Source organism: Canis lupus, chromosome 25 (genome assembly GCF_011100685.1).
Source record: "Canis lupus familiaris isolate Mischka breed German Shepherd chromosome 25, alternate assembly UU_Cfam_GSD_1.0, whole genome shotgun sequence".
Classification (NCBI taxonomy): Eukaryota; Metazoa; Chordata; class Mammalia; order Carnivora; family Canidae; genus Canis; species Canis lupus.
Genome location: NC_049246.1, coordinates 21,195,288 through 21,337,500, shown reverse-complemented (window position 1 = coordinate 21,337,500; position 142,213 = coordinate 21,195,288). Strand labels below are relative to the sequence as shown.

The 142,213-nt window shown below is 36.6% G+C and overlaps 1 long non-coding RNA gene across 1 annotated transcript; it reads right to left on the bottom strand.

Moving 5' to 3' along the window:
* Nucleotides 1-22,207: 22,207 nt before the first annotated feature.
* Nucleotides 22,208-115,738, bottom strand: LOC111092345. Its single transcript, XR_005378210.1, has 3 exons — nt 115,378-115,738; nt 82,412-82,451; nt 22,208-22,308 (listed from the first exon to the last, which is right to left on the bottom strand). It is a non-coding gene; the product is annotated as an uncharacterized LOC111092345 (long non-coding RNA).
* Nucleotides 115,739-142,213: the final 26,475 nt, after the last annotated feature.

The following is a 142,213-nucleotide window of genomic DNA, read 5'->3' as shown; positions in this document are numbered from 1 at the left end:
CATAATATGCATTCTTCTCAAGTGCACACAGAACATGTTCTAGGATATATCATATGACAGGCCACAACACAACTCTCAGCAAATTTAAGAAGATTGAAATCTTGCTATCTTCTCTGATCACAATGATATGAATAAGAATACAATAAAAGGAAAGCTGGGAAACCTGAAAACATGTGGAAACTAAACAGCACACTTTAGAACAACAAACAGGACAAAGAATAAGTCAAAGGAAAATAAAAAATTATCTCAAAACAAACGGAAATATATCAATTTTTATGGTATGCAGTGAAAGCTCACAGCAATAAATGTATATATTAAAAAATAAGAAAAATCTCAAATACCTAAATGCCTCAAGGAACTCAGAAAGGAAGAACAAATTGATCACAAAGTTAGCAGAAAAAAGGAAATAATAAAGATTAGAATAGAAACAAATGAAAGAGACCAGAGAAATTATAGAAAAGACCAATAAACTAGAAACTGTTTCTCCACAAAATTTAAAAACTCTTACCCAGGCTAAGAAAAAAAGGAGTGAATATTCAAGTAACTAAAATTAGAAATTAAAAAGAAGACATTATAACAGATCGACAGAAATATATATAACCATAAGAGATTATTATGAACAATTATATGCCAACAAATTAGATAACCTATAAGAAATGGATAAACTTTTAGAAACACACAGCCAAGCAAGATTGAATCAAGCAGAAATAAAAAATCTAAAAGGACCAATAACTAGCAAAGAGATTAAAACAGTAATAATAATAATAATAATAATAATAATAATAATAATAATACCTTCCAACACAGAAATCCCTAGAACCATACAGCTTTGCTGGCAAATTCCACCAAACATTCAAAGCATTAATGCCAATCCTTTTAAAATGTTTTCAAACAATTGAAGAGACGGAAATACTCCAAAATTATCCTATAAGGCCAGCATTACCTGGATGCCAAAGCCAGAAAAGGACACCACAAGAAAAGAGAATATTAGATCAATATCTTTAACAAATATAGATGAAAAAGTTCTCAACAAAATATTAGCAAATCTAATTCAAAAATACATAAAAAATATACATGTGACCAAGTGAGATGTACCCCTACAATGCAAAAATGTTTCAACGCACACAATCAATAAATATAATATTTCAATTAATAAAATGAAATGTCAAAATTACATGATCATCTCAATAGATGCAGAAAAAGCATTTGACAAAATACATCATCCTTTGATGATAAAAATCCTTGGCCCTTGGCAGATTGGGTATTGAAGGAATGAATTTCAATATAACAAAGGTCACATATGACAAACCCACAGCTAACATTATACTGAAAAGAGAAAAATTGAAAGCTTTTTCTCCAAGATCAGGAATAAGACAGGATAGCCACTCTTACCCTCTTATTCAATATAATACTGGAAGTCCTAGCCAGAAGGATTGGATAAGATAAAGAAATAAAAAGCATCCAAATCAGGAAGAAAGAAGTAAGGTTGTTGCAATTAGGAGATTATATGATTCTGCATATAGAAAATTCTAAAGACTCAGCAATAACACTGTTGGAACTAATCAATAATTTCAATAAAGTTACAAGACATAAAATCAATATACAGAAATCAGTTGCATTTTACACAAATGCACAAGAATGAACATCTGAAAAACATCTGAAAACTATCCCATTCACAATGTCATCAAAAACGATAATTTACTTAGGGAGCAATTTAACCAAGGAAGTGAAAGATCAAACAAAAACTATAATATTTTGCTTAAAGAAATTGGAAAAGACACAAATGGAAAAACAACCTGTGTTCATAGAACAGAATTAATATTGGTAAAAATGTCCATATAAACCAAAGCCATCTATATATTTAAAGCAAGCTCCATCAAAATACTAATGGTATTCTTCACAGAAATAGAGAAAAAAAATCCTAAAATCTGTATGGAACCACAGAAGTCCCCAAATAGCCAAAAAGTTTTCCCTGAGGATAAAGAACAAAGCTGAAGGTATCACACTTACAAATGATTTTAAATTATACAACAAAGCTATAGTAATAAAAACAGTATGATACTGGCACAAAAACAGACATATAAACCGATGGAACAGAATAAAGAGCTCAGAATTAAACCCCTGCTTATGCAATCAACTAATATTTGACAAGGGAGCCAAGAGCCCTTGGTAGGGAAAGGGTCATCTTTTCAATAATCAATGCTGAGAAAACTGGATAGACATATGCAGAGCAGTGAAATTGAACCCCTATCTTAAACCACTCACAAAAATTAACTCAAAATGGATCAAAGACTTAAACATAGACCTGATATTATAAAACTCATAGAAGAAGCTCTTCACCATTGGTCTTGACAATGATTCTTTTAGATATGATGCTAAGAACATAAGCAAAAAATAAAAAACAAGTAAGACTATATCAGACTAAAGGCTTTTGCATACCAGAAGAAACAATTAGCAAAATGAAAAGACAACCTACAGAAGGGGAGAAAATTTTTGCAAACCATATATTGGATAATGAATTAATATCCAAAATATATAAAAACTCAATAATAAAAAAGTATGATTAAAAATGGGCAGAAGAACTAAACAGACATTTTTCTAAAGAAGACTCCAAAAAGCCAATAGGTACATGAAAAAATGTTCAACATTACAAATCATCAAGGAAATGCAAATTAAAACTACAAGGAGTTATAACCTCACACCTGTTAGAATAGTTATTATCAAGAAGACAAGACATCAAGAAGGGTTAGGGAGGATGTAGGGAGGTGGGAACACTTGTGCACTACTGGTGAAAATGTATACGGGTGCAACCACTATGGAAAAGAGTATAAGATTCCTCAAAAAATTAAAAATAGAACTACCATATGATCCAGCAATTATGCTTCTGGATATTTATGCAAAGAAAATGAAAACACTAATCCAAATATACACATACCCATGTTCAATGCAGCATTATTTATAATAGACAAAATATAGAAACTACCTAAATATAGAAACTACCTAAATGTCCATTAATAGATAAGTGGATAAAGAAAGGAATACACCTTGCCATTTGTGACAACATGGATGGACCTTAATCACATTATGCTAAGTAAGGTACATCAAACAGGGAAAGCCAATTACTGTATAATATCACTCATATGTGGAATTTTAAAAAGTCAAACTTGTAAAAACAGAGAGTAAAATGGTGGTTACCAGGAGATTAGGAGTGGGAGCACAGGACAGATGTTGTTTTTAGAAAAGTAATAATTAGCTATGAATAACGGAAAGTACTGTATCTGAAGAAAAGGTTAGGAGAAAATTTACGCAGAGTGTTGTAGTATTTCATAAGTTTTGTAAAACTGTAAGACTTTTAAAAATAAGTATGTGTAGGGACACCTGGATGGCTCAGCGGTTGAGCGTCTGCCTTTGGCTCAGGTCGTGATCCCGGGATTCAGGATCGAGTCCCACATGGGGCTCCTGCAAAGAGCCTGCTTCTCCCTCTGCTTGTCTCTGCCTCTCTCTCTCTCTCTCTCTCTATCTCTCATGAATGAATGAATGAATAAATAAATAAATAAATAAAATAAGCATGTGTAAAATTTTGACAAAATGAAAACTAAATTAAAAAGCCATTATTAAAACAAAAATTCTTCCTTTTTAAAATAGAAAATGTGGAAGAAGAAATAGAGTCCACAGCCAATATATATATGATTGAATTTGAACAAATGTGGCAAGATAATTCAAACTGGAAGCAAAATCACTTCAGCAAATTATGCTTAATTCATGTAGGAAAAAAATGAACTTGAACCTTGCCTCACACTGTACATAAAACTTAACTTGCAAAGGACCATAATCCTGAATGTAAAATCTAAAATTATAAGGTTTGCAAAAAAATAGAAGAAAGTCTTTGTAATATTGAAGTAGACAAAGATTTCTTTATACAACACACACACATAAAACAAAGCTTACTTTGAACTAATAGAAAAACTAAAATTAAACAAAGAATCTTGTTAACACAAATAATCAAATTAAATGGAGACCTCAGAAAGGCAAAACTTAAATATGCTCTATTGTCCCAAATGGTAAAACTCATTAAATTCTTTCCATTCACGGTGAGGAAGTAATTGACCTCTCTTGTTTAAATTAATTAAGACAATTATATATCTAAGATAACCTTTAATATGTAAGTTTGAAATAATTTCAAGAAGGTATGAAACAATATTTTTGTAAGAAAACTGGGTTAGTTCATGGAATATGTAATTATTGGATAAATAACATCATTTCTTTCTTTCTTTCTTTCTTTCTTTCTTTCTTTCTTTCTTTCTTATTCAAAATGCTTCTGAAATCTAGAATAATTTTTACAGGAATAAAATGACTCTGATTATTATTTCCTTTCTTCACAAAGCTAATGAAGCAATTTTTGGAGAAATTATAAAATATACTAATTGCTTCCAATAATTTTCAAACCTAAAATTTGTTTATGTTACTACATAGCTACATTTAGAGTCAGGAGATTAGAAAATATCATCCAGGGAACCCACTTGAAGCCATCCAGTGTGAGTCAGGTAGAGAATGGGACAGAAAAGTAAGATGGAGGAAAAGCATACAGAAGAGGAAAAAAATAGGAAAGTGTGGCATTATGGAAGTCCAGATAAATAAAATATTCACAAAGGAGAGAAGAAACAAATGGATTTGAGACACGGACAAATGCTCTTAAGAATTTAAGTTAATGACTAAGCTAAGCCAAGTTGTTGTTTGTTGGTAGCCTTGACAAAGAGGAATTTCAATAAAGTAATGAAGACTGAATCTTAAGTGGACGTTGTTTCAAAAAGAGAATGGAGAATGGGAAGATAATTTGGAGTAGAGAAAATTAATGAGTAGCTTTGCTAAGAAAAGCACTGAAATGAGATAATAGGAGAAGGATATAGGGTTGAGGATTATTTTTTAAGATAAGTGACATTGGAGTGTATGTTGGTAAAGTAAAGTAAAGTAAAAAGTAAAGGTGGTAAAGTAAAATTGATCCAGTAGAGAGTAAGAAGTTTAAACAGTTCACCAGATGAGGGGGACATGAGCACTTATGAAGAAATCAGCCTTTTACAGGAGAAAAAACAGAGAATATGAAGGCACACAGAGATATGCCAGGACGCATGGTAATGGGAACATAAGGAAGAATCTGTTTAAATTGCTTCTATTTTCTCAGAAAAGCATGAGGAAAAGATTACCAGCTGATCTTAAAGGGGTGGGTTGGAAACTGAGAAGAAAGATGTAAAATGGTCACTTTGGGAGAGTGAAAAAAACAAATTTACTAGGGAGATATAGTAGGATTGCCAGGCAGTATCAACTCTCTATTTGAAGTTTGAGGTCATTTAAGTTAAAACAAGTCAGCTTCATTGTTCAATTTTCTCTGGCAATGCTCAACTGCTTGGGTATGGAGCATTGTTGTTAGTAATGAAGCTTATCCATGGTTTTGGCTTTGAGAAAATTTTAAAGAAAGAGAAGTTTGAAAATAGTTTTTAAGGGCATGAACACATGGTGGACATGGTATCTAAGCTGAAAAAAGGAAAGATGAATATAATTGAAGTACTAAAGAAAAAGAAGTAGAAGCAGCAATCAACTGAGAATTAGTCAAGCAATTGTAGAAGTGAGAGTACCAGAAAACATTAGTTGAAAGTGTAAGATGTGAGAGAATAGGATGCTCAAATTTGGGGATATGGAATGTGGAATGGTCCACAGAATATATCTAACATTTAGTTGTTTAGGGGGAAGAAAGATCATTATGGATAAAGGGGTAAAGAAATAAGTCATTCGGAGGACAAATTTGGTCTCATTCATTTGGGGAATATAAATAATAGTGAAAGGGAAAGAAGGGAAAGGAGAAGAAATGGGTAGGAATATCAGAAAGGGAGACAGAACATGAAGATTCCTCACTCTGGGAAATGAACTAGTGGTGGTGGAAGGGGAGGATGGCGGGGAGTGGGGGTGAATGGGTGACAGGCACTGAGGGGGGCGTTTGACAGGATGAGCACTGGGTGTTATTTTGTATGTTGGCAAATTGAACACCAATAAAAATAAATTTATTATTAAAAAAAAAAGAATATGAGAGTCCAAAGTGTTAAATGAATCATCCACATAAATTTTGAAATTACCAAGAATGATAATAAAATACTGGTGGGAAAGAAGGCCATATTAAAGTAATCCATTGAGGGGGTGCCCGGTGGTCCAGTCAGTTAAGATGCCAACTCTTGGTTTTGGCTCCAGTCATGATTTCACAGTCATAAGATCAGCCCTATGCTGGGCTCCATGCTCAGAGTGGAGTCTGTTAAAATTTCTCTCTCCCTCTGCCCTTCCCCATCTTGTGCGCTTGCGCTCTCTCTATATATATCTCTCAAATAAATAAATAAAATCTTTAAACACAATTAAAATGAAATAAAATTGAAAATTCAGTTTCTCAGTCAAACTAGCCACAATTCAAGGCTAGTAACCATACTGGACATTCGACAGCTGTAGAACATTTCTATCATAGCAGTCCTATGTCCTACTGGACAGCATTCTCTAGAGGATTTAGTTGGAAACTGTAAGTCACTGTGATACTTCTACAGCTTTGGGTGGAACAGCCAGCTAGGGAAAGGCTGTGTTATGGCAACTAATAACACAGTATATGTCTTAAGGTAGCTGATGTGCCAAGAACTTTTAGTGGGTTAATAGACACTCTGTTTATTATATTTCTTCCTAACCAAAGTGACTCAATAAGGGAATAATAGAAGCAAACTTACTAAACTTTAGTACGTAGTACAGTGTGAGAATATAGTGAGAGCAAAATCACAGATATATATATATATATATATATATATATATATATATATATATATATAATCAAGACACTTCCCAGGAAGTGTTATTCAGGCATATTCATTTTTTTTTAAGATTTATTTATTCATGAGAGGCACACACAGAGAGAGAGGCAGAGACATAGGCAGAGAGAAAATCAGAGAGAGAAGTAGGCTCCACGTAGGGAGCCCGATGTGGGACTCGATCTTGGGAAATTTGAACCGGGGAAATTTGATCCTGGGACTCCAGGATCACACCCTGGCCAAAGGCAAGCGCTCAACCGCTGAGCCACCCAGGCATCCCTATTCAGGCATATTCAAATCAAGAATTCTCTACATATATAGTCATGTTTCCTCTTTATTATCATATTTAATTTATTCATTGTGAACTGGTAAATATAAACACATCTAGTTCTTCACAATAAAATATTCTCCAAAAAATGCTATTTTCCATGTAGAAGAATTGTAAGCACAATTCTCTCATGAATTTATATATTTAACAATTAAGAGGAGAGATAAATCACTATCATAGCCCAGAAACTAATTTAATATAAAAAAGAATAGAGCAAAGGTTAGCACAGTTGCTAATACAAGCCAGCTTGGTATTGTGTAATAGGTTCAAATTTCCCAACAACAAGTAAATTGAATCTTGTGGCCCCAAATCATTCAAACTCCATGTAGGGCAAAAAAATGCAATGGCTCATACATAAAAATTACTAGCCTTACACTTGTGTGTTTGTTTACATCACACCATAAAAGAGAAGGGGATGAACAAGAAGGTACTAAAGGAGAAAATGAAGCAACTGAAACATGATACGAGACTCAAATGTACACTGAGACAATAAAAATCTAAGTTTTGAAAACTTGACAGAAAATTTTACATTTTATATTTTAGTATTATGGAGATTAACTCTTTAAATATTTTTATGGTAGTTATTTTAAAGTTAATGAATATTCCTGCAATGCAATAGACCCATATTCTTCAGAGTCATAGAGTTTCCCCAGACGCAAATCAGTAAGGATTACTGATTATAATTCCATTCAGAGAAAGTAACTTCTTATTAATAGTCCATAAAAGATCTTTCTTCAGCAGATTTTAATTTAAAGCCCTGATTTCTCAATTCCTGCCCTGACAGTGCTGAGAGAAAGAAAAGAAAAACAGAAACTGAGAAATACTACAGGGTTAAGGAATTCATCATTATACTATAAGATTTGTCCCTAAACTTCTATGTGGAACTACCACATTCATCTTCAGTCTTCTTGCCTAGGACCAAGTAGATTTAAGTGGGTTTAGCTATGGTGCCTCCCTCGCTTTTTCCTTTCTGGGTTTATCAACTCCCAAACTTATTTTTCTGACAGCAAAATGAGATAAACACATGGACAACTACCAAGAAGAGACTTGGCAATCTGGATGCAATGTTTGAGGCTTCCAGCTAGAGCAGCAGCCTTGCTTAGGATGCACCCAACCTTGTTCAATCAAGCCCTCAGCAGCTTTTTTTTTCTTTCCTCCAAGATTGGTGAGTCTATAGGTAAAGCTGTCAGTATCAGATGAGAACTTCAAATGTCAATCAAATTCTAAGAGAATCAGTGAGTTAAAAAAAAAAAAATCAGTGAGTCTAAATAAATAAATAAAATAAAAAATAAAAAATTAAATTAAATTAAAAAAGAATCAGTGAGTCTAACCCCTCCCCCCCACCATCCATCAAATCCATCCATCCTGTAGATATTGTACTACACAATGTACCTAATCTACTGGGACTGTTTTCAAAGAGCGAGGGGAGGCAAAGTGGCAGTGCAGTAGGAATAATCATATTTGCTCATCCTGGATGCCTGGTATAGAATAAAGTGGACAAGGGCTAGACAAGTCAGGAAGATCTGTTAAGAGATTATTTTATAGTCCTTTTAAAACAAGTGGTATTTTCAATTACAGTAGAGACAAATATGGAGAAAATGAGTTAGACTGAGAGATATTTAGAAGCTAAAACTGATAGCATTCAATGAAGGGTTAGAAATAGAGACCAGTAAATAGTAGCATCATATCCTAGTTTTTCATATAACAAACTTTTAAATATTTAATACATTTTGGACATAATAAAAAATTACCTTGCCCTCATGAAGCTCACATAGGATGCTTTTCTGAATAGGGCATACTTAAAAGAATTATTTCGGAAAATGCTCAGTAACTTTGCCCCAATTTCAGGATGTCTAGACTGTGCATGACACAATTAGATGCCTAGAGATTGTAAACTCAGAAGTTAAGTGTATGTAAAGAATTCATTTTTATCTTAACTGTATTATGAAGGTCAACAGCACTAGCACAGAGATAAATGGCAGTGACACTTGTCCTCAATGCCAGAGACCAAGGGGGAAGGGTAGGAACCACTGAAAATTACTCACACTCAGCCAATTAATCCATGTGGGCATGCAGGTCAGTGTTTAAAGAAAAGAAGAAGTCAAAATCCAAATATTTATGTGTAGTCTCCTAACTTAATATGTTGATGCTGGTAATTAATTAATAGCAAACATTTTTAAACCAGGTATGGTCCAATACATTGCAAGCCAAACAAATCTGCTAGCCAACATCAGGCACATGGGCCCCCCAGTTTCCAAAGTCTATCTAGAAGTCCTAGAAGAGAATCCGCTATTTCCAAGGCTACCTGAGTAGGACTTATCATATATAAATGATGAAGAATTAGTACATTCATACCCAGCAGCATATTCTATGCTGAGAGAATATTTAAGAATATCACCAAGACTCAGCTTCCGTTCAGTGACTGATGAACCAAATGTTTAGAGATATGAAGAGATGCTAATTGATTTAATCATCATAACTATATGTGGAAAGCCTTTGAACATGATTTTTATGTCTTTAAGGTATAAGAGTTCTTTGTTTATTCTGGTGGTGTCTTCTTTACTCTTCAAAGTGTTTTTTCTTTGTCATTGTAAGCACTACAAAGAGAGACTAGAAGTTATATCCAGTTTTGCTGGGCCACACACCAGTTTAAAATAGGCAAAGAATTTGAATAGACATTTCACCAAGGAAGATATATTAATAAATAATAAGTACATAAAAAGATATTCAACATCATTAATCATTAGGAAAATACAACTTAAAATCACAAAATAGTTTATAACATCCACTAGAATGGCCATAATTTAAAAAAAAAAAAAATAGACAAGAAAAAATGTTCCTAGGAATTGGAGAGACTGAAACCTTCATATATTTTGGGGAGAAACACAGAATGGTACAGCCACTCTTAGGATTGAATTGCATCCCCTCAAAATTCATATGTTGAAACCCTAAACCCCAGGACCTCAGACTGTGATTGTATTTGGAAGTAAGGCCTTTAAAGTAATAACTAAGTTAAAATGAGACTGCTAGGGTGGGCCCTAATCCAGTACGACTGGTGTCATTTTAAGAAGTTCACACACAGAGAAATACCAGGAGTATGATCAGACATATCCAGGTGAGGATACAGAGAGAAAGTGCCATCTGCAAGCCAAGGAGAGAAATCCTAAAGCACCTTGATCTTGAGCTGCAGAGTACCAACTCTGCACCTGAGAGAAACCAAACTTCTGTTCTCTAAACCATGTCATTCTGCTAGCAAACTGGTACAGCAATCTTGAAAACAATTTGGAAGCTACTCCAAATGATAAATGGAAATTTACCACATGATGCAGAAATTCTCTTCCTAAGATATCTACTCAAGAGAAGAAAACATGTATCTACAAAAAGATTTTCACATGGTTCTTAGCAGCATAATTCATAACAGCCAAAAATTGGAAATGTCTACCAATTGATGAATGGATAGATAAATAGGGTATATCCATACAATGGAACGCTATTTGGCAATAAAAATAGAAATGAATGAAGGACTGAAACAAGCTAAAGATATGGATGAACCTCAAAAAAGCATTACACACAGTAAACAAAGCCAGACACAGAGACTATATATTGTATGGTTCTATTTATATGAAATGTCCAAGAAAGGCAAATCTAGAGACAGAAAGTAGATCAGTAGTTGCCTAGAGCAAAAGGGAAAGGCATATACAAATTAACAGTAAATGAGCATGAGAGATCTTATTGGGATGATGGAAATATTTGGAAAACTGATTTGTGGTGGTGGTCAAACAATTTGATCCGTTTACTAAAAATATTGATTTCTATACTTGCATTGTGTCTTTTCTTTGTTACCAACAAAACTATAAAATATTATAACTCAAGTTATTTTACAAATTATGAAGTTATGTATCAATAATTTTATGTTTTAAAATGCCTTAATGAAGTTATTTTTTAAAATAGTGCTTCCAGAATGAAAAGAGAGGCAAACAGTTTTCAGGAAACAAAAATAATGATCGCTCTTATGCAAATTACAAATGAGAAGAAAAATTAGTCAGTAGTTTAGTAGGGAATAGATTGAGGAAAAATGATGTTTGATTGCTTTAAGGCTAAAGCATAGCATTAACAATAAAATCCCCAAATAAGTGAAAGATGCAGTATGTGACACCAAGCCTCTTTCCTCTCTTTAATTTCTAAAGACTCAAAATGAAATTTAAAAAGATTTGAAAAAAAAAAAAAAAAAGATTTTGAGTATGTTTTGACCACCAGAACTGAATATATCTCATCTAATATCTCTTTGAAATACCTGTAATGATAAATAAAAACATAAAAATTACCATTACTATAAGCTAGCAGTTGCTATCCAGCTACTACCAGATGTGGGAGAAATTCCGAAGAACTAACAGGTTATCACATGGCCTATATATGTTATTAGCTCCAGTACCCTATGGCAGAGTTCCTCCAAACAACTCTTTATTCTGAAATAGAATTTTCAGCTAGTCATAAACAAAGATCACATTTCCCAATATCCTTTGCAGCTAGATGTGGCCATTAGGCTTATTTCTGGCTAGTGAAACATTAGTGAATACTCTATGCAGCTTCTAAGAGCCTTTCTTAAAAGAAATCCAGGACATATCCTTTCCTTTCTTCTTCCCTTTCTCCAGCCTTCTTGAAATGCAAATGTCACCATCTTGGGCCATGAGAAAAATTGTGATATCCCAGAAATGGGAGAATAGGGAGCTAGAAGGAGCATGGCAGTATGGAGCAGCCCTTGTTCCCATACCTCTGGACTTTTACACAAGAAAAAGAATGTTCAATCTTGCTTAAATTAAAAAACGAAAGAATAAAACCAAAAAAAACAAAACAAAACAAAACAAAACATGCCTTTATGTTCCATAACTGAATTCGTTCTGCATAGGCTCTAGGTGTGTGACCCAGAGAGACCACTGGGTCTTGCCATTTAAAAATATGTCTCTGTCTTCTTAGGAGAAACTCAGTCTCTTTAGGGGAGATGCTCATTCTTTCATGGCTCATTCCCACTCCATTTTCCCAAAATGGCATCGTCTCCAAAAGCAAGCAATTACCCTCATCATAATGGTAAAAAGGGCCTCTGTTCTATATGCTTCCTTCTGGGTCTTGGCTACCCCTGTCCTTTGAGTCCCTGGGTCCACACTCGTGGTCTCCCCCAATCTCAAGGTGTCTATTTACCACTACTCCTTGTTGAGTGCAGACATGACATTGTACCTCTGTGTTCTCTTTTGTCCTAACCCCAGGCCTCTACCATTCCACCCATACTTCACCCACTTCTGTCCCTGGACTTGGCTCCTAGATTTCCTGGACACTCTCCATAGGTATGGGAAATTGGCAACTTTCATTTATTAGATACTTCCTCCATCTTCTGATACTGTTCCTCCTGGTAATGCATTACCAAATGCTCAATAAGTAAACAGAGTACAATCCTAGATGTTCTTATATTCTCCCTCAATATATGAGAGTTTCTGCTGACTGTAACTTAGCAAGGTGTTTCCAAAACATACCTTCTTCTGCCCCACCCAGGTTACAGCAAATTGCTCTGACTTCCTGTCCTTCTTCTGGCTTTCTGATATTCATCCTCTCAGAGGGCTTATTTGACTTCTTGCTAGTCACTTTCTCATGACCAGAATGTTAAGTAAACCTTTTTAGTCTCATTCTAGCATGATGTGTCTTGATATATTAAAGAGAAATTATAATTGAGATACAACTTTTTTCTTTCTTTACAAAGTCTGGCTCTAAAGACCCTTGTCCTAAATCCACACTGAGATTCAGTTTGATGGCTGACCTTCCACACTTCATTTCAAGGGGTGTCTGTCCTCTCCTTCCTTTGGGGGTAATAAGCCTTCTTGGTGGTTTAATAATTTCACACCATTAGATTTATTTACAATTGGATCACATATCAACAGATATACATATATGTGGAAATGAAGGAAAGAAAGCAAAATACTAGAAAAATCCAAATTAAGCAGTTTGAGATATTGCAGACAACTCTACTCAGAAGCTACCTGAATTGTGCTCAGAATCTTAGGCACATCTTTAATTCATTTGCTCTTTCACTTGGTATTTGTAATCATGGATGTTTTATCACAGGCTTTAAGCTTGGTACTAAATAAAGAAAAAAGTCCTCTGACAGCTGCACAAGAAGCTTAATTAGGAACCTCTTTAAGTTTACTTTAAAATGCATAATTGATGTAGAAACATGTGAAGCAAATAGCACCCCCTTAACATCTTCACAATATTTTCAAAGTTGCTGATTGTCACATTTGTTTCATATCGTTTAGAAGATGTCATTTTCTCACTCCTTTTTATCTTAATCCAGGGCCACATTTTGGTTTAATAATTCATTAGCAGCTCTTTGGAACTTATTGCCTGCTGAGTTTACTGAAGACTGATTAGCAATTTTATCGTTTCTAAGTTTTTGTATATATTTTCATAAGTGTCATCTCCTGCTGATTCTAATACTTTCTTATTTGAAGCATCTTTTTTTTTCTCAGTTTTTCTGCTTTGCTACTCTGTGTCTATCAATCATTTCTGTTTCCCCAGTATATTCACCTCACTGAAGTATGAGATCCTGTTGGCCATCCCACACCATAGTGCACCTGTTTTCATAGTTCATATTTATATTTCAGAAAAGTCTTTATCCAATAATCACTAATCCAAATCAGGCATGCACTCAGTTACATACAGTATAGATAGGCAAAATGTGGGCATTGGAATAAGATCTACCTGAAATTTGAAGTTTGGCTCTACCACTTCCTTTATGATGACTATAAACCATTTTTTTACCTAACTTTTCTTTCATTTATTAACCTGAAAAATTATAATAATTACTACTTTCTAGTGTTGTTATCACAGTTGAGAATATACATGTAAAATACACAATACTATCCCAGAAAAATAACAGATATTTTGTCAAAATGCTATTCACTGATTTTCTTCCTTTTTCTTCTCTCTCTGTTTTAGTCAAGTTAACATTAACAAACTCTTGACTGTTTCATTATAATGTACATGGCTATCTGAGACACTGAAATAGCTCTCACTTTAAGCCCTAGGTATTCCCAATATTGTTGGACCATGTCAATTTTGTTTCCATTACATTGAGAGAACTTTATTTTTTTAAGGAACTGCTTAATAAAATTAATTCTGATCTCTCCAAAGCTCTCTAAATTGCCATTTGCTCACTCCGTATCCCACTAAGATCTAAAAGGCAAAGAATGGGCAGTATTGACACATGTAAATCATAACTCTTTGCAAAGGCACAGATAAACTATGCATTTTAATTAGAAGATCATTAATAAAAATCTTCTGCAAACCTAGACTAACCCCACCACAATTCAACATTTGCATTTAATTGCTTTAATCTGATAGGAGTTTGCACTATAGCTAATCAGAAAACTGATCATTTCAATCAGAAGATGTCAATAACAGTTATTTCTAGAGATTTCTGGTTGGTACAGTGCTGCATAATCCAGTTTTTTATTCTAATACTGAAGTGCCATTTTTAAATTTTGAAAACCACCCTCTATGATTTTCTGGTTTGTCATAACAAATGCACTATGTTCATTATTTCCAAATTTAGAAAATTCAGAGAAACAAGAAGAAAGCAAAAAAATGGCTTGATATTTTTTCCACTCGTATGTATTTCTATTAAGGGTAGAGCTAGTCTTAGAAACGTTGTATTTTGGTCTGTGTGGTGATAGCCATTTGGTTTGTGTAGGAGTGATAGACATTTTCATTTATTTTATTTAAAGATTTTATTTGTTTATTTGAGAAAGAGAGCATGAGTCGGGGGGCAGAGGGAGAGGCAAACTCCCTACTAAGTAAGGAAGCCCCCACACAGGAGTGGAACCCAGGACTCCAAGATCAGGACCTGAGCTGAAGGCAGATGTTTAACAACTGAGCCACCCAGGTGCCCTGCCACTTTCATTTAACAACCTCACCTCCTTATTTCTCAGCTACTGTCCAAAAGTGCATTGCTTCCAAGGAAGAGTTCTGGAAGAGCACAGAAAAGAGAACAATGGTAAGAAATATTGAAGTGGGAGTAATGAGCTGTTTCATATAGACTCATCCAGAGAAGCTCATGACAATACAACCTATCTCAGAAGTGGGATATCTGTCTTGGAAACATATGCTAATATGCCTCTTTCAATGGAACAATGAATTCAGACTTTCTCTGACAGCAGTTATGTATGATATGGACTGATTGTTTGATTATGAGAAATGGGTTCAGAATATAGGTTATACAGTAAATGTATTCCATAAGCTAAATGGACTACATATGCAGATCCAATTTAAAAAAAAAGAAACAGAAAACAAACATACTTAAAACATAATAAAACAGGGCAGCCCAGGTGGCTCAGTGGTTTAGCGCCTGCCTTCAGCCCAGGCCGTGATCCTGGAGACCTGGGATCAAGTACCACGTCGGGCTCCCTGCATGGAGCCTGCTTCTCCCTCAGCCTGTGTCTCTGCCTCTCTTTCTCTCTGTGTCTCTTATGAATAAATAAATAAAATCTTAAAAAAAACCATAATAAAACAAAAGCATTTTGGCCAAAATTTCTTTCCAAAAAATACATTTAAATAACTATAATCTCCTCTATCTTTTCTGGATACAAGATTAAACCTGCTCTCTCTAAAAAAATGAATAAAATGTACCATTTATACACATTTGATATATCTTGGTAAAGACGTTGTTATACTCAAGCTGAGAAAATAAATGACAATACTAGGTAACAAATACTCTTGCAAGTCAGGTGGTTTGCAATTATTTGTCTTCAAGAATATTTAAGGGAGCCATAATTAAGTTGCTAGCTAATAGATCATTCATTTAAAAAGAAATTTTGATTTCTCTAAGTTGGTTGCAAAGAAATAGGGTAATCTTTAAACAGAATAATGTATAAATATTCTGTGTGTATATGTGCGTGTGTTTGTATTATAAATTGTATTTCTGATAAAAAATTATTTAATAATCATTTATCAAATTTGTAATATATTTATGCTGCTTTGATCAATTATGTAAATAAATGACTGTTATGATAGAATTTTTTAATATCTAGAGTCCAGTGATTAAAAATAAAAACACTGAAAAATTAAAATCTATATATGCATATGCATACAGTACAAATGTATAATAGTACAAAATATAAAGACTATGTATTATGCATATATATGAATTAAATTATGATGTGTATATATACATAATTCAGTATACATATAAACATATATGTAATATATTATTATGCTTATTTTTTATTGATTATTCTAGTTTTGCAACCAATATGGGATAATTGATAGCACATTTAATCATAACAATATATTATAATAAAGAAATTTTTGAGAGAAAAGAAATGAAAGCATAATTTCAAGGAGAAAAAGGAATAAGGTAAAATTTCTGATTTAAAAAGTGAGCTTATTTATGTATTTTTAAATGAATGATGAGAGCATCAAATTCACCACGATAGTTATACTCCACTGATACATTTAAAGAATGCTGGTTTTATTTTAAGATACCAATATTCATTAGCTCCATAAATTACATTCCTAAAAACTATTTTAATGCATAATTAGAACTTTTAGATATCACCATTAAAATATATAAGAGCATTGCAAAACTTCAAAATTCTGTTACAGGATAAACACAAAATTTGAAATCCATTGCTGTAGCGCCCCACCAATATTTATAATAAAGAGGGCAACCCGGTGGTTTTCCAGAGATCATGTTTCATTCTAAACAAATACTTTTGACAGCATCTAAGTCTCAATCATTATAGTAGGCCCTAACAATGAAAGAAGGTAGAGCTTCTTTCTCCAAAGAACTGGAATTCTAGTAGGGAAAATACAAGCAAAATAGAAAGATTTAACAGCAAGGATAAGTGCTACAAGAGGGGCATATTTAGGAACCTGTAGAAATGTTTCTTGGTGAAGAGAGGAGGCTTCTTAGACAAACTTATCTCTAATCCTGATTCCTGAAGATCAAGTCAGGTTTATCCAGGTGAAAGGAGGAGAAAATAAAATTCCAGAAAAAGGATACTAGATGTGCAAAAACGGAATAGCAAAAGAAAGAAGTAAATAGAGGAAGTATGAAAAGAAGGAAGGAATGAAGAGGAGAGGGGAGGGGAGGGGAATAAAAGGGAGGGGAGGGGAAAGATAGCTACTGAGGGAGAAAGGAAAGTGGGGGAATGGCATTTATATAAAAAAAAACTTTACAGACAATATTAAAATTATTGTCATTTTAGACATGAAAGTATAAATGGATAAGGCCGAGAACACACAATTTGTGGCACCTATGTCTACATTTCGGAGGGAGGACCTAGGACCTAGGAAGAGGAGCTGGTCAAAAAGACCGTTTTGTATCTGTATCCACAAATCACTTTAAAAGTACAAAAAAATTTGAGATTAAAGAGGTTCACTGTGTTACCCTGGCTGCCATAAGAGATGAACCCAAAACTTTAGTGACTTACAAATTAAGGCAGTGTGTTTGTGGGAGTCCTCTTCCATCCAAAGACTCTACAAGAGTCTACAAGATTCAGGTTTCTTCTATCTTGGGCAATCACCAGCGTAGCAGAGGCCCTTCATGTCACCACCATAAGGTAAGAGAGATAGAGGAGTAACATGAAGCTTTTAGGGAACAGAAAAGGAGGGGTCTAAGAGTATTTTAATCAACATTCTGAGGCTGGAACACAGACACATAACTTCAATCCAGCTGCAGGGAAGCCTGGGAAATATATTCTTCCTATGTCCTCAGAAACAGGAAAATAAAGTTAGATTTGCCTATGAATGGGGCTCCAGGGAGGAGCTTAGTATGTGTCATGGAGAATTGAGAGAACAAAGGAGACTAGTGTTTCTTCGGGCCAAAAGAGGATGAAGACAGAAGCAACTAAAGACCAATCTCTCCAAGATGGTAATACAAAAAGAGACGTCAGATGTGAATAACTTCTCTCCCTCGTAGGGAAAAATGCACGAGCTTCCTGTGAACAAACAGATTCCATTGCAGGTAGGCTAGTTAGAGAAATTTTGAGGGGAATTTTGATGGTAATGCTTGCCAGTAAGAGGTTATTCAGTATACCAGGGTGGCACCAGGAGAAATGTCACATATGACCAATAACCTTAAAAGATATTGGCTTGAAAAGTCATGAATACCATTAAACATTATTTAAGGAATAGCTTGCTGCAAATCATCCTTAAAAACAGATACTGCCTTTTTACACATTTTAAAATTCCTGTTAAAAGGATAGGTTTTGGGACACCTGGGTGCCTCAGCGGTTGAGCGTCAGCCTTTGGCTCTGGGCGTGATCCTGTTGCCCTGGGATCAAGTCCCATATCGGGGTCTTTGCATGCCTGCTTCTCCCTCTGCCTTTCTCTCTGTCTGTCATGAATAAATAAATAATTTTTTTAAAAAAAGGATAGGTTTTTAAATACAGATATTCATAACTTTCCAACAGCATGACTACCACAACTTTTATATTGTGTGCTTTAATACTTCCTTACGATGTTGAAATAATCTTGTTCTATACTGGAAACAGTACGCTTCAAACAAGGGAAGAAAATACCACAGGATAGGAAAAGGGCTAGGGACCCAGGTTCTTCCTTTGTTTCTGTATGGAGTTTTCTCTTGACTTTTCTCTTGTTAAAAAGGTTGGGCTGGTCCTTCCTTCCTATGGTTCCAGGATTTCTATTTATGTCAGCAAAGTTGCAAGCCGACCAAGAAAGAAAAAGACTAGAAAACTGGTAAGTACAGAGACTGTGTATTTCCAGGGTCACAACCAGGAAGTTAAGGAGAAAGACAGACATGATCGTAGCAACTTTAAGTCCCAATGAGGAAAGCATTCTGTCACAGAACAAAGACTTCATGGGGTACACACAGGCACAGCAAAAAAAAATAGGACAAGTAACAGATATTAGGAAAAAGGAGATAGGTAAGAGTTTGGGGTTTGTTTGCTTGTTAGTTTACACATAAGCTGGGGTGGAATTCTGGCTGGGAGACTAGCAAGCTAAGGCAGGAACACAAGCAGAGCTAGACTAGGATGCTGAGATCAGATACCAGGAAACAATGAAAATAAAGAATTTGAAATTCAGTGTCAGAGGAACTGAACCTAAGCCAAAGAGCCAGGTGAAAGATGAGTAATTGGAATTACACCTGGAATTATAGTAGAACTGTATTCAGAAGAAAGGCATTAATAATTGTTTGTGTCCCATTCCTTCCTAAGTGCCTCCCACTCCCCAGGAAAGGATGGTTTAAAGGAACTTCAAGCTCCATCTGAGGAAGAGGCTCCCTGGCTGGGTAGTCTCAACTAAATGATGAAGAAATTCAAGGAACAGTGAAGTTACAGACAATCAGAAAAGATTCTGAAAAGACTAAATTCTGATTTTTCATTAATTAGTCAAAATAGCATACTAAACTTTTTGTCTTTTTCCCCTCTAGAGGAACAAATGTTATTTTCTCATCATAAGTCAAATTATTTCTATGGGGCAATTACATAACAGGTGACCGGAGATAAGCTTACCAACATTAAATTCTATAACATTATCCAGAATCCTATAACATTCATTTCAGACATCACAGCCCTTATCAGCAGTATGATTTAAGAATTCAGGCATGTGCAGTGTGAGAGGATGTGTTGTTGATTATATGAGTGAGGTATCTGAAAGTTAACTCCCCGCCTTTAACTGACTCCAGAGTTGCAGCTCACACTTGCTGCTAGAGAAGATAATATTTGGGGAGACAAGATGGCAACAACCTCCACTGTAGCAAAATTCATTTTCTAAAAGCCACATCTCTCCTAGACAGGCGAAGCAGAAGCCAGACAGGAAAGTTAGAAGGTGAGGATCTCTACATTTGCTTCTCTACTACATTTCTGAACTTGGCATTTGGTCACTGTGCAATGTGATCAAGGACACACTCAGACTCAGAGAATATATATTCATTTTCCCTTTGGAACACTGGATTCTGTGTATCTCTCATCACCGTGTCACTGACACTACTGGCAGAAGAAAGGGTCAGTTCCTCTTGTATAAGGTATCACATAATGACTTTGTAGGGCTTTGTAGCTGGGGTGAAGTAGGGGGGCAGTGAGTGGACTTTGTATTCTATTCCCCTTCAGGAAAACAGGGCTTTAAAAAGGAGACTGTTTAAGACAAATATCAATTATAGCCTAAGGCTGGTATTATATGAGTCAGATTGGAGAAGAGATTCATCTGGTGGCAAGAAATATGAGGGGGAGTTATCCTAGAGAAGAGAATGACCAATCTTGATGGGTGACAAGACTAATAGCAGGTCAGACTCCACAGAGGAAAGAAGATCCTCAATTGCAAAAGTGCTCAGAGAACTGAACACAAAAGGAGATGAACTGAGAATACTGAATGACAGTAAAATTATCCAAGAAGTGTCTGTGTGAGGAGAATCCAAGTTAAGTCTTATTTCTATACTTAAAAATCTCATAGTTTGCCTCTGAAAAAAGGCCATAAGGGGCCTCAGACTAATGGTGGTGATCAAAAGGAATGGTTGGATTTTTTTTTAAAAGATCTTATTTATTTATTCATGAGAGACACAGAGAGAGAGAGAGAGAGAGAGAGAGAGGCAGAGACACAGGCAGAGGGAGAAGCAGGCTCCATGCAGGGAGCTCGATGCAGAACTCAATCCCGGGACTCTAGGATCACACCCTGAGCCGAAAGCAGACGCTTAACTGCTGAGCCACCCAGGGATCCCTCAAAAGAAATGTTCATAATCTTGAGCTGAGCCCTGAAAGAAGAATATGTCTGCATATAATTGATAAAATAAAAGTATGTTTATAGAACTAGTTAAAGGATATAGCCAAGTTGTTTTTGAATAGTTCAGGACAGCACAAAATTGTCTGTTTGTTCTTAGTAGTTTGGAAAAAGAATATATTGATATATTTCCAGATAAGAGCTGATGATTTTGGTGAGTTCTCCAGCTTTGTCTAAAGATCTTTGAGTTTTCAAACCTGACTTGGTTGTTACCGTGGATTTGGGGGAAGCAGAGACAGAGACACTTAACGAGATCTCCACAAACACTTCTGACAGCAGACAGATTCATCTTTGCTTTTATACTAAAAAGACATTGAGAAAGGTCCAAGAAAAAAATGGAACTTTATAAGACCCTACCATAAGGGTAGCTGGATCAATTCAGTTTAATCTATTTTAGAGGCAGGACATAAAAGATTCTTACTGTTTAACCAAATGATACTTTGGAGTTTTACAGTTTTCCTGGCAGCCCAGGTAGACAAATAAAGAATTCTATGACTATTTTCTCTCTGAGAGGGTTGAAGTGTTTTTGCGCATGAGTCCATTGATGGACATGGCTCCCAATCAGGAGGAGAGGCTCAGGCCATCTTAAGATAGTAAGTGATTTCAGATACCTGCTTATCTAGTAGCTGTGGACATAGATCTCTGAGACAGAAATATACATTTCTTAACTCCCAGGGCCCATACACATTCACCCTTCCCTAGTATATTAGTCAGAAGAGGCTAAAGTATGGGGCTATAACAACTTCAAACTATCAAGAGTAGGTGTTTTGGTCTGGAAAGTATAAACACCACCTCAAATAGTTTACTGGCTCAAACTAGTTATATGTTTCTAGTGAACCACAGAGGACAGGTGTTGGGTTGGTGAGACTGGGGACCTCAAAACAGCCGACCCAGGCCAGCAAACTCCCAATAAGGCCGCCTTGCTGCCCTACCCTACCTTAGCACACAAAGACCTGTAACGCTTGCCCTAACTGGAATGCCACCCTGCCCGCATCTTCCTGCAAAAAACTCTTTATAGACCCCCCTGTCATTTATCTGGGCGCGACTTCCGCGGCCTGCGACTTGGGAACCTCCCCCGAGAGCAGATCCCATTAAAAGCCTCTTTCGACCAACTTTTGCCTGGCCTCTCTATTCCATTTCACTACTGATTGGATTAAACCTGACAACAGGGAGTTCAGTCTTTCCAGGATCTAGGAGATAGGAGTCAGTGAACAAAACTATTAACACAACACCCAATGAGTATTCTCTGCTAACTCCAAAGAGCTTACCTGGTATTAGAGAGAGGTCTTTTGAGGATACTGGCAAGCCCCTGAAGGGGAATATTGGGCCTCTTGATTTTTCCACTAGATGGTCACCAGTTTGTTATTGCTTAAAAACAAAGAACACACATTGTAGTGAGACATTATGTGGCAAAACAGAAACATTTAAAGTAGTTGAAGTTCTCTGATAGCCACGATCAAAAGCTACAGTTTGAGGCACCTGGGTGTCTTAGTGTTTGAGCATCTGTCTTTGTCTCAGGTCACGATCCTGGGGTCCTGGGATCGAGTCCTGTATCAGGCTCCCCATGAAGAGCCTGTTTCTCCCTCTGCCTATGTTTCTGCCACTCTCTCTGTATCTCTCATGACTGAATAAATGAAATCTTAAAAAAACAAAACCAAAATCTACAGGTTTTAATAAGAATTTCTACACTCAAGGCTAAATTTGACTTGGGAATTCTTTCTTTTTTTTAAAGATTTTGTTTATTTATTCATGAGAGACACACAGAGAGAGGCAGACACATAGGCAGAGGAAGAAGCAGGCTCCCTACCAGGAGCCTGATGTGGGACTTGATCCCAGGACCCTGGGATCACCACCTAAGCTAAGGCAGACACTCAACCACTGAGCCCCCCAGGTGCCCCTAATTTGACTTAGGAATTCTTAAGAGGAAGTATTCTTAATTTAGGAATACAAATTTCATGATAGCATTTTAGGCAAAGAGGTGTTGGTCTTAGTCTTTCAGTGAACAAATCAGAATCAAGAATATGCAGTTTACCTTTAGAGTGTTGCCACGATTAGATCGGAAACTCATAAATTGTCACTCGTCATATAAATTATACACTTGCACTATCACTCCCAAGTTTTCCCAGGTAACCAGTTTATTGAAGAGTCTTAACTCAGTGAATTACAAATGTATAATGATTTTGCTTGTTTACAATCATTAACCATGCTCTGTTGAACCACCGTTTCTCACCCCCCTTAATGGCATCCTAAATAAGTCCTAAAGCTTCTCATTCACTTTTAGTTAGTAAAAGCTCCAATGCAATTAATTACAGTTTAACACTTCAATATTGTATCAACATTATATTTGAATTAATTTTCATCTTCTCCCCATCTCCAGCTTTATCCTGGGTTTAGCCCAAAGGATTTGGAGGGGTGCTGAAGGCTGGATCACCTTTTTCATTTCCACCAGCAAAGTAGCTAATACCTCAGTCAGGGAATGAGATCCCAAGCCCCCTTCCTCCTAGATCCTTCCAATCTTTATGAATGATTCTCCTGGAGTGCCCCTTATTTTGGTGTGCTGGATAATCCCTGTTCATCCCTCCAGCTCCACTGCCAACTTCTCTGCTCTGGGGCCCCCGGACACTGATCTTCATATAAGGCTTCAATGGGGCTCTTTTGTTCACTGGCTTCTGGTTGGATTAAGCCAAAGGGTGACATTGGTAAGAAATCAGAGGTTGGAGAAAGATACTGAGGTATTTGTTTCCTTGACAGCCCTCCTTGCTGGGTTCCAAATTACCAGTGACTATGTCCCTCTTCAAGAGACCACAGGTTCTGGCAGGCTGCCTTCCTCTCCAGTTATAGCTCTGGGTTCTACTAATCATTTCCTCTCCTTGCCCCTTTGGGGTGGTGAAGATTAAAGCTTCCCACTGTGGCCATGGCTAGGATGCTTCACAATGCCCTGTTGGCTCCCCTTAACTCTATTCACACCTTTGTAAATGGGTCCTTCATTAATCTCTCCTCAATTGCCCTATTTGAGTGTACCATCTGTCTACTGCTGCGAGGTCGAATGGGAAAGGACCAGCCAAAAGGAAGGGAGGGAAAATTCTAGCATCCCCCTCTGCTGGAGACTCATAATCTGAACAGTGTCCTTCTTTGACCCTCTACCTCTCTCTCTAAATTGTGTGCTTATTAAGAAGAGTAGAAGACTTGTGATAAAGAAAGCAGGGCCTACTTTGAAACCCCATTTTAAGCCTAGAGAGAGTTTCACATTTTAAACGCAAGAAGCTTTCTTTAGAGGGATGCCTGGTTGGCTCAGCAGTTGAGTGTCTGATCCCAGGGTCATGATGAGGTCATGATCCCAGGGTCCTGGAATGAGTCCCTGCACGGAGCCTGCTTCTCCCTCTGCCTGTGTCTCTGCCTCTCTCTTTCTCTGTGTCTCTTATGGATAAAAATTTTAGAATTTTTTTTTTTTTAAAGAAGAAGCTTTCTTTAGAAAGTATATCACTTTGTGCTGCTTTGAATACTTCCAGTTTTCAATTCTGGGGCAATAGAAAAAAATCCATTCAACATGTTGAAAGACCCATATTTGTCAATTTACAGTAAAAACTCAAGATAAAAACAAATTGTTATAAATTGAACTAATCTGCCAGGACTGCATAGATCTATAAATTTGGATCCTCGCTATTTTGAATAATCAACAGTTAATGGATACTTGAGGATTTACATTTATCTGTCTCATTACCTTCCCAAGAAAATAGCAAGGAATTCATACAGAATTCTAGCATTTGTTCTCTGAAGCCTTTTATTGTGTTTTTAACACACATCCAATGTCAAAACAGTACACCCAGGACACTAATACAGAGATTCATCTAATGGCATATTTAACAAAATAGCTGCTTTGAGAAAGAACAAGAGCATGATCCTTCAGAGGCATTGTGCTGTGTGTTTCATTTAGTTGCAATAAAACACTACCTGAGAGCCATCTCCAGCTAACCTTATGCTATATTTGCATTTTTTTAGCTTATTAAATGCGAAGGCATTCAGAGGTTGAGTGAAATTGCCAGCAAACTGTATTTCATGTTGAAGATCAGCAGGGGCCTTTTGGAGGGCTTCAATTTTTCTCTGAGTGTCAGGAAATCAAATTATTGCATCCAGCTGCAAGCTGTTTTGATTGAACTGAAAGTCTGATTTAATTTGGTACAAATGGCAAATTACTCCTCTATTTATCCTTGAACTATATGTAACCACAAAGTACTGTATTTCAGGATGTTCTTAAAAGTTTACGGTGTAAATGTGATTTTGAAAAGTTCCTTCTGCATCTTGGACCACTCATAAAATTCCAGTATGTGGTGAAGGTCCCAGCAAAGACAATATACATACATTTTTGCCTGCCCAGTCTTCATGCTGTTCACAAAATAATTGTATTGAGTCAGTAGATATATGCATATTGTGAAAGACACATGAAGATTCTTTACAAAATTAAAAAAAAAAAAAAGCCTGGAGTTTACTTACTGATACCACTTAAAGGGATTTTAAGATTATGGTATATATACTCTAAGCAATTCTACTATTGAAAATGCTAAGCAATGCTAAGAAAGAAAATCTTAGAGTATGCCATTTAGAGAACAGTATTTTAAAAGAGAGACACCACAAGCATTCAGTTCTATTAAATTTTCTGGTACAGCACAACTTTCAAGAACCATTCTATAGAGGAGCATATTTAGATGAAACAAAAGAACCTAAAAATTAGAGTATTGTTTCGAGACCACACTTCAGAAGCCATTCTTAATTTCTAAGATTTCTCACTGAGAAAAAATACAACTTCAAAACTCATAGGTTAAGGTGGATCAAAGTAAATGTTTATGTGGAAACAATAATATTCATTATAAAGTATGAATGCTATAAAATGAACTGCTAGATGGGTTTTTATTTAAGATTTAAAGAACAAAAGTGAGTAGGTTATATTTAGTGACATTTAAGATCAGCAATGATAATGAATTTTTCCAATGGCTCTTGAAATGGTCTCCATTTAAGCACAGTCATAAATATATTCAAAAACATAAAACCATAAAGTCTAGGTAGGCAACAAGGCCTAATGCGATCTTTAAAGGATGGGACTTCCTAAATCTTTTTCCTTTCTGATACAAAGTATGCTTAAGTGGTTCTTCCACTCTGCAATTTCCTTATCTTCTCTTCTCTCTTTCAAACCATGTATGTCTTCAACTCAACCACCATGTTTATTCAGGTATATCCCCATACAAAAAGCTTACTTGATTTAAACAAATGTAGGATTTTAAATCAGATTTCTTATTTTAACCAAGAATCACACAGTACTGTACACTTTTTACCATGCCTATGCCTTACCATCCAATTACATTATTAGGGTAATAGCCAAACATCCCTTGCTTTTCCCTCCTTCATAAAATCTGTGATAATACCATATTTCATAAATGATCACTCCAGGAGACTGGGTATGAGCTCTGTGATGTCTTTACAACCTTTTTTTTTCTTTCCAATACCTAATTCAACAAATAAAACTTTTTTAAAAGGTGGAAATTATTTTATGTTATAGAATCAAAATATTGGTGATCATTTTTGGAAGCTGCCTATAATGTTTCTTCTTATACTGTTTTTTTAAAATGTAAAATAGGAAAAGTGGTTTAAAATAAGATAATTAAAAAAATAAAAATAAAAATAAAAATAAAAATAAAATAAGATTATTGCCTAGGAAATGCAGCTATTTATATAATATAGAACATATTATATAATATATGCGATAGCCCAAAAGTTTATATTCTCTTCAGGCACACTATCTGGTCTTTTCCTTTATTTATTTTCAGACTGTATAATTTTTAAAGTACTCTTGAGAAAATAATGGGAATTATTGAGGCCAGCAATTCCTACTGAATATAGTGTCAAACAATAATATGGTTACTACTCTGATATCTAAGAAAAGAATTAGACATGATTTTCTATTAAGGGAATTTCAGGCTAATACATGCTAATAAATGCTGAACTGAACTTATTAAGATAAAATGTTCTTGTAAATCAAATGATAGTCATTTTCTTAAAAAATGATGATAGCAGGTGTTACAATCTGAACCATTCATTTGCAGCATGATTTAAAATTAGCAAATGTCAACATGATGGAGGGTTAGTTCCTGAAAATACAGATTACACAGACCATGTTCAATGCATGCATTGAAGCATAAATAATAATCCTTCATGGTGCTTTTCAGTTTGCAGTATGTTTTCACATATATTAAGTTATTTGTTGCTTATTACAACTTTGTAACATAGGAAACAAGAATATTTTTATTATTCTCATTTTTCAAATGAGGAAATCAGGGCTTGGAAAGATTTAATGACTTAACCAAGGCCACATAATTTATATGTTGTAGACTATAGAGCAAGAATTAAAAATGAAGTCTTCTAACAATCAGTTCTAAACTTATTTCAACATATTATGAAAAATCTCCAGCATTTTGAATGTCTACTCAGAATAATGGTTCTAAAATGCAGATAATAGGACAGCCTTCGTGTCTGCTGCAATAGAAGCCACCCAGCTATGAACTAGAGGCACTGTAAAGATAATCTATACTATTTTCCATTTCCTTCTCCTTTATTGTTTTCTCAATGATTGATATTTTTTTAATTAATAAAATACATTTGGCCTGACTATGCATTCTAATTTTATTCTTCTAATTGTATTCTCTTGATTAATATTTTCATATACCTAGTTTTGTCAAAAGTGCATTCAGATATAGGAGAATTTGGGGCAGGCTTATACCAGATACAAAAAAAAAAAAATCTCCATTAAAGCATAAATGAAAAGAATTGAAGGTGCATAGTGGCTTCATACTGTAGTTCAATATATAATGGCCTACTTTGACAGATAAATGGCCAATATTTCACAAAATTATCTATTTTCTCAGTGAAGCAAGATATCTCTTCTTTGCACATGGCTCAGGAATTACAAATCTGTTCTGATTGCTGTAATGTTATAGACTGGATGATTAAAAGAACATTTGAATGATAATGCTTTCCTTGTATGCAACCCAAAAAAGAAAGTAGGGGGAAATACACTCATGACTCAAACCCTAAGTTTCTTTTCAGGAAAAAGAGGTAAAGTAACATCATACTGATGATTTTGGTATGAATAGCAGGAGATGAAATACAGGATTTAAAATGAATGATCCCCTGTCACCAAAATAAGAGGCCATTCTAAAGTAGTTGGGCCACCAGCCCTGCACAAACCAGTTCTTCAGTGTAGACACCCCCAACAGGAAGCAAAGCTCCTGTTAACCAGAGGGACCAACATACACTGTTCATAATAACTTGAAATTTAGTATTTTAGAAATAGCATTGAAACAAAAATCATGTGAAAAATAAGAATACTGGTAGAGTTTCTTATAAATTTCACAGTTTAATTTTGGTTTTGTTTTAAATTTTAAATTGGGGTTTGGGGCAACATAATATTTTCAGTACATTATTGAGAACTCTATAGGTCTCACCCAGCCCCATGCTTTTACCCTTCTGCATTGTCTTGGAGAGGAAATATTCTCTAATGAAAAAGATCATCCATAAATTAGAGTGAAAATATTAGCAAGTAAAAGAATGGGACTCACAAGTAGAACTTCAGTTCCTTATGCATCACATTTCTGGGAAAAGAGGAGCAAGAGATGAAGGTGATCAAGATGGTTTTACCATTTCCCTTGGCATGACTAAAATTTAGACAGCTTTTTTCCTATTGCCAGGCCCCTGACCTCCTTTTCTCAAAGCATTTATTTTAGAAAATTGGTCATTGTAATTTCTTTCTCTATCCTCTTGAGATGTAAACCTTTTTTGAATGTCTCCTGCCAGTTTTACAATTCAAGAATGTCTTTCTCTAGGACATGGGGGCTATCCCTTTGAAATGTAATCATCAAGAAAGTTAGCACTCTTTTGTATCCCAGGGTTTCCCTACCTTCCCTTGGTGCCAATTAGCAAACACAGATTGCCTAGTCACAGAAAAAAACATTTGCAAATTTGGAAATAACAATGTGTCCAACATATCCCACTGATGAACCTCTCTCCTAACATTCTCTAGTACTCTTCCACTAGCTCGACCCAGCCCTTAAAAATATTCCCAACTTCTGTTTCAGCAGAGTTAGGTTGCTTTAAAAGCATTTGTAAAATATTGAAAAATGTTGAAGCTGGATAAGTGAAACATAAAGTTTTTTTTTTTTCCTTTATAGAGTAATTTTGGGTTAACAGAAAAAAAAAGGCACAAAGTAATTCCCTATACTCTCTCTTGGTATCCCACAGTTTCCCTGATTATTAACATCTTATATTAGTGGAATACGTTTATTACAATTGATCAACCAATACTGATACATTATTATTAACTAAAGCCCTTGGTTTACGCATTCAGGTTTATTCTGTTTTGTGCCATTTGACAAATATGTCGTGATAATGTCATGTATCCACCATTACATATCATACCAAATTGTCTTGCTACCTTAAAGTCCCCTCTGACTCATCTATTCATCCCTGTCCCCTCCATCTGAACCCCTGACAACCAGTGATTTTTTTTTTTACTGTATCGATAATTTTGGCTTTTCCAGAGTGTCGTGTAATTGGAATGGCTATGTAACCATTCCAGACTAGTTGTTTTTCATTTGGCAATATGCATGTAGGTTTTTCCCATGTCGTTTTGTGGCTTATATCTTTTTATTGCTTTATAATATTCCATTGTCTGGATGTAACACAGTTTATCATTTCACCTATTAAAGGACAATAGGTGCTTCCAGTTTGGGGCAATTATGAATAAAGTTGCTATTAACATCTGCATGCAAGTTTTGCATAACATAAGTTTTCGAGTCAGTTGGGTAAATATATAGAAATGTGACTGCTTGATCATATGGTAAGACCCTTTGCCTTGTTTTCCAAACTGGCTGCATCATTTTGCATTCCTATCAACAGTGATTGAGAGTGCCTATCTCTCTGCATCCTTGTATGCTTTGGGTTTATAAAATGAAGAAAATATTCAACTTTTAGTGTTTGTGGCCTTGCTCATGGGCTCTCAGGGATGCCACACCTTAACATTTACCAGAGTCAGCAAAACCTCAAAGCATGTGCTCAATTTCTGCCCCAAGTACACATTGTGCATCTGATTCGTTTATAAATAACCTAAAAGCCAGCATTCCAAACATAAAGATAAGAAGGGGGGAGCCCTCCCTGGTTCCCAAAAGATTAAGGTCAAACAGCCCTGCATGTACAAAAATCTTAAGATAAGGTCTGTAATTTTCTGAAATGTCTCTTGTCTAATGATTTATAACTTTTTATGTAAAAAAAAAATGTATATAACCCAGCACCAAATGTTCCTTCCCCAGAGCATTCTCTTCTTTTAAAGATTGTGTATCCCAGGCAGCTGTCCTAACTTGGGCTTTTCCTTTTCCTTTTAAACATTTTTTTTAAAGATTTGTTCATTTGTGTCAATAAAGTATTGTCTTTTTTTGGTCATTCTAATAGATGTGAAGTGGGATTTTTTTTTTTTAATTTGCAATTCCTTAATGACAAACAATTGTGAGAATCCTTTCTTAGGATCATTTGCTATCTGTATACACATGTTAAGGTGTCCAGATCTGTTGCCCATATTTTAATTGAGTTGTTTTTTTTTTCTTATTGTTCAGTTTTAAAATTTCTTTGAATATTTTGGATACAAATCCTTTATCAGACATGTATTTTGCACATATTTTCTCCCAATCTATATCTTGTCTTTTCATTCTCTTAACAGTGTCTTTTCTGACTAGGAGTTTTTAATTTTAGTAAAGTCCAGCTTATCAATTTTTTTCTTTCCCAAATTATGCTTTTACTGTTGTATCTAGAAACTCATAATTTATGGGACCCCTGGATAACTCAATGGTTGAACGCCTGCCTTCAGCTCAGGGTGTGATCCCAGAGTCTGGGATCCAGTGTCACATTGGGCTCCCTGCAGACAGCCTGCTTCTCCCTTGCCTGTGTCTCTGCCTCTCTCTGTGTCTCTCATGAATAAATAAAATCTTTAAGAAAGACAGAAAGAAACTCATCACCAAATCCAAAGTTACCTAGATTTTTCTCTTGTGTTTTCATCCACAAATTTTATAATTTTGCACTTTACACTATGATCCATTTTAATTTCACTATGATCCATTTTAATTTGGTTTTGACAAACTGTATAAGGTCTGTGGATAGATTTATTTTTTTGCAAACAGAAATCCAATTATTCCTGTACCATTTGTTGAAAAGACTACCTCCTTAGCTATCTTGTAGAATATTACTCAGCCATCAGAAAGGATGAATACCTACTATTTATACTGAGGTGGATGGAGCTGGATGGTATTATGCTAAGTGCAATAATCAGAAAAAGACAATTATCATATGATTTCACTCATAAGTGAAATATGAGAAATAGTGAAAGGGACCATAAGGGAAAGAGGGGAACCTGAGTGGGGAAAAATTAGAGGGGAAGACAAGTCAAAAGACTCTTAACTCTGGGGAACAAACAATAGTTGCTGGAGGGGAGGTGGGGGGCGATGGCGTAACTGGGGGTAGTAAGGAGGGCACATGATATGATGAGCACTGAGTGTTATACTATATGTTAGCAAATTGAATTTAAATAAAAAAAAATTTTAGTGCCATAAAGAAAGAGCTATCCCTGATAGATGGCCAATGAGGACGCAGCTGTCCATGTGGGAGCCAACTCATGACTTGAACAACCCTATGAAGCTAGTCTGTTCTTTGCTCTTTTTCCAGAGAGAATTGCTGTAAAAATACTTCAAGAAAACAGCATTTACCTTTTCTTTTCTTTAAGATCTACAGAATCTTCAAGATATAGCCTTTCTTGATAGCATGCAGTCTAAAGCTTCGCCTCTGCTACGTTGTGTGAGACACCTTATCAGTTGTGTGGTCTTTAATTTTAAGTGGTTGCACATGACATTTTCAAAAGGTGAAAAGAAATAAAATGTGACTCATTAAAAACAGAATTATATGTATCCTTCAAAGTGAACATGGGTATAAATTAAAATATTATGTCTTTTAGCACTTCATGACACTCAGAGCAAGTAAAACTTCAAAAGAGTCACAAGCCTTTGCCTAATTATATTCATCTAATAAAGAACTAAAAAATCATTCTGATGTTTAAATATCAGATACCTGAAATGTTTTAATAGATTTTAGTCAATTCCAGAATGGTACTTATATATGAAAAAGAGATTGAGTCTCCTTTTGAAGCAAAATACAATAAACAGAACAAAAAGATTCTTTTATACTGTTGTTTCATTGATGGCTTTTACACAGCCCACAAACTCTTTATAATGAACTATCAATAAAGTTCAGCTTCTAAATGTCCCCGAGCATGGAGATGGATGCTGACTTATGGGGCCCTGAAAAAAAAAAATTGATCAGATCTTGAGATTCAAGGCAAGCTGTGTGGTAGGTAATCTTAACTCCAAGGTTTCTAGCCAGTCAGAAGGATTTATTTGTAGGTTTCTCAATCTCTTACTGGCAATAAACAAAGTCTGTGGGTCTCCATGCCCCACAAGAGGTATATCAGAAAAACACACAACTATGGATTTTACCTTACTAGTTTTCTACATCAAGGGATCCTACCTGCTTCTCTTGGCCATAGGCACATCCTTAGTTGAGTCCTTTTTGTTTCTAAACACCATGTCACCACCACCCTGCTTAGCTATACTCCAGGGCTGTTCCATTTGACTATTAGTGATTTCTGAGTATGACTGGAATAAATTTCCAGAATTCAACAGGCAGAAAGACTAAGGCAGCCAAGTCTTCAGGAAGACCTCTAATTTTAGGAAAAGATTATTCTCCCTCTGATAGATTTTAACCACCACTTTAGGCCTACTCTTGGAGGAGATAATTTCTAATTTCCCTTGGATTGCAAGTTTCAAGAGTACTGGCTCTCCATGATACTCCATAAAAATCACCATCAGGGTTTCATAAACATGTAGATCCTAGGCTCCACAGTTAAAGATCCAATTCCATTGATCTGGAATGGAGTCCAGGAAACTGGAAGCTGAACAAATTCCTACAGGGGATTTGTAAACCATTTGAAGAAACATTGGACAGTCCCTTAGGACAAATGTCTCACTTACCAGATGATTTGTAAGTGCTTACTGGTGAATGAATATTAAAATGCTTACTGTAACCATTTATCATTGCTCTTAGAAATTATTAAACAGTAGGAAAGGCCAGTTTGCCACAAGTATTTTTAAACAACTAGCTATTTAGCTAAACATTGACCATTTTTGCAATTCTGCAATCCAAATATATCCTTTATTTAAAAGTAAATGCATCTAATATCCACAAACCTAAACAATATCTCCAAGATTTAATGTAATCAGTTCAAAGTATGTGGAATAACAATCAGTAGCAGTTAAAAATAATGAGCATGGGGACCACAAAAGACCCCAAAAAGCCAAAGCAATCTTGAGAAAGAACAAAACTGGAGATATCACAACTTCAGGTTTCTGTTTGTTTGTTTTTTAAATATTTTATTTATTTATTCATGAGAGAGAGAGAGAGGCAGAGTCACAGGCAGAGGGAAAAGCAGGCTCCATGCAGGGAGCCCGACGTGGGACTCAATCCCGGGTCTCCAGGATCAAGCCCTGGGCTGAAGGCGGTGCTAAACCTTTGAGCCACCCAGGCTGCCAAAACTTCAGGTTTTAAGTTATACTACAAAGTAGAGTAGTGATCAAAACAATATGGTACTGTCACAAAAATAGACATAAATCAATTAAATAGACTAAAGAACCCAGAAGTGAACCTATGTTTATATGGCCAATTAATCTACAACAAAAGAGGCAAGAATGTGCAATGAGAAAAAGAGTCTCTTTGAGGAACCTCCACACAGTTTTCCAGAGTGGCTGTACCAGTTCACATTCCCACCAATAAATGGTGCTGGGAAAACTGGACAGCTATATGCAAAAAATAAAACTAGATTGCTTTCTTACACCATACACAAAAATAAACTCAAAATTGGTTAAGGACCTAAATGTGAGATCTAAAAGCAAAAAAATTCCTAGAAGAAAACACAGGCAGTAGTTCTTTGACATTGGCCATAGAAGCATTTTTTTACATATATCTCCTCTAGCAAGGGAAGTGGGGGGTTAAAAGGTTAATCTGTGAAATAGATAAAGGGGGTTAAGAGGTAAAAAATTCCAATTATAAAATTAACAAATCATGGAGATGAAAAGTACAGCATAGAGAATATAGTCAATAATATTGTTGTAACATTGTTCCATGATAGATGGTACGACACTTCTCATGGTCAGCACTAATTAATATATAGAATTGTTGAATCATTATTCTATACATCTGAAGCTAATGTAATACTGTATTTTAATTATACTTCAATAAAAATAATATTAATTAATGAGCATGGAGAGAAGAAGTGCATAGAATATTTTTAGATTGCTGCAAACAACATGAACTTCTTTACAAGGATCAACAAAATCTGAATTCTAATCTGAGTGTGAATGACTTTTTTAAAGATTTAATTCATTTATTTACTTTAGAGAGACAGGAAGAGAGAAAGAGAGCACAGAGGGGGAGGAGCAGAAGGAGAGGGAGAGAGAAAATCTCAAGTAGACTCCCTGCTAAGTGAGTCTGACATGGGGTTCGACACCATGACCCTGAAATCATGACTTGAGCCAAAACCAAAAGTCAGAGCTTTAACTGAGTGAGATGCCCAGGCCCCGGTGAAAAACATTTTTGTGGGCATAAATAATTGTTCTGTTGAAGAACTGAAAAAAAAATGGAATGAAACTTATGGAAGAGAAAACAAATTTTTGTTTCTTAGAGAAGCAATTTGAACCTCCAAACATTCTCTTCTCTTGTTCTTATAATATCACATAATATCTCTTTCTAAATCATGGTTCTGAATACTTGCAAAAAGCAAGACTTCCTAAAATATTTTAGTTCTCCTAACACAAGAATTATTTCTAAAAAAAAAAAAAAAGAATTATTTCTACTCAAAACAATCTCCTCAAAAGCACATATATCATACATGGGATTAGAATTATTCCCTGGCCCTCCTTCCCATGAGAGTCACCAAAAGCATATTAAAGCCTTATATATTCACCTCTGGAACATTACTCTGGGATTCACAGATAGTAGGTGATGCAGTGCTGTGCTAATGGTTTCACAATATAGACCAATACTATGGATCAGTACAATGAACTATAATGCTATACCATGCTATTCACTTAACTGACCTTCACTTAATCAAGTGACTGGGTTAATCCACTCTCTCTAGTCTTCTCTTGAAACACTGATTGCTGTCTACAACATGCTGAATTTTGTGACCAGAAATTTTTATATCCTCATGCTCCCATCTGCTGAACTGAATAATTTCCAGGAGTCAATCTTTTGTTCCCAAGCTTGCTTATGCTAGTTTCATTTTACATTGTGATTATATAAATTAACCAAATATTATGTAAACTGATGAAATAGGAGTATGAAAAGAAAATGGCTTTTAAGAAAATACATTTAAATGTTTTGATTAATGCTTTGATTAAAGGTGAGTCACTAAAAACAATATAGTCAAAAATGGAAACTGGGAATGGAAGAAAATATGTCTGGTCTATATCAGAAAAAGAATCTAGCAATCCAGTCAGTAAACCCATATCCAGAGAAAAAAGGCCTTCCCTAGTCTGAAAAGATTGGTGAAGAAACTTAATTTATATGTTCTAAATGAACATTACATGTTGGACATATGCATCATCTTTTTATTCTGATAATTTCATAATACAGGTCAAATGTGTTTTGATTACCACATAACTGACTTTCCTAACTGATTGACCAGCTACCAACACTGATTGTGTCATAAGAGACTTCTACTATAATTATACATCAACAACAACCGAAATCTCTCTAGGGCCAAGATTACAAACTAGCAGTGTAGCCCGCAGGACAAATTTAGCCTGAGTGGGTATAGAATTTTCTCTGTCAAAATCTAGGGTGAAAAATATCGGCCATTTCACATAAAAATTCAAACCTCCATCTTGTCTTAAAAATTTTTAGATCAGGCAGCAACAGACTTAAAATCCCATGTGGCAGCAATAGGCACTGCTGAGTAGCAGCTGTGTCCTTTGGAAAAAGCAAGAACTCTCCAGTTAGATTCAGCCTTCAACTCCCCAGTCTTCCCAACTCATTCTTTCATCTGACCTGCCTGATCTCCACAGGCACTCAGTTACTAACCTAAGGCATTGCTGCTCTAAGTAAAGATTTCTGATTTGCCTAAGCTATTTGGCAAGAAAAAAACACCCTCCTTCCCAACTCTGCAATTTCACGCAAAACATTTTTCTCAAGCACCTAACATTATGAAGAAATACAAAAATATATATTTATCCACACAGAAGACAACACCTATCCTTTTAGGAGCTTAAAATATAATTAAAACAAACAAAAAAGAAGCACATACAATACATAAACACATACCAGATACTTAGGATTTCAACTATCAGCAATTTACAGACTGAAACAGACAATTTAGCACTAAATTCTATATTTCCATGCTATCTGCAACTATACTAAAAGCCCCTTGAAGAAACCATATAATAAATTACTTTTGAAATTTCCACAGCCCCACTACGTAATAGATGTTTAACAAATTTAGTAACATGAAATAGTTCATGATATTTACTAACTTTTCAAAAGAATAATAAAAAAAAAGCAATGTCTGAGATGAGAGGTCAATTTATATTGAAAGTAAGTGGCATGATGTGTTTTGTGAATAGCAAAAAGTTTTCACCTAGTGGGAATGAAGTGTTAGTTCTGTTCAATATTTGGGCAAATGTGTGTGAAAAGGTAGCAAATGACAGATTATAATAGGCTTGGAGAGTTACACTAAAGGATTTAGATTTTATCTTGTATATAATAGGGAATGACTGAAGGTTTTAGAAGCATAATGATAACATGAAAGTAGGTACTTAGAGAACTACCTCTGCCAACAGTATGCAGTATTAGTCTAATTGGGGAAAGAGTATAAATCGGGAGATTAATTAAAGGAATAGAAAGAGTGCCTGAATTAGAACAAGGCCTGAGGAGGGATAGTTCTGTTGTTGTTGTTCTTGTTTTAATTATTTGTAAGGCACTTGAATGTAAAATTGGCAAGACTCAATAATATTGAGTCTGGTAATGGAGGAGGAAAAAAACCCTCAAAGACAATGAATAGATTAGGTTTCAGAGGTTTCAAACTAGTGAAATTATAGCCAAAAGATACTTGAAAAGAGAGTTACTTTGAGGGGAGGACAATGGTAAATGTGGTTTTGAAGAATGAAATAGAAATGGTAGAAATAGAATGGTAACAGAAATCACTAGCAAAGGGTTGTTGCAGCCATTAACCATAAAATGACATGATTAACTATTTCAAATACCAGGGAATGGAATTCCTAAAATCCCAGAAACAATAAGTTAAAGAAGGTAAACAGTTAACTATGGGTATGTAAATTTCAGTGGCAGAACTAAAATGTAATTGGAAACTTAAGATCTACCATGATTTTCCAAAATATATCATAAGCTTGAATGGGATTTTTCAGGTTTGTGATTTTTAGTTATTTTTTTTAAAAAAAAAAGATTTATTAATTTGAGAGTGAAAGAGAGAGAGCACAGGGGTGAAGGCATGAGGGGAGAAGAGAAGTACAAAGGGAGAGGGAGAAAGAATCCCAAGCAGACTCACCACTGAGCACAGAGGCTGGCACAGGACTAGATCCCAGGACCCTGAGATCACAACTGGAGCCAAAACCAAGAGTTAGATGCTTAATTGACGGAGCCACCCCAATGTTCGTGATATTAGTTCTTTTTGAAGACTGAAACAGAGTCAATAAAATCTGATAATTACAGCCTCCATTCCCATGAAGCTTGGCCACAGCAAATGTGATTGACAAAATCAGTTAAAAATACTGTAAAAAATGAGTCAACTTTCAGATAATCTCTCATAAGAACTTCAAAATCTGAAGAAATTCACTTTTTACCTGTAGTTGAATCAAAAAATTATGTTGAAAAAGATAAATAAGGAGTCAAGTTACCTACCACATAAATTTAATTTTGAGATTGGAAAGACTAGATTGAAATGTGTAGTTTGGATCCTCAGGACAAAAAGCACATCATTTATGAATTAATCAAGCAAGTCTTTATTAACAAAGTCAGTATTGCCTGAAAAGAGCATATTTGTGTCCTCAGTATTATATCCTCTTAAATATAGACTACAGTGTCTAGTTTATCTATAACAGAGATTAGAGATAAAACAGATTACCAGAAACAGATCTTCAGAGGTTACAATGATTATGAGCCAGGATGAGATATCTATCCTATTAAAACCCCTGCCTAAACTATCTAAAATGAAAGAACTAATATATTTTTAAAAAATAGACTCTATTTTTTAGATCAATTTTAGGTTCACAGCAAAACTGAGCAGAAGGTACAGTAAATTCCCACATATTCCCTGCTCCCACAAGTGCATAACCTCCCCCACCATTAACATCCCCACCGGAATGATCCAGTTGTTCCAACTGATGAACCTATATTGATATATAATTATCACTCAAAGCCTGTAGTTTACATAAGGGTTCACTTGATGTTGTATATTCTGTGGGTTTGAAAAAAATGAATAATAAAATGTATCCATCATTATAGCATCATACAGAGTAGTTTGACTATCCTAAAATCCTCCATGCTCCACCCAGTCTAATATACTTTTCTTCAGAATTCTTGTGGGAACCAGAGAATTTTAAGTGTTCAGTATTACTTCTGTTTTTTCCCCATCTGTTAAAACACTTTCTAGTGCTGCTGGGTGCTAAGGATTTCATGAAGCATGGTCAGCTTCCCTGCTGCCCCGCCCGCCCCCCCCACCCCCCTTCATCTCTAAAGGCACTTAAAATGAAATGACTCCTCAGGAGGCAAATAAAGCTTGGAAATACACATCATATGCTGAAACCCAATGGGATCTGAAATGGCTATCACGTTAAAAGCCCCAAGTGGACTAATATGAAATTCTAATAAATAATGCTAAAGCATGTAAAATTGATACCTAAACCTGTTAAAACCAAGGGCAAATAGAATTTCAATATTTCAACTTAAGATTACTCAATATTTTTACGAGAGTAGAAACTGGCACCTGGTCACCTGGGAAACAATAATTGCTTTGGCTTACATATTGTTTTAGATATAATATTGTTAATCAATAAGGTTTTAGTGTACTGATGTAAATTAATTTAAAATATGTATCTGATTATGGCCTTCATGGATAATTCTGTGTAACTAGAATAAATCCCTGCTTAAAACTCATGCATTTAGAGGTACATTGATGGTAAAATAGCCAGCCCATCTTCTTCGTCTTTGCCACTGAGGCTTATAATATATATCTCTGTTTCATCATGAGAAAGTTCTTGTGTAAATAATTCAGTCTTCCAAGATGCCTAGGTGGTTCAAGTTAAACGTCTGCCTTAGGCTCAGAACGTGATCCTGGAGTCCCAGGATCAAGTCCCACATCGGGCTTCCTGCATGAAGCCTGCTTCTCCCTCTACCTATGTTTCTGCCTCTCTTTCTCGGTCTCTCATGAATAAATAAATGAAGTCTTTAAAAATAATAATAATATTACAGTCTTCTTACAGTTCAGTTGTTTTTTGAAACTCTTTCAGAACATTCAAAATCAGTGTCAGAAACAGAAGCCACAAGGAATGTGCTTGCAATAACTTTGTTACTTCTATGACAAGTCTACAAATCTGTATAACTTAGCCAATCTCAATATCTAGCAACACATCTGGTTATCACCTGGTTGAGATGGAGGAAGAGGAAGAGACATCTGGTTCATAGAGGTCAGGGATGCTGACAAACATCCTACAGTACACAGGATAGGTCCAGGAAAAAATAAATAAATAATTGTCCAATCCCAAATATCAATAATGCTGAGGCTCAGGAATGCTGTGTAAGTTCTCAACAATCCTCCTGGATTCTCTCTATACACAGAAGCCGATGCTCCACAAAGCAAAGCACACAATGTGCTTGTCCACCCCAAGGAATAGGCTTGCCTATTATATTATTGCACAAATAAACAAGATGCTTGGAGTAGGTGTTTTTCCTGTTCTAAGTTTGGGGTAAAATGTAATTCACATTAAAGATATTGTTAGCTTCATCTAATAAAAGTTCCTTTTATGAAACTCTTAAAGCAGAGTTTCTTATTTTGCTACTTTCTTTACTGCTTACAGAAGAGAAATATATATATATATATGTTTTATAATAACCCAAGAGTTTTCATTTCTACCTTGCCTTGAAGCCAAATGATGCCTTGTTCTCAGTATCTGTCATGTTTCTTGGTTATGATGACCAATGTGAAACTCATGTGCACTGACAGAAAAATCCATTTTTCTCAAGGGAAAATTTCTTTAACATAATCATTTCAATTTGTGTTTTTGCCTTAAATGAAACAGATTAAAAAAAAAGAAACAGATTATTTTGAATAGCCATTATAATATAGACAATATTATAGCAATATTGTAAGAAGTATAGATGAGAATTGTTATCGTTACTTTCCCTTTCTTCTCATTCTCTCTTGCCATTATATGGTGGTTTAGAGTCACACTTTAGAATATACAAAACTTGAGGTAGAAATTGTTTTCTGGTACCTTCTACCTATGCAACATTGGCCAGGACATGTCTCAAAATTAAAGTTCTTACACATAAAATGGAAATAGTAATAGTATCTACCTCATGAGTGATCATGAGTGTGCAGTGGGATAATGCATATAACTGTCTCAATATAATGCCAAGGATGAAACAGCTATAAAAATGTTAACTGATTCTATTATGAATACTATTATTTTTAGCACTATGTTGTAAGAAGAATTGAAGTTTAAGATCAAAGAGAAAGCTAGGGACTTGCTATTTGTAGCTATGCCCACGTGGATATCAGATTCCCTGCAGTCCAGGATTACCTCTTTTATCCCAACTTCTAGCAAAATGGTCCCTCCAAATTCAAATGAATATCCAAATAACCAGATAAATAAGCACCTACATGCTAAGATCAAGAAAACTTAAGAAAGACTCATACTACAAGAAACATTTTAAGATTTCTGTTCATTGCCATAACAAAATATTTTAATAAATTCTCATTTCTAGAGAATATCTGGGAAATAGAAAATGTGTGGCTAATTAGATGTTCCATGAGTCACGTACTCCTAAGCCTTCCCATCTATAACATGTATGTTGTTTGTATGTATATTCACACATGCATATTCTATATAGTATATACCATTATAGGATAATAGAAAATTTTCTGATGCTTGAGATCCTTATTCTAGGTCCTCTAAAAAGTCATTTTAGTGTTTCACGCAGGGCAGTGATATGATAAGAATGCATTTCACAAATATTCTTTTGCAGCACTGGGGAAGATGCATTGTGGGCAAGACTAGAAGCAGGACTAGTTAAAAGTTGATTTTTGGTGGTCCAAGAATAAAAGATGATAGTGATCAGGAGAAGGGTATTCAGCTAAGACAAAGAGATGGGGTGTACTTTGAAAGTCAATGGATTGAAATGACTCCACATAGGCATGGGAGATGGAGTGGGAAGGTAGGATAGGGTAGGGGAAGTGAAGGAAAGAGAGTAGCCAAGGGAGACAGTAGGGCTTTGGCCAAGCAATAGTATGGATAGTGGTATCATTTCCTGTGAGCCATCTCTCCTGTATGGGGGAGAATCAAGACTCCCCATGATATTGGTTGATTCTAATTATCCCCTCAGCCCCAAAATTCTGATTCTAATTTTTCCCCCAAGAAGAAAAAGCTGTCTTCTGGATACTGTTGGTTTTTTCACTTGGTAAAGCCATTCTCTGTCTCTCTCTTTTTAAAAGTTTTTTTGTATTCCCTCTTGTCTCTTCTGCTTCTAGTTAGGGAGCTAAAGGTTCACAAGAATATAAAAGAGAGATGTAGATTTTCCCATAAATACCTCTCTCTCGGGAAAAGGTCATTGAGCCCAAGAAAAAGAAGGAACAAACTACCTTGTAAAACTCATCATTACACTCAGTTTACTTAGCCCCACTGCACTATTTATGACAAGTCACTAAAACGTCAGCCTATTCCTCAGTGAAATGAGTCATTCTATTTTACAGTTAAGCTTTTCCTTAAAATGTTTCGGTGAATAATGTATATAGGATACATAACAACTTTATTTTTTCAGTACCGGAAGCATCTATTTAAAACCCCCTGGATTATGCGAATAGCAGGTAAACAAGGATACTTTTTGAACAATCTCTTCATGGCTTGATTTTAAAATGTTCCTCCATAAACACACTAGGCAGGAAGCACTGTGTTCATTTCCTGAGCAGTTACTCTAGGGTGCCCATTATTGGATGATGGGAGTGCTGAGTTAATGAGCCTTAGAATCACCTCTTGAACCAGACTAGCTAACTTAACCAGATGCTTTCTCAGCATCACTTCTGAAAAATACCTTCACAACAAACATCAATAATAATGTCAAGGAAAAATAATAGAAATGCTTTGTAATAAACCAATGAAGACACATCTGGTAGGCAAATGATCTCAGCTAATCTTTGCTAAAAAAATAAATAAAATAAAACAAAGCAAAGCAAAGCAAAATGAAACAAAATAGAATGAAAGGACAAACAAACCAAAAAAATAATCTCAACCCTCAGTGCTTAATCATTTAGGAGCTGCTGAAGTATTTCTTCTGCACACCTGCTTGGCCACTGTGGCATAAGTTTTAGGCACTGGATGCTTAGATAAGACATGATATATGAAATGCTAAACAAGTGAAGTCCCTAGCGCAGAAAACTGCTCTAGGGTGAGACAGGTGACAGCACACAGTAGATAATAAAAGGCCAAAATCACTTTCCCATTTTTCAGCTGAAAGGAGCAAGCAGTATGAGAACAGTCTCATTTTAACATGTACTATTGGGACTTGATCAGCTACTCTGATGTAACCACGGATTGAATCTTGTTATTACATTAGCTCCGTGGTGAAGACATGCCAATTTTTATCCTACTGGAGAGCTGAGGTTTTCATGTCACCTGGGAACTCATTATAGGGCAAACATTTTGCAGTTACAGTTGCTGAATTAATTATAGGCACAAATCCTAACTCAGAGGGAAAAGATAAGTTTGGGAATCAGATAACATGATGACACTGAGCTTTTCATACCCAGACCTATAAATCATCCAAATTATTAAAAACAAAGAGGCTTTGTGAGTGTGACATCATAAAAATAGTACCACAGTAAACAGTAAATAAACCTTGGAACAGCTGAATCAAGTTGCAGGGAGTAAAGGAAGTGCATCTCTTATGAAACTCCATTTTCTCTGAGAATGAAAGATATATAAAGATATATAAGATTCTTTCACTCCAAAACCTAAATAAAACTCTCTTTAAGAGAAAAATCAGGATAATAAGTATGCAGCAGAGTGATTTTTCCTATCTTACTATCTATTGGCTCTTATTAATTTTACAGTATTTTGTAGATTAATTTCATCACTAATTCTCAAAACTTTTAAGTCACAATGGCACACTACTTCACCTTACTAAAGTTCAAGATGAGATATGAGAAGGCCCCTCAGTCACCTTTCTTTCTTGCAAATCCCTTATTTCTCGATAGCATTTATTAATAAAATTTTCTGATCTCTTACTCTAGTTCGGGGATCCTTCTAATATCTTCACTTTTCTTCAACCTTTTCTTTATCAGCATCCTGAGACTTTACCCAGATATGCCAACATTGGAGACAGCCCAAAAGTGAGCAATAAATGTGATTAAGTGCTTGGGAAATAGGATATATAAAGAAAGATGAAAGGCAGTATTTTAGATAAAATATAAAGCTGCTCTCAGAATATATTCAGTAGCAGTTTTCCAGAGCAAAGTTTTGAATTTCAAAAACATTTGCTTAGGTTTAATTCAAAAAGAAAATGTAAGTAAAAATCCTAAGAGCCAATTATCCAAAATTCATTTATTTGCCTGCTGTCTTCCACTTTGTTTACATCCTTCATCACATCTCTTGTTTCACACCTTCCTCGGGTTACCTATCGTATGCACAGAATGCTGGATGCTTTAGTTTTCTATATTACAGTCTGGGAGGTATTTCAGACTGTAGTAAAGAATTTATACTCTAGAAAAGTGGTTCCCAATTGCCAATGATTTTGCCATGTCTGGAGATAATTTTAGTTGCCACAGTAAGGGTAGAGATACTACTGGCATCTAGTGAGCAGAGACCAGGAATGCTGCTAAACATTCTGCAAAGTGTAGAATAGACCCTAACAACAAAGAATAATCTAGTCCAAAATGTTCTGCTCCACAAGAATTGGCAGGAAATAAAAGTACTGGCTATGCTCTAGGTCATCAAGCAAGCTATGGCTCTTGAGGTCAGAAATTTCACATGCCTCCTGATGGCGATGAAAATGGGAAGGCTTAGATGAAGGTTATCAATTATAGTTGAAATGTCCACCCAGACCGCTCTCATAACACTTTCCTATGCAACCGCCCCTCTCTGTATAGGATGAGAAGCCGTCTCCTGAATGACCACAGCCCCGGTATTGCTGCCAGCCAAGCGGTGTGTATGTATATTCTTAACATGCTAAACTCAGATGTGTGAGTCTTCAACCTGATTTTCTATAACTAAAAGTAGTTTCTATCTCAAGCTGTCATAAGTTGCAGAAATCTTTACTGTTTTAATTAAAGGAACATTCAGTCAAGATTGTTTTAGTTTACTCTACAGAAATGCATACACATCTCATCCCCCTTGCCTCTTTGAGACTTAGGTGGTAGCATGCTGGCCACAGCGGAGGTCTCTGGTCATTGGTCTATCTCAACCCCAACCATCATCACCCAATGCAGCCCTCCCTCTTAGCAGTCTCTGCTCCTGCTCATTCCGCTCTCCAGATCCCCTTGGGTCTCCTTGCTCCCCAGTACATGTGCTCTCACTCTCCCTCTCTTGTCTGTCCATTCCTCTTTTGCCTTCTCACTCTGGCTCTTTCTCACCATACTTCCAGCTTTTCTCAAGGGTCTGGAAGGGTTCAGCCACTCAGCTGCAAGAATTCTGGTGAAAATGTCTCTAAGACTAGTCTTCCCTGATCTCCCTCTGGGTCATCTTGAGTTCACTGCCAACAGACAATAGAAGTAGAGACCTATTCAAGATGCTAGACTGCAAGCAACACAGTCCTTTCCTACTCTCAGGGTGGCCAGACTTTCTGTTGCAGGGCTCCCTTTCGAGAGATCCTCATTGGCAATGAACACATTTAGGTCCTCTGCAAATATCTTTCTATATTCTCAACAGTATTATTCCATGCATAATGTCATATTATATATTTTATTATAGACTTAGATGGAAATTTAAGCAATAATTTCTCTTATATACTTTAAATTACTGATTTTCCCACCATTTAAAATAGTATAAGTAGGGGCGCCTTGGTAGCTTAGTTGGTTAAGCATCCAGCTCTTGATTTTGCTTAGGTCATGATCTCAGGGTCGTGAGATGGAGCCCCACATCCTGCTCCAAAACCAGCAGGGAGTCTGCATCTCTCTCTCCCTCACCCTCTGCTATTCCCCCATTTCACACACACTCTCTCTCTCAAATAAATAAATAAGTCATATATAAGTAAATAAAATAACATAAGTTAATGTTTCTCTGAGTTCTGTGAGCCACTTTAGCAAATTAATCAAATCCAAGAATGGGGTTGTAAGAACCTCCAATTTATAGCCAGTTAGAAGCACAGGTGACAGCCTGAATTTGTGATTGGCATTGAAGTGAGGGCAGTCTTATAGGACTGAGCACTCAACCTATGGGATTTGATGCCATCTCCAGGTAAATAGTGTTAGAACTAAATAAAATTTGCAGAACACCCAGTCAACAACCACTGAGAATGAGAATTACTTGGTGGTATGGGAAAAAAGATATATCAGAACTATAAATTCACCACTTCATTAAAAGCCCTCTAATAACGAGGTATTTTGTTTCCTGGCACACCCTACACACATTTCCCAAGTACTTATTAAACTTTTGCCAATTCCAGATTGGACCCAGAGGTCCAGGATAGGTATGGTGTGGAGACAGAGCAGCCCTAGCTAGAGCCCACTTGTACCTGGAAAGGGCCCCTGACTTCCCTCTTCTCTGTGGTCAGGACCCAGCTGCCCTGGGTGTTTTGGGGATGTCTGCATCTCTTCCTATACAGAACCTCTAGCCAGAAAATATAATAAAAAACTTAAGTATATCTACTGAACAGAATGGACCCCATGGATTCCATTTTGTTATGTTGGGATAACAACAACATACTACTTCTACTTTCCTGGAACAATAAACGCTAGACTTCTTTTCCACCTGTTCTAAGTTGGAAATAGAATAAAAAGTTCACATTTGAGGTACTTACTACCTTTCTCAGTCAAATATTCTGAATTTAATACAAATCCTTTCACAATCTGTATTCCCTTATTTTCTTCCTAGATCCTGTAAGCTTAGGACAGAATGCTTTTGCCTTCACTAGTTCCAACAGGTGACTGTTATTTACATTTTTTTGTCTTTTTGTGAGAATCTCCACTGAATGCTAAATATATGGGCTCCCCTCTGGTGCCTCTCCTGAGGGACAAGCATTTATATCAGCAAGAAGGCAAAACAACAGTAGCAGCTTCTTGAGCACCGCAGCAGTAGACAGCAGGTGGAAGAATATGGCTTGATTTGGATCGAACAGCACAGCAAAACTTTTGTGCCAAAAGCAGAGCCTGCAGTCACTGAAATAGATTTTTCATAGAAATAGATATAAAACTTTAAATAAAAAGTTCTCTAAGGATTCTTTATATGAAAGTGACATCATGTTATGGCTATTAAATCTGAGAATATAAAGACTTGAATTGATTAACTTAGCTTAAAACACACACACACACACACACACACACACACACACACACAAAAAAAAAAAAACTCTGTTTCCTCCAGGGAATTCCTCTACTATCATTATTGGCTTTGTATACCCCTACAAAGGCCGAAGTCTTACTTGGGAGAAAAAGATACTGGCATTTCATTTGGAACAGAGAAAGTGGAGCTGCCTCTCCTCTCCTACCAGGAGACAGAATATTGTAACACACAGCACTCTGCAGTCTCTCCTAAAGGGTTCAGCTCTGTCTAGCTAGGTAATTCCTCAAGGTCATTTTGCCCAATTTAGTGTTATATTGATTATGTCCATACCAACTCTAAACATCTGAAACCATTTTCTGGAAGGAAGACTGCTATAGACTGTTTGTATATGCCCAAAAATCATATGCTGAAGCCTAATCCCCAAATGTGAAGGGTATTTAAAGGTGGGGCCTTTGGGAGGTAATTAAGTCATGAGAGGGAAACTCTCAAGAATGGGATTACTGCCCTTATAAAAGAGACCCTAGAGAACTCCCTTGTCCCTTAACCATGTGAAGACACAGTGAGAAGACAGTTGTCTTCAAACCAGGAAACAGGTTCTTACCAGATTCTGAATCTATCAGCATGTTGACCTCACTTCCCAGATTCCAGAACCATAACAAATATTTGTTGTTTAAGCCACCAGTCTATGGTATTTTGTTATAGCAGCCTGAACAGACTAATTTAGAAGTATTGAAGAAAACCTGGCACCACTAGACAACAACCTGAGGACAAACTATCCTCAACAGGGAAATCTACCTTCTTTCCTTGCATCGGGAAACCCATGTAGATTTCCATGGTCACAGGAACTCTGCTATATACTTTAGATGGGTACTGTTAATCTAATGATGGCAAGGCATCATTAGAATCATGTCCTCTGTTTCTCAACTGGAAACCTATTAACTCATTATGTGCAGCTTCTGACTCACCACATAGTTTATATAGTCACTTTAGAAAATTTATTATTATAATTTCCTTCCTTGTAACATAAGAAAAACCTATATATGTCTTCAACAGCTTAGGAATGGGATTATAAAGGAAAATAAATCAGAAGGAAGTAGGAGATTTAAGCCCTTATTTAAAAAACACAACAACAAAATAAGAAAAGGGACAATTTCCAGCAAACGTTACTAGGAAAAGGTCAACACTCACAATGATCTAGCTAAATGTAAGCCCCCTGTACCTACTACCAATGTATAAAATTGTTAGCACTGAGTATATCAAGCAAAATTCTGCTGACTACAATTTTATCCTTTGACACAACCTTTGTCTATTGACAGCATTGTTAATTCCAAATACCAATATCAGTAATATATGTTTCACAGGGTTCGGGAACATTTTTAAATTCTTTAAATCCTTGGATAAGCATTATCAAATCTTCCAAGATGTCTTTTGATCCACCATGACCTCACGATAGCCATCTTCAGGAACAGGAGCAACTTGGGAACATTTCTTCTGAAATGAGTATAATTTTTATGAGCTTTCAAAAGAAAATATCAGTTTGACAAGAAAAATCTCTTAATAAAAATAAAAATAAATTTAATTCTATCATGTGTTTTACTTAAGCTATATGTAAAACCATGAAACATGGCGAGTGCATTAAAATCTCATTAGAGGCAGCAAAATCCACATAGTTTGTGATAGCCTGATGCCCAGTTGTGCCTAAGAGTTCTGATTCACCTTCAAAACTCAATGAAAGGCCCATTTGTCCCACTTTGGGGGAAAAAAGATATCCTTGAGTTAGGATTTGAAATATTTGTAATATTTGGGCTGCTATTTTCAATTTTATACTGTTACATGGCCAGCAAAGGCTTTTAACCCTAGTGATTGATTAGAAAATATCAGGATTTTTAAAAACTGATTTTTTTAAAAGATTTTATTTTTTTATTCATGAGAGACACAGAGAGAGGCAGAGACACAAGCACAGGGAGAAGAAGCAGGCTCCATGCAGGGAGCCCGATGTGGGACTCAATCCCGGGTCTCCATATCATGCCCTGAGCCAAAGGCACATGCTTAACCAATGAGCCATCCAGGCATCTCAAAAACTGATTTAATAACATATGATAAAACAAGATTTTCTATAAGTCCCTAGAGAGCAATTAAGAATACATGACACTACTATTTTGGAAGGCACTCAGAGAATAGGAGAGGTAGGAAGACTGACAGGTCAGATAATCCTTTCTTGCAATGATATCCAGTCCTCCCCTCTACCCAACAGTACTTGTGCCTTTCTTCAGACATCCATGAAAACACTCCATTTTTATCAGTGTTTCTCTCACTGACCTCAGACAGTGACTCCTATTCCTCAAGTGACACTTCAGTGTTTTTGCGCAATACTTGGATCCTTATAATTTCATTAATTTGCTCGTATAGTAAGTTTTTAAAATTTTATGTCTTTTTCTTTATTTCTCTTAAGTTCCAATTTTTTTTAATTCCAACTACATACACTTTTATAGTTACTACATCCAGGAAACACTTCCACATTTGCTAAGGTGTGAGTTTTAATTAGCATTAGGAAAATCAAAAGCAAATACAAATATCAAGAAACACAATCTAATCGAATCAAATTTCTTCACCTCCCTCACTCCAGAGTAAGAAAAATCAGAAGAAGAGGAGTTTGTGGTTGGTTTAAGACCATGCAGCAACAGTGGAGAACAGGGTGGAATACCATATAAAAATAGCAATACTTAGTTGATGCATATTATTGATCCTACCACCAACAAAAGTAAAATTCTTATCCTAGTCAGACTTCTAAATATAACCCTGGAAGGAAATGAAGATATGCATTGAACAGTAAGAAAAGTAATGATCCCAAACTTAGCTAATGCACATTAGTTTACCATAGAGGTAAGAAGCGCCCTTCTGTCCATTATAACAAAGTAGACTGGGGTCATCCAACTTGAGCAGAAGGCAAAGTCAGAATAGGATCAAGAGCATGAATAGCTCACAGAGGACTCAAGACATCAGAACGGGGTAATATTTTCATCAAGACTAAGGCAGATGGCCTCATAACTAGGAATCAGTGCAAGATCAACAGACAGGCAGAAAGAAAGTTAATCAACTAGTATAGTTAGAGTCTAAAGAGCATTTAAGGGAGGCTCTAAGGCCTGGATCTAAGACAAAAGGTAGAGATTTCTCCCACTGAGAGAGGCTGACCAATAAGAATTAAAGCAACTAGTCTTTTCTTACTTTAGATTGCTCAGGAATTCCTGGTCAGACCCAGTCCAGAGACATATATATTATATAATGACTTATATTGATCTCTGAAAGCATGTTGCAGTCACTAAAGATGCGTGTGTCCTCATCTACTCTGGAGTCTTTCATCACCAAGTTGAAAGCACTGCAGCTTCTGAAAATACCTGTGTATATGGTGCAGGTAGTAGTCCAATGAAATAAATTTTACGGGTTTGGCATCACTGAAAACTAACCCATAACTCATACTGATTCTTGTTTCTTCTACTATCAAATTTGCTGATCATTTTTTTCATCCTCTAACTGGGCACATTTTGTCTTCTAAATTATGATTAGGAAATTGAATGTTATTCACTAGCTCTGCCTCTCTGTTTTAGAATACTGTCCTTGAGACACGTTAGTAATTAACATTTCCCTCTCCCCCACCCCCACTTGATTTGGCTCCCATGCTCCCCTACCAGAATGCTGCCATGGTTATCCTCCTGGGAAGACTGACAAAGAACAGGACTCAGACAGATATGGATATCAGAAATACAGAAAACCAATGGATGATAGTAAAGGAAAAGACTACAGAAGCTGCATAAGACTAATGATAAAGTAGCCTAAGATAAGCAAGAACAAGAGATGTGGCCTTAAAAACCTAACTATCCCATGTAAGTCTCATTATATTATAAACAAGAGTGTTATGTTTTAAAAGTGTTATCTCTAAGGCATTTTAAAAGCTTCTCAAGGGAAATAAACAGATCAAAAGTAAGTTTTGTGCTTCATTATCCACAATTCCTGACACATGTAGAAACTCAATAATGAATTTTGATTGAATGAACAATTAATTAATTAATGCCACATAAGCTGGGTGTCAAACATCATAAATAATTCTTGCTTCAAGCGTCTACACAAAAACATCAGTGCTCATTAAAAAATCTTATCTGTTTGAATGTGTTTAAATATTATTTTCTGCAGAGAGTTACAATCACTTTATAACAAGGTTATCTTTATCCAGTGCAAAATACTCTTGCAAGTGATATTTATAAAGGAGGATATTTAAATAAATAGAGGAGGGAAACTTCAAACATATTAATACAACAGCTACAAAAGTCCTTCGTGTGTTTTTAAAGTAAGTCTGTGTATCATACCACACTGGATTTTCTTTCTTTGCTGGACCACAACAAGAAAGAATACAAGGGCAGAGAGTAAAGAACTGAGAGGATCAAATGGACACATTTCTCTGAAAGCTGGTAAGTCGTCATTACTTTCTTGTTAAGTGGTGACTAATAGAAGCGAGGTCTTGTAATGGAAAAAAAAAAAACACACAATGAAGAGAAGAATCTAAAAAGAGAATAAGTACTGTCAAGACTGGGATTTGTGTCCTGAAAGGTCAAGTAAAGAAATATCCCAAAAGGGAGTGGGGGAAACCCACAGATGATGGTCAAAGGGCACAAAGGCTCAGTTATGCAGGATAAATCAGTTCTGGAGATTAAGGTGAAGCCTGGTGACTATAGTTAATAATTCTGTATTGTAGACCTAAAGTGTGCCAAAAGAGTTTATCTTATGTGTTCTCCCCATACATACACAAAAAATAGTACCTGTGTGAAGTGATATTTTAAAATTTTTATCTAACCATAGTTAATGCATAATGTTACCTTACTTCAGGCGTATGACATAGGGATTCAGCTTCTCTACACATTATGCCATGCTCACCACAATGTAGCTACCACCTGACACCACACAACATGGTACCACTGACTATATTCCCTATGTTGTGCCTTTTACTCCCATGACTGGAGTCATTTATTCATTCCATAACTGGAGGCCTCTATCTGAAGTGATGGATTTGTTAATTAGCTTGATTGTGGTAATTTTCATAATCTATATGTATATCAAATCATCATATCCTATACCTTAAATAAATACCATTTTAATTCATCAATTATCCTCAATAAGGGTGAAAAATAAACAAAAGTAGGAAAAAACACAAAAAAATAGGAAACCTGAGACCCAGAAGAACTGACGTGCAAATACTATGCGTTCTGGACTGCTCCTGATTTCAAACCCCTACATGTACTACACCCACACATTCCCACCTCACTTAATGGCACTCTCCTTCCTATTACTCAGAGCAAAATGTTAGAATCTCATCTGACTCTTCTCTCTCATACCCCACATGGAACCCCTCAGCAAATCCTATACCACCTCTCTTCAAAAGTATTTAAGTTCAGAACCTGACCACTTTGTCAGTACCTCTACTGCTGACACTGTTATCTGCTCACTAACATCTCTAGCCTGGGTGTCCATGACAGACCATTAACTGTGTCTCTCCTTTCATCCTTGTCAACCTACAGTTCATTCTCAATCTGCCAGCTAATGGGACGGGCGGGGAGGGGAGGGGAGGGGGAGGGGGGGCGGAGGGGGAGGAGTGAGGGCTGTCGTTAGCAGGGGGGAGGGCGAGGGCTGTGGAGGGGTAGGGGGGAGAAGGTAAGGAATCGTACTTTCGGTCATCCTTCTCGTTATTTATTTTTCTTTCTTTCTTTCGTTTTTCTTCTTTCTTGTCTTTCTTTCTTCTTTCTCTTTCTTTTTTCGTTTTTCTCTTTCTTTCTTTCTTTCTTTCTTTCTTCTTGAGAGATAGCACAAGCCCGGAGAGGAGCGGAAGATGGAGAAAGAGAATCCTAAGCAGGCTACACGTTCAGCACAGAGCCCGATGCCAGGCTCAAATTCATGACCCTGAGATCATGACCTAAGCCAAAACCGACTCTCATGCTCAACCAACTGAGCCACCCAGGCACCCCAGCCAGTGGTATCATTTAAAAATTAGTGCATGTCATCCCACCATTCAAAACCTTTTATCACCCTAAAGTGAAAACAAGATACTTATGATGACTGATGAAGCTCTGAACAGTCTGGCAGCTGTTATTTCTCTTACTTCATCCCCTACAATTCTCTGCACCACACCCCATTGATGGTGTTCCAAAACCACTAGCCTCCTAGGTATTCTGTTATGGATTGAACTGTGTCCCCAAAAATTCATATTCATAGTTCTAGCTTCCACTACCTCAGATTGTGATCTTCTTTGGAAACAGAGTCAATGCAGATGTAATTAGCTAAAATGAAGTCATATGGGGACTAGAGGAGGTCCTTAATCCAATATAACTGGTGTCCGTACAAAAACAGGAAATTTGGACAAAGACCTGCACAAGGGAGAATGTCATGGGAACATAAACGCAGAGATTAAGGTGATGCATCCTCAAGCCAGGAAACATCAAAGACTGCTAGTAAACCACCAGAGGTAGAAGAGAGGCCTGGAATAGATTTCTGTGTCCACAGGTGAGGCGGCTTCACTACGCAGACCTAGAGTCCAGGTGCTTGTAGGACTTGAGTTGTGTTTAAGTATTTATTCTTTAAAAAATCATGTCTCCAAATTATAGTTAAGCACTATCCTCTTTGTACAGCTAAGTATTTGCATTTATGTCCTATGTTGGTCATTATGATGCAGAAAAATAAAAACAGGATACGGGGGAAAAAGTGTCACATCCTCAGGAGAAATCAACTCTACAAACCCCTTGATGTCAGACATTTAACATCCACACTTTGAGACAACAAATTTTTGCTTAATCCATTCTGTTTAACCTACTCGGTGCTTCATTATAGAAGTCTTAGCAATCAATACATAGTCCTCACTCTTGGCACACTCCCAGCTCTGAGGCTGTCACCCAGGTTATTCTTTCTGGCCAGACTCTCCTGAGAGGCCAGAATGTGGAAAGAACTCCTGAGAATCAGAGGTCTGACCTGCTTGCAGCTACTGGAATCTTTAATCCATACAGATGTTATCTGAGATGGCTAAGATTTCCTGCAGCATCCTGGAGGTCAGGGAACCCATTTTCTCCACAAGAGGACTGTTATATGGCCTCCTGCATATCTAAATGTTTCACAAGCTTCTGTACTATTTGTCATCAAGGGAACATTACATCCTTGATCTGTGTTGGCATTTCTGTCAGACACATCACTGTCCTGTATGACCCACTTACATTAGTTAAGTCAAAGATGTTTTTCAATTCATTAGGGTTAACAGAAAATCATCACACATTACAGATGTAATCAAAGTCTGGAGAGAAATATTTAAAGATACCATTTCCAAAGACAAAGGGAGAAAATAGAAAAATCAAAAAGAAAAGATGAGCGATGAGTTAAGTTCAAAAATATACAACTATACATACATTTGAAGCTCTGAATAATGGCATTTTATAAGAACTTTATTAATATTATAATAATTAAACATTGCAGACATATATTAACATTTAAGAGTCAATACTTGCAAAAATTGCATTGCTTCCTTTGCTATTTTTGAGAGGTTAATGGGTCTTCTAATATGCTTTAACACCCAGATAATCTATAAATTATCTGAATCCTTCTAAACCTTTTGAAACCTTCTCATTTTTTAAAAAAAAGATTACAGCTGAATGCCATATCAAAATTTACAAAGGCCTTTCTTACATATTAAACCAATTAAGAATATCATCCAGCCATAAAAGTGTAATTTTTTGTAATATAAATTAAAATAGCTATTATGTTATTTTAGAAATAAATGTGAAATTTTTAGAATAATATTATTAAGGTTGTAATACAGGCAGTTAATTTCAGTATAACATGCTATTTTTAAGAAAAAAAAAGTTGTACAATATATTTTTATCACTTAAATAATCATCCTATTCTTTTAATTATGTATGTTCATTACTTATTCCTAATATGATTGGCAGAAGTCTGGTAGTTAAGAGTATATGTCAATTCCCTTATTCAAAATATTCTCTTTTAATACAAACCACTACGTGTTCTTTTACATGATTTCCCATGGAGCAGTCATTTTTATTTGCTCCAAACAAAGGATAAAATAATGAATTAGATAAACAGGCTGATGTTTTCCAATAATTTTCATTATTAAATGTTCCAGGTACAGTACATACATCATGGGCCATGGCCCATTTCTTTTATATCTCCTCCAGCTTGTTTATATATCCTTGTCAGCAATTGACTGTTTCATAAACTGAGTTTGGAACATTTTTTTCTGGATGCCTGCAAGCCACATCATCATTACCCAGGTACCATCCAATAATGCTGACTTGCTAATAAACTAATGTAAACAAAATAAAAAAAAAAAAAAAACAAAAAAACAAAACAAACAGCACATAAGGATATATATTCTCTCTCCTTCTCTTGAGGAGTTATTTTGCAAAGTTTTGCCTGGAAACTATAAACCAGAGACCGAGGTTAACAATGCCTCCTAACAACGGACACAAGTGTAACAAGAATGCCTAAATATCTGCATGATTTTTGTTTCTGGAAGATACAGTTGCAAGCCATCTGTGCCACTGTGTTGTGCTGGTTTACCTAAGACTGCCTGGGGTTTTCTCTCAAGGGGGGCTTTCCACTGGAGATGTAACTGGTTTTACAATTATAGATTTTTGTTTATTTGGTTTGGGTCATGGATGGTAAGGCACTATAGTAAACTGGAAAGGAAGATGATGGTACTTGTGACAGCCCTCGTTTGTATTCATACTTGAGTCATAAATATCCATAAATCACCAAAATACCATAACCACCAAGCTGATGAATTTAACCTTAAAGCAGCAATCTTGCCATTGCTGACAAATGGAAGATCAAGTAGCAAGAATATGTCATCTATGAAAGAGAAGAAAATAAAAACCAAATGGAGACGAACTAGCATGAACAAAAGAAAATAAGATAGAAAAGGAGACAAAATCTGAAAGTTCTCTGCTTTTTCTATAATTTAGAAAATATTGTTAAAGGCCATATAATCTTCAGAGAAATTACTTTTGAAATCTTCTCATCTTAATAACAAAATTATGTAAATGAATTGCACCATGACAGCGTACAAAGGACTTTTCACATTCTATGTCACTTAATGACAGTGGTACATTAGGCCATTTTGTAACATGAAGGAAAAGTATTATAATAAATGTCAGCAAATTTAGAAATAAATTGAATATTATTTTCATAAAATGTTAAGGAGGCCACCGCATAGGTATAACTATTTTTTAAAGTTTTTTTTATTCTCATATAATTAGAATTATTTCACAAATTATTTAACATTTGATATTTATTTATTTTTATTTTTTTTAAGATTATATTTATTTATTCATGAGAGACACGGAGAGAGAGAGGCAGAGACACAGGCAGAGAGAGAAGCAGGCTTCATGCAGGGAGCCCAATATGGGACTCGATCCTGAGTCTCCAGGATCACGCCTTGGGCTGAAGGCAGCGCTAAACTGCTGAGCCACCCGGATTGCCCACATTTGATATTTAAACATGCAGATGGAAACAGGAATGTCCCTGGGAAAAGAAAACATATGAAGTCAGCGTACACATATTTAAATTTTAAAGTGCCTACAAATTCCACATACCAATATTAGACAGGTTTATCCAGCCAGTCACAGGTAGCACTGAACAACCACAAGCCTGGTTACATGACATGAGGAGCAAACCAGAATGTGTTTCCAATAAGCAGATTATTACTCCAAAATAAAAGAGAAGAGACAAGCTCAGCTACAGGTGCTCATTCCTATTGCCAAAACCCATCAGAATTCCTCCTTCCACTTCTAGTAGATAAGAGCAGGAGCAGAGATCAGGAGTGTAGAACTAATGGATATCCTACACTTGGAAAGAAATCTTAGAAGTCAGTTGAAACAAGTTCCCCCATACTCAAAAAAGATTTATATAGCAAAACAGTGTTAAGCAAATTGAGTACGTTGAATATCAGAACTTCATGTAAAAATGGATAGTCATTACTTTGAGTATACAGTGCATCATTCTGACATTGCTTCATTTAACCTTTGATCATGTATATATACAGTTGCATGTACCATGATCTTGGAATACCAAGTTGAAGATACATGGCCCTTGTCCTCAAGGGGCTCACAGGTAAGTGTAGGAAATAAAAAATAAATATCACACCACATGAGAAATACCATCTAGGTTTTAGGGATATAAAGTACAGTATAATAGTATACATATGGTTCAAAATATGTGTATACACCTTACCATGACGTCCACAGGACTGCAGTGTTAGTAGTAGGATAGAATATAGGATGTAGTGGTCAGATCTGCCTAGAGAGGTCTGGAGTCTACCAAGTTGTAGAGATGACCTAAGGATGAGAATGATATCACCAGCAGAACAAAAGCAAGAAAATACATTTCATGAAAAAGGAATAATGTAGATAAATACATAACTTGGGTGCAGTAGGCTGGTGTAGACAGTGAACTGGAGGAGAAAGATGTAGATGCAGGCAGGAACACCAACAGGAGGGCAATTAAGATAGTTCAAGCCTGGAAGGTATAAGGGTTTGCCTTAGGATGTAGGACAGCAATTGTGGCAATGAATGAGAAATATATTATGAAAAAAAGACTAAAATTGCATTTGGAGTAAAGAGAGAGTTTAAGAAACAAGGGGAATTAAAATAACACATCTTAAGCCTGACTGGTGAAAGGGAAACATCATTTGTCTAGAGAATAGGTAGACTTTTCTAGATAAAATTTATTTAGAAATGGGTTTTCTATACATGGCTAGAGGGAAGAGGCCTAAAAATAAGAAGTGATAAATTGTGCTTTTGCATAAAGACTAGCAAGGATTAGGTAGATGAAATATACAAAGCAGGTTCAATAATTGTTTACACTTAATAGGGATTCAATAGCAAGATACTTTCATGAATCCACATAGGTTCTCCCATACTATTAGGTCAAAAATCCTCTAGTTTGTCAAGCTAGGGCTGACAGGAGAGGTTACCTCATTTCCATCTTTTATGCATATCAGGATTACCCCTCCTTGCTATCAGCCATGGCCATAAAGGAGGGAAGCTTTTTACCCATGTCTCGGATCCATTCTTTCTCCACTCCCGTCACTTTCCCTGGTCTGGCAACGGCTGTCCAGCCATAGTTAGTTCAATATCAGTATAATACAGAGATTTTAAGATACATATTATGTACTTTTGAGATAAATCCCAAATATATTCTTATGTTCCTCATTTGGCTTAGCAAATGCACAACATCTTTAACATTTCCCCTCATACTCATCCAACTATTCCATTTGCATACAAACCCTAACCCTTGGGATATCTTCCTCTTCCTGATCTATTTATGCTACATCTTCAGCCTAACTATATTCTGGTTTTGTTGGAACACAGAATTCTTTTGACTTCTTTTTTTTTATTTATTTCTTTTTATTTATGATAGTCACAGAGAGAGAGAGAGAGGCAGAGACATAGGCAGAGGGAGAAGCAGGCTCCATGCACCGGGAGCCCCACGTGGGATTCGATCCCAGGTCTCCAGGATCGCGCCCCGGGCCAAAGGCAGGTGCTAAACCACTGTGCCACCCAGGGATCCCAATTCTTTTGACTTCTGAACATACTTTTGCCTCTAAGGTCATTTCCCCCCATAACTAGCTGATGGCCTAATGCTATCTTTTAGAAATGCTCTTAATTATATTTTGTTTTTATCACAGGTCTTGTCCAGGACTGTCAATTTCATCCCTTAAGATCTAGATGTGTAAAACTGGGCTTTTCTAGCCTGAATTTCTTTGACCCTTGGTCATTGGGCCTTCTAAAGACTATTCTTGACCTCAATATTTTGGATCACTCTCTAGAAACAGCAATTGCCCTTGGGAAGAAACTAGGGAACAGGTAAAAAAAAAAAAAACAGTGGGAGATATACTCTTGACTGAATATAATTTGTCCTATTTTTTTTACATTTTTACTAGCACACAAATAAGCCAGTAAATTAATTATTTCAGTCTAAATTCTATATAGAATCTTTATAGCTGGTTCTGCTACCCTTTGCCATATTCTTCCCAGAATAAAAATTTTTCTAGTATTCACCAAATTCAATTCCCAAAATTCATCATGGAAAAGAATTGACATTGGTTGATCTGGTATGATGTTCTAGACACTTTTTTGCATCGTTAATCCTAATATAAATTGCAAATACACAATATTCTGAGGCGGGTGCTACTACTTCCACTTTATAGTTAAAGGAATCAAAGTTCAGAGGGGGTTAGCCACTTTTCCAAGGTCACATAGACAAGTATTAGAGGTAGGAATGGAACCCAGTCATGTGTGGCTTCTATGTTCTTGTTTTGCCTTGTTTTTTCCATTTGTAATAATATCCACAGGGTTCAGCTCCCCTTCAGATAAGCACCTTTTCATAATATTATTTTCAATAAATGTTTAATACATCCTTATATGTTAGCAAATGCTCCTTTTGGTCAGGTAGTTTAAAAACTTAAATATTACAATGTTCTCTTCTTCCTCATTATAATCGCTTAAGAAGAATATTTTGCCACAGACATCAATATTTTTTTCCCAAAAAAAAAAAAATATTTTTCCCCTTTATACAGGACTTCTAGAGGAAGCATCATTATTGCCCATCCTCCAACCCAGAGTTTCTTGGCTCATTACTATTGGCCTCTAGGGCCATTAGTCTTTGGGAGGAGCAGGAGAGCTACCCTGTACAATGCAGGGTGTACAGCAGCCCCAGCCCCTACCACTAGATAACAGTAGGATAGGTGCATTCATCTCAACTTGTAAGAACCAAGAAATGTCTCCAGACATTGCCAGTTATACCCTCCAGAGCAAAGTTACCTCAAATTGAGGACCACTGATCTAAACAAATATGGAATATAAAAAACGGGCCTTTTGGCTGGTGCTCTCAGAGGAAAAACAAACAAAACTCATGGCCACCCAAATACCATGTTCAACTCCATCAGATGAAATGTTCCCAGGATAGGTAATGCCCATGTTTAACAGCTGAGAGAAGGTGGTTCAGAAAAGATAAGTATCTTGCTAGACCTCCAAAATGATTATGTTCTGGAATAGAATTTGAGCTCAGATCTAACTCCAAATCCCATGTTCTTCCTGCTAATTATGAGGCAGTAATGCTCTGTCACAGAAAGCTTCTTACCTTCATTATAAGGAAAAAACATTTTTAGCAGCAACATGGCTAGACAAAATGTTAGAAGAAACTGTTAAATGGCAGACATATCAATCAATGTAGAGCAAAAATACTTAAAAGTGTGAGAAATTTGTCTTTGTGCTTTGTTTTCTGAATTTTCATTGTATAAATTCTGAAATATTTTAAATTGGTTCCAGGGTTTTAATACAGAAACTTTATTTTTTATGTGATATTTTTCTTCTGGACTACATTATCACCTGAACTATGAAAGCCTGTTAATAATACCAGATGCCTCTAGAGACCAGCATCCATCCATGTTTCTTAGATAGAAATTATTAACTCTTTATTCTCAGTACATAATAAAGACAAATAAAAGACAAGTGTTAGGTTGTCAACTGGGAAGCATAACCAACCACATTTTCCCTTAAATGACTCAGGCTAAATTGGCAGAAACTAGGGAAAATGAGTCCTCTCCAAATTGATACTTAATATGCTTATCCCTGGAGAAGATACTGAGGGCAATGACTCTGGAGGCATTTCCCAGAGAATATTCTCTCTGGATGCTGTTTGTTTCCATTAGCTGCTCCTCATTGTTGGCAGTCACCCCAGGTGGCTTTTACCAGCTGCCTAAAACAGCTGTCACTGGGTCGCTAGTGCCTCATGTCAGTCAGAGAACTGCTCCTCTATGACTGGAGAGTGAAGAGCCCCTCACACCTCCACTATGAGACAGCATCTAAGGAATTCTGTTGGGACCTCCAAATACCATTGTGGTATATCAAGAAAAATTATTTCAAATGATTCAAAGCCTTCTTGATTGCATAGAGCAGCTAGTCTCTGGAACACATATTACTGCTCTCTCAGCTCTCTTCTTTGCACAGATTTCATTCAGGCCAGGGAAAGCTCTCACACAGCCCTTTACTACTCAGAATGTGATGGTCTGGAGCACATGGACTCTCCTCACTCCAGCTCTGCCTAATCTGGGGTATTTAACAGACTTACTAGTAATTGCAATTTTTAAAATATCTTCTCATAAAGCCTGATAGCACACATGCAAATCAAGCCATAAGAACATCCCTGGATAACCCACCCATTGTCAAGGAATAATACTCAACTCTGAAATTCATAGGAATCAGAAGTTTGTGGCAACTAACTCCATCTTTCAGCTTGAAATTCTCACTTGAATAAAACTAACTCTCTCCACTTGAGGGCAGCTGAACACAATAGAGATGCTCTGGCAAAATCCCAAGTAACTAAAGCACTACCTAGTAATGAAAGTCAATAAAGTCAAATTCTGGCTAACCCTAAGGCAAGACAAAACCTCTAATTATTCTAATTATGCTTTTCACTCATGTGTTTTTGCAGAACACATAAGAATAAACTGAAGAAATTTGATTATTTTGAAGACACAGAGGAAACACAAGTCAAACTCAAGTGTTTATAGCAAGTTGGTCCAAACCCTTTTTGAGGATAGATGAAAAATAAATTTATAGTAAATCAAATCCAGTCACTTTGGGAAAACAGTCTGGCAATTCCTCAAAATGCTAAACGTTTTGCATATGACCCAAAAATTCCATTCCTAAGTATATATCAAAGAGAAATGAAAACATATGTCCACACAAAAACTCATACATGAAAGTTCAGAGCAGCATAATTCATAGCCACTAAAAGGTGGAAACAACCCAGATTTCCATCAAGTGAATGTATAAACAGAAAATGAAATAGCCATTTAATGAAATTTTATTCAGCCATAAAACAGAATGAAGTACTAATACATACAACAACATGGATGAAACATAAAAACATTATGCACGGTGAAAAAAAAAAAGTCACAAAAGATTACATATTGTATGACTGCATTTATATGAAATGCCCAGAATAGAAAAATCTACAGAGACAGAAAGAAAAATTAGTGGTTGCTTAGAACTGGTATGTGGGCAAGGATCAAGGAGCTGTGGGAATGACTGCTAATGGGTACAAGGATCCTTTTCAGGCGTGATGAAAATGTTCTAAATCAAATTGTGATGATGGCTGTACAACTTTATAGATATACTGAAAAATATCAAATTATACAATTTAAATTGGTGAATTAAATGGTATTTATTAATAACAGCAAAGCAAATGAATAGAAAGTCACAATACCCTGAGTCCAGAGGCAGAAAGAGAATAAACTCTGAAACTTACCATGGAATTAGTCCCATTGGCCATTTTGGAGTGAATGTCAAGAGCAACCTTGCCACGTAAAGGAACAAAAGCTATAAATTCCTTTACCCTTGTCTGCTTTACAGCTGTTGAAAGTACAAAAAAAGTTGAAGGGTGGAGTTTGGTTATGATCCCTGTTGTATTTTTACCATATTGGAAAGAAAATATATTTGATTTAAACAAGATACAAGTAGTATACTCATAATATTTTAAATTAATAAAATGTTTATTTCTATTTCATTTCCTTCCAAAAAACTATACCAATAACACTTGGTATACATGCTCACAACATCTGTAGTAGTTAAAATATAAAAATTCATGTCTTACATGACTTACATTTTGCAGAAAAGCATGCAGTGTTGAAGGTAAAAAGCAAGTATTCTTTTTTATGTACACTTAAAAAGAACAGAAATATTGTGAAACTAGTAGCATATCATTATTGGTATAGTATAAAAAAGAGTATGAATTTATATGGCATGATCTCAGATTCTCTCAATCTGAAGTACATTATTAAACATGAAGAGCTGTCCATTTAAGCCTACAGATCTGTCACTGGAATCAATTTTAAATGAACCTATCTTTATATATATAATCAAATCTCTATAGTATATACAAATATAAAAAGGATATTTCCAATTAACATTGTAAATCTCCAAAGAGAATCCCCTTTTCCCTATATAACAGGTATGAATATGACTGTGTAAGTATTCCCTTCTAAACATAAAAGAGTATCTTTGCAATCTTAGACTATATATTAAAGTAATAGCCTTAAAATTAAAAGCTGACAAATCGGGACTTTATAGAAAGTAACAATTCAAGGAACACCATTAATAACAGGAATAAACAAGCCATAATAGGCTAGTAGAAAACATTTGTAATACACGTATCTGACAAAAACTTTAATCTAGAATACTTGAGTAGTTCCTAAAACTCAAAAATAAGAACAACCACCTGTTATTTTTTTACAAATAAACCAAAAGACTGGAGCATTTCACAAAAGAAGGTATCCATAAGCCAAAAGAACACAAAACATCATTCCATATCATTTTTGGAGAAATATAAATTAAAATCACCATGAGATACCAATTCAAACAGATTAGAATGGCTAAAATTAAAAAGACCAATGATATCAAATGTTAACAAGTTTGTAGAATGACTAGAACTCTTCATTCTGAGTATGCTGCTGAGTGTGAAATCATGCAACCTTTTGGAGACTATTTAACATCAACTTATCCTATAATCTGGCAATTCTATTCCTCGGTATATACTCAAGAGAAACCAACACATATGCCTGCAAAAAGACTACAAAAATGTCCAACAATTTCATTAATAATAACCAAAAACCAAGAACAACTCATATGGTTCTTTGCTACAGTCTGAATGTTTGTGTCCCTCCAAAATTCATGTGTTGAAACCTAACCTTCAAGGTGATAGTATTAGAAAGTAGAATCACCTTTGGGAGGTGATTAGATCATGAGAGCAAACCCTGGAAATGGGATTAGCATCCTTATAGAAGCAACCTGAGAACGCTCCCTTCCCACTCTGCCATGTGAGGACATAACAAGAAGACAGCAGTCTACAACCCAGAAGAGGACTCTCACTGGAATCCACCCAGATGGAACTGTGAGCAATAAATTTCTGCTGTTTGTAAGCCACCCAGTCTGTGATACTTTGTGATAGCGCCCAAACCAACTGACATCCATCAATAGAAGAGATAAATTCTTTCATAACTTTTCATCTCTTGCCACTATGTGTTACAAATTCCTTAGTGTCATCTTTCAACTACTAATATAGTCTCTGAATAATACTCTCAACTACTAATATCTTTCCTGTTTTGTAAATTTGTTTTCTGTCAGCGATTCTATTATTTATTTCTAGAATTTCTAACTTGTTCTCATATAAATTCTCTTCCATTTTATTTCTACTCCTCGTTTCATAATGTCTTTCTTTTTTACGGATGTCACTCCTTTAATTTTTATGATTTTGACCACTTTTTAAAGTTATTATCAAATTTATCTCCTTTTCATTTTCATTTCCTTATTGTTGATCTTGTTGGCTATCTTCCTTAAAATTAGCTTTTCTGATATGTCTTAGTAACTTGGCATATAGACTCACTTGAGAAAATGTCCTTCTTTCCCTGTTTCTTCCTCCTCTCTGTTTCTAAAGGTTTGTAATCGTCTTTACCAGGTCTCTCCCTGAAGCCCCCAATCTAGGCCCATGCCTTATATTTACAGGGTAGGGCTTCTATTCTGTGGAATATGGCAGATATTGCACACCTGGTAGACACTCTAGATTTGGCTGGGGGAGGGGGGGCGGCTATCCCTAATACCTTATTTCTCCCTTTGTAGATGTATAGCTTTATAGAATCCATAGACCTAAAAAATGTTGCAGCCTTCTTTTTTCAGCTTCCTCTTCTGAGAAGGGTAACCTCACCTCAGTCCTCTAAGAGATCAGTACCAACTGTCTCCTCAAAGGGATCGTTTTAATCTTGAAAAAGTCTAGATCTTAAGTCTTTAGTCTACTTACCACCTTGTTTTATTGTTTCTTTTATGGTTTCTGAAGATGTACACCTAGTCTAAATATACCTATATATTCTCAATTTTCTTCTTTTTATTTTATATACCAATTGTATTTAGAGCAGGGTCAGCATAAAAAAAATCTATTAGACTGGTGCATTAGGAAGTTACTATTGCCCTTTGCTATTACAGCTCAAGTAGATAACGCATTCAACAATCTGTCAATATAGGAATCCTTTCTTATAAATCATCTAGACCCTAGTGCCTAGTAAGGTGTCTGGCTTAAATTAGACATTCATTAAGTATTTCAGGAATGAATAAATGAGCAAATTCATAAATTGTTATGGTTAGAGTTTTGAGATAAGATGGTAGACTTTTGAGCCATTTTGAGAAAAAATTACCACCATCAAGGAAATTTGGCACATCTTAGACACACAAAATTGACATGAATCCTTGTTTACTTCTATAGGAAAATCCAAACTTCCTACAACATTTAAGGTTGATCCTAATAAAGCTCTACCACTTTCCAGTCACTTTCTCAAATCCACCCATATGTTTCAGTTCCAAAGTAGAGTCTCTCAATCTTCTGCCTGTATAAAAGCCATTTCCTTTGCCTAGAGGATCATTCCATTGTTCACTTGGAAAATTCTTCAACATATTTCACCAAGGAATCTCTGTTAAGTCACCCCCACCATCCTTTCCATTCCAGTCTGCAAACTCAGGCACCATTTAATATACTCTTGTCTGCACAACCATAGCACTATATGTGTCATTCTGTCATAGCTCACTATATAATGGTTTACATGTGTCTTTTCTCTGTCAGTAGGAAGCTGTTGTGCCTTGAGATCATTATTCACTCATCTTTGCATTTGCAGAAATTAGCAAGGGGTTTGAAATACAACAGATATTTAGTAAATATCTGATGACTGCTCAGTGAAGAAGGTAATAGTACTTTGTTTGAGATTCCTGGTGTTTGAGTACATGCTTATGGCATTTTAAATTTTCTTAAAATTTGAAGTAAAGTTGAAACAAAAGACACAATTCCTGCTTCCCAGAACGTTGAATTGTTGCAAAACTTGGTTCCTCAGGGAAGCTCTTTATTCTGCTATTTGGTAAATTCTCATTGAATATCAACCACCTGCCAAACCTTGGAGTGGGTAAGAGGCCGACTATCATGGAAGATCTTCCCCTGTGCTTTCAAATCATTGTATAATTACAAATCCCTGACGACAAATAAAATTGTTTCTGTATGTCATTCTAATAGATTTATTACCTGACGACAGAGAATTGCAAACAGTATAGAGACCAAAATATATAAAGAACTCACCGAATGCTATCTAGTTTATTTGCAGATATAGTTTGCCTTTATATGGGAATCTGATACTTTAAATCCTGTAACACATAATGATGTCAACTCATTAGCTAAAGCATTTTCTTGGGCCATGTTACATGCCAATTGGATTCAATTAAAAGATGCTGCCTGTGGACTTCACTGGATGAAATCTAAAAATATGCCAAAAAGAGGTATGACTGAAACACAAGCAGCAGCAGCATGACTATTGACTCAAATTCCACTATTTTAAATCCTTGATCAATGAATAATGACACTGGAGACCAAGGAACCTTCAGAAAATTGATAAATCCATCAAATATCTTCATACTAGATAAAGCAGTAACATTGTTAAGATCTTACATGATAAATTTCAGGTACCTATAGGCAGTCAAGAAGATACCTTGGGAGCTTCAAGATATATTGAAATTCCTTTTCACTATGAATTCCAGCTATCAACCTGTCACCAAACTGGCCATTGAACCATCTTTAAAGCAACATTCAAAAAGAGGCCATATGCAATTATTAAGTGTTGATACATGTGATAAAGCCACTTAAGAGTAGGTTTACAGGGTCCAAACTTGTCTGGTTCACTTTTTAACAAAATTTTAATACTCATTTAAAGATGATTTTCTGGGCAGCCCGGGTGGCTCAGCGGTTTAGCACTGCCTTCAGCTCAGGGTATAATCCTGGAGACCCAGGATTGAGTCCCACATCGGGCTCCCTGCATGGAGCCTGCTTCTCCCTCTGCCTGTGGATCTGTCTCTCTCTCTCTCTCTCTCTCTCTGTGTGTTTCTCATGAATAAATAAATAAATCTAAAAAAATAAATAAAGATGATTTTCCAGAAAGAGAAATCAAGGAATCACATTTACAATTGCACCAAAAAACATAAGATATCTAGGAATAAAGATAATCAAGGAGGTAAAATATCTATACTCTAAAAATTATAAAACACTGATGAAAAAAAACTGAAGATAATACAAAGAAATGGAAAAGCATTCCATGCTCATGGATTAAAAGAACAAATATTGTTAAAATGCCTATGCCACCCAAAATAACCCACACATTCAATGTAATCTCTATCAAAAGACCAACAGCATTTTTCACAAAGCTGGAACAAACTATCCTAAAATGTGAACAAAAGACCCTAAATGACCAAAGTCATGTTGAAAAGAAAAAGCAAAGTTGGTGGCATCACAATTCCAGATTTCAAGGTATATTACAAAGCTGTGATCATCAAGACAGTGTGGTACTGGCTCAAAAAAGACACGTAGATTAATGGAACAAAATAGAAAATTCAGAAATGGACACTCAACTCTATGGTCAACTAATCTTTCACAAATCAGGAAAGAATATCCAATGGGGAAAAAAAACAGTGTCTTTAACAAATGATGTTGGGAAAACTGGACAGTAACATGCAGAAGAATGAAACTGAACTACTTTCTACCACCACCCACAAAAACAAATTCAAAATTTGTGAAAGACCTAAATGTGAGACACAAGTCCATAAAAATCCTAGAGGAGAACACATCTACGTGTCTTTTTTGAGCCAGTACCACACTGTCTTGATGATCACAGCTTTGTAATATACCTTGAAATCTGGAATTGTGATGCCACCAACCTTGCTTTTTCTTTTCAACATGACTTTGGTCATTTAGGGTCTTTTGTTCACATTTTAGGATAGTTTGTTCCAGCTTTGTGAAAAATGCTGTTGGTCTTTTGTTTGGTCTTTGACATCAGCTGCAACAACTTCTTGCTAGATACATCTCCTAAGGCAAGGGAAATAAAAGCAACAATAAACTACTGGGACTCCATCAAGATAAAAAATTTCTGCACAGCAAAGGAAATAATCAACAAAACGAAAAGGCAAACTTCAGAATGAGAGAAGATATTTGCAAATGATGTATCTGATAAAGGGTTAATATCCAAAATATATAAAGATCTTACCAAACTCAACACCTAAAAAGAAATAATCCAGTAAAAAACTGGGCAGAAGACATGAATAGGCATTTTTCCAAAGAAGACATCCAGATGGCTAACAGACACATGAGAAGATGCTCAACATCACTTATCATCAGGGAAATACAAATCAAAATAACAATGAGATATCACCTCACACCTGTCAGAATGGCTAAAATTAACAACAGATATACAGATTAACAGCAGATGTTGGCCAGGATGCAGAGAAAGGGGAACCTTCTTACACTGTTAGTGGGAATGCAAACTGGTACAGTCACTCTGGAAACAGTACGGAGGGACCCCAAAAGTTAAAAATAGAACTACCCTACCATCCAGCTATTGTACTACTAGGTATTTACCCAAAGGATACAAATATACTAATTTGAAAGGATAGATGTACCCCAATGTTTGTAGCAGCATTATCAGCAATAGCCTAACTGTCCAACAATGGATGAAGGGATAGAAAAGTTGTAGGTTGTGTGTGTGTGTGTGTGTGTGTGTGTATACACTATTCAGCCATCAAAAAGAATGAAATCTTGCCATTTGCAATGATGTGGATGGAGCTAGAGTGTACTATGCTAAGCGAAGTTAAGTCAGAGAAAGGCAAATACCATATGATTTCATTATATGTGCAATTTAAGAAAAAAAATGTAGACATGGGGGGAAAGGCAAACCAGAAAGCTGACTCTTAACTATAGAGATCAAATTGAGGATTGCTAGAAGGGAGGGGGGTGGGGATGGGTTAAATGGGTGATGGGTTAAGGAGGGCACTTGTGATGAGCACTTGGGTGTTATATGGAAGTGTTGACTCACTATATTCTACACTTGCAATTAATATTACACTGTATATTAACTAACCAGAATTTAAAATAAAACTTGAAAAAAATGGGGAAGGAATAAAATAGAGATGATTTGCAGGACAGCAGTAAAAAAGGTCCAATTAATCAGGTGATTTTCAATGAGAATATTCTTAATTTGCCACCATAACATGATTGTGCTAAATCTAAATCCTAATTAACCACATCATCTAAGAAAACTAAAGCTAAAACTCACTGAGTCTCTGAAGTTTGAAAGATATTCATAGTCATCTTTAAAAAAATATTTAGATTTTCATTCAATGTTTTAAGCAGAAATTATACAATATATTTTGAAATGATAGTTAGGCTTTATTTTTTTAAAGAAGTTAGTTTTATTTATATTCCGACAATGATATTTCATTCTCCTTTGACAAAGTACCCACCCACTAAGCCAGGATTGATAGAAATTGAAGATGAACCAACTGATTTTGTTTCTTTTAGATTCTGAAGGGATTAATTCAATAAGCATAAATAAAATTTCCATTTTGATGGTTATATGATATTGGTCCTCCATAAAAGGACATTTCAAATTCCATCAATTTTATTCAAAATACACATTTTTTCAAAAACATGCTGAATAAAATTTTTTTCACCTTTTTTTTAAAACAGGAAGACCCAAATAGATATGTTTCAACAGACCTCTGATACCAAGTTACTTCAAGGATTACTTATGATAATATAGCAAGAAATTAAGTATCTTCTTTAATTACTGACAGCTAGGATAATGATAATAAATAAATACATGTGTTTAATAGAGTTATTCTAGCACAACAATGATCACATTGCAAGCTAAGTGTCCTAGCTTTGTGGCCACTTGTGCTGGTGTGATTCTTGTTAATTCTACCAGTTCTCATTATTCCTTTAAAATTTAACTTGTGAGCTCTCCCATTCCACTGCAAGAGATGTGTATTAAGATTTAAACAGCAGTCTGTTTCAACATCCATTGCAATGCAGTCACACAAGAGATCAAACAGACACAGTTTTTTCATACTTTTTAAGTGAAGGAAATAGACAAGGCTGTCCCCTTGGGAGTCTGTATGAGCGATTTAAAAGTAGGGGGGAAAAAGTTCAGAGGAGAAAGTATAAAATACTGCAAAAAGAAACCTTAGAAAATGTGGACATCTGTCATTCAAGTCTCATTGCTAAATGAGAGATCAAAACCTGGATTTTCTTCATTCAGCTTTATCCTGTTCACTTGCATATCATCCAGAGAACACACGGAGTCATTAACCTCCAGGCTGTGGCAGCCACAGGGGTTCTAGATGGCCTGGCAGTGGGAGCATCAGAAAGAAATGGCTTCTGCACTGAAGGTAGATTTTTTTCAGGTCTTATTTAGTCTGGAAGCTGCTCTTTTTCTGCCAAAAAGCCAAGGTTATCCATGACAACTTCTTACTGCCAGTGCAAAGGCAAAGGAACACGAAGCCACTTAGCTTAGGATTTTGAAGAGGAAGCAGAGCTATAACTAGTAACCAGCAGTAGGACTGGCATTTTCAGAGACTACACTAAAGGACAACAAACATTTGGTAACAGATTAGGAACACAGGTAGTTAAAGCTGTGAAATGTGGTGCATAGAGTCTTCAGAATAATGAGTAGCAGGGTATTGTATACAGAGAGAATTAAAATTCTCTTCTTCTGTCAGGATCAATATCCTAATAGAAAACGCAGGACACAGAAGTATAAATAATACCAGATTCTGATGCTGGACTCAGCACACCAGAGCCCCGAGCTTAGTAAGGTCCCTGTGTCCTGCCAGGCATGGCTGGAGTGACACTGTCCACTGTAAGAACTGTGACCGTCATGATGGAGTGACAATTACAGGCCTTCTCCCATCATCCTATAAACCTGTAATTTCGTGGATGCATACACAACTGGTATAAGAAAGAGAATATGCACTAAAAATGACTCACATTGACTTCTCACTAATTTGAAGGTGGAAAGAAGGGGGGGCTTAGCTCTTTAGTTATATTCACAGAAAAATAAATATATATGACTGTCTTTTTTTTGTCCAGTTGAGAGAGTGAGGTGCAATCCATGGCAAGTGCTATGTAGCCAATTATTTAGTAAACTAGACTACCCACAGTGCTGTTTTGCTAATAGGAGCTTAATGCTTTATAGACATCTTTATAAATGTCAAATCTTCTTTGAAATAGTTTTTGAAGAGTAACTGAATCAGAAAACCAACCCAAACAGATGCCTCTGGAGTACATAAAAAGAGCTCTCTGAAGAAAGGTGCCCAAGTGAGCCCCACTCCTATGTGATTTCTACCATAGGAGGAGGGACTCAACACAAGTCCTTGCAGAGACTCTAGTTCCTTTGTCTGACACTCCAACTTGGCTCAGTACACACCACACATTGACTTTCTTCAATAGTATCCCAAAGGCCTAAATTGTTTTAGATAAGTTAAATTTGCTTTTTGCTTTAAAATCATATACTACAACCAGAATCTTGAAATGAAGTTTCTTGATATTGCCATCATCATCATTATCATCATATGCACATAATGTTTGCTACATATCTGATTTAACATGAGCCTTTTATAACTTCTTTAAGAAAACAAAGAATGTGGGGCTCAGTGGTTGAGCATTCGCCTTTGGTTCAGGGCATGATCCCAGGGTCCTGGTATTGAGTCCAGCATCGGGCTCCCTGTAGGGAGCCTGCTTCTCCCTTTGCCTGTAGGTCTCTGCCTCTCTCTGTGTCTCTGATGAATACATAAACAAAATTGTTAAAAAGAAAGAAAGAAAGAAAGAAAGAAAGAAAGAAAGAAAGAAAGAAAGAAAGAAAGAAAGAAAGAAGAAGAAAATGAAGGAAGGAAGCGAGGGAGGGAGGAGGAGGGAGGGAGGAGGAAGGAAGGAAGGAAGGAAGGAAAGGAAGGAAGGAAGAGCCTTCCTTGCCTTTCTCCTAAGGAGGGAGGGAGGGAGGGAGGGAGGGAGGGAGGGAGGGAGGGAGGAAGGAAAAATAAAGAATGGAATTCACTGTGAACTCATAGTAGAAATCCAAGTCCAGGTGACATTTCTATGAATCCCAAGTTACCTGTGTTCATAATAAAAACCTGCTGCCTACTCTTTTTTTCATCTAAACCACAAAAATATTATATGGTTGCAGTTAGATGATACTTTATGTTATAGCTAAATTTTTCTATGTGTTTCTAGCACAGCATAAAGTTGAGCAGACTCAAAGGATTTGAAAGACTGTTGATTAAATCTTCGTGTTTCTTCCTGCTTTGCTCCTCACTCTGGAACACCAGTCCCAGTAAGGACTCTAGCTTTCAGGTGTCATAAGCCCAGGCTCTTTTAGCTTAGATGGCCTGGCCAGATACTTCTAATTCACTAAATGAAAAGGGCCCAGTAAATATGTGTCATATCTGAAAATAGGCTAAGATGGGCTATATGATTGATGGTTGAGGCAAATGAAGACAGTTTCTATCAAACCCCTCTCTAATAATGTTTGAGGATAGGACTAACATCTACCTATGCATCACATTTTTTATATCAGGAAACTGTAAGTAATTAGTTTTTCATATTTTCATAGTCAAGATTTCACTATATACCAGACTTCATTTGTAATGCTCTTTGTAGTAATGGTAACATTAGATCAAAAATTATCAAAGAGCTTCTGAAACAGACATGGCTTAATTATGTTAATGTGGTTGCAGAATACAGAATTTCTAATCAACCTATGTATCCAATTTTTTCTGGTAAAATACCTTATTTTCATCTCCCTTGACATTTATCCAACACTCCTATGAACTAAGTACTATTGTAAGCACTTCATACATATTATCTCATTTAATTCTCACAACTCCATAAGTGGACTCCTCCATTATCACTGTGTTATTGATAGAAAACTGAGGCATGGGATGGGGAAAGGTAAGTAATTTGCAAAGATCACTCAGCCTGGAGTCTGCCATTAGAGAGCTGGGCTTCGAAACTAATCTGTCCAGCTTCAGAATTCATGCCCATAACACTTGACTTATACACACCACTTCAATACAGTCTTTGACCATTATGTGAAGAGTTAGCTCTCAAAATAAGGTAGGCTTGTTACCTCATATTCTGTTGTGAGAGAAACATTCTTCTCTCCACCGGAAACAGAAAACCACAGGAGAAGTTTGTTAGCACAAGAAATATCCCAAGACAAGCTAAAAAGACACTTTAGAAGCTACATTATCAGGCAGCCTGGATGGCTCAGTGGTTTAGCACCACCTTCGGCCCAGAGCATGATCCTGGAGACCCAGGATCGAGTCCCACGTTGGGTTCCCTGCATGGAGCCTGCTTCTCTCTCTGCCTCTCTCTCTCCTCTCTGTATATTCTCATGAATAAATAAATAAAGTCTTAAAAAAAAAAAAAAGCTACGTTATCTTATCCCAGTCCATTGAAATCACATGTACTGTTGTTCCTGAAGCTTGGTGTTTCTCTCCCCAGTCTTGCATACGACTAAGATTTAGGGGCACCTGGGTGGTTCAGTGGCTGAACATCTGCCTTTGGCTCAGATCATGATCCCAGGGTCCTGGGATGGAGCCCGGCATCAGGCTCCCCACAGTGAGCCAGCTTCTCCCTCTTCCTCTCTCTTTCTCTCATGAATAAATAAATAAATATTAGTTTTAAAGATTAAGATTTATAACTGTGACTTAGAGCAGTCGTTCTCAATCGGGGCATTTTTTTGTCTCTCCTACCTCTTGGGAACATTTATCAACATCCTAGAAACCTGATTATCACAACTCGGTGGATCTAGGCAGTATCTATCCTTGGGGTTAGGGCTTCTCTAAATTAAATGTAGTGCACTGTACTAACAAAGTTTATCTTATCTATTGCTCATTCTCCCAGCCACTTCACATATCTTTATGTGACTATGAGAAATGACATGACTTGGGTGTCTAAAAACTGAAACTCTTCAGGAAAAAAAATCTGCTGTAATTGTCACATAATTATTGAAACATTAAGTAATGCTTTGACAGGGAGATGCTGTCAAATTAAGAAAAAACAAATCCCATTTACCCCTCATCAGAAAGAAAGAAAGAAAGAAAGAAAGAAAGAAAGAAAGAAAGAAAGAAAAAGAGAAACCAAGATTTAGCAGCATCAAAGATGTCCAATTGTCACTTTCACCTAGGAGTTCCTAAAAAAAAAGTTACAGGAAATGCATTTGACTCACACTATGTTGCTAGAATAGTTACTGACAGGGAAGGTATGAAAATAAATTATATGCATCAACTTGAAGAAGGTTACAGAAAGAATTTTGTCTCTGCAGATACAGACTGTTTTGTAAAAAGAGCTTTTCTGTAGAATATAACATGTAGAAATGTCCTTGATGACAAAAAATTTCTCAGGGATTTCCCATTCTTTGCACTATTTTCAAGTACAAAAGGAGTCAGAGAAATGGAAGTAAATCAAAACAATTTCTTTGAGATGCTATAATTCATACACAAAATGCTGCTACTAAAACACCAGTAGTACAATGGGTGATTTCTACCATATTTCTGTACTGAAACTACCTAACAGCCAATATGTCACCAACTCACATTTTTGCACAAAGGTTTGAGTTCTCTAGGGCTGGAGTTTCAAATAAAGAAAACTGACACCCACAGGAGGAGCCACATTTGTTACCTCCCCAGTTTTATGTTTTAACCAATGGTGCTACTAGCACCATCTTCAAAACATGACTATAAATTCTACCTTCCATATAATGTGCTGCTTCAAAAAGAAGGTAGACATTTCTGGGCTATGGGTCAAGGGTCAATGTGACACTGGAAAACTATATACAAAACTGCTTGGCAATAGCTGTTATCTATAATATAGATAGAGTACAAACTATACTATGTTCAGTCTAGAATGTATAATTTACAGAAGCAATAGTGCTATGGAGAAATCCTAACTAACATGTAACAATCTATTTTCAGACTTCGGGGATAGAAAAGAATACAGGGAAATGTGCACAGACCATACTGACGATATGGCTTTAAGATGGTCTTTTTTCCCACATGAGAGTAAGAGACAATATGGTATTCTACAAAAAGGAATTGCATTACCTAAATTAGCATAAGTAAAGTCTTTAGGAAAATTGTCTTCAAAGGGCAAATATTTTTCAGGACTGGAAGGCTAATTCTGGAAAGCCAAAACTGTACAGAATAAGAAATATAATTGTTGGGATCCCTGGGTGGCGCAGCGGTTTGGCGCCTGCCTTTGGCCCAGGGCGCGATCCTGGAGACCCGGGATCGAATCCCACGTCGGGCTCCCGGTGCATGGAGCCTGCTTCTCCCTCTGCCTGTGTCTCTGCCTCTCTCTCTCTCTCTCTCTCTCTCTCTCTGTGACTATCATAAATAAATAAAAATTAAAAAAAAAAAAGAAATATAATTGTGATGGGTAGGCCAGGGTTCCCGGGTGTTTGGTTAGACACTAGCCTGGATGTTCTATAAAAGGTATTTTTTACCTTTTTAAAGATTTTATTTACTTATTTGAGAGAGAGAGCATGAGCAGGGAAGAGGGGCAATAAGGGCAGAAGAAGAGGGAAAAGCAGACTCCCCACTAAGCAGGGAGCCTGACACAGAGCTGGATCCCAGGACTCTGAGACCATGACACAAGCAGAAGGCAGACATTTAAGCGACTGAGCCACTCAGGCATCCCAAAAGTATTTTTTAGATGAGATTAATGTTTGAATCAGTAGACTTTGGGTAAAGCAGATTACCTCCCATAATGTGAGTAGGTTTCATGTAATCATTTGAAGGACTTAAATGAGAAAGACTGAGTCCTCTCAAGGAAGAGAAATTCAGCCCACAGTTTTGCCTTTGGACTTGAGCTAAAACATTGGCCCTTCCCTAAGTCTCCTGTGTGCCAGCCTACCCTGCAAATTTTGGATTTGGCAGCTTCCATAATCACATGAGCCACTTCCTTAAAATAAATCTCTCTCTGAGGTGCCTGGGTGACTCAGTCAGTTAAGCATCTATCTTTGGTTCAGGTTATGATCCCAAGGCCCTAAGATTGAGCCCCATTTAGGGCTCCCTGCTCAGCAGAAGCCTGCTTCTCCCTCTGTCTCTGCCTGCAGCTCCCCCAGCTTGTGCTCTCTCTGTCAAATAAATAAATAAAATCTTTAAAAAAATAAATATATGTATATATATACACACACACACACCTTCTTGACTCTATTCCTCTGGAGAACCCTAATACAATAATGACATCACTTTGATATCATTTTTTTTAAGATTTTATTTATTTATTCATGAGAGACACAGAGAGAGAGAGGCAGAGACACAGGCAGAGGGAGAAGCAGGCTCCACACAGGGAGCCCGATGTGGGACTCGATCCCAGGTCTCCAGGATCAGGCTCTGGGCTGAAGGCAGCACTAAACCGCTGAGCCACCTGGGCTGCCCCACTTTGACATCATTAAAGGATAAAAAAAAGAACACTACATTAAGAAATTCAAAACATTTATGGATTATCTATTTGGTTCTTTTAAAACTCTGTTAGGGCTCCTTATAATTCCCTGCTCCCTAAAGGTGTTTTAAATCTTGTTTGTTATTTCTTTAAACATAATTGTCAAAAGTTTCTTTTTTCTTTAATAATCACTCAATTTCTAATAATCTAATCAATGCAAAGACTTTGTTCCTACTTTGTTTTTTTTCTGCTGGTTCTCACACATGTTGTGTTCTGTTACTTGTATGGTTAGTAATTATGTATAATAAACTACTCATTTTCCATGAAAAATTATTTGTGGGAATTCTTTGAGACTATAATGAAGTTGTGTTACTCTAGAGAGAATTTGCTTTAGCTTCTGGCAGGAAATTTTAAACTCCAATTTTTCATTGAATACAAGATGGTGATTCTAGTAGGATGCATTTTGATTTTACAGATGTTTAAATCCAAAAAAAACAAAATGTACCACATATTCAATGCAATTTAATAAATTAATAGCTTGAATTTGTATAAACAATCAAAATGTATGAGTTTAGCCTCCAGATTCATTCTGGCCTAAGGTGACAATGTCCCAGTGGAATTTCCTCCGTGTCCCCCACTCTCAAGCACAAGGCTAAATTCCTACAGTCCTCAGAGTGTGAGAGGATTTTCTTCTTTTTCACCCCCTTTCTGAGGGTCATTTGGGTCCCAATTTTGCAGGGGTATCCTATTAGACTGTCCACTTCGGAGAATTTTTACTTAGAAGACAACTGCAATTCTAGATGGCAGGAAACACATGCAATTGCCTCCCAACTTCCTGAAAAAACACAAGCAAGCAAATGAATAAAAGATAGCTAGCTACCTACAGTCAGAAGAACAAAAAGACTGATTTTAAAACACTTTGGAAGACAGGGACTATAAGCAAGGATATTTACTGATTTAAAAACAAACAACAACAACAACAACAACAAAAAACAGGTGCATTACCCTACAGGCTCCCAAGCCTGCACCTGACAGCCCCTACTTTTTCGGAGCACATCTCCAGCTGCAGATGACCCCCAACTCTGTGGCTGCCAAGATTTTGGCACAGGGGCCAACCCCATACAACTTCACCTGGCACAAGGTGGTGCAGCCCTCCTGGTGTGATGGCTCATGACTAGAAGTCAAACATAATCAGTGTGTGCTGGCGCAGATACTCTGGGGGAGTACCCCTATCATCAGCCACATTGCAGAGCAGGATGCTACAGATCCCTCTGTGGCCTTCCACACATCAACAAAGTCCTTGTGAGGAAGTATATGAACTCTCTCTTAGTTTGGATACCTATCTCTGGAGCAGCCCAGGGTTGAGCCTACCTAAAATAAAGATCTAACAGATGAGTTCTGGCAGCTGTAGACTACGGTGGAGCAGATAGGGCTCATGAAGGCCAATCATGTCTTCCTCTTGCTGCACCTACTCCACATTCTGCTGCTGAATGTAGCTGCCTGGCTCATTCTTTGGGGCTTTGGGGCCTCCTTTCTTCCCTTCCTCCACTGTATGCACTGCTTAGCAGAGTTCAGGACCCAGATAGCTGGCTGGGTTGCTGTTTCCTTTTTCTAGTTTGGTAGGTACAGATGGTTGGTTAGCAAAAAGGGAGTTAGGGGGTTATTAGAAGAACACGGAGGATCTACTAAGCCCAGAATCAGGAAGAAATGTAGCACTGAAATTCCACTTGGGTAAAGGGTGAGCATCTCTCTGGTCCACTTCTCAGTGCCATCTCAGCCTTCATTTCTTGCAAACTTCAGAGGTTCATAGGCTGGTAGGAGATAGAGTAGCTGAACTTCTTGAACATGATTCTAAGTAAGACTTTAAACAAGATTAGGATTCTGAGGCTTGGCACAACACAATGCCTAGGAGCTCAGCCCACTCTGTAGGGTAGGTGTGACCTATAACTGCCTCAGTCTCTTGGAGAAGCTATTTTTCCATTTTCAGAAGCAGGCAGGACAAAGCCCAGAAATGTGGTACTGGAGACATCAGGCCCTGAAAAATACTGATTTGGTTCTCAAACTCCATCTAGGGTACTGAGGGATTATTAGGTCCTAAGTCTTGCCAAACAACTAGTAGAGAGTTTGTTAGCCATTAAAAATCCCTTCAGCTTTTGATTTACCTCTTCTAACCACCACCCAACAAACAAAATGCTTCCAGGACAGGGAATCCAGTTCTTGCTCCACATGTAAGTGAGAAAATAAGGCAACTTGATCTTTTTTCCTCCCTTGAAGAGAAGGGGGCTTCTAATAACTTCCCTTTGTTCCCTACCTTTAATTCCAAGTTTAATAAAATAGTAGTCAGTGAGGATAAGTGACCAAGTAGGAAGATACTAAGCTGCTAATCATGAAGAAAATGCATCTCAGCCATAAAGAATTTAAGGGCTATAAGAAATTTTCTAAATTAGGTTACAGAAGAAAAAAAAAATAAAAAAATAAAAAATAAAAAAAATAAAAATAAATTAGGTTACAGCATCACTTTGGAGCAGAAGCAGTAGGTTACATATAATCACTTCATAGTTATAAATCAGAAATAGGAAAATAAAAACAAACGTTTGTGATCATCATGGCTGTTATTAGGCATTTTACTCTCTCAGCTAAAATCAAATATCTTTCTCTGCTGGAGAACTAGGTAGAATTTAGGATAGCCTCTTTTAAAGCATTATCAGTTTAATACAGAAATACAAATTCTTAATCTCCTGATTTTTAAAAGACACAGACAGTTTAACCTATCTCTAGAGAGTGAACATAGGAATATGCCCTAGGAGTCTTGCCTTCCACACCAACAGCCTTTCAGTCTATATTTCCTTGCCTGTTCATCAACATCTACTCTAAGCATACTGAACATTTTGGACACTGGTAGAAGAGAACTCAAAGCTAAAAGGAGAGGCTTAGGATAATTTATATTTAGTTTCATGAAAGAATGGCAAACAATCAGGGACATGAGTATTCTAAGGTATATTAGGGTGAGGTTGGAGGCCCCACTAATGGAGAAGCTGTGGAGATTACTTAGGGGTTTGTTAAAATGAAGACAGAAAGGTTAAAACACACACACACACATGCACACACAGTAAACAGGTTTCAGAAATGTTCTGATCTTTTCCACTTGGGTAGAATTTGGTTTAAAACAAACAGCCTGGGCAGCCCAGGTGGCTCAGCGGTTTAGTGCCGCCTTCAGCCCAGGGGCTGATCCTGGAGACCCAGAATCGAGTCCCACATGAGGCTCCCTGCATGGAGCCTGCTTCTCCCTCTGCCTGTGTCTCTGCCGCTCGCTCTCTGTGTGTGTGTGTGTCTCGCATTAATAAATAAATAAAATCTTTTAAATAAATAAAAAAACAAAGAAACAAACAGCCTGGGTAGAAAAATTAGAAGCAGAATTGAGGTGTTCTGCTTCCATTGGCTTCCTCACTCCAGAATAAGTGCTAATCCTTCCCCACCCCTCTGCTCCCTGACACTCAAGGTCTGTGTGTGACACACCATATGTCCACCCATCTGACTTTGGGCCTAGGTTGCCCAATCTGAGCAAACCCAGTGAGGCTTACTAAGCCAAATCCAGGTCCTCAAGCACATCAACCACTGTGGCCTTGTCTCCTCAGCCTAGACCTGTGTGGCCTCACTTGGCTACAGAAGAATACACCAGTGACAAAAGGCTTGGTGTCATCATGGTGACATGAGTGATCTCAAATCCAAACACTGACAGATGAAAGGCAAACTCACCTCCAGTCACATAGATTATGGTGGAACTAACATTGGAACTCACTTTGTAAAAACTCCAATTTCTATATTTATCTTTGCTATTTTCATCTTCTTACCACCCGGTGGGAGGTATTTACCTTAATTAGGCTCAATATCAGCATTGTTTTGCATGTGCCAATTCTGCTACCACATCCTAATGAAGTAAAGCTGAAAAATAAAGTTAATTTTGACCAAAAAACAAACAAAAAACACAATAAATAAGTAAATAAATAAAAAGCATAAAACAAACAACAATAACAACAAAAATAAGATCTGAAGGTCTCAGATCAAACTACGTAAAAGATGATCAAAGAAAAGTGCTTGGAGTCCTCAACTTCATGGCTGTCTTTCCACCTACTCAACCTATAATAAATCCTGCCAGTTGACAAGCCCTAACACTTTACATAGAACTATTGGTCAGATTCTAAATATTATTTAATTTCGGATTTAAGATAAATAGTTTTTATGGTATATAAATTATACTTCAATTAAAGCTATTTTAGAGAGCAATAGACTTGGTGCCATCACTATGGAAAACAGTATGGAGTTTCCTCAAAAAACTAAAACTAGAATTACCATATGATCTAGTAATTCCACTACTGGGTATTTACCCAGAGAATGTTAAAATATTAATTTGAAGGGATATATGCACCCCTATTTATTGCATCACTAAGTACCATAGCCAAACTATGGAAGCAGCCCATGTGTCCATCAATAAATGAATGACTAAAGAAGATGTGGAGTATTACCTAGCCATTAACAAGAATGAAATCTTGCCATTTGCAACAACATAGAAGAATCTAGAGGGTATAATGTTTTAAGTCAGTCAGAGAAAGACAAATACCATATGATTTCACTCATATGTGGAATTTAAGAAACAAGACAAATGAACAAAGAAAAAAAGAGATAATCCAAAAATGAAACTCTTAACTAGAGACAACAAACTGATGGTTACCAGATAGGAGGTGGGTGGGGGGTGGGTGAAATAGATGCAGCAGAATAAGAGTACACTGATCATGATGAACACAGAGTAATGTATAGATTATTAAATCACTATACTGTATATATATATATATATATATACCCAAAACTATATATATATATATATATATATATATATATATATATATACCCAAAACTAATACCCAAAACTAATATAACATGTATATTAAGTATACTGGAAAATAAATAAATAAACAAACAAATAAACAAATATTAAAAAAAAAAAAGACAAAAGGGCAGAAGACTAATTAAAAACAAGTACACCAAAGGAAGATTTTATTAAAGGCTATTGTAATGGGGGAGAGAGGCTAGAACTTATTCTAAACTCAACTTCACACAAAGGATGAGGGAGTTTTTAAGAGCTGGGAGGATTGTAGGCCATTTGTGTTTGCTAGTTGAACTTACCAAAAGGAAAGTAAGTCTTCTCATATCTTCAGGAAATGATGCAGTTTTTACTACCTGGAGCAAGATGCCCACTCAAAGTTAAGCTCCTATCCAACTACAGCCAAAGAGATAGGAACACTGTCTTCCTTGATGATTACATTCAAAAGATGGTTCCCAAGTTTTTGAGAAAGACATACCTAAGTTGAAAAACTGGCAAGAGGTTTTTAAAAATTATTTACATCATAAAGGGGCAGAGAAAGAATTTATAAGTATATATTTTCTAAATGCTCTCTAAAAAGGGAGATCAGAAGCCTGGTGGCAAGAAGTCTGTCTCATGTTTACTCAAGCAGAAGGGGAACTTTAAGTCCCTCTTGGTCATGAGCAAACCAACGCAAGAAAAATCTTTGTGGGGGAGAGGGGACAAGAAGGCAAAAATGTTAACTATTTAAAAGTTTTAAAATTAATTTTTGCAGAACTATTCATTAAATTATTGTACCCCTAAAACAAGAACTGAAAAACTAGAGTACAATAGTTATCTCCCAGCCAAAATAAAAATAATAATAAATAAATGTATTAAGTTGTAGAAATTTCCCAGAGTAAATGTGGGGGAAAAGAGAACAATATAATAGAAAATATACCCTATTATTTATCTGGACCCTTCAAATCTCCAAAAGCTATAAACACAAAATGTGCTGAAAAGCAGGACATAGAAACCAAATTCCATTACTACAGAAAACTTTGGTAGTAAAAACTGTCATTTTAAATTATATCACTTTGTTTTCTACAATACTTTCTACCAAAAAAACAAAAGCAAAAACACATAAAAAGATGAAAAACCACCATCTCATTTTCCTATGTGGGGTCAAAGAATAATCTGAAAGAATAGATGTTACAGAAAATTGGGATAAATTTACTTTTTAAGAAATGGAAAACTATAGAGAAAAGCTTGATCCTTTTTTTTTAAGCTTGAGTCTTACATTAGACTTTTACACGTTTGTGTATGAAGTACTAAATAAGCACCTGTAATATTTTTTATTACATTTTACCTGTAACTTGGCTTCTGAAAATGATGATCACCACATGGTTCTGTCAAATATAAGGAAGAAGGCTAAAATTAGGCTTTTGTAAATTTTATTTTTTTCATTTAAATTAAATTTGCCAACATATAGTATAACACCCAGTGCTCACCTCATCACACACCCTCCTTAATCCCCATCACCCATTTACTCCATCCCCCCACCCACCTTCCCTTCTGCAACCCTTTGCCGGTCTCCCAGAGTTAGGAGTCTCTCATGGTTTGCCTTCCTCTCTAATTTTTCCCCATTCAGTTTCCCCCCCTTCCCCTATAGTCCCTTGCATTATTTCTTATATTCCACATATGATTGAAACCATATGATAATTGTCTTTCTCCAATTGATTTATTTCACTCAGCATAATACCCTCCAATTCCATCCATATCAATGTAAATGGTAGGTATTCATCCTTTCTGATGGCTGAGTAATAGTCCATTGTATATATATATACATATATATAATATATCACACATTATATATATCACATCTTCTTTATGTGTGTGTGTGTATATATGTACATACACATATACATATATATCACATCTTCTTTATCTATTCATCTGTTGAAGGATATCATAGCTCCTTCCACAGTTTGGCTATAAAATTAGGTTTTTAAAGTCATTGTTAATTAAAATGCTTTGATTAAGCTTTATACATTTTTTGCATCATGTTATTTCACTTTTTTGTTGTTGTTATTTCACTTTTAATATTCTTTTTCCTTTTGCTTTTGGTCTCCTGTTTTTTGAACTAAGAAATATAATGAAAAAAAATTAATTACATTAGGTTAAAAGGAACACAAAATAATCAAGAATTTCTAATATAAAAATCCATATTAACTTTGTTGCTATTAGAAATCTGAATATTTCCCTTATGTTATACAGATGGAAGCCAGAAATTATTATTTAACATACATTATAAACATATGTCTTGTCAAGTTTAAAAACCTGATCAACAATGATGAAAAAACAAAACAAAATATTATGCCAAAGTTGACAGTTATCAGAAAACTTATTTCCCTAGTGGATATGTTTTAGGTGGCCAAAAGACACCATGTCTGTGAATCTAGTTAATAAGTGAGTGTTAGAGGGGGAGAAGACATGAAAGATAATTCTTGAGAGTAGTGAAATCTAAGGTACATCAAGACTATGAACCTAGTTTAAAATATCAGAAACTTTGGATGTCTGTAAAAATTATCAGGCAGGAAAACAAGAGCTAGTGGGTTTCTAATTAGTCTCAGAGTTCTGGACCAAGAGGAATAGAAAAGTATGAACCAAGGCATGGGGTTCTGGCATTAGGGAAGTAGAATTAGAAGCCCAGTGAAGGGATCCCTGGGTGGCGCAGCGGTTTGGCGCCTGCCTTTGGCCCAGGGCGCGGTCCTGGAGACCTGGGATCGAATCCCACGTCGGGCTCCCGGTGCATGGAGCCTGCTTCTCCCTCTGCCTGTGTCTCTGCCTCTCTCTCTCTCTGTGACTATCATAAATAAATTAAAAAAAAAAAAAAGAACCCCAGTGAAAATCTGGGCACTAGCAGAGCAAAAAGCATACTTACACATATTTATACATACTTGCACTCTGAGGCAAAGGCTCTTTATTCCCTACCCCAGGCAACATAAAGGCCAAACCACAAGCAAACTGAATTCATAGGTAGGAGCAGATAGATTAACCTGACAGAGTACATGAACACACAGCCGCAAAAAACAAGAAATTTCTGTCAGCCTATATTTCTCATGTGTTTAGATGAGGCATTCATTTCAGATAAAAATCAGAATAAAACCTCATATTCCACAACTGACATATGCATTAGTAGAGGCTAAAATAATGTAAGTATTTTAACATATTGGTTAAACAAGTGACTTGAGAATATTGAAGATAGGAAGACAAATTCTTTTTTTTTTTAAGATTTTATTTATTTATTCATGAGAGATACAGAGAGAGAGGCAGAGACACAGGCAGAGGGAGAAGCAGGCTCCATGCAGGGAGCCCGACATGGGACTCGATCCCGGGTCCCAGGATCACACCCCAGGCTGCAGGCAGCACTAAACCACTGAGCCACCAGGGCTGCCCAGGAAGACAAATTCAAAATGCTTGAAGACAAATTCAAGCATTCCTTATTTAGATAATTTTGTAGATTAAATGCATATGCTGAGCTATAAAACTGCTGGGATGGAGCTCCTTACTACGTTTACCAAGAAATGAAGCTTCACTTATTTCAGCCAAAATGTTTTAAACAAGATTTAGCCGAAGTTAAGGGAATGACCAACTAACCTCACTACATCATTTTTTTAATTCTTTCCTAGGAAAATGATGGAATATCACACTAACTTCTGATTTACTTGAATTTTTATTTAGTGAACATATCTAGGCTAATAAGTGAGATCAAATGACACAATTTTTATCACCTTACATTAAACAGATTTCTTTGCCAATGTTCTACCTGTGGTGCTTGCTGATGGGCTCTTCCTAAGACTCAGCCTGCAGTGGGAATCAGGCATCAGTATTAGCTACAGCTCTCTTCAGACTTACATGAAACAACACAGCAAAGAAGAAAAAGTGAACCATGTTTCATATCTGCTCTGTCATTAGATATTAGGGAACTAAAGATATTGATTAACCTGTATTTTATCACTGACTGCACATTAGAATCATGTGCCCTCATCCAAATTCAGTTAATAATTTTAAGATGTGTTACCTAGATGAGGAAATGTTCCTAAAATCTCTCAGGTGATTCTCCTGTGCAACCAGGACTTAAACCACTGGGTAGACAGCCCATTCTTAGGATTCATAGTTTTGGATTCAAATCTGTACTCATCCTCCTCAAATTTCTTTGACTTTGAGCAAGTCATTTCACCATCTAAGTCTGTTTTCTTACCTGTACAAAATACCCACTTGTCAGGGTTGATAGAGGGGTTAAATTGGATCATCTATTTAGGCTCTAAAGCCTGGAGCACTGCAAGATCTCAATAAATGACAGTGGGGAAAAAAATTTTTTTTAAAGTGAGAGTTGGATTTTGGTGTTAGGTGGAACCTAAAATCCCATATTAATACTACTGTTAATAGTCCACTTTTTTATAATACTGAGCAGTAGTACACAGTTGTATTTTTATGAAAGTGACATCAAGTAACATCAACATACATCCTCCTGTAGGGCCAGAAAGGTATTTGTTCTTGACTGGAGCTCCTGTAACAAAAGACAGATTAATAAGAGAAAAGCATACAAATTTATTTAATATAAGTTTTATGTGACATGAGAGCCTTCATAAGGAAATGAAGACCTGAAGAAAATAGTGAAGCCTGGGTGTTTTTGTGCTAGATTTGATGAAGACTGGAAGGTTGTGAAAGATAGGATGGGACAAACAGTCTAATAGTAGTAAATGGGGAAACTGAGCAAAGCCTGTTCCTTCTGATTCCTTTCAGTGCCCCTTTATCTTTAGAGATAAGGATGCTCCTTTCATCTGGGTATAGAGAGGGTATCTCTTACAGAAGGGTCCTGTGACCTGCTTGAGGGGAAGGTGAGAAAGGCCTTCTTACACATGCCATTTCTCAAATTTCTTCTCTCTGCAAAAATCAAGATGACAAGATGCCCCATTTGGGGGTAGCATGTCCTGAACCACATGACCCCTAAATAAATTAATATTCTCATTTCAATTGACCTTTTTGGTAAGAATGAGTTTACATGCCAAGAAGTGGGCAGGAGGTGCCTGAATAGGAGAGAGGCATATTCCAATAAATACATTTATGTATATCAGAATTTCACTACTTCTCAAAGATGAAGCCGGAGCAAAAAATAAATTCTTAGGATTCAGAGATCTAAGGAAAAATTCAATGTCTACCTCCAAAGAGTATTTACCATACCATATAAATGTTTTCTATTGTCTGTTATAATGAAACTAATCATCCTTCCAGTTATAATGGATAACTTCACCTGATTTTAGAGGTCAATGTGATTATTGAAGCTCTTTTAGATAATTTTGACAAAATCATCAATAAATAAGCTGAGAAGCACTCTTAGACTTCAGTTAGAATACCAGAAGGCAGGGTAAAAATTTCACACAGAGACAATAGGCAGCAGATTCCCCTCTGCAGTGTTGACACTCAGAATATTTTTCTTTCTTTTGGCTATAGAGAGATCACTAACATGCCCCACTGGGCTGAAATGGAAAAGTCAGCTATGGATGAATTAATGTTCAAATCTCCTAAGAGAGTTCTGCACTTCATGTAATATATGTCAACAGAAGGCAGCAAAAAAAAAAAAAAAAAAAATTCTCTCTGCAGTCTGTGTTTGAACAAAAGTCATTAAATATCTACTGTGCTCCAGCCACAGCAGATAATGCCTGTCATTTGTACATAGGGCTTTCCTTCTTGCACAGCAGTACCCATTGCATTGTCTCACTTAATCCCAAAACAAGACTGTCACATAGGATGAGAAGTTGTTACCATTTTGTCCCACTGACAGTTGTTACATTGAGAGAGTCAAGCCAAATAGGCTGAAATTTAAAATTCTCCTGACTCCCAGTTTAGGACTCTTGCCATTGCAGAAACATCAAGAGAGTCTGTCATTGAGGAGTTAATGATCTAAGAATAAATCCCAGATTTATGTTCAGGAAGAATCACCCATCATCCATGTCACTCCATTTTAAACTCGAAAGGCTCTACAATCCTGTGGAACGAACAGTCATTTTCCTGTTGAAGAAATCTCTTTCAATTCCACATGAGATTATTTTTATGCAGATACTGAAAAATACGAACCAAAGCCTTACTAGTAGCTTATCACTCTCCCAATCAAAAGGAATAAACTCTATTTCAAAGAACTTTTTCCATGCTATGCTTTCTCATTTCACAACTCTGGCAATTTTTGAACCAAAACAATTATCTTCAGTTTGTTCTTGTTACACACCCTTCTAAGAGTCCTCTTAATGTGTATGAGCAAAGTGACTAATAACTAAAGAAATTTTAAAAGTTAATTTAAAAAAAGAATAAAAAATAAGCATATCTTAATTTCTTTATATAAAAACATACATTTGTCAATATATTGATATAGAACCAAGTCCCTCTCTCTTTTTTTTCGATTGAAATACAGTTGACACACAATGTCACATTAGTTTCAGTACCATGGCCTTTTCTTTCTGTATGAATCTGGAGATTGAAATCCTAAAATATCTTTTGTGCAACAACTCATGAATCCCAGTACGCATCTTACTGAAATAGAGTAAAAATCTAAACACTACTACAATAATCATCTTGCATGCAAACACCTTGGAAATTTAAGATCTTCCCCAATCTTTCATAGTTGTCTTGCCCATATATAATTCAATAGAATTATTTTTTTACTTACCTTTATCATCTTTCTAAAGTATTCAACTGAGTCTTTATAGAAACAATACCTCTTTTATCCACTGTATCATTAGTTTCTACTTAAAATATACAACTCTCATAAATATGCTTGGGAAACAAAAGCTCATTTTTGGCAAGAAAAGTATTCAAGTGGTCTAGGAAGAAGCGTACAGGCCCAATAAATAATAATCTACTTAGTTGTGGGCACTCAGCATATCCTGACCACAGTTAGTGTATGTTTCCTAGGAAATGGAGAATTTATAAGATTTAAGTGAATCAGTATAACAGAGGAAATTTAAAGAATATCAATTTTATTTCTTGAATACCTTAATGTCAATTAAATAATCACCTGCCCCTCTCAACTTGCTTATAAATTCCCCAGGGACTGAGCTCCCTAAGGAATTTGGCACTCAGTTATACACCTCACAAACCAAGCCAAGATATCTGGACTAAATGTATTTTTTTATTTTAATTCCAGCATAGTAACATACAGTGTTATATTAGTTTTAGGTATACAATATAGTGATTCAACAGTTCTATATATTACTCAGTGCTCATCAACAGAAGTGTACTCTTAATCCCCTTTACCTATTTCACCAGACCCCCCACCCACCCATCTCCCCTCTGGTAGCCCTCTATTCTCTATAGTTGTGTCTGGTTTTATTGGCAGCAGGGTGGGGGTGGTGGGGCATGGAGGTGGGAGTCTTTTTTTATTTGTCTCTTTTTTTTTCTTTTTTGCTGTTTTGTTTCTTAAAATTCACTTTTGAGTGAAATCATATGGTACTTGTCTTTCTCTGGTGAATGTATCTCACTTAGCATTATACTCTCTAGATCCATCCATGTTGTTGCAAGTGGCAAGATTTCATTCATTTTTTATGACTGAATAATATTCCATTATATCTATATCTATATATCACATATTCTTTATTCATTCCCCTGTCTGTGGACACTTGGTCCACTTCTACAGTTTGATCGTGGTGAATAATTATTTTAATGTATTGTTGAATTCTGTTTGCCAATATTTTTGTTGAGGATTTTTGCATCTATGTTCATCAAATATATTGGCCTGTAGTTCTCTTTTTTTGTGGTGTCTTTATCTGATTTTAGTATCACTGTAATGGTGGCTTCATAGAATGCATTTGGAAGTTCACCTTCCTCTTATATTTTTTGGAGAAGTTTAAGAAGAATAGACATTAATTCTACTTTAAATGATTGATGGAATTCACCCACAAAGCCATCTGGTCCTGGACTTTTGTTTGCTGGGAGTTTTTAAATTACTGATTCAGTTTCATTTCTGGTAATCTGTTCGAGTTTCCTATTTCTTCCTGCTTCAACTTTGGTAGGTAATATGTTTCTAGGAATTTATCCATTTCTTCTATGTTGTCCAATTTGTTGGCATATAATTTTTTGTAATATTCTCTTAAAACCCTTTGTATTTCAGTGGTGTCAGTTATTTCTCCTCTTTCATTTGTAATTTTGTTTGAGTCCTCTCAATTTTTTTTAATGAGTCTGGATAAAGGCTTATCAATTTTGTTGATCTTTTCAAAGAGCCAGCTCTTCTTTTTATTGATCTGTTCTATTGTTTTGGGTTTTTTGGTTTTTTGTTTTTGTTTTTGTTTTTAGTTTTAGTTTCTGTATCATTTATTTCTGCTCTAATCTTTGTTATTTCCTTTTTCTGCTGGTTTTAGGTTTTGTTTGTTCTTCTTTTTTTAAGTCCTTTAGGTGTAAGTCTAGGTTGTTTATTCAAGAATGTTCTTCTTGAGGTAGGCCTATATAGCTATAAATTTCCCTCCTCGGACTGCATTTGCTGCATCTCAAAGGCTTTCAACCATTTTTTCTTTTTCTTTTTTTTTTTTTTTTAGATTTATTTATTTATTTATTCAGAGGGATTGAGAGAGGCAGAGACACAGGCAGAGAGAGAAGCAGGCTCCATGCAGGGAGCCTGACGTGGGACTTGATCCCGGGCCTCCAGGATCACACCCCCAGGTGCAGGCGGTGCTAAACTGCTGCGCCACCAGGGCTGCCCTCAACCATTTTTTCATTTTTATTTTTCTCCATGTAATTTGTGATTTCTTCTTTGATTTCCTAGTTGGCCCATTCATTGTTTAGTCACATGTTATTTCCATGTATTTGTGCTCTTTCCAGGTTTTTTCTTGTGGTTGATTTCTAGTTTTCAGTGTTGCAGTCCATAAAGATACATGGTATGACTTTGATCTTTTTGAATTTGTTAAAGCTCATTTTGTGGCCTAATGTGTAATCTATTCTGGAGAACGTTTCATGTGGACTTGAAAAGAATGCATATTCTTGTCTTATGATGGAATATTCTGAATATATCTGTTAAATCCATTTGGTCTAATGTGTCATTCAAAACCACCGTTTCTTTGTTGATTTCTGTTTAGATCATCTGTCCATTGATGTAAGAGGGGTGTTAAAATCCCCTACTATTATTGTATTACTATCAGTTAGTTCCTTTATGTTTGTTATTAACTGTTTTATGTATTTGGGTGCCCCATGTTCAAGGCATAGATATTTACAATAGTTATATCTTCTGGATTGTGCCCTTTATTAATATACAGTGCCCTTCTTTTTATCTTGTTACAGTGTTTGTTTTAAAGTCTATTTTGACCAATATAAGTAGTGCTACCTCTACTTTCTTTTGACATACATTTACATTGATAAATATTTCTCAATCCCCTCATGCTCAATCTGCAGGTGTCTTTAGGTCTGAAATGAATCCTTGTAGGTAGCACATAGATGAGTCTTGGTTTTTTTATACATTATGTCACTTTATATTTTGATTAGAGTGTTTAGTCTATTTACATTCAAAGTACTGTTGGTAAGCACGTATTTATTGTCATTTTGTTATTTGCTTTGCTGTTTTTGTAGTTCCCTGGTCCTTTCTTCTCTTGCTTTCATTTCTGAAGGTTTTCTGGCTTTCTTTAGTGATATACTTGGATTCCTTTCTCTTTATTTTTTTTGCATATCTATTACTGGTTTTGATTTGTGGTTATAATTTGGTTTGTTTATAGCATCTTCTGCATATACCAGTCTCTATTAAGTTGTTGGAGCTTAACTTTGAGCCCATTTTTTACTCTCCCCCCCTATATTTTTGGTATATGGTGTCATACTTTACAACATTTTGTGAGTCCCTTTACTAATTTTTATAGATATACTTTTTAATTGCTTTTGTGCTTCCTACTTTTCTTACTCCTACTTATGGTCTTCTCTTTCCACTCAAAGAATCCCCTTTAACCTTTCTTGTAGAGATGGCTTCAGGGCATGAACTCCTTTAGCTTTTGTTTGTTTGCTTTTAAAATTCTCTTTGTCACTTTTTTTTTTTCCTTTTTAATTGCTATGTGTCTTGGCATTGATCTCCCTGGATTGATTTTGTTGGGGTTTCTTGTGTGTCCTGGATCCAGATATCTGTTTTCTTCCCCAGATTAGTGAAGTGTTCAGTTATTATTTCTTCAAGCAAATTTTTTGTCCCATTTTCTCTCTCTTCTTCTGTGATCACTATAGTGTGAATGTTATTATATTTTATGGAGTTGCTGAGTTTCCTAAGCTTATTCTCACTTTGTATACTTTTTTCTCTTACCTGATTAGCTTGATTACTTTCCATTACTCTGTCCTCCAAATAATGATTTTTTTTTCCTCTGCTTCTTCTAGCTTGCTATTTATTCCATCTATTTGTTGTGTTCTACATCTCTGAGGTTTTTTTTTTTCATGTTTTTTATCTCTTTGTTAAGAATCTCACTGAGATCCTCCACTCTTTCTTTTCTCAAGTCCAGCGATTATCTTTATTATCACTACCTTAAATTCTCTACCAGGCATATTATTAATCTCTGTTTCACTTAGGTCTCTTGCTGGGTTTTGTCCTGTTCTTTCACTTGGGGGCATATTTCTCTGTCTCTTCATTTGTCTAATCTCTGTGTCTCTTTCTCTGTGTTAGAGAAGTCAGCTATGTCACCTGCTCTTGAAAGTAATGGCCTTATGAAGAAGGTGGCCTATAGTGCCCTGCGGTGCAATGTTCCCTCTTCACCAGAACCTGATATTTCAGGGGTGTATCCTATGAGTGCTGTGTGTACCCAGCTGTGTATCCCAGTCACTTTTTCCTTCAGTCCTGTCATCTGCAAAGGCTCTCTTTTCCTGTGATGGGTAGTGTTTGGTCGCTGGCCAGGGTGGGGCATACTGTTTTCACAAGGAAACCACTGCTCTGCTTGCAAAAAGAGAACTGCCACAATAATAGGGCTGCATGGGCAGAGTGTACACTTTTAACAAGGTGCATGTCAGACTCCATAGTCCTTAGTGCTGCCACTACTGCCAAGACCAAGGCCCCATGAAACACATGTGTCAGGAGATGTCGTGTTGGCAAGGTTTGTACTGGTCTTCTGGGGGAGAGGACCCACAGTGCCTGGACTGAAACAAATATGACTTAGATAGGCAGATTCACAGAAGTATATGGGGACAGGCCTTGGTGTCAGCAAATTAGATAGAAAATGTGGGCACCACCATCATTCTCGCAGGTGACTGTGTGTTTATTTTGTTTATGCTGAGGGCTGGGAAAAGGAGATGGCACCTGCAACCTCCTTTGTTCCTGGGAGAAGTCCTTCTGTGAAACTTGCCCCTCCAGAATGTGCTCTGAGATACATAAATAACTGTCCCTTGTGCTCTAGGAGGTTTTTCAACTGCTGCTTCTACACTGAAACAAAGGGCTATTTGTCCCACTGTCTTTTCAAGGGCAGGGATTCAGCCTCCTATTGTTCCAAGTCTCTTCTAGAGCCAAGCCCTCTGATTTTTAAAATTCCAGGCTTTAAGTCCCGTTTGTAAGAACTCATGAAATTTATCCCTCTAGTTTTCAAAGCTAAAGGTTATCAGGAATCATCTTCCCCTTTGTGATAATCTGTTTCTTGCTCTACTCCAGATCTACAGCTCTTTTACTCAACCTTGGCTCCCTGCCCCTCACCCTGGGTCCCTGTCCATTTCCCTCCTTACACACCATTTCTGCCTTTCCTATCTTTTCAATGGGCCACTTCTCTACCTTTAGCTGTGGAGTTTGTTCTGCCAGTCTTTGGGTCATTTTCTGCATTATTTATGCTGATGTAAATGTTATCTAGTTGTATCCATGGAATAAGGTGAGTTTAGGGTCCTCTTAATCCACCATCTTAGTAAAATGTATTTTAAAAGTGAAAACATCAGCAAATCATTTAGGTAATCAATCTACATGATGGCAAAGCTATAGGTTTCTATTTTCAAATTTATTTTACATCTGTGTTTCTAACCTCCAAATGATATTATGGTTAAATATGCTTTAAAGTGTATTAATAATAAGCTTGGACTGTAACTAAAAGCAGATTGAAGCAGATGCACGTTTGTAAATGATCTGGAAACCTTTTAGGACCATTGCTAATGGAACTAGCAGAGCAATGTTTAATGGATAAGCCATATCTTTATTTTTAAATTAGCAATAACACAGTAACTATGGTAAAAGAACATTGAAATGAAACTGCAGGGAAGCTGGTGATTGTGGTAAAAATCATAAAAGGATTCACACAGAACAATCTATACAACTGTTTCTTCCTCTTTCTATTGTATCAAAAGAAAAAGAGTTTGCAGGAAAAGAGCAGAAACCTTCCAGCAGCTGATCAGGAATACCAAAATACCTGAGAGGACTTTGCATCTGCAGCCAATAGCCTTGGAAAAGTGAATAAGGCTTTTGTGGCTGTAATTGGAAAGCAGCTGCTAGCTACGATTCCTGGAAAGATAGGACCTAAAATTAAGACACTTTCAGAATGAGTTGTATTACTCCAGTCTAAACAGCATGAGACGAGAGAGAGACATAAACAAAATTTAATGTTTTCTTACTAATTTTCACCTCATGTTCATATTTCTTTAAATCTTGCACTTTATTGGAACACCTGGGTGGCTCAGCAGTTGAGCCTTTGGCTCAGGGCATGATCCCAGGGGTCCTGGGATCAAGTCCTGCATCAGGTTCCCCTCAGGGAGCCTGCTTCTCTCTCTGCCTATGTCTCTGCCTCTCTCTGTCTCTCTCATGAATAAATAAATAAAATCTTTAAAAATAACTTAAAAATTTTTGATATATAATAAAATGCAAGATTTATTTATTTTTAAGATTTTATTTATTCATTCATGAGAGACACAGAAGAGAGAGAGAGAGAGAGAGGTAGAGACACAGGCAGAGAGAGAAGCAGGCTCCATGCAGGGAACCCGATGTGGGACTCGATCCCAGGTCTCCAGGATCGGGCCGTGGGCTGAAGGCGGCGCTAAACCACTGAGCCACCCAGGCTGCCCAAAATTTTTAAAGTTTATTTTACTATCAATTATTGATTATATTAATTTAAAGTTTTATGTTCACGGCAAAAATCTGAGTAGAAATGTGGACTGTGCTCTGCATCCCAGTTCAAGTTGGGAGCCTGACTTTTCAAAGCCATAACTGAGCTTTGACCATTATCAGTAAAAAGATTACCCTAATTCCAGACAAAATTACAAAAGCGAACAACTTTGGAGTTGTAAATCAAGACATAAACATGAATGAATCATCATGCAGATCTTTTAATGACTCATTAAAATTTTTACTTATGCTCTCTTCAAAAACTTATTTTAGTTTAATTAAAGTATTTCTCATTTAGAACACATTATTTAATCCTAATTCTACATGTTATAACTAAATAGAATGCAGACATTCCAATACACCTATTTCACATTCATCTCACTAATCACACTCATACACACACACACCATTTCTTCAAATTAGGTGTCTCCAATGTGCCCTAAAGTTCTTCTAGGGCATAGTAGCATCTTCTTCCTGGTCATTCTCTTTAAATGTTCTCAACTTGTACATGCTCTTCCTAAACTGTGGCACTTAGGCTAGAAGCAATCAGGCAAGTGTGGCTTGACACCCAGAAAAGAGAAGGGCAATGCCTCCCTCATTCTCTGAACTACCTTTCTATTAATTCAGCCAAAATTGTCATAGCCTCCATGACAATCATATCAGACAGACGATTCATATCAAATATGTTGTCTACCAAAAATCTCAGTTCCTTGCAAAAGCAAGTTCTGTGTCAAAACCGCATCCTCAGAGGGTTTGAGACTGAAAGTGTAGAATCTTACTTTCATCTTCAATAAGTAACCCGATTAGATCTAAAACAATATTATAATATGATCATTTTTATTATTATTTATTTTAAAGCCAAGTTAGTTAACATATAGTCTAGTATTTATTTCAGGAGAATTATTGCTTTATAATCACTTACATATAATATTTAGTGCTTATCCCAATAAGTGCCCTCTTTAAGATCCATCACCTGTTCAGCCCATCCCCCACCCATCTCCCCTCCAGCAACCCTCAGCTGGGTCTCTTAACTATACTCTCTTTTGGTTAACCTCTCTCTCTCTCTCTGTTTTTATCTTATTTTAATCTTCATTCCCTCCATGTGCATCTGTTTTGTTTCTTAAATTCCACATATGAATGAAATCATATAATATTTGTCTTTCTCTGATTGACTTAATTCACTTAGCATAATACATGCTAGTTCCATCTGCATCATTGCAAATGGCAAGAGTTCATTTTTTTAGTGGATGAGTAATATTCCATAGTGTGTGTGTATATATATATGGTAAAAAAACATTGAAGTGAAACTGCAGGGAAGCTGATGATTGTGGTGATAAAAATCATAAAAGGATTCACACAGAACAATCTATACAACTGTTTCTTCCTCTTTCTCTTGTATTCACTATATACACACACACATATATATACCACCTCTTTATCTATTCATCAGTCAATGGACATATGGGCTCTTTCCATAATTTGGCTATTGTGGAGAGTGCTACTATAAACATCAGGGTGTATGTTCCCCCTCACATCAGCACTTTTGTATCCTTTAAATAAACACCCAATGATACAATTACTAGGTCATAGGGTAGTTCTACTTTTAACTTTTTAAGGAACCACCATACTACTTTCCAGAGTAGCTATACCAGTTTGCATTCCCACCAACAGTGGAAAAGGGTTCCTCTTTCTCTGCATCCTCACCAACATCTGTTACTTTCTGAGTTGTTAAATTTAGCCGTTCTGACAGGTGTGAGGTGGTATCTCATTGTGATTTTGAATTGTATTTCTATGGTGCTGAGTGATGTTGAGCATTTTTTCATGTAACCATTAGCAACTTGTATTTCTTCTTGGGAGAAATGTCTGTACATGTCCTCTGTCCATTTCTCAACTGGCCTATTTATTTTTTGGGTGTTGGTTTTGATAGGTTCTTTATAGATTCTGGATACCAGCCCTTTACCTGATATGTCATTTGAAAATATCTTCTCCCACTCCAAGGAAGGCCTTTTAGTTTTGCTGATTGTTTCCTTCACTATTTTATTTTCATGAGGTCCCAATAGTTCATTTTTGTTTTTTATTTCCCCTGCCTCCAAAGACATGTCTAGTAAGAAGTTTCTGCAAAGTCAAAGAGGCTGCTGACAGTTTTCTTCTCTAGGATTTTAATGGTTTCCTGTTTTTTTCTTTTTCAACATTTGTTATTTGAAGTCTTTTGTGGTTCCATACAGATTTTAGGATTGTTCATTCTAGCTCTGTGAAAAATGATGGTATTATTTTGGTAGAGATTGCACTGAATGCATAGATTGCTTTGGATAGTATACACATTTTAACAATATTTGTTCTTCCAATCCATGAGCATGGAATGTTTCCCATTTCTTTGTGTCCTTCAATTTCTCTCATCAGTGTTCTACACTTTTCAGCATACAGATCTTTTCCCTCTTTGGTCAGGTTTATTTTTAGATATCTTATGTTTTTAGATGAAATTGTAAATGGGATCAATTCCTTGATTTCTCTTTCTGCCTCTTCATTACTACTGTATAGAAATGCAACAGGTTTCTGTATATTGATTTTATATCCTTCAACTTTTCTGAATTCATGAATTAGTTCTAGCAAATTTTTGGTGGAGTCATCCAGGTTTTCTACATTGCCATGTTATCTGTGAAGGCTGAAAGATTGATTTCTTCCTTGATGATTTGTATGCCTTTTATTTCCTTTTGTTGTCTGATTGCTGAGGCTAAGACATCCAATACTATGTTGAACAACAGTGGTGAGACTGGAAATTCTTCTTGTTCTTAACCTTAGTGGAAAAGCTCTCAGTTTTTCCCCATTGAGGATGATATAAACTGTGGGTCTTCTGTATATGGCTTTTATGATATTGAAGTATATTCTTTCTATCCCTTAATTTCTTAAGGATTTTTGTGAAGAAAGGATGCTGTATTTTATCAAAAGCTTTTTCTGCATCTATTGAGAGGATCATATGGTTCTTATTCTTTTATTACTGTGATGTATCATTTTGCAGATATTGAACCATCTCTAAGCCCCAGGAATAAATTGCACTTGATCATGATGAATAGTTCTTTTAAGGTACTATTGGATTCAATTAGCTAATATCTTGTTGAGAATTTTTGCAGCCATGTTAATCAGGGATATAGGTCTGTAATTCTCCTTTTTTGGTGGGATCTTTGTCTGGTTTTGAAATCAAGGTAATGCTGACCTTATAGAATGAGTCTGGAAGTTTTCCTTCCATGTCTATTTTTTATAACAGCTTCAGAAGAATAGGTGCTAATTCTTCTTTAAATGTTGGGTAAAATTCCTCTGGGAAGCCATCCAGCTCTGGACTTTTTTTTGCTGGGAGATTTTTGATTACTGATTCAATTTATTCACTGGTTATGAATCTGTTCAAATTTTCTATTTGTTCCTATTTCAGTTTTGATAATTTATATATTTCTAGGAATTTATCCATTTCTTCCAGATTGCCCAATTTGTTGGCATATAATTGTTCATAATATTCTCTTGTAATTGTCTGAATTTCAACAGTGTTGGTTGTGATCGCTTCTCTTTCATGATTTTATTTATTTGGGCCCTTTCTCTTTTCTTTTTGATAAGTCTGGCTGAGGATTTATCAATTTTGTTAATTCTTTCAAAGAAGCGGCTCCTAGTTTCATCTATATGTTCTGTTGGTTTTTTTTTTTTTTTTAATTTCTATGCCATTTATTTCTGCTCAGATCTTAATTATTTCCCTTTTCCTGCTAGTTTTAGGCTTTATTTACTGTTTTTTTTCCCAGCTCCTTTAGATATAAGGTTAGGCTGTTTGAGATTTTTCATGCTTCTTAAGGAAGGCCTGTATCACTATATACTTCCCTTCTAGGACTGCCTTTGCTGCATCACAAAGGTTTTGGACTGTCATGTTCTCATTTACATTTGATTCCATGTATTTTTTTTAATTTCTTCTTTAATCCTAATTAACCTATTCATTCTTTACTAGGATACTCTTTAACCTCCGTGTATTTGTGGTCTTTCCAAATTTTTTTCTTGTTGACTTAAAGTTTCATCACATTGTGATCTGAAAATATGCATGGTATGAACTCCATCTTTTTATACTGGTTGAGGTCTGATTTGTGACCTGGTATGTGATCTATTCTGGAGAATGTTCCATGTGTACTCGAAAATAATACATATTCTGCTGCTTTAGGATTCTGCTCTGAATATATCTATTCATCTTGTGCATCTGATCTGGGATATCATTTATAAGCCCTTATGTGTTTGTTGATCTTTTGCTTAGGTTATCTGTCCATTTTTGTGAGTGGGCTGTTAAAGTCCCCTACTATTATTGTATTATTATCCATGAGTTTCTTTAAATTTGTATTTATTTATATATTTGGCTGCTCCAAAGTAGGGGGCACAAATATTTATAATTGCTAGATTTTCTTGTTGGATAGACACCTTAATTATGACATAATGCACTTCCTCATCTCTTGTTACAGTCTTTGTTTTAAAATCTAGTTGGTCTAATATAAGGATAGATATTTCAGCTTTCTTTTGATGTCCATTAGCATGATAGGTGGTTCTCCACTCCCTCACTTTCAATCTAGAGGTATTTTGGAGTCTAAAATGAGTCTCTTGTAAGTGGCATATTGGTGGATCTTGTTTTGACCCAGGGATCCCTGTTTTGTTTTTATCAATGCTGATACCCTATATCTTTTTATTGGAGCATTGAGCCCATTTACATTTAAAATAATTATTGATAGATATGAATTTAGTGCCATTGTATTACCTGTAAAGTCACTGTTCCTATGGATTGTCTCTGTTCCTTTCCAGTCTGTTACTTTTGATCTCCCTTTGGACCCACTCAGGGGTCCTCTTTAAGATGTCTTGAAAAGCTGGTTCTATGTTCATGAACTCCTTTAGTTTTTGCTTGTATTGGAATCTCTATTTCTCTCCTCCTATTCTAAATGACAGCTTTGCTGAATATTGTAGTCTTGGCTGCATATTTTTCCCTTTCGGCACATTGAATATATCATACCACTCTCTTCTGGCTTACCATGTTTCTATGGACAGATCTGCTGCTAACCTTATGTGTCTAGCCTACAAGGCTAAGGACCTTTGGTCCCCAGCTGCCTTCAGAATTCTCTATTTTTGTATTGTGCAAGTTTCACTATGATATGTTTTGGTGGTGTTTTTGTTAATTTTGAGGGGAGTTCTCTGTGCCTCATGGACTTGAATGCTTGATTCCTTCTCCAGAGTAAAGAAGTTTTCAGCTTAATTTCTTCAAATAGAACTTCTGCCCCTTTTCCCCCATTCTTCTTCTTCTAGGATTCCTATGATATGGATATTATTGCACTTCGTGGAATTGCTGAGTTTCCTAAGTCTAGTTTCATGATCTAAAAGTTTGCTTTCCCTATTCTTTGCAGCTTCATTGTTTTCCATAATTTTACCTTCTATATCACCAATTCATTCCTCTGCTTCTTCCATCTTCATTATTTTTACATCTAGTCAATTTCACATCTCAGTCATACCACTTTATTTCAGCCTGACTAGTTTTTAGGTCTTTTATCTCTTTATCACCAGGGTTTTACTGCTGTCTTCTATGCTCTTTCAAGCCCAGCTAGTATTCTTATGACTGTTGTTCTAAATTCTTGTTCAGATATATTGCTTGTATCTGTCTTGAGCAAATCCCTGGTTATGATTTCTTCTTGACCTTTCTTTTGGGGAGAATTCCTCCATCTTGCCATTATGTCTAGTTTCTGTCTTTTGCATGTTATAAAAGCTTGTTTTGTTTCCCACTGCTGAAAATAATACTATATTAAGAAGGTGCTGCACTTGGTACTTTGGGAAGTATTTCTGCTGTATCCTGTGTGCACTCTGCCATTGTGTTTTAGATGTTCTTTCACACAAGTTAGTCCTCTGCAGAGTTCCTCCTTGCCTGCATTGGGGAGTGTTTGAACCTTTAACTAGGTGTGCTTTGACTTGTTGGTTAAGATAAGCCTGATTTTTAAAAAAGCCTGATCCAAGAAAGTGAAAAGGAAAAGGAACAAAAAAGCAAACAAGTAGACAAACAAAAAGTTTGATTCCAATGAAAAAGAAAGAAGGGCGGGGGGGTGGGGGGAGGAGGAAAAGGCCTAATCCAAAAGAGAGAAAAGGAAACAAACAAGCCAACAAATGAACAAAAAGCTATAAGCCTGATGCCAAAGAAAAAAATTTAATTAAAAATTAAAGAAATTAAAATTTAAAAAACCCTGGTCCTATCTCCCCCTGAACTGAAGCTGATGCTTTGGAGCACTCTATGATCAGTAGCCTTGATGCATGGGAAGGGCCTGTGTGTGTCTTCTGATGGAGAGGCCCATGGTGCTGGCTTACAGTATACCTGCCCTAATAAAGATGTCCCTGCTGGGTTCAGGGGGGCAAGGTTTGGTGTAAACGCCTCCAGCCTCTGCTGGAAGTGCTATGTTTCTCTCTGAAGTCCAAACATGCTGGTGGGTGGCATCACCCACCTTCTCATCCCCAGGTATGGGAACTCATGGCAGCTATTATTCAGGAGGCCCTCACAGAAAAGTGAACAATATACTCTTCTGTGTTCCAAGCTTTTGTCAGATCCCTGCTCTCAACCTGTCTGTGCCCAGCCTTTGGCATGCCCCACACCACAGTTCTCCTGTGTTTTATCTCTGGCCTGCGGTTAGGATTCTGAAAAACAAATCTTAATGTACCTGGCACTGCACAGATCCACTCCCATCCCCCAGAGGAGAGCCTCACAACACCGTGCCAACCATCTTTCTGTCCCAGAAAAGCAGTCACATGCTTGCTCAAGTGCACAGTCTATGTTGAAGCACAGCAAGAAGTTGCTACCAGCATGTGCTCTCCATGTACCTCTGTCCCCTGCTGTTTAATGGCTGCTCAATACCACTTGGTGGGTCTTTTATCCTTGGAAAAGCAAATACTCTCTTCCAAATGTATTCCAGGAAGGGGAACATTTTCCCCCTGTGTGACCCAGGGGATCCCCAAACTGGTGCCTTGGGCAAACCCTACATGCCACTCTCTCTCTCTCTCCCACTCTCTGCTTTTCTTTCTGACTTGCTCTGTGAAAAGTGTCCCACCCCTCCACAGCACCTCAACTTTTCTCTCTCCCTGTTCACATCTCTGAACCTTACATCTGCCACATTTTCTCCCTCCAATTATGAAGATTGTTTTCTTAATTCTCAGATTGATTTTCTAGTTGTTCAAAATGATTTGATGTAGATCTAGCTGTGTTTGAGGAATGAGGCAAGCCCAGGGTCCCCCTACTACTTCACTATCTTAACTTCTTCTCTCCTGATCCTTTTTTAACAGATCTTGATGCCACTGTACACAATAGGCTCACAGGCTGCACTCATATTTCTTTTAAAAAGAGTGCATTACAAATGCATTCATGTATTTTTAAATATTAAATATTGTATAGGAACAAGGACACAGCTATACCTTAGATAATTCTTTTCTTCTTGTTGACAATAGTTCATTAATAGACATACTATAAATACGGACGTTAGATATTTGATCTATAGGGATACTGGCATCTAGCTTATATTTCTATAATGTACCCATTAATAAATATATCAGAGACAACTTGTAAAATGTTTTGGTGAAGTCAAAACCTTAAGTGTACATATTTTGTTCTGATCTATCAGCGTAGGTGTCATGTCAAAGAAAATCATGAAGTAAGTGCATCAATTGGTATTCACAAACCTACAAGCAATTACCATTTTCTCTCTAGGGGAGTTTGGATTATAATTAGCAGGATACTAAATACCTGAAATGAAGTTGGGAGGTGGCATTTAGGAATGAAAAAGAAAAGGAAGAAGAAAAAAATAGAAGTAATGGAAAGTAACCTCATATACTTTACCATTTTACTACAATAGTCCCATTTACCTGCCCACTTCCATATGGACAAGCAGAATCCTATGCAAAAAGAGAGTCGTGTCCTGAAATAACAGCATCCAAAACTTAGTAAGAATATTTAAGTTTTTCAGGAATTGATCATTTGTATGAATTGTGATTATAAATTTTAACAAGGCTAGTGTCAACATAAAAGTTTTGTCAGCTTCACCATTTCACATACACACACATTCAAATAGTGTTCTTATCTCTAAATGCAAATAATAAAAAAGCTGGAGCTAATCTTTTGAGAACTTTAATCAAATAACATGATATCTTTTTAGTAATAGAGCAACATTCATGTAGTAAAAGTAATAAAGCCTTCAGTTGGGGAGTTTATCTTTCCCTGTTTAAAACCTAAGCCAATAAAAATGAAATAATAAAGAAACAAACTTTTAACGGCTATAGATAATGACACTCCTGCTAAGATACCAGTTTAGTATCCTGCAGTTTAAACAGCTGCCATTTGTCAGATAATTGCTTATGTTATTTCCCATCTTTGCATTAAAGCAGAATGCTATATTTGCATTTTTGACCCGCTTTGTGTTTGTAAGCAAAGTTGTCATATAAGAATCATTGAAATACCCTACCTAATTATCTTCATTAGTTGGAAGGCTGGAAAAGAAGTCCAAAGAAAACTCAACATCATAAAAAGAGATTTACTGCATTTATAACCCATTTTTCTCTTACCTTTTGAAAAAATAACTCATCTACTCCAATGCACAGGAGGATAATTAACTCCATGCTCCATTCTCATCTCAAGATCCTGTATTCATTTTCAGTTTGCAGGCCTAATTACTCTGTCCCAAATAATTTTCATTATTATACCTTTTTAAAACATCTTTTGCCCTAGACTTAAGCCCAGTGGAAATTCCTTAAGTGTTCACTCCATGTGGGGCACCTGGGTAACTCAGTCAGTTAAGCATCTGATTCTTGATTTCAGCTCAGGTCATGATCTCAGGGACATGAAATGGAGGTCCAAATTGGGCTCCATGCTGAGTGTGTGGAGCCTGCTTAAGATTCTCTCCCTCTGCCCCTCCTCCCCTCTGCTTGCACACACTCTGTCCCCCCACCCAAAAAAAAATACACTCCATGCACCCAGAACTCAAGAAAAGACTATATACTTTCTGGCTGAATTTTCAAAGTTCCAGTCGCTGAGAATGAATATATAGCACTGTGGCCAATTTCACATTATACTGGATGCTCACTTGGCTATAGTTCTATGTGGCCATCCTTCAGTATGATTCTAAGCCCACCCTACATCAAAGAATAAGTGTCCTGGACAAGTTAAATAAGTAAGGAGGACTTTATTTAAGACTATTGCAATTGGGATCAAGACCAATACAGTAAAAAAGAGAGACTGAGCTCAATTCTACAAAATCAAAAATGGGGATTTTTAAGCCTGGGTAAGCTAGTGGGAAGGTACTAGAGGATATGAGGAAGGGGAGAGGAAAGGTTAGTGAGTATGATTAGACCATGTATGTTTGCTAATTGGCACTTATTGAAGTAAGGATCCTACCCTCCCATAGACTCTGGGAGATAGAGACTAGGAGTACAATCTTTCTTGATTATATTTCAAAAGAATGACTCTCCAGGCTTTTACAAAGACATTCCTGGACTGTAAAACTGGCAAGAGACTTTTAAAAATATTTATGTCTCAAAAGAGCAGAGAAAAAATTTATGATTGCAAGTTTTCTAAAGTAAATGCTCTAAGAAAAGAGAAATCAGGGTCCCAGAATCAAGAAGAAACCTAAGGTCTCATGAAGCTGAGGGAAAAACTAGGCCACCATGGTCTTCTATCACAATTAGATGTTCAGAGCTGATCTGTTGTGGAGTTAATCTAAAAATCAAGGAGTAATGAGCAATAAGGCAAAAAGATAAGCAAGAGCAGAAAGCTACCATCTACTCTCAGCCAGCTTACCCACACACCTGGCCAGCTTTACAGAAACACAACTAAGATCACTTCTTCATGGAAATCAGGGCTTTTTTTCTCAACAGTTTCTAATTTAATGACCATTATACAGAATCATTAAATTAAAAAATGACAGCATATAATTGATTATATAGTTTCTCTTACCCCCTACTAAAACCACATCTTCTTCACAGGCAGAAGAAAAGAACTAAAAAATTTTCCTAGCAGTTACTATAGTTTTATAAAACTCATGCAAAAAAACAAACATGCCAATATCTGGCTTTTCCAGAAGGAAATGGTCAATACTACTAGATGCTGCCACCTGGGTGTCTGATGCTACTCTAAAGACACATCACAACCCATAAAGCCATGAGTAACACAGCAGAAAGCTATATAAAAAGGTAATATTCAGAAGACGAGTTCTCAGTTCTGCTTCAACTCACTCATGTACCAAGCTAATTACCGTTTTTAGCCCTTGTTTTGTGGCCTGCCCCTCCAGCTAGGCAACTCATGTTATGGGACGCTCAGCTGTCTACTCATCTGATTCACTCATGGTTTATGATGGGTCCAGTGTTTTCTTGAGACACCAGCTCCCTGGAAGTATCAGGCTGTTTGATAACTGAGCCATTCCACTGCCGGAATCCTTTCATTCTTCTTCATTTGGCCAACAAGGACTCACTCTTCCAAAATTAAAGCTCAAATCCCGACATTTTCAAAGAGCTTTCCCTGGACTTCCTTTCTGAATAAATGCCCCTCCTCTCTGATCCTCCAGCACTCACATGCTTCTATGGTAGCACCTGTCTTATTGGACTCTAATTATAAGTTCATTCATCTGTTTCTCCCTCCAGACTCTCTTCTCATGGGAAAATTAAGGCAGTTTATTCATTTATCCTTGATCCCATAAAGGCACTCAAACACCTGTTGAATTAATTGAAAATGTATTTTAAACACCTTCATATGCATGACTTCACAACAGCCCTAACTAGGTGTAAGTCAATACCCTAGGGTCTTCCTCCTTCCTAGCTCAGAACATAGTGTGTTAGACCAGTTTTTAGAGCCTATTATACTTTTCTCTTTTCAAGAGAGTATATAGTTAGTACCTCCTTAAACATTAAAAAAGTAATAGTGCTATAGTTAATATGTTCTGTAGAACTAAGTCCCACATCATTTAAAGTTATCTTTCCTTTCAGAACAAATATTTTTAAATACATATTTTTGAACAATTAGGACTTATAACTAATAACCATTACAGCAAATAAAAAGACAAAATTAGCAAACTATCAAATACAATAGTTTAATTTTTTTAAAAAATCAACCTGGGTATCTTTTTCCCTCAATTTGATTTAAGGATTTGAAGCTAGCATTTACTCTATTTAAAGCACTACAGACTTCATCTACTCAGGAAAGGTTTCCTAACACACTGATATTCATTCCATATCTTTTTTTCTACTGTAGTTAGTCTTTTATGGAAAAAGGAAAGAACAAAGAAATAAGGAGTTAGTTTCTTATGTCTTTTAAAGTAAAGTACATTTTATAGAATCTAAAAATTAGAGGAAATCTTATAAGATGACTTATCCAAGTCAATCTCATCTAGTTGAGAGGTGATCATCCAGGTTCTGTTCAAACATTTCCAGTAATGACTGCGCTTTCCTTTAGGAGACCCTGCTACCTGGTGCTGCACATTACTGATGCTTTGAAAGGTACCAGTATTGAACTGAAGATAGCCTGCATTGACTTTCAGTTTGAACTGAATGTATGAACTCATCCATCATACTCCAATTCAGTCCTCCTTTTCCAGCTCAATTTTCTACACAACACGGATTCCAGATGTCTCTTCATTTTGTCAGTCTTTTCCTGGACATCCCCAATCTTTGTTTTGTTGTTGGGGATGGTTGGTTAAAATCAGTTTTTAAACTAGTTCCAATAACAAAATCTTTTCTTACACAAGTGTCAAGTTAAAAGTTTTTTAATCCTCATTTATACATTGACAGGTTTTCAGATTAAGTGTGCAGGGGGGTTAATATATAGTAGTATCTAGTTAAATTCAGGGATTTAATTAAAATAAGTAACAAACTGATGGTTGCCAAAGGGAAGTAGGTTAGAGAAGGGCAAAATGGGTGAATAGGAGTGGAAGATACAGGCTTACAGTTATGGAATGAGTAAGTCATGGAAATAAAAGGTACAGCATAGGTTATATAGCCAATGATAGTGTGATAGCATTGTAGTGACAGATTGTAGCTATATTTGTGGTGAGTGTAACATAACACATAGAGATGTTAAATCACTTTGTTGTACACCAGCAACTAATGAAACATTGTATGTCAACTATACTTCAATTTAAAAAAAGAAATCAACTGAAAAAAAGTAATTAATTAATTAATTAAAAATGAGTAACTCAATATGCAAGTGATTTTTACCTCAGGATATATTTCTTTGCTTTTTCTCTGCTATCATTTTTCAGCTTATTCTCAATTTTTAAAAAATCTTAATTTCAAAATGAAATTCGCCCATTGTTCAATAGTAAGCTATTTATTTTGTCAGGCACTCAGGAATCTGATCCATGAACATGCTTTTAGAAACATGTCAACCCTGCTGAGATTAAATTACTTTTTTTCTTCCTCTCTCTTCCTTCCTTGTCTTTTCTTGCTGAGTTTTCTTTAAAAATTAAAGCAATTAATAAGTTTTGAGTATGTCTACTATCACTAGACAGCTTCTGGTAATTAGCAAGCAGGTTTAAAGTTTCCTCTCTGAAGGTTAATAGCCCCAACTGACAATTCTTTCATTCAACAAACATCTATTGACAATGCACTGAGAACAAGAAAACCAATCTCTGCAATCTTTTCGCTTATCAAGGGCTCTGCTAGAGATTTGACCAGAGCATCATGGAGGTAAAGAGCAGAGGTCTGAGAATTAACCAAGCAATCCAGAAGACTGCCTGGAGCCAGTTGATACTGAAAAGTTTTAAGGATATGAGAGAGAAAGACATGGGAAAGGCATGTTCTGGAGTAGACAGAGTGCCTTTATGTTCTACCTCCCTGAGGAAGGGGCATGACTTTGAATTTAAGCAGGTCACCTTCGGTCTAGCTCACACATTTTCCAAATCAATGACTCTACCTATTGTCTATCAGATATTAAGAGCACAGAAATTTATCAGGAACCCTTTACTATAGCAGAGGATCTGGACATTCATCAGAGAAAAATACTATAATACCCACAACATTGATAAATAAATAGCTTCTAAGAAAACTGACATTTTAAAAATAGGTATTAATGAAGCATTTACTACTTGTTGTTCTGGCTATCATGATAACATGGTGTCTATGTCATATATTGTTAAATCAACAGAAAGGAAGATACATAGACTTTAATATCTTACCTTTCTGCAGCATAATGTTATAAGAGTTAAGAATTAATGGTATATCCTTCCTTTTATAGAAAATCAAATAAGAAAAATGTTAATTTGAACAATGTGTCTTTAAAACATGATCACTGAACACTCACCTACTGCACAATTCATTGATTTGCCCAAGAACATATGTTCAAAAATGTATATATTCTACACACAAATATATGTAGACAAATATATCTATAACATATATTCTACACACAAATCTGAGTATTTTATATTACCAGGTAAAAAGAAATATATAGCCCATTATGCTTCTTTCCCTATATCTATCATAGCTAACTGCAGTACCCAACTTCAGGAAGTGCAGGTTGAAATTTAATACTTTATTAATTTTAATACATTTGCTGCTTTCATTTTTATTATTATGTAGTTTTATGTGGAAATAACTCAACATGAGATCTACCCTCTTAACAAAATTTTAAGCATACAATATATTATTTGTTGATTATAGGAACAATGATATAAACAGATCTCTAAAGCTTGGCAGATCTTACTTGCCTATAATCTTATGCCTGTTGCTTAGTAACTCCTTATTCCTCCCTCCTCCCTAGCACCTGGCAACCAACTTTCCACTCTTTGATTCTATGAATTTTTTTTAAGATTTTTAAAAATTTATTTATTCATAAGAGACACAGAGAGAGAGGCAGGCAGAGACATAGGCAGAGGGAGAAGCAGGCTCCATGTAGGGAGCCTGATGTAGGTAGGACTCAATCCCAGGACCGTGGGATCACTCCCTGAGCCGAAGGCAGATGCTCAACCACTGAGCCACCCAGGCATCCCTGATTCTATGAATTTGACTATTTTAGATACTCATGAAGTGGGATCATGAAATATTTACCTTTCTATGATTGACTTATTTAACTTAGCATAATATTTACAAGATTCATCCATGTTGTATATTGCAAAATAAGTTTTACAGAAGCTTTTAATGAGAGAATATCATACATTTTTAAAAGTACACAAATCATTTATGTGAAGCTTGATTAATTATACAAAGTGATCACAAAGTAAACAAAGTAACAGCCACACAGCCCAAGCAGTGAAATCTGACCAGCAACTCAGAAGTCCCCTATAGGCTCCCTCCAAGTCTCAATCACTGCCATCTATTACAATAAAGTTAACTATCATAAAAAAGAATTATAATATAGTATTCTCTCCTTCCTTTCTCTTCACCCCTTCTCAACAGTCACTCACTGTGGTAAAAATTCTAGGATGCTTTAATGAAGAGGATGACTTCAAATAGAAATTTCAATGCTTTGAGGAAGTAATTTAAGATATTGTTTGAATTATTTAATTTTTTGTGTAATTGCTCTTTAACCTTTAATATTGTGTCTCAGTTTCTTTTCTTCATTTACTTTTTGTATTTTTTTGTAAGTTTTTTTATTGGAGTTCAATTTGTCAACCTATAGCATAACACCCAGTGCTCATCCCGTCAAGTGCCCACCTCACTGCCCATCACTCAGTGACCCCATCCCCCCGCCCACCTCCCTTTCCACTACCCTTTGTTCGTTTCCCAGAGTTAAGAGTCTCTCATGTTTTCTCACCCTCTCTGATTTTTCCCACTCATTCTCTCTCCTTTCCCCTATAATCCCTTTCAATATTTTTTATATTCCCCATATGAGTGAAACCGTATAATGATTGTCCTTCTCCGAATGACTTAACTTCACTCGGCATAATACTCTCCAGTTCCAACCACGTTGAAACAAATGGTGGGTATTCGTCATTTCTAATGGCTGAGTAATATTCCATTGTATACATAAACCACATCTTCTTTATCCATTCATCTTTCGATGGACACCGAGGCTCCTTCCACAGTTTGGCTATTGTGGACATTGCTGCTATAAACATTGGGGTGCAGGTGTCCTGGCCTTTCATTGCATCTGTATCTTTGGGGTAAATCCCCAGCACTGCAATTGCTGGGTCCTAGGGTAGCTCTATTTTTAACTCTTTGAGGAACCTCCACACAGTTTTCCAGAGTGGCTGCACAAGTTCACATTCCCACCAACCATGCAAGAGATCTCCACTTCCTCTCCAACATTTGTTGTTTCCTGTCTTGTTAATTTTCACCATTCTCACTCGTGTGAAGTGATATCTCAACTGCAGGAAGGTACAGTTTTTACAGAGGCAGAGAGGTTCAGTGACTTGCCAAAAGTCTCATGTTAAGAGGTAGAGTAACCAAGATTTAACTGAGACTTCAGAATCTGTGTTAACTGCTAAGCTATCATATCTCTTGGGAGTTTTTACTAATTATCACATATTCCCTAATAGTTTCTTAAAATATTTCCGTGTGTGTGTGTGTGTGTGTGTGTGTAAAACATAACATACATGTTTTATGTTTGCAAACATACTAACAGTTTTGCAGATTACTGACCCAAATTTTAATTCTGAAGTTTTAGAAGTATCAATTAGACAAGTTTCAGAAATGTAAACTATGTAATATGACCAGTAATGGGAAAGCCTCAGAATATTTCCCAGAAATCTGCCACACTACATGGAATTTTGTTACTGGAGACCAGTTTCTATGGAAGAGTGAGCAAATTTTTTTAACATGTAAGTATCTTAATACATTATTCATTCATTTAACAAATACTTGTTAACAAATATTTATCAAGTACTGTACTGGGCACATCAGTGAATAAAAATTTTACCTTCATGTAGCTTTTTGGTAGAGAGAGAAAAAAATTAGAAAAATATGATGAACAATAAGTAAATTATATGGAATTTGAGATGATATGTGCTTTAGGAGAAAAAATAGAGCAGAATAAGGAGGATTTGGAATAATTGAATCAGGTGGGATAGGAAATAGATCACAATCTTCAATACTGTGGTCAAGGCAGGCCTCACTGAGAGGCAAAGCTTGAACAAAGACTTGACAGAGGTGAGGAGGTTCATCAAGGAGGTATTGGGGAAGAAGGAGAGGTAGACACCGGTTCAAACAAAGGTGCCAGCCAGACTGAAGGCCTTGAGGACAAAGAATGCCTAGTAGCCTAGTGTGTCTACAGAAAAAACAAGTATTTGCCTGGAAATCATGAGAGAAGAAAAGTCATAAGAGATCTGATCAGATGAGAAAGGGGATAAAGGCTGATCATACAGGACCTTGAAGACCACGGTATGAATCTTAGCTTATACTCTAAGTGAATTGGGGAGTCTCTACAGGGTTTTGAGTTATGTGAGCCAACATTTTAAAAAGACCATTTTCTGAAATCTGTGTTGAGAATAGTCACAGATGGATGAAAATTGAAGTAGAAGACCCTGTTGGGATGTTTATTGCCTAATCCAAATATCTAGGTAAGAAATTACTTTAAAAAAAATTTTAATGATATGATAGCTAGAAGTAGAAAATAAATCAGATTCTGGATATAGAATGAAGTTTTAGATCTGAAAATTATCTAATGATTGAAAGCATGGTGGGACAAAAAGAGGTGTTAAAGAGGTACCGAAGGTTTTTGGACAGAGTGATTAGAAGAATAGAGTTCCTATCAAGTAAGATAGTAAATGGCTGCTCGTTAAATAAGTTTGGATGGAAGGAAAGTTCAGAGGTTAAGTTTGGGCATGAGGAGACTAAAGTAATTAGTCATCCAAGTAAAAGTTTCAGTAGAAACACCGAGTATGCACATCTAGAGTTTGGCAGAGAAGTCTAGGTTGGATATACACATTTGTTGTTAAATATTGATCATTTCTATATGTGTAAAGGCAAAGTAATCAGGAAAGAAAATATTTCCCCAATGGGTGTCATAGTAATATTGGTGATTTCAGTATAGTTTTGGGTATAGCAGGGGAGGAAGTTAAGAAAAGCAGTATAATTTTAGCCTATTCAAGGACCGTTGAGGCCCATCTGAGGGCAAAGTACCTTCACATACTTTTATCTCAACACCAAAAGTCACACATTATTGCCATTATTGTTTTTCTATGACGGAGGTCAAAAGGTACAAAGACATGAGATGGCATGGCAAAGGTTGCATGTAAGAGATCTAGCCGGGACTTGCAACTGGTTATTCATATTTCTCTCCAGTATGATTTCCTGCTTCCATTCAAGCACCAGGAAACAAGAAGGCAAAATGCAGATGTTCTAGAAGAGACAAAAAAAAAAGAAAGAAAGAAAGAAAGAAAGAAAGAAAGAAAGAAAGAAAGAAAGAAAGAAAGAAAGAAATGAAAGGATGCCTTGGCCAAATGTACATTTCTCAGTAACTTGCCTAGCATCAACCTCTATACACTAGGAGACATCATTAAATTAGGGTATGAAGTCTCCTTTCTCTGTGGACTTACCAGAAAGATACCTGCCTAAATCAGTTCAGGCCAAACTTAAATACAGGTGAGAAAATTGTCTAAATAACTTATAGAAGTTGTTTCTCATCATTAAAACTTACTGTATAGCTTCCTTAATTTATATTTACAACCAGAACACTGCCAAGTTTCTTTTTAATTCTTTTGTTTATGTTAACCATTTTTATTCAATTTACTTAAGGTAAAAAAAATAGCTCACCCTTTTATCTTATACCCCACCCCTTGACACCTTTGGCAACAACCAATTTGTTTTCTATAGTTTAAAGATTTTTTTTATTTCACATTAAAAATCTAGATAAGAAAAACCATATGCTAGTTGTCTTTCTTTAACTTATTTCACTTAGCATAAAGCCCTTGAGGTCCATCCATTTTGTTACAAATGGCAAGATTTCATTCTTTTTTATAGTTGAACAATATTCCATTATATCTATACCCCAATTTATTTGTCCATTCACTCATCGATGGGCATTTTGATATTGCTTTCACATCTTGACTATTGTAAATAATGCTGCAATGAACATAGGTACATATATCTTTTTGAGTAAGTGTTTTCATTTTCTTCAGATAAATTGAAGTAGAATTGCTGGATCACATGATAGTTCTATCTTTAATTTTTTGAGAAAACTCTATACTGTTTTCCATATTGACTATACCATTTTGCATTTTCACCAACAATGTACAAGGGTTTCCTTTATTCCATATCCTTGCCAGCACTTGTTATTTCTTCTCTTTTCAACCATAGCCATTCTAACAGGTATGAGGTAAAATCTCATTGTAGTTTTGATTTGCATTTCCCTAATGATTAATGATGTTGAACATCTTTCCATGTACCTGTTGGCATCTGTATGTCTCCTTTGGGAAAATGTCTATGCAGATCTTTGCTCATTTTTAAATCAGATTATTTGTTTTCTTGTTGTTGTTGAGTTGTAGGCATTTTTTATATTTTGGATGTTAGCACCTTATCATATATATGATTTGCAAATATTTTCTCCCATTCAGTAGGTTGCCTTTTCATTTTTTTGATGGTTTTCTTTGCTGTGCAGAAGTTTTTAACTTGATGTGGGCCCCCTTGTTCATTTTTGGTTTTGCTGCTTTTGCTTTTCAGTGATTCAAAAAAAAATATTGCCAGGACCTCTGTGAAAGGGCTTATTCCATGTTTTCTTCTAAGAGTTTTATGGCTTCAGGTCTTATATTCAAGTCTTTAATCCATTTTGAGATATGTTTTGTGTGTGGTGTAAGATAGTGGTTCAATTTCATTCTTTTGCATGTGGCTGTCCAATTTTCCCAATATAATTCATTGGAGAGACTATCCTGTCCCCATTGTATATTCTTGGCTTCATTGTCATAAATTAGGAGACCATTTATGCAACAATTACAGGTGGGAAATAGAGGTAGGAAAATGTCCAGATAATTTATAGAAGTTGTTTCTCATCTATAAACCAGTGGAAACCTGTATAGCTTCCTTAATTTGTATTTCCAACCAGAAAACTGCCAAGTTTTTATATTCTTTATGTAATCATTTATTTAAAAAAATAATGCCAATGGGAAAATCATTTTGCTTGGATAATGTATGATTTATTAATTTCAATGGAACATACACTATAGATTCTTTCACATTCCTATATATTTTCATACAAAGCCAATTCAAAGTATATACTAAGAATGAAATATACTTTAAGAATAATTTTATATGTCATATTTCCATATACTGCTTTCTGTGAATCAGTTTTTACTGAACATAATTTTTTGGTACATTATAGCCTTTGAGCTTTCATTTATATTATCCAATGCACCAAGAGGAAAAAGAAATATTTTCATTTTAAGGAAAAATAGCAAGTTAAGACTTACTAGAGAGCACCCTGATTTTCTATATAATAATATGACTGAAGGGAAACAATATTCAAAACAAGAAAAAATTTTGTTAAATTATGAAATTGTCTTGCTTAATATTTCTATTGTCAAGTAAACTTGTTTGTTTGTACACATGACAAAATTAAAACCATTAGTATCTGTGAACTTATTATGTTTAACTTCACCACTAGATTTAATTTAAATATATTTTTCAAGTTGATAGCAGAGGACTCATTCGATACCTTCAAGTGCTAACTTATGCAAACCAAGCATAAATGAACAAATCACTTTCCTGCCCATAGAAATATAAGCTGAACACTGAGCTATTATTTCTGTTTTTCATTACCAAGGCTATCAGCTGGTATTCAAACAGTAACATATGCCACAAGAAACTTATTACTGAAAGTGATTGCAAAACAGAGAAAATAAACTACAAAAGAATATGGTTAAGACATAGGAAAGAAAATAATTTCTGCAAAATGGTGTATAACAGAATTCAGATCCACAAGGCTACCATAGAGATGTTCCTATCTGCTTGAGACTGACCCCAAGGTTTCCTAAAATTCACATTTAGTCCTTTGCTATTGGGTTCAGCAAGTCACTGAAGGCTGTGATAGGAGAGGAAAAAACTTTAAGAAATAGAAAAAAGCATCAGATAAAATAGAGAAATTATGAATTCAGACGAGGAGGCTATTATTGCAGAGAATTCAGTATAAAGTCATAGAACCAGAAGGAATTTTGGTAGTTCCCTCAGAAAGGACTATACTTTCACTAAAAACTCAGAATTTCATAAAAAGCTCTTCAGGGGCTTCTCTAGCAATACTTATTAGTGGTTAAATGTCTTCCTTTCAGTTAAAACCAATGAAATTCTTAGAGAATCTTTAAAGAAAAAGTGTTCCCAAATAAACTATTTTCTTCCATGACCTTTGGTATAAACCAACACAGACTCTGCAAATGGCAAGTAGTCAATAAATGTTTGTTAAATGGCTAAATGAATTAATTCATTTGCACCAATAATAAGCAAAATTGGTATCAGTTTTGGAAGAGTAGATATACTAAAAGTTACAAGTTTACTAAATGAAAGAAAAAATTTAACAGGTACCATTACAACTCAAGAAGAAGAAATTATAAAAACAAACATACCAAAAATGGACATTTTTATTCTAACAGAGATGTTAGCAATAGCTATATTGTTATTCAATGTTTTTTTCTGATTTAAATGGTAATATATAATACTTTCATAAGTCAATTAACTTGAACTTATGTTTTCTAAATTTTAAGACAATAGTTAATATTGTCAACTTATTTGTGTACTTCTAAGACCTTCCACAACTTTAGTTTTATTGTACTATCCTTGAGTCAAAATATTATAAAAACATTATATTTTCTACTTCTATATAAAACTGTTATCATTGCAAATCAGGGGTCTTGTGTTTAAAACTATGAATCTTTATACATGCGTACATAGCAAGAAATTTCTAAATGAACTTATTTAAGAGAATTTTTGTAAACATAAAAAACATTATTAAGAAGACCTGATAATTTTCAAAGAAACACTCATTTATCCTCAAAAATAAGTGCATTTATTCAGAAAATGCACCTGAGCACTCTCCACGAATCAGATCTATGCTAGACATGTAAGATGAAAAGTCATAGTTAACGTCAAAGTTTCCCAAACTTTTCTTACTTCATGGCTTTATGGCAGCCTTAGTGACCATATCATTTTTTCCCACAGCATTGCTAAGCCAAAATTAATAGAACAGGTCCCTTCATTAAGTAGTTAGGTCCAAATAACCTAAAAAATATTCATGTCTATAACAGGTTCTCAGTTTTAAAAATCAATATGTATAAAGTGAAAGAAAATAATATCTATTTCATTTTTAAATAAGCACAATTACTTACACAAGTCTGTTGGGTCCTACACTGCTTCTCACACCTTCTCAAACTTAATGTCTTCAAACAACTTCTCAAGCCGTAGAATCAAACCTTGGACACCACTACCTTCATTTCCTGCTCCACGCTGATTTTCAAGTGGTACTTTTTTTTAATTCAATTTGCCAACATTATAGTATAACACCCAGTGCTCATCCCATCAAGCGTGCTACTTGTTCTTATCACTGAAAGTACAGAAAGCCCAGCTTCACAGAGATATGACATCATCAAAAGAAATGTAGCTTTATTATTGAAATTGTGAAGAATCTTGAGCTAGTAGTTCACAGTGTCTGACAAATGTCATGTGTTTCCCTCAAAAATTTAAAATGCCCTAAAGTGGTCCTATGAATTCAGTGTGGTGCCACAATTTAGGAACTGTGGGTCTAGGCTAATAAGTAGTTCAGTGTGTTCAGAGCCAGATAAAACACACAAAAAGCATAATGACAATCCAATAAAGGATGTATTATATTACAAGAAAATAGTAGTTATAAGGGAAATGTGGAAAGTTGAACTATATTTTATAAAATATTGGATAAATGGCATATTAAAGCCATCTGCCTTTTCCTTATTAGTTCAAGAGGTTTTTTGGAAAAGGGAACAAATGAAAAATCAATTGGAGGTAAGAAAGGAATGGGTTCTAAAAGGAGGACAAAAATATAGATGATCATCTGGTCATTCAATAATATCTAAGCACCCCTGTAAGGCCAGCAGACATTAAATGTCACAGGAAGATAAAAGGTAAGCATTCAACTGTAAATGTACTTCACCTCTTAAAATCCCTTACGTGTCCCTTGCGTACAGTGATTTTGTGGTGGCACTGAAGCTAGAATGGTATCTGGCATTTAATAGGTACATTATAAATGATTGTATGTTCATTAGAAAAGATAGAACACATGAGAATAATTTAAGAAGTCACTGTTCAAGATATCAACAAATTATTTACAGTTAGTATGCTTTCAAAAGAGGAAGCATACAGTAAGATGCCTGACATATTCAGTTGAGGACAGAAGATCAAAAGCTTTGCAGTTGAAAGAAATAAAATGAGTTCATCCAATAAAAATTTAGCACAAATATTTTGAATGGAAATCCTACAGGGTGATTTTGTTTTAAGCACAGTATAATCCTTAAGAGATCAGAATCCTATCTACATTACCTACATTGACAAAGATGGGAACAATTTCATGTGCCAAGTCACCTACAATGAGGTGAGTATATATCTGAAAGAAGGGGACATTAGTTTTCATGGTAAATCCTACTTGAGTTACAATTCCATACAACAGTGAATATACTGGCAGTGATTTGCTCAAATGTGTCTCTCCATCTATTCATAGCATTTGAGGTCACTTACTTAGTAATGGTTCTGTCTAGAAGAAAAAGTCTACACTCTTAGGTTCAGTGATGGGAGAAGAGCTTGGAAACTATATTGACAAAAGGCAGATTTGCATGAAAAAAGATAAACTAAATTATATACACAAAGAGTTCACAAATGTAACCCAAAATGGTGTTTAGATTTGAGGCTTATATGCCATCTTAATAGAGAAAGGGTGAAGGAGAAAGGCACTTAAAGAAAGATGAAGAAAAAAAAAGATGAAGGACTTTTTGGAAAGATAAATGGGCTCTTAGGAGGCGAAGAGATGAGAGGTATGACAAGAGTCTGCTTGGTTAGTTGCATCTATGAATCTTCTTATCCTGAGTCTGAACTCATTCACTATATCATCTCAGGAGTGAAATACCCTCCCCCAACACACACACACACACACACACACACACTCACACACACACACACACACACCATTTGTATGTATAATGGATTTCAGTGAAGGTTGGAGGAATAAAGAGAATGAATATCAGAGAAAATGCAAACACTTACTAGACTTCCCTCCTGAACAAGTACTCTGACACCCTCCCACTAGAGATTTTCTATCTGTGAAGGCATCTCCCAGGTGCTGCTTTTCTGTCTTGCTGCCCTTCCCATCTCCACTCCTCTCCACTCTACCAGATTCCCCCTGGAATTAACATTCTTTTTCTTCTGTATCACACAGATTCATCCAACATCTCCAGCCCCTACTCCCAAACTCAGAGCCAAACTCATGTTTGGCAACAGCAAAATCCATCAGCATCCTCAGTTGAACCAAAAGTGACATTTATATAATCAGCAGCACAAAAAAATTGACAAAGACCCCTTTTAAGGACAGTTCATATATTTTAAAAATATTTTATTACTTATTCATGCTCTCACAGAGAAAGGCAGAGACATAGGCTGAAGGAGAAGCAGGCTCTCTGCGGGGAGTCTGATGTGGGACTTGATCCAGAGACCCTGGGATCACGATCTGAGCGGAAGGTAGATGCTCAACCACTGGGCCACCAAGCATCCTAACAGTTCATATTGTAAGTTCATATTGTAATATCAATGTCCTTTGTCACCACTCGCCTGATTTCAGTATATTAACTTTTTCTGAAGTCCTGGTTCCGTCAAATGTAATGTCCTTCCATCCCTATCTGTGAACAGTTTCCACACCCCTGAGGGAGTCTCAGGGAACTGAACTCTGAATGCTCAGCCTTTCCCTGCCTCAACACTGCAAATTCTATCCCTTACTTTTGTAAAGGAAAAAAAAAAAAAAGTGAAGCGGGATGAGCAAAAGGAAATAATCCTCAGTTGCTAAGAAAACTGACTTGTAATCCACTTCCTTTTCCAAGAGGGGAGAAGTGTTGGATTGTCTAAGTAAAAATAATCAGAATTGCAATTGAATAGATTCCCTGTCAGCATATGAAATTCTCCTAAAACCTATTTTAATGAGAAGCTGTCCATCTCTAAAATATTCTATATGGAATTTAATTGTCTGCTGAGTTTATTTTTTAATCAGAATGCACAAACAATTCCCTCTATTCCCATACTACTGAATTAATAAAGATGCTTTTTCATCCACTATAAAGGTCCCACAAGATAAGGGAAGTATTAAATGTGTGCAAGCTGATACCTGCAAACCTGACAGAAGAAAGCTGAGCCTTTTAAGAAGTAAGAAAGAAAGGAGATTGCTGTAAGAGTTCAGAAATCCTCGGTTTGCAGATAGGTGAGTAGTTAATGGTCACTTTTGATCTCGGCTGGAACCAGCTAGTACTTGCAATTTATTATGCAGGCAATTATCAGTAATAAGAAGTTTCACCAGAAACACAGTAACTGCTTTTCAAGGCTATTTTAAATTATAACAGCAATAGTTACCTGTCAGGAAATTACTAATAGATGAGTGGCAACAGGAATATATTAACAAGCACAATTTAAAGAGAAGAGAATTTTATAAAGTTCTTTCTTCATTACAATCTTGGAAAAAATCAATACACGATGCAGAGAGACAAATGGATCGACAACAGTGATTATGGTGCTTGCAGCTCTGACTCGCATGTTATTAATCCATAGATTTATTAGTGTGATTTGAAATACCTCCACTCCCCTTGCAAGAAATGGTTTAGTGATAAGGCCAGAGCAACAGGAAATACCTTCAAGTTTTGTTTTCTTTCCAGTGCAATACTGCCCTCCTCTGGAAACAGACACAAGCCCCCTACCCTTGGAGCCTGACTTTCACTTGTTTCAGGCTTATCACCCAAGACTTCAGGAAAGTAGAAGAGTTTTGGAAAATTATGAGAAAACAAATGCCAGATATTACATCATCTCTGAAATCCATCTCAGCTTCAAACTTAGTAGATAATTCCATTTACATTTATTAAAAAATGTACCGTCACAGAGTTCTGAAATATGCCAAGACTATTCCTGCTCTTGAGTACGTCTCTATAACTGAGTATGCTCAACATAAAAAAGCTTTCTAGTATGCTTCTAATGCTTTTTTGCAATGAGGTGATTTGAAATATTATACTATTCCTACCAGATCAATTTCAAAGAGTGTGAAGTAGAAAGCCCATCCCAGTAGACTTCAAAAATAGCAATATGTGGAGTTTGAAATATATAAGATTGCAGGCAAGTAGTCAAGTATGTACATCATGCACAGTTTATATGGATAAAAAAATCATAATGAAAATAGAGTGAGATGAGTGTATTATAGGACATATCTGTTTTGGTTCTTGTTGTATGATATATGCACTTATTATCATAAGCCATAAGATGCAATGAATACATCAATCACCTAAGCAGCTTAGATATCACACACAAAGTGCTGCTTGTGCTATAAAATAAAATAAAGCTATTAATTTCTTTGCCTCAGCCAATGAGCCAAAACCATGAAAATGAATTGTCATTGTAAACACTTGCTAATATCACTCCTCTAATATTTATTAAAATATGTGAGGATGTAAGTCTAAACATATGAACTCTTGATTTTCTCTGCACAGCAGTTGGCCTCAGTTGATTCCCCTTCACTGAGTTTTTTCTCTGTCATAAATTCTACATGAGAAATTTAACTCCAGGAAAAAAAAAAAAAAAAAAAAAACAGGCAAAGTCCAGTACCGCTATTTATGATGTTATAAATCTGAGTCATTTCAGCATCGTTTGTTCATGTAAGATGAAGAACAAGTTCTATTGATTCCCACAAGCCTAACCTGGTGCTATTTCCCCTAGGATCAAATGAAACCCAGGCATTTTCCTGCAGTATGATAACTATCTCCTCAGTAGTCGTGCATTCATTGCTGAATCTCACCAGTCTACTAAAGTTTATGGCTGTGATAAATATTTGGTAGAGCATAATAAAATAGTTTACAAATTATAATCTTACCTTCTGCTCTACATAATTATAATCACTTCTTGTAAACTAGCCTTTTGTCAATTTGCTATTCCTTATTATTTTCAAATGAAGCAATAAACAGTTTTGAGATAAAGGACTTTGAGTGAAGAGTTTTTAAATCACCAATGTGAAGAGACTAAAAATAGCAGCAGCACTCAAAACATAGAGAAATATGGATGACTGCTCAGATATCTGTGGTTAGAGCACACTTCAAGAAGGTAACCTTAGAGTATACTCAGGTACAGATTTATATCAAACAAGTTTATTAAAAATATATTTCATGGTTTAACATTCAACAACACAGTTAAGAGTTGTTAATAGCAATTGAATCTGTCTGTTTCAGACCGTTAGCAGTTTGGTAACATTACCACATTTAATCCTCAACCCCAGGAGGCAAATATTGTTACTGCCCTCATGTTCTAGATAAGGAAAATAAACTTAGCAAGTTTAAGGATGACAGATGGATATCATAAGTGAGGGGCAATTGTAATTATCATTCAGACTGTTCTGTTCAGTTTCTGTGGATATATATCTACCCTTAAAAAGAGGGAACCATAATGAAGGAGTGGAAGCTAACATCTAAAATATCTATCTGTAAGACACCAACAGCATATGGCCACATCTCTTGAAGCCTCTAAAAGAAGATTATAGTCCAGTATGGGTAGAAAGGCATTATTGGAACATGAAAATGAATAGGTTGGACTCTACTCCAGATATCCTACCTCTAACATGGAAAATGTAGGATAACATGGGCATACATGAGCACATCCCAGATAAACCTACCAACTACCTCAACCTCAACCAGCTTTGTAGAGTCAGAATAATGGAGGAAGAAAGTTGCAGCCAACATAGGACAACTGGTAGGAGTGCTTGGGAGAACATGTGATGTAATTCATAGAAGTGCTTTCAGAATTCAGGGGAAGAGATTGAGGGTATGGGATTTCTTATGGAATGGAAATAAAGCCAATGGACATAAAACCAAGAACATGAACATTGTTTCTTTTATTGTGATCTGTTCCAGTTAGTACTGCTGAAAAAAAAAAAAAAAAAAAACGAATCACCCCAGCCTTTTGGCAATAACCTCCATCTTCCAGTAATTTGTCAAAATGGCAAACAAAAAGGGAAGGAGAAGAAGCATGTGCTACATATTCTTCAGGCCTTTCAGAATACATTAAACTGTGCCTTTAACTATCACATACATGTGAATCCATAAAAAAGTGATACTATAGACATCAAGGGAATAGACACTGTTCAGAAAAGAATGTCCCACAACTGTTACTATTGCAAAACTGGAAGAGTCTACCATGTTCCCCAGTAAGCTGTTGGCATTATTGTAAACAACCAGTTAAGGGCAAGATTCTTGCCAAGAAAATAAATGTACATATTGAAAATATTACACACTCTATAGCCAAGAAAATTGCCTGAAATGTATGAAGGAAAATGATCAGAAAAAGAGGTAGTCAAAGAGAAAGATATCTGGGTTCAACTAAAGAGTCAAATTGTTCCACCCAGAGAAGCACATTTTGTGAGAACCAATGAAAGGGAACCTGAGCTGCTAGAACCCTTCTTCCTAAGAATTCTTCACATAATAGGTATTTTTTTTAATTCTAGATTGCAAAAAACAAACAAACAACAATAAAACAAACACCCCATAATCTATTGGCTTAAAACAATAAAAATCACTCTACTAATTTGTATGATTTCCATGTATTAGGAATTTGGAAGTGACTGGACTGAGTGATTCCGGCTTTGGGTCCGTTATGCAGTTACAATCAGACTATAGCTAGAGCTGGAAAACAGACGGTGGGGCTGGAGCTGCTGGAGAGTAGCCAGGCATTTCTCTCTTCTTATAGTCTCAGACCTTTTCCATATGGCCCCACCATGTGGACTAGCATAGGTTTCCCCATGGTATGGCAGCCTCAGGGCAAACAGATTGCTTGGATGGCAGCTGAAGACTTCAAGAGCAAATATTCCAGGAAGAAAGGTGGAAGCTACTTCATCTTTTGTGACTTAGCCTCAGGATCCATTCAATGACAATTCCGTCACTTTGTATTGATACAAGCCAGTCATCAGCCAAACCAGATTCAATAGAAGGGCATTCAGACTTCCTCTTGGTGGGAGAGAGGTAAGGTTCTAGAAGAGCCTGAGAGATAGGAGCTGTTGTTGCTGCCATTTTTGACAAATATGTTCTGCCACAAGTCATTACTATTACCATCAAAATTATGGTGGCCAAAGATAAATGAGCTATGAATAAGTAAATAAATGGCCTGAAGAATACATTCCTATGATTTTCTCAATAACTCCCCTTCTCCCCGTTATTTCCCCCTTCTTTCACCATATTATATGCCCGGTGCTGTATAGGGCATAGCTGATAATAAATTTTCCTGATTCACCTTTTAAAAAAAAAAAAAAAACTTTCTCTTTTTCTTTTTTAAGATTTTATTTATTTATTCATGAGAGACACAGAGAGAGAGAGAGAAGCAGAGACACAGGCAGAGGAGAAGCAGGCTCCATGCAGGGACTCCAGGATCAGGCCCTGGGCTGAGGGTGGCACTAAACCGCTGAGCCACCTGGGCTGCCCCCTGATTCACCTTTTATCTAACTTCTGTCACTTCCCTTCTTCCTCTAATATTCTAAGTCTGGGAATCCCTTCAATCCCAGATTTTGTCCTTGTTCTGTCCACTTCCTACTCTACACTCCCCTTTGAAATTTTATTCACACTTTTTCTCCCATGACTTTAAATGCCAGTTTTACACAGCTGACATCAAAATCTACATTACTATCTCTAATCTTTCCCCTAAACCCAAGATACATATTTCAAACCAGATTTTGAATATGTCTAACCAAATGTCCACCAACATTTAACATTCAATATATGCCCCCAGTGTGGTCCTTCTTATTTTCCTTTCTTATTGATGTCACTATTATTATAGTAATTCAGAAATATATACTCCAAAAACTTATATGAGACATCTAATCTATTTTTCTATGAAAGTCTCCTGTAGTCAGTTTCTAAGCCTTATCATTTCTGACTCTTCTCTAACCATTCATAGATTTATCTTCCACTGGTCATTTCTATGGTAACCAGAATAAATCATTTCCTCTTTTTCACAATTCCTCCTTTTAACAATTATAATTTGCTTCCCAAATGTTTGCCACTATGGATTTTTCCTATCCAATTCATTCTACTTACTGCAATCAGTTTAAAACATTCAAAAGCACTATATTCATTGGGTGACATTACTCTTCAAAATTCTTCAATGGTCTACCTTGTCTCCAGAGTAAACTCTTCAGTAAAGCCCTTGTCCTAGAGTTCCACCTTCATCTTTCATTTCTCTATACCATCTAAATTCAACACAAATAATAATTTTATGTTCCCTGAACTTATTCCAATTCTCCAACCACTATGCCTTTCCCTAAATCTTTTTTTTTTTCTACCTTTTTGCTACTCCAAAACTTCTCTGAAAATCCAACCAATATTGCTACTTCAATTTCATCTGCTACCTTTTGTGTTACTCCTTCCCTGAAATAATTAACCCTAAGGATATTTTTAACTCATTATTCTTTTATTTGTGTATTCATTCAAGAAATATTACTTGAGGGCCTACTCTGTGCCAGGCATTATTCTAGTCCTGGGAATACCCTAGAAAAAGAGTCAAAATTTTGCTTCCCTAGAGCTGATATTCTAGCTTGGTATAGACAGAAGAAAGAAATGGACCACAAAACAAATTAATAAACAACAATAATTCCAAATACAAAAGACTATATAAGAGAACAAGGCGATATGAGAGTGACTAAGGTTGGTTAAAGAACTACTTTAAAGAGGGAGATTAGGGAAGACTTCTCACCTGAGAATACATTTGTTCAGAGACAAGAAGGACCCAGCTGATTAAAGATGATGGTGCCAATGACTCCAGGCAGAGAGAACAACAAATGTGGTAATGACCCTTGGTTTGGATTAATGTCACTGTGATAAATGGAGAAAACAAATGATACTATAATTGGAGAGTAATGGATAAGAAGAAAAGGATTATAAAGAGAAGTTAGAGGCATAGGTATGTGAATTAGTTTGCTAGGGCTGCCATAACAAAGTACATCAGACAGTGTGGCTTCAACAGCAAAAATTTATATACTCATAGTTCTGGAGGCTAGAAGTCTGAGATCAAGGTATTAGCAGGGTTGTTTCTTCTGAGGCCTCTCTCCATGGCTTGTAGAGGTTGTCTTCTCCTTGTGTCTTCACATAGTCTTCCTTCTGTGTATTTCTGTCTTAATTTTCTCTTCTTATAGAGACACCAGTCATAATGGATTAGGGCCCATTCTAATGACTTCATGTTAACTAAATTACCTCTTTAAAGGCCCTATGACCAAATATGGTCACATTCTGAGGTGCCGGGGTTGAGACTTCAACATAAGTACTAGAGGAGTAGGAAGTGAATGTAGTTAAGCTTGTAATAGCATGGTACATTGATTTGAAGGCTTCTGTAAGGAGCGTAGATTATATTCTAAATGCAAGGAAGGAAGCCACATTAAAAGTGATTCACTTTTTTTTTTAAGGAATACTCTGGCCTCTGTAAGAAATGGATTCTAGAGAAGCAAAAAATAAAGTATGAAGACCACCATGGCATCCACATGAAAGCTAATACAAGCTAATTTGCCTCAAAATTTACTTTTTCTGACACAATCAAATAATGGTAGCAAAAGAGCAGAGATAAAAACTAAGGAGAATTTCTTTACAAAGGTTTTTCTAAATAGTTTTCAAAAAATTATATCAATGTATAAGTAGAAATTTCAGGATTATGTAAACAATTGTACTTTCATAAGCATATAACCTTATAGTTTTTTCTGATTACCATGTTTCTACATCTTGAAAAGGAGACATTTAAATTAAATGATCTGAGATGTTCCTTCCAGTTTTAAAATTGTATATTTGAACCAGCGAGAAATAATAATAATAATTCTTGGAATGATAAGTCCAAAATTAAGTTGTATTCTATGAATATTCTAATCAGGTCTATATCAAATCTGGAAGTATTAGACCAGGAATTCAGAGATATCTTGAATTAAAATGAATATCTTTCAAGAAATCTGTAGATAATCAATAAACCATTGTTTCAGACTCCCAGAAAATAGGCTTGTTACAGCTTTTTAGTTTATCATTGTTCAGCTACTGAATCTGAAATAGATCCATCAACCTTAGCTCTCAACTTATCAAAGGCTGTGTCTGTTTTTAGATTTACTTCTTGTCCAAACCACTGAAATCATATTTACAATCACAGGCTTGAAATCATGACTAGTCACACATCTTTTAAAACTCTTTCATAAAGACAAATTTCATCCTTCTTCCCAACTTGTACTTCTGTCCACTAACAGTGCTGTGTTCTAGAAAGCCTGTCCATTCTCAAATGACTAAATTCATCCTTACTTTTATGACTTACCTCTTTCCAATTTCATCAGCAAACAAAATTGAAAGTCTTGTAAGAGGCTTATAGAATACAATTAATACTAGTAAAAACTGAAGTTTTCTTGTGTTAATTTCATTGATCTAAAGAAAGCCTCCTGCCCAGTAAGTAGCTCTAAGCTGAGGAACAAGCAAAGAACTACTAACTCCTTCCTCTCCAGATGCATCAGCCTTCCCCAAAGCTAGAGTACAAGAACACTAATCTCATTTGTGCACAGATGTGTCTTGGGGTAGTAACCTATCTCACATATGTATCCCAAAGAAGATTTGGCTCATTAGGCAATTCCTTTCCACAAGAAAAAAATTCAGCTGGTCATTTATCCCTTTATTTCTCAACCCATTTATCTTGCTATTAGGTATAGTGACCTTATAAAGCTTAAAGTTAACCTAAGCTTTGTCCCTTTTGAGTTAGTTGTATTCATTGGGATTCCTCATACTGCCCCCACCATCAGTCATTGTTATGTTTCTTAGAGGGTTACAGTCCAGAATAGGCTCCTATTGTAAGTATAACTCAATTCCAAGTCTGACCTGCTTCTTCTCCTAATCTGGTCAATTGTACTAGTCTCTGTACGTGAACTTCTTGAGTCCTAGAGCAGGTTCTAAGCATCCAGCACCCTTCTTGTCCCCTGAGTCCTAACTTTCATTTCCAGCTCTGAAGCACTAGAAATATCTCTTAAATTTGGAAAGAGTTCTCAGGGCACCCGGGTTGTTCAGCGGTTAAGTGTCTGCCTCTGGCTCAGGTCCTGATCTCAGGGTCCTGGAATCAAGTCCCGCATCAGGCTCCCCACAAGGAGCCTGCTTCTCCCTCTGCCTATGTCTCTGCCTCTCTCTGAGTGCAGCTCTCATGAATAAAGAAATAAAATCTTTTTTAAAAATGGAATGAGTTCTCAAAATCAAATGAGAGATAAGAAAGAGGGAGACTCTTAGCCAAAATTTTTCACAAAGCACCACCATGTCTTCAACCCATGCCTCCCATACCTCTCACTTCTTCCAGGATTCATCCTTACCCATTCTTATGATATGACATTTGAAAAGGGAAAAAGAGAAGGGAAAGGAAAGGATTTCAACCTCCTGTCCCCACCACATACTCACATAAGGAGAGGATGCTTCTATACTTTCCTTGCATTTTCTAATTTCTATTAATAGACACTTTCACATTTATTCATCCTGATCCTGTATTTAGCCTTTAAGTATGTGGCTTCTTACTACTTTCCTTGTACCTTTTTACTACGTATTTTCAATGTCTTATTAAGTCTTTTTCCTGAGCAGGTTGAAATGTGTATGGTGAACACAGGACCAATATCCCCAAGTCCTCTAAAGACTTGGGTCTAGAAAACTCAAGAGCTATAAATTCTATTCATTAGAAAGGAACTGCTTGGGGAGGAGCAAGACGGCGGAAGAGTAGGGTCTCCAAATCACCTGTCTCCACCAAACTACCTAGAAAACCTTCAAATTATCCTGAAAATCTATGAATTCGGCCTGAGATTTAAAGAGAGACCAGCTGGAATGCAACAGTGAGAAGAGTTCGCGCATCTATCAAGGTAGGAAGACGGGGAAAAAGAAATAAAGAAACAAAGGCCTCCAAGGGGGAGGGGCCCCGCGAGGAGCCGGGCTGAGGCCGGGGCGAGTGTCCCCAGGACAGGAGAGCCCCGTCCCGGAGACGCAGGAGCTGCACCGACCTTCCCGGGCGGAAAGGGCTCGCGGGGAGGTGGAGCAGGACCCAGGAGGGCGGGGATGCCCTCGGGCTCCCCGGGACAGTAACAGCAACTGCGCGCCCAGGAGAGTGCGCCGAGCTCCCTAAGGGCTGCAGCGCGCACGGCGGGACCCGGCGGGACCGGAGCAGCTGAAGGGGCTCGGGCGGCGGCTCCGCGGAGGGGGCTGCGCGGCCCCGGGAGCAGCTCGGCCGGGCTCGGGCAGAGGAGGAGGCTCCGTGCGGAGGGGGCTGCGCGGTTCCAGGAGCAGCTCGGAGGGGCTCGGGCGGCGGCTCCGCGGAGGGGGCTGCGCGGCCCGGGAGCGCGAATCCAACAGCGCAGGCTCCGGAGCACAGGGCGCCGGGACACAGCCCAGGATCCCGCCTCCCCCGGGACAGGCAGAGGCCGGGAGGGCCCAGGACAGCGAGGACGCTCCTGCCCCAGCTGAGCAGATCAGCGGCCCCGCCCCGGAGCCTCCAGGCCCTGCAGACGGAGTTCCTGCCGGAGCTGAATCCAGGTTTCCAGAGCTGCCCCGCCAATGGGGCTGTTCCTCCTGCGGCCTCACGGGGTAAACAACCCCCACCGAGCCCTGCACCAGGCAGGGGCACAGCAGCTCCCCCAACTGCTAACACCTGAAAATCAGCACAACAGGCCCCTCCCCCAGAACACCAGCTAGACGGACAACTTCCAGGAGAAGCCAAGGGACTTAAAGTACACAGAATCAGAAGATACTCCCCGGTGGTTCTTTTTTTGTTTGTTTGTTTTTGTTTTTGTTTTTGTTTTTGTTTTGTTTTGCTTTTTGATTTGTTTCCTTCCCCCACCCCCTTTTTTTTCTCCTTTCTTTTTCTTTCTCTTTTTCTTCTTTTTTTTTTTTTTTTTCGTTTTTTTTTTTCTTTTTCTTCCCTTTTTTTTTTCTCTTTCTCTTTTCTTTCCTTCTTTCTCTCCTCTCTTTTTCTCTTTTTCCCAATACAACTTGCTTTTGGCCACTCTGCACTGAGCAAAATGACTAGAAGGAAAACCTCACCTCAAAAGAAAGAATCAGAAACAGTCCTCTCTCCCACAGAGTTACAAAATCTGGATTACAATTCAATGTCAGAAAGCCAATTCAGAAGCACTATTATACAGCTACTGGTGGCTCTAGAAAAAAGTATAAAGGACTCAAGAGACTTCATGACTGCAGAATTTAGAGCTAATCAGGCAGAAATTAAAAATCAATTGACTGAGATGCAATCCAAACTAGAAGTCCTAACGACGAGGGTTAACGAGGTGGAAGAACGAGTGAGTGAACTAGAAGACAAGTTGATAGCAAAGAGGGAAACTGAGGAAAAAAGAGACAAACAATTAAAAGACCATGAAGATAGATTAAGGGAAATAAACGACAGCCTGAGGAAGAAAAACCTACGTTTAATTGGGGTTCCCGAGGGCGCCGAAAGGGACAGAGGGCCAGAATATGTATTTGAACAAATTCTAGCTGAAAACTTTCCTAATCTGGGAAGGGAAACAGGCATTCAGATCCAGGAAATAGAGAGATCCCCCCCTAAAATCAATAAAAACCGTTCAACACCTCGACATTTAATTGTGAAGCTTGCAAATTCCAAAGATAAAGAGAAGATCCTTAAAGCAGCAAGAGACAAGAAATCCCTGACTTTTATGGGGAGGAGTATTAGGGTAACAGCAGACCTCTCCACAGAGACCTGGCAGGCCAGAAAGGGCTGGCAGGATATATTCAGGGTCCTAAATGAGAAGAACATGCAACCAAGAATACTTTATCCAGCAAGGCTCTCATTCAAAATGGAAGGAGAGATAAAGAGCTTCCAAGACAGGCAGCAACTAAAAGAATATGTGACCTCCAAACCAGCTCTGCAAGAAATTTTAAGGGGGCCTCTTAAAATTCCCCTTTAAGAAGAAGTTCAGTGGAACAGTCCACAAAAACAAAGACTGAATAGATATCATGATGACACTAAACTCATATCTCTCAATAGTAACTCTGAATGTGAACGGGCTTAATGACCCCATCAAAAGGCACAGGGTTTCAGACTGGATAAAAAAGCAGGACCCATCTATTTGCTGTCTACAAGAGACTCATTTTAGACAGAAGGACACCTACAGCCTGAAAATAAAAGGTTGGAGAACCATTTACCATTCGAATGGTCCTCAAAAGAAAGCAGGGGTAGCCATCCTTATATCAGATAAACTAAAATTTACCCCAAAGACTGTAGTGAGAGATGAAGAGGGACACTATATCATACTTAAAGGATCTATTCAACAAGAGGACTTAACAATCCTCAATATATATGCTCCGAATGTGGGAGCTGCCAAATATATAAATCAATTATTAACCAAAGTGAAGAAATACTTAGATAATAATACACTTATACTTGGTGACTTCAATCTAGCTCTTTCTATACTCGATAGGTCTTCTAAGCAAAACATCTCCAAAGAAACGAGAGCTTTAAATGATACACTGGACCAGATGGATTTCACAGATATCTACAGAACTTTACATCCAAACTCAACTGAATACACATTCTTCTCAAGCGCACATGGAACTTTCTCCAGAATAGACCACATACTGGGTCACAAATCGGGTCTGAACCGATACCAAAAGATTGGGATTGTCCCCTGCATATTCTCGGACCATAATGCCTTGAAATTAGAACTAAATCACAACAAGAAGTTTGGAAGGACCTCAAACACATGGAGGTTAAGGACCATCCTGCTAAAAGATAAAAGGGTCAACCAGGAAATTAAGGAAGAATTAAAAAGATTCATGGAAACTAATGAGAATGAAGATACAACCGTTCAAAATCTTTGGGATGCAGCAAAAGCAGTCCTAAGGGGGAAATACATTGCAATACAAGCATCCATTCAAAAACTGGAAAGAACTCAAATACAAAAGCTAACCTTACACATAAAGGAGCTAGAGAAAAAACAGCAAATAGATCCTACACCCAAGAGAAGAAGGGAGTTAATAAAGATTCGAGCAGAACTCAACGAAATCGAGACCAGAAGAACTGTGGAACAGATCAACAGAACCAGGAGTTGGTTCTTTGAAAGAATTAATAAGATAGATAAACCATTAGCCAGCCTTATTAAAAAGAAGAGAGAGAAGACTCAAATTAATAAAATCATGAATGAGAAAGGAGAGATCACTACCAACACCAAGGAAATACAAACGATTTTAAAAACATATTATGAACAGCTATACGCCAATAAATTAGGCAATCTAGAAGAAATGGACGCATTCCTGGAAAGCCACAAACTACCAAAACTGGAACAGGAAGAAATAAAAAACCTGAACAGGCCAATAACCAGGGAGGAAATTGAAGCAGTCATCAAAAACCTCCCAAGACACAAGAGTCCAGGGCCAGATGGCTTCCCAGGAGAATTTTATCAAACGTTTAAAGAAGAAATCATACCTATTCTCCTAAAGCTGTTTGGAAAGATAGAAAGAGATGGAGTACTTCCAAATTCGTTCTATGAAGCCAGCATCACCTTAATTCCAAAGCCAGACAAAGACCCCACCAAAAAGGAGAATTACAGACCAATATCCCTGATGAACATGGATGCAAAAATTCTCAACAAGATACTGGCCAATAGGATCCAACAGTACATTAAGAAAATTATTCACCATGACCAAGTAGGATTTATCCCTGGGACACAAGGCTGGTTCAACACCCGTAAAACAATCAATGTGATTCATCATATCAGCAAGAGAAAAACCAAGAACCATATGATCCTCTCATTGGATGCAGAGAAAGCATTTGACAAAATACAGCATCCATTCCTGATCAAAACTCTTCAGAGTGTAGGGATAGAGGGAACATTCCTCGACATCTTAAAAGCCATCTATGAAAAGCCCACAGCAAATATCATTCTCAATGGGGAAGCACTGGGAGCCTTTCCCCTAAGATCAGGAACAAGACAGGGATGTCCACTCTCACCACTGCTGTTCAACATAGTACTGGAAGTCCTAGCCTCAGCAATCAGACAACAAAAAGACATTAAAGGCATTCAAATTGGCAAAGAAGAAGTCAAACTCTCCCTCTTCGCCGATGACATGATACTCTACATAGAAAACCCAAAAGTCTCCACCCCAAGATTGCTAGAACTCATACAGCAATTCGGTAGCGTGGCAGGATACAAAATCAATGCCCAGAAGTCAGTGGCATTTCTATACACTAACAATGAGACTGAAGAAAGAGAAATTAAGGAGTCAATCCCATTTACAATTGCACCCAAAAGCATAAGATACCTAGGAATAAACCTCACCAAAGATGTAAAGGATCTATACCCTCAAAACTATAGAACACTTCTGAAAGAAATTGAGGAAGACACAAAGAGATGGAAAAATATTCCATGCTCATGGATTGGCAGAATTAATATTGTGAAAATGTCAATGTTACCCAGGGCAATATACACGTTTAATGCAATCCCTATCAAAATACCATGGACTTTCTTCAGAGAGTTAGAACAAATTATTTTAAGATTTGTGTGGAAACAGAAAAGACCCCGAATAGCCAGGGGAATTTTAAAAAAGAAAACCATATCTGGGGGCATCACAATGCCAGATTTCAGGTTGTACTACAAAGCTGTGGTCATCAAGACAGTGTGGTACTGGCACAAAAACAGACACATAGATCAGTGGAACAGAATAGAGAATCCAGAAGTGGACCCTGAACTTTATGGGCAACTAATATTCGATAAAGGAGGAAAGACTATCCATTGGAAGAAAGACAGTCTCTTCAATAAATGGTGCTGGGAAAATTGGACATCCACATGCAGAAGAATGAAACTAGACCACTCTCTTTCACCATACACAAAGCTAAACTCAAAATGGATGAAAGATCTAAATGTGAGACAAGATTCCATCAAAATCCTAGAGAAGAACACAGGCAACACCCTTTTTGAACTCGGCCATAGTAACTTCTTGCAAGATACATCCACAAAGGCAAAAGAAACAAAAGCAAAAATGAACTATTGGGACTTCATCAAGATAAGAAGCTTTTGCACAGCAAAGGATACAGTCAACAAAACTCAAAGACAACCTACAGAATGGGAGAAGATATTTGCAAATGACATATCAGATAAAGGGCTAGTTTCCAAGATCTATAAAGAACTTATTAAACTCAACACCAAAGAAACAAACAATCCAATCATGAAATGGGCAAAAGACATGAACAGAAATCTCACAGAGGAAGACATAGACATGGCCAACATGCATATGAGAAAATGCTCTGCATCACTTGCCATCAGGGAAATACAAATCAAAACTACAATGAGATACCACCTCACACCAGTGAGAATGGGGAAAATTAACAAGGCAGGAAACAACAAATGTTGGAGAGGATGCGGAGAAAAGGGAACCCTCTTACACTGTTGGTGGGAATGTGAACTGGTGCAGCCACTCTGGAAAACTGTGTGGAGGTTCCTCAAACAGTTAAAAATATACCTGCCCTACGACCCAGCAATTGCACTGTTGGGGATTTACCCCAAAGATACAAATGCAATGAAACGCCGGGACACCTGCACCCCGATGTTTCTAGCAGCAATGGCCACTATAGCCAAACTGTGGAAGGAGCCTCGGTGTCCAACGAAAGATGAATGGATAAAGAAGATGTGGTTTATGTATACAATGGAATATTACTCAGCTATTAGAAATGACAAATACCCACCATTTGCTTCAACGTGGATGGAACTGGAGGGTATTATGCTGAGTGAAGTAAGTCAGTTGGAGAAGGACAAACATTATATGTTCTCATTCATTTGGGGAATATAAATAATAGTGAAAGGGAAAATAAGGGAAGGGAGAAGAAATGTGTGGGAAATATCAGAAAGGGAGACAGAACGTAAAGACTGCTAACTCTGGGAAACGAACTAGGGGTGGTAGAAGGGGAGGAGGGCGGGGGGTGGGAGTGAATGGGTGACGGGCACTGGGTGTTATTCTGTATGTTAGTAAATTGAACACCAATAAAAATAAAAAAAAATGATAAATGTAAAAAAAAAATAAATAAATAAATAAATAAATAAATAAATAAATAAATAAATAAATAAAACCATTGATTCTTACTTCAACCCAAAATATAGAAAAAAAAAAAAAAAAAGAAAGGAACTGCTTAATTTGGTGGAGGGGGAAAGATGCTCAAACCAGTTGTCTAGTACAGTGAATTAGAGGGTGATGAAGGCAAGGACATCATTTACTGAGTACTTTTCATGAGCTGGACACTGGGATCAGTTTTTATCACGTTGTTTTAGACAATAGAAAAGTATAGAAAGCTGGTGCACAATCCTTAACAAGCCCTAGTCAGAAGGAGCTAAGATTAACTAAATCCAGCCTCCTTCAGATAAGAAAAAACCTGCCTAAATATAGGACATCACTGAGATAAAAAGAGTAATTAGTGAGTTCTTTCCTCAATGTAAGTTTGCTGAATGAAACTGATTGGGATTCTCTGAAACGATTAATATACATGATGAAAAATATTCTTGGAATAAAAAACATTATCTTCCTCACATCTATACTTCCTTGCATAGCCTCTTCTCTTTCCAAAATTATTGAGGGAAGCCTTCTCCTGCCCTCCAAGGCAGACAGAGCATTGGGTTCTGGCTTGTCAACACTCCTGATATTTTCTTTGATGTTTGAGAGTCTTACTTGTTTATACTCTAGAAGTACCTCTCCAAGTATTACACAGAGGGTCATATTTGCCATGAAGAGACATTTTACTACTGGAGTCCAATGAAAGTTGTAAATAATACTGTAACAAGATTCCTTTTGCATTTTAGAAAGACCTGCCTGACCAGAAGAGGGGCAATGATTTGAGAGGTGAAACAGGTGAAAACAGAAAAGCCACACCTGACCTTCAGAGACCAGGACTTGTGTGCATATAGTTTATGTTGGGGAGTGATCCCAGGAAACAGGAATAAGGCCACTGGGGGAAGAAAAGTGAAACATGAAAAGAGGAATAACCAATATTAAGCATATATCATTGAGTAAATATATTGTGCTATCATTGAGTAGCACAATGTGCTACTGATATCCAATCCTACTCTATGTTCTGAGTTATTGGTCAGCTTCTCCATAGTGATGTTAAGTCCTTTGTATTCCAAGTTCATTCATGAGCCAGCATGGGTTGACTAAACTCCTGCAGGAATTCCAAAGAGCAGCACCAAGGAAGTCTCAAAATGGGAAATAAAAGGTATGTGGCATAATTCAAGTGAGGAGCTGTCAGACCTACACCTGCATGCAGCTAGTTGCCTCAATGATGTTAGGAGCAAACACTTGGACAGACTAGATGTAAAATGAACACTTAAAAAATGGTCAGCACAGTTTTCCCCTTGTACTTATTAGGTCTGCTTGGGCCCTACATTAAGTCCAGTTCATCGCAGAGTCTTCAAGTTGGTATGACCATAATCTCCATGAAGGATTCTACAGTAAGGCTTTGTGGAACGATACCTAATCCTTCAACATGGACCCAGATGCACATCACCCATTGCCAATTTCCTCACACTCAGGCAGCACTTCAGCACTGTATCTTCAAGGAAACGAAGCCCATAATAACTTTACACTTGATTACAGTAGCTGCAGTTGAACATATTCCATTACCACTGTGTATGGGGGGGGGGGGGTAGACACTACAGTGAATTCTCTAGCTACTGAAGAATTTTTTCTTTTTGCTCCCACTGTATAACAGCCAATCCCAAATCCTCATGCTAATCAGGATCAATTTCTGTCTTTATCTGTGAAAAACCAAGCTGATAGTTATAAATTCTGGTTCAACAGAACCCTTGTCACTACCCTAAAATGAACAAATGTTAATTATACTTCAGGTTCAGTAAAATTGCAACACCCACTATGAATCAGGATTTCTAATCCAGCAGAATTTAAGACTGTAGGGACCCAAAGGATAAATTCTGAAAGTTTGAGACTGGAAGTAACATTGATAAGTCAGCCTGTTGGATCCTAGACAGAGTACAGTATATCAGAGATACAATAGAATAGAAGATTGCTTTTCCAACAGCATATGGGATTGTTTTTGATCTAGCATTCTAATTAAGGCTTTAATAAACCATTCCATCATTTAATTAGGCCACCTACTCTAAGTGATGCTGTGTATGGTTGGATCATTGAATCTTATGATTATGTACCCATTGTTGTACCAAATTCAGCATAAAAGAGGTCTGAAGCAATATTACATGGGATCCCATATCAGTAAATTGAGCATTCTGTGAGTCCTTGGATGGAATTGCTTATAGAGACACTTCAGGTAAGAAAAATAAAGTCCAGTGAAAATGAAATGCTGACTTCTCCAGTGGCTAATTGATCAACCTCAAGGAAAGGTGCAAATAGAAGGCTCAATGCCAACCTTGGCTGCTAGTAGACTGCATGTCACTAGTATCATAGTTTAGGTACATTCATGGCCCCCATCCCTGCCACCATTCCATTCATGGGACCATTGCCCATGCACTGAGATAGCTGAGGAGAGATGCTGGCTGTCACTCACAGAGTTATCCTATTATATTTTGTCTGATTGTTGAGTGCTTCCTTGTGATAGGTGTTTTCAGTGAACATTACTGTGAGACACACAGATTTATGTATCCATTCACACAGTCCATCCATCTGTCTCTGCTCTTTCATCTTCTAATTCAGTTATTTCAAGACCTCTGACAAAGTAGGCAAACCATCTGCTAACCTCCTGGTATCCATGATATCCATAGCTCTAGCCATTTCTCCTTTTATACAAGGAGAACAACCAAGTGTATTCCTCAGTTTCCTGGGAAGATTTTCCTTCACTACTGTCCAGAGTCACTCCTGCATAGCATCACAGATTGGTAGCTATACATTTTTAACTACTACAACCATATTATGGCAACCAATCTATGAACTAGACTGGATCTTTTCTACCTCTTTTGGTTGATCATAGGAAACACTGCATGAGTTCACAGGTGGCAGCTGCAGAAGAAGCATTAGTGCAACAGAGGTAGGTGACATAGGATCTGGGCCATCTGTCATTCAGCTTCCTATGCCCTCAAATCCTGTTTGTGTTCATTCCTGAATGCAACATTTGCACTAAACAATGTGCCACTGTTACATTGCCCAATATTCTGGTATAGTGGATTGGAAATTATCCAAATAAAGATGGAAAACTCTATTTTCATACTGATTTGATGTTCCACAGTCAGGGCTTAAGATGTCAAAGGATGCTTTTTCAGTATCAAGTAGTAGTTCTTTGCTGCAGAAACTACGGTCCTTTATTTTTTTTTTAAACATTTTTTAATTTTTTTTAATTTATTTTTTATTGGTGTTCAATTTACTAACATACAGAATAACCCCCAGTGCCCATCACCCATTCACTCCCACCCCCCGCCCTCCTCCCCTTCCACCACCCCTAGTTCGTTTCCCAGAGTTAGCAGTCTTTACGTTCTGTCTCCCTTTCTGATATTTCCCACACATTTCTTCTCCCTTCCCTTATATTCCCTTTCACTATTATTTATATTCCCCAAATGAATGAGAACATATAATGTTTGTCCTTCTCCAACTGACTTACTTCACTCAGCATAATACCCTCCAGTTCCATCCATGTTGAAGCAAATGGTGGGTATTTGTCATTTCTAATAGCTGAGTAATATTCCATTGTATACATAAACCACATCTTCTTTATCCATTCATCTTTCGATGGACACCGAGGCTCCTTCCACAGTTTGGCTATCGTGGACACAGCTGCTATAAACATCGGGGTGCAGGTGTCCCGGCGTTTCATTGCATCTGTATCTTTGGGGTAAATCCCCAATAGTGCAATTGCTGGGTCGTAGGGCAGGTATATTTTTAACTGTTTGAGGAACCTCCACACAGTTTTCCAGAGTGGCTACACCAGTTCACATTCCCACCAACAGTGTAAGAGGGTTCCCTTTTCTCCACATCCTCTCCAACATTTGTTGTTTCCTGCCTTGTTAATTTTCCCCATTCTCACTGGTGGGAGGTGGTATCTTATTGTGGTTTTGATTTGTATTTCCCTGATGGCAAGTGATGCAGAGCATTTTCTCATATGCATGTTGGCCATGTCTATGTCTTCCTCTGTGAGATTTCTCTTCATGTCTTTTGCCCATTTCATGATTAGCTTGAGAGGTCTTCTAAGCACAACATCTCCAAAGAAACGAGAGCTTTAAATGATACACTGGACCAGATGGATTTCACAGATATCTACAGAACTTTACATCCAAACTCAACTGAATACACATTTTTCTCAAGCGCACATGGAACTTTATCCAGAATAGACCACATATTGGGTCACAAATCGGGTCTGAACTGATACCAAAAGATTGGGATAGTCCCCTGCATATTCTCAGAACATAATGCCTTGAAATTAGAACTAAATCACAACAAGAAGTTTGGAAGGACCTCAAACACGTGGAGGTTAAGGACTATCCTGCTAAAAGATGAAAGGGTCAACCAGGAAATTAAGGAAGAATTGAAAAGATTCATGGAAACTAATGAGAATGAAGATACAACCATCCAAAATGTTTGGGATGCAGCAAAAGCAGTCCTAAGGTGGAAATACATCGCAATACAAGCATCCATTCAAAAACTGGAAAGAACTCAAATACAAAAGCTAACCTTACACATAAAGGAGCTAGAGAAAAAACAGCAAATAGATCCTACACCCAAGAGAAGAAGGGAGTTAATAAAGATTCGAGCAGAACTCAACGAAATCGAGACCAGAAGAACTGTGGAACAGATCAACAGAACCAGGAGTTGGTTCTTTGAAAGAATTAATAAGATAGATAAACCATTAGCCAGCCTTATTAAAAAGAAGAGAGAGAAGACTCAAATTAATAAAATCATGAATGAGAAAGGAGAGATCACTACCAACACCAAGGAAATACAAACGATTTTAAAAACGTATTATGAAAAGCTAAACACCAATAAATTAGGCAATCTAGAAGAAATGGACGCATTCCTGGAAAGCCACAAACTACCAAAACTGGAACAGGAAGAAATAGAAAACCTGAACAGGCCAATAAGCAGGGAGGAAATTGAAGCAGTCATCAAAAACCTGCCAAGACACAAGAGTCCAGGGCCAGATGGCTTCCCAGGGGAATTTTATCAAACGTTTAAAGAAGAAACCATACCTATTCTCCTAAAGCTGTTTGGAAAGATAGAAAGAGATGGAGTACTTCCAAATTCATTCTATGAGGCCAGCATCACCTTAATTCCAAAACCAGACAAAGACCCCACCAAAAAGGACAATTACAGATCAATATCCCTGATGAACATGGATGCAAAAATTCTCAACAAGATACTGGCCAATAGGATCCAACAGTACATTAAGAAAATTATTCACCATGACCAAGTAGGATTTATCCCTGGGACACAAGGCTGGTTCAACACCCGTAAAACAATCAATGTGATTCATCATATCAGCAAGAGAAAAACCAAGAACCATATGATCCTCTCTTGGATGCAGAGAAAGCATTTGACAAAATACAGCATCCATTCCTGATCAAAACTCTTCAGAGTGTAGGGATAGAGGGAACATTCCTCGACATCTTAAAAGCCATCTATGAAAAGCCCACAGCAAATATCATTCTCAATGGGGAAGCACTGGGAGCCTTTCCCCTAAGATCAGGAACAAGACAGGGATGTCCACTCTCACCACTGCTGTTCAACATAGTACTGGAAGTCCTAGCCTCAGCAATCAGACAACAAAAAGACATTAAAGGCATTCAAATTGGCAAAGAAGAAGTCAAACTCTCCCTCTTCGCCGATGACATGATACTCTACATAGAAAACCCAAAAGTCTCCACCCCAAGATTGCTAGAACTCATACAGCAATTCGGTAGCGTGGCAGGATACAAAATCAATGCCCAGAAATCAGTGGCATTTCTGTACACTAACAATGAGACTGAAGAAAGAGAAATTAAGGAGTCAATCCCATTTACAATTGCACCCAAAAGCATAAGATACCTAGGAATAAACCTAACCAAAGAGGTAAAGGATCTATACCCTCAAAACTATAGAACACTTCTGAAAGAAATTGAGGAAGACACAAAGAGATGGAAAAATATTCCATGCTCATGGATTGGAAGAATTAATATTGTGAAAATGTCAATGTTACCCAGGGCAATATACACGTTTAATGCAATCCCTATCAAAATACCATGGACTTTCTTCAGAGAGTTAGAACAAATTATTTTAAGATTTGTGTGGAAACAGAAAAGACCCCGAATAGCCAGGGGAATTTTAAAAAAGAAAACCATATCTGGGGGCATCACAATGCCAGATTTCAGGCTGTACTACAAAGCTGTGGTCATCAAGACAGTGTGGTACTGGCACAAAAACAGACACATAGATCGATGGAACAGAATAGAGAACCCAGAAGTGGACCCTGAACTTTATGGTCAACTAATATTCGATAAAGGAGGAAAGACTATCCATTGGAAGAAAGACAGTCTCTTCAATAAATGGTGCTGGGAAAATTGGACATCCACATGCAGAAGAATGAAACTAGACCACTTTCTTTCACCATACACAAAGATAAACTCAAAATGGATGAAAGATCTAAATGTGAGACAAGATTCCATCAAAATTCTAGAGAAGAACACAGGCAACACCCTTTTTGAACTCGGCCACAGTAACTTCTTGCAAGATACATCCACGAAGGCAAAAGAAACAAAAGCAAAAATGAACTATTGGGACTTAATCAAGATAAGAAGCTTTTGCACAGCAAAGGATACAGTCAACAAAACTAAAAGACAACCTACAGAATGGGAGAAGATATTTGCAAATGACATATCAGATAAAGGGCTAGTTTCCAAGATCTATAAAGAACTTATTAAACTCAACACCAAAGAAACAAACAATCCAATCATGAAATGGGTAATTTTTTATTTATTCATAGAGACAGAGAGAGAGAGAGGCAGAGATACAGGCAGAGGGAGAAGCAGGCTCCACACAGGGAGCCTGACGCAAGACTCCATCCGGGGTCTCCAGGATCACACCCTGGGCTGCAGGTGGTGCTAAACCGCTGCGCCACCGGGGTTGCCTGAAACTAGGGTACTTTAAAATCTTTTCTCCCTTTCCAAAATGTATATCCATCTATATTTATTTTCTAAGAATAATTTTGGTATACAGAAATATGCCTCAGATTTCTTTTGGAGGTCCCAAAAGGTCCTAAGTACACTTCAGCTGCATTATAATTGCAGTATACATTAATGATGGATTGACACTATTCTTTTATGCTAGAAAAAGAGTGAAAGAAATTTTCAAAATGTTAAAACTGGGTCATAAACAACATTGGAAAAAATTCTAATCGTGCATTTGTGAAAATTATAAGTTGTTTTTTGTGTATAGTAGAGAAGAAGTGACCCAAGAGACCCAGTAGCTTGTTTTAACAATGTTCCAGGAAAGTTTACTTTACTCCCTAGTCAACTATGAGCCTATTTCTTACAAGAGGTTTGGAAACAAACTTTCTGAATAATCTGGAAGTGTTCTTCCCAATTTCCTTCAAATCCAACAAATTTAAACCACTGGAGATAGTGACAGAAACAGACTCAAAGTCCTAGACAATTCTCTGAGAAACTGTAGAAATCATAAATAATCAAAATCTAGTTTTTCCCTTAAACCACTGGTGATTTATAACAGTTTTATCAAGCTTTCTATTTTAAAGCCAGCTATCATTTGAGCTTCTGAAGAAATACTGCTATAACACAATAACAATAGCATTTCTAGTAAATTGCAGGATACAACTTGACCTTCCACTAAAGATATGAGTAAGGGAAGACTGTGTGCTAGAACATGGTGTATGTATTCCATTTCATGTCAAGTGCCAATTATTTTTAATTCCAAGAAGTCATAAAGAAGGCAAATGCTTGTCTTATGTACATATTTTTCTTCCACTAGCTTTCCAAATGATCACTAAGAAAGAGATCCAATACTGATTAGATAAAACAGCATGAATATTTATCACTTATTATATTTATGATAATTCCCAAACATATTTAATAACCTCTTAACTTTTTCCCCAAATATTCATCATGGAGATGCAAAATTCTGCAATATAATTTCTATAATTGACACAAAGGCTATAACTCATGAAACTGGGAAAGTACAAAATGAATGCCTTCAAATTTAAAACATAAGGATATTGTGATGTGGCTGTCACCTCACAGTTGACAAACCAGTCCCTGAATAAGCTAATTAGTCCTAGGTACTGTGCCTAATGCCTATAGTTAGGCTACAAGTAAGACTGCCTGAAATTTTGCCAGGTTTTCCTCAGATAACTCAACCTTAGGATATTAGCACATAATTCATTCAAAAATGCCTTTTGTAAAAGCAAAACAAGGTTTCTTTGTTTCACTAAACACTATTTTTTAACATGAAACTAAATAAATTCAAGCAAATATACTACTGTAGGAATGAAAAGATGAAAGTGAAACTCAGAGTTTCAGCTGATCCCCCCAAACCTCATAAAAATGAGTATCTGTATGTTCTAAAGAGAGCTACCAACCCTATAGCTATAAGACTTCCCAAATATAGCAAAACCATAGCTTTGAGTTCCTCCAAAAGGAAAGTCTGAGAAAACGATTTGCATTGAGATAGTTCATTTAGTAATTTATACAAGAAAGCAGGAGTGAAGGGACAAGGAAATTAAAACATTAAAGTTGGAAAAGCCAACTCATAGTACATTACTGAGATTGCTACCATGAGTAATAGGGGCTTCATTCTGTAGGAACCTCTGTAGAACACCTTCCAGAATAGTTTACCAAAAAGAGGAGAGTCTACAGCACTTATCCACTGGCTTACTCATTGGTTGAGGGTTGTTTGCACCATTAACCTCTACGAGTGGATCAAGGGGATTTCTGTTGCTTTAGAGAAGGTCCTGAGACAAACAGAGAGATTCATGGCAGATGCTAAAGGTGGAATGATACACATA